A 117555-nucleotide genomic window follows, 5' to 3' on the forward strand; every position below is an offset into this window, starting at 1 on the left:
ACAAGTTCTGACAGTTCAATTTACTAAGTACACGTAGGACTCTTTCCCTGACACTGCCCCGACCCTCCTTTGAGCCATTATCACCTCTTGCCTGGACTCTCCAACAGCTTCCTACACAGGGTGCCAGAGTTAGCAAATAAAAGTATAGGATGCCCAGTTAACTTTCAATTTCAGATAAATAAATAATTTTTTCATATAAGTCGCAAATATTGAATAGAATATACTTATACTAAAAAAATCATTTGAACTTCAAATTTAACTGGGTAGTCTGAATTTTATCTGGCAATGAGACTGCTATCGATTGCGCGTCAACTGGTTGGGTCCCTTCCAATACATTTTCCACGCCACAGTTACAATGATTCTTAAAATTCTCTCTGATTGTGTTTCTTTTCTGTTTTTATAAAATTCTTCATTATCTTTAGGATTAAGTTCTTTATTCTTAATATGGCATTCAAGACCCTGCCAACCTCTTCAGCTCCATCTTATTCACCTCCTGCCTTTCTTGGCTTAGATTAGAGTTTTCAACATGCCAAGCCTGCCTAGAATGCACTTCTGTTCCCAACCCCTAATTTTTTCTCCTCAAGCCTAAACTTCAGCATCACCTCCTCCAAGAAGCCTTCCCTGATCTCCAGGCTACCTTAGTTCCCCTCACAATACTAACTCAATTCTTATTTGTCACTCTAAGGTGTAAATTCCAGTACAGCAGGAGCTGTGTCTTCTCTGAGGTACCTAGATTACTACCAGGTAGCCTCAGTGCCTGAGAAACTGCCCAGCAGAGAGTATTCCTTGATAAATGATGAATAAATTAACACTAAACATTACTTGAATTTTTCTCAAAGGTTAGGTTCACCACTATATGACCCATAACCCTATTGCACAAGGAGATCCTGGTGCTCCCACTGTATCTCTCTGCTCTTGCCTCTATACTATTAACCCCAAGACAGTTATACTTTTTGAACCAGCTTTATTTCTTTAAAAAATTTTTTTTCTCTTATTTTTCCTCAAGATGATCTGTTAACAGTCACTTCTTGCGTGGGGGAAGAACGGGCAAGGAAGCTCCTAGTTTTAAAATTGTCTGATCTGCTATGGACTAAGAAGACAGAGAAAAAAGTTTCTCAGAATTATATTTATCAGATTTTGAAAGAGGGACTGAGGGGTTCTCTAATGGGTTTCCACAGGTTTCCAACGGTGTTTTTTTGTTGTTGTTGTTGCTGTTCTTGTCTTGGTTTTTCTGGATCTTTTAGGCTGCCAGATAAAAGATTTCTAAATAAATGAGATGTCACTGTGTGTTTTTGCCACTCTTCAGATACTGATAGTGGAAAATCATTTCTACAGGTTTCATACTGCTGGATTAATCTTCTAGAAGTGACTATTTAATCACTTCATTCTGATGAAAAACCTTCATTGCTTATAGAAAAAAGTCAAATAGTGTATTCTTTTTTTAACTATTCCAACACTTAAAATGTCCCATGAATTATTTCATTTAACCTTCCTACTATCTCTATAAGGTAGCTACTACAGATATATCAGATTGCATTCACATTTATTTTATTAAAGTTCAACTATACTGGCTCAGGAGGGAAGAGTGAGCAAGAATGAGTTCTCTAGAAGAAAGGACTTTGACAATATTCCTTACATCCTTGAAGAACTCTAAAGAGAGCATAACGAGATAGGGGAAAAAAAGGTAAGTTGCACTACAACAAAGCATACTTTCTTATAAGCATAGGTTCTAGGGCCAGGACTAGAGTCCATGACTAGGAGAGCAAGGCCCTTGCCTTGGGTACAAAATTTAAGGGCAAGCCAAAAACACACTAAACAAGATAAATCATACTTTAGTGTAATATTTTAAAAGATCAAAATTAGCCCTGGCTGGTGTGGCTCAGTGGATTGAGCACTGGCCTGTGAACCAAAGGGTCACTGGTTTGATTCCCCATCAGGGCACAGGCCTGGGTGGTGGGCCAGGCCCCTGGTTGGCAGTGCACGAGAGACAACCACACATTGATGTTTCTCTCCCTCTCTTTCTCTCTCCCTTCCCCTCTCTATAAAAATAATAAATACAATCTTTATTTAGAAAATTGATGTTTCTCCCCCCAGATCAATAAATAAATTTTTTTTAATATCAAAATTAACGTGTAAAGAAATATCAAAATTTTATACAAAGACAGACTCTGACTGTACATTTGCAGGACTCATCTCTCCCTAATTCTAACCCTGTTCAAATCTCAATTCTGTCATTTACTGGTTGTGTAATATTAGAAAGTTATTTAACATCTTTATACCTCAGTTTCTTCATCTGTAGAATGGAGGTAATAATGTTATCTACTTTAGAAGGTTGTTGTGAGGATTAGATGAACCAGCACACAGTAGATGCTAAGTAAATGTTGGCCATCGGTATTGTGGAAATAAACATCTTGAGAGTCCTGTTGAATGATATGGTTTTGTATCTGTCACCTTGCTTGAAAAGACCTTGGAACTTTACAAGTGTTCTTTGTAACTGCCATAATCTTTGCCATGTTTGTATAACATGTATCACCATCTCCTGAAGAAGGATTAAAAGAATTGACTGAAAAGTGGAAACATTTTACCTTAAATTGGAGCAAAGGTAATCTCTTTTGCAAGTCTGTTCGTTGCATTTGATCATTCAGTTGAGTGTACAGTATATTTTGAGTATATCCTGAGACTGGTTCTGGAGATAATTCTAAAAATGCTGTGAATGACAGCAACACTGGATAAGTGTATTATTTCCCAGGGTGGCTAGATTTAAGACAAAAATCATATTGACTAAGGAACCTTCAAGAAAAAACAAAAAACAAAACTCCTACATACAAGAGGCGCGAGGGTAGGCCCTCCTAGAAATCACCTGGTACCAAAGTGGAAGTAACTGACCATTTCTGTTTCTACCATGACATTTATTGTACTTCGTGGTTTACACGTTTATCTCCTCAGCTAGGATCCTTGGGAACGATGGCCAAGTCTAGTTAACTTTTGAATAACTGACACCAAGCACTACGCTAGGCACAGGACACTAAACACATATTTAACTAATAAATAAATAAATTTTGATTTAGACATATTTAGCCCAAGAGTTTCCTATTTCAAGCAATATGGTTGGAGAACCAGAGGGTAAAGGAACCCTATGAAGTATTAATTTCCCAATTACTGTAAATGCAGAATGGGGTGCTAAAGTATCCACGACATCTAAGCGCGCTCTAGGACACGCACGCGCAGACGGGGAGTGGCGCGGGGTGGGGGGCGGTTGTTCGCCTGCCCTCCGCCCCTCCGCCCTCCAGGTGGCGCTGGCGGACCCGCCTCTGCAGCCGCCGCCGCCTTTCCCCGGGCCGGGCCCGGGAGGCGCTGGCCGCCTCGCGGACTGCAGGTCCGCCTCCACCGCGCCGAGGGCGTGGGCTCCCGGCTCCCGGAAGCGGCGGCCGCGGCGAGGAGCCCAGCGGGCGTCGATCCCCAGAGCGGCAATGCGCAGCGGCCGGAGGCTGTAACCTTGAGCGAGGCGGCCCGCTGGGGGCCGCTGAATGGCGGCTGGTTGAGGCGGCGGCTCTTGGCTCTAGCTCCTCGGGGCGTAGCGTGGCGGCGGCCGCGGTGATGCTGCTCAAGCTCCTGCAGAGACAGACCTATACCTGCCTGTCCCACAGGTATGGGCTCTACGTCTGTTTCGTGGGCGTCGTTGTCACCATCGTCTCCGCCTTCCAGTTCGGAGAGGTGAGTAGCGGCGCGGGAGCTCTGGCCAAGGCGCTTGGAACCCGCGCGACCCCGCGCGCCGATCCCCGGGGTGTCCCAAGCCCTAGCTCGCTTCACCGCTGCCTCCCCGTCCCCCCAGCCGCTCCAGCGACAAGTCCCAGCGCCTGCCCTTTCCCCAGAGGCTCAGAGGACTCAGATCGGGTTTCAGCATCTGGGGTCCAGCTTTCGTCCTCCCGACGGGTTGTGGGTAATAGGCGCTCGTTCTACTGATTCCTTGTCCCACTAGGTGCGTTCTTCAGGGTCGCCAGGTCATTTGACTTTTTCCCTCGGGCTTTATTCTCCACGAACCCCCCTCCTGGGACCCAGAGTTGTTCTCTTCCCATTCCTAAATTCTCATCCCTTGCCCCTCCTACAGTTTTCCTCCTGGGGTGTCACCCTTTAATCTTTTCACCTTTGACAAAGGCACTTTAATCTTAATTTAGGTTCTTCCAAGGGCGTGCGTGCTTTTGCACGTGCATTTGCAGTGGGGGGCAGAGTGTACTGGCCCCAAATTGAAAGGACTTAACCTTTTGCACGTAGGCTCTGTCACTGGGGACAACTATACATCATCCGTTGGCCCTCCTGGCAGATGTGCACGCCCTGATGTGAGATCGTTTGACAGCTCCAAACAACCGTTTTCCTGTCCTGAGATCACCTGAGGTTTAGGGCCCCATCACGTGACCAGGACGTTTTAGTGATCTTGGACTCCAGCACCTAACCTCTTGGGAGCCGGCAAAGCCCTTGGGTCATGGGATAGGCTAATAATTTAAACGCCAGATCACACAAGCCTGGCCTTTCTGGATCTGCTCATAGTTAATGAGCAATAAAGTAGTTGGGTCAGATTATAAATTCCTTAGAGGATCCAAGCAACAAGTTTGGGAGGTGGGAACACGCAGGTTTAATAGATTTTTGTACCCTTCTGGATATATGCTTTAAACATTTTTGTGACAAACAACCCTTTGATTTTTAGGTTGGATAGTTCTTTTATTATTGACGGTCTAATACAGTATTCTTTACCATAAATAGGGGTACCATAACCATGAGTAAGTAGGTCAGAACTGGAAGAGTTACATATATGTGATTTTAGAGAACACCACTTTTAAAAAATAAGTGTCTAATAAAAGAAAAAAAGAAAAATAAAAATTGTATTTTCAAGGTGTTAGGAAGCTGTCTATATGTATGTGTGTATGTATATAAGTGGATATGGTATGAAGTTGAACAAGTTTACAGTTAGCATAATGGTTTTTAGAAATGCCACAATATACTTTTGCTTGAAATCTGTACCCATACTGGACTGTAAGCTCCATAAGAGAGGATGCTGTCTACTGTCTGTCTAATTAGTGTAACCCTGGCACAAGGACTGCAGTCTAAATATTTGTTGAATGAATGAATGAATGAATGATGTGGCATGATATCCAAGTATACACTTTTAGTAGTTTTTAGTAGTTTTAATGTACCAAAAATAAATTTTATAAGGTGAGAAAGTACCCCAGACTTCTGTGTAATATTTGTTTCATGTGTTGCAACTTAATATAGTGACTGTATCTATGCATAGTTGTGTCTTATTGCTGATAAGGGTTTTTAGGCCCTGAGTAATTTAAATTAGCTGTTCATTAACAACCCTACAGCGTGAAGGTGACTTAAGGGCATCAGTTGTTAGAATGTTTTATTTTATATATTCGATGCCTGGTTATTTATTTACAAAAAAAGAAAAGAAAAGAAAAAGACTTTTGCCAGTCTTGAAATGACTACAGACTTTAAAGTTTGGAACAGACAAAAGAAATGAGAGGCAAAGACCGTCACGGAGCTGGCTCAATATCACTTTTCCAGCACAGTGGAAAAGAAGAACTGCCGGATTGGGCGGATATGGGTTTGAATGCTGGTGCCAGTATTGCTCATGATAGTAGGGATTACCAGGTTCCAGGCCCTCTCTTAATTCCTTTACATAAATTCACTCATTTAATCCTTACACCACCGCTGTGAGATAGGTACTATTATTATACACATTTTACAGATGATGAAACTAATGCACTTGCTCAAGTGAATCTGGCCAGTTCATGGCAGAGCTGGGCTTCAAAACAAGGCAGTATATGGGTCTAGATCTGCACTCCTAAGCACATTTCTTCATGTTCTCTCAAAGAGCCCAGGCTATCCTTTGAATGATCTTGGAAAGGATACTTAGCCTGTCTGAACCCTAGCCTCCTCATCTTTAAAATGGAAGCAAGAATACTTTCCTTGCTGGTTTGATGGTGAGGACTAAATAAGATATGTATGTGAAGTACCACCACACACAGTTCCTGGCACATAGACTCTCATTAAATCTTAGTAGATACTGCTACTATTATTAACAACATTTGTTTTATGTCTATAATCCTTATTTTGAAATAAACTCTTGAAATAGAATACTGTCATCATACAGTTAATAAAACCAACTTGTTAATAACTTTATTAATTGTAGTGGATAAAAGGGCTATCTTTTTATTTATTAATTGTAGTGGATAAAAGTCCTGATTTTAAATATTTGTTCTTTGTCAGTTGATATTGTATAGACTTTAAGCCCTGGCTGGTGTGGCTCAGTGGCCCTGTCCTGTGAACCGAAAGGTCAGTGGTTGGATTCCCAGGCAGGGCACATGCTTGGGTTGCTGGCCAGATCCCCAGTTGGGGGCGTGCGAGAAGCAACCAATCGATGTATCTCTCGAACATTAATGTTTCTATCCCTCTTTTTCTTTCCCTTCCCCTCTCTCTAAAGAATAAATAAATAAATATAATAATAAATAAATAAAATACAAATAAAATTTAAAAATGAAATGAAATAAAAAGTAAATAAAAAATTTTGAAAACATGCTTTTGAAGTAAAAATTATATCAGGGCCATCATTACTTAGTTGAATTATTTGTATACAAATCCACAATCCCTTATCTGAAACTTCTGGAACTACTGAATTACCTTATAATTAAACACCAGTATCTTATGCAGTGGAACATAAGACTGTTCACACTCAGTGAGGAAAATAAAGACTATAAATAACTTCAAGTCGGTTCAGGCCAAGTTTTGCCACCAAATAAGTTCAGGTCAGGTCAAGTTTTGCTTGACGCAAAAAGATCTTCACTGTTGAGAGGTTTTTGGATTTCAGGGTTGAATAGAGGATTGTAGTTCACTGCTGGGTGTGTATGTGTGTGCCTGTGTGCCTGGTGTGCGTGTGTGTGTGTGTGTGTGTGTAAGATATATCACTTCCTTACGTTCACCGAGTATGGGAACAAATATTCAAAAATTAACTTCTGTTGGAAGTCGGGTTCAGATGGAATCTGCTCATAGTGGGTAGTAACTGTCCCAGGCCTCCCCGGTCCTTTTGCTCACCCGCCTCTTACCGCCATTCTGTATTAATGAGATTATTGTTCAGTGAAAAAGAAGATTGAAAACTGGGTCCAGCTCAAGTTATGTTCAGCCTTGGTGATCAGTTTCTCATACTGGCTGCTTCAAGAAAGAGATTAGTTATTATGTTTGTATATGAGTAGTTCACTCATTTCACAAATATATTTCAAGTGTGTTCTTTGCCAAAGGTAGCAAATGGGTGAAGCTGAAGAAGACCTGGCCTGAGAGTCCAGAGGCAGCCTCTGGCCTGGTTCTGGCTCCACCATAACCGCGATCCTCAAATTGTGTTACTCCAGCTGCCTCCAGTGTTGGAGCAGCCACTCCTACCTGCTTTGTGTAGCTTGCTTTTGGGGGAGGGGAAAGCTTTCATTGTTAAAAATGCTTTAAAACTTCTAGACAAGACTCTCTTATTAGCTGTAATGTTTTGTGAATTTACATTTATTGGGGGCCTCACATGAGAAGGCATGAACTATAATGTAATGGGACTTTGTGCTACAGAGAAAATGCCGGTGGCCCTTAGATAGCATTAAATAATGGTCTCTCTCTTTGGAGGGGTTTGGGAGAGATCCACAGCCCAGCTAACTGACAAAGCCGGGACCTTGTCTTAGTCCCTGCTGTATTCTTAGCACTCAAATGAATGACTGGAGATAACCTAACCAACATCCCTTCAAGCTCATTTCCATTAAAAGTATAAGTTTTCTACTTTGATGCAGACCATCCGTAGTTACCTTTTCTTTCTCATACAAAATTGGTCTGATTGTACTTCATAGGGTGGAAGGTGCTATCCAAGCACATCCTTTAGCTCATCCTCGACCATCTTTGTATAGTTGAGATGAGGTTATGAGGACCGAGTAACAGCAAAGGGGGAGGGTAATTGAGTGCTTGAGAAGGTACCCAGTAATCACTTAGAAAACCAGAGGAAGGGAAGAAAATTATGGGTTGAGGCATCATAGAGGAACTTGAGACTTTTACAAAGAGGCAGGAGCTGTTTCTTTTTGAATCATTAGTGGTTTAAAATTGCTGCTGGTATTAGTCAGTAGCACTTGGTTGGAACAGAATCCCAGCTCAGATGTGGCTTAAGAGAAAATGTAGTTTTTTGACGGGTGTATTTGAAAAATTATAGGGTGAAACTCTGGCAGGGTTGGAGTTGCCAGATGATGTCATCAGGAATCTCTTTTTGTCTCTGTTCTTCCTCTCTGTTGATTTACTTCTCAGGCAAGTTCTTCCCGTGTGGAAGCAAAGACTGCTGTCAGCAACTCCAGCTTCTGACCTACCGTTTTCGTAGGCCCAGCAAAAAGAGAGCTTCTTTTTCTCGTAGAGCCAGCTGGAGCCAGGTGGCCTGCCTAACCAGGGGACAAGTGCCCTTCTTGTGCCCCCATCAACCACCTGGATCATCCCCAGAGCTGAGGTTGTGAACGGGCTGTCCAGTCTCAAGTGAATCACGTGCTCTGCGAGGAGTTCCCCACCGGGAAATCACAGGGCTGTTATCAAAAGTAGCCAAAGCAACAGATGTCCTTAGACACTGGCTTGAGTCAAAACCCACTTCCTTCCCGTGTCCTTAATGTGGCTATTGTGACTGTGATCGCTGTGAGCCCTTTACCCTGTTCTAGCACAGCGATGTTCATCCCTTTTCATCTCACGGCGCACATAAAGTAATTGCTGAAATGCTGCAGCACCCCAAAAAATACATCATTTTTGCCAGTCTGATAAAAAAATAGGTATAATTTTGATTCATTCACACTGGAGGGCTATTGTTGTGTTGGCTGTTGCCATTTTTTGAATTTGACGATCTAAGGGAAAAGAGGTCAGTGCCCCTGACTAAATAGTCAGGATTTAAAAGTTCTTGCTGCACACCGGTTGAAAATCACTGTTTTAGAAGATGTAAAAGTGGGTTATTTCCATTTTTAACATCTTGTTAATTTCTTTCTCTGGGTGTATTACTATGGAGTTTTGTGAAACTCAGTGCGAGTGTGCCCTCATAAATCTGTCAGTAATGATCCAATAGATACTTTAATTTAATGTAGTAATTTCATAGTATATTTGGTTTGACTTAGTCTTATTTATTTATTTATTTTTAGATTTTTTTTTTTTCATCACCATTTATCCCCCACACCTCCTTTCACTTCCACCCACCTCCCTTCCTCCCGAAGTCACCACACTGTTTTCCATGTCCGTGAGTTCTTTCCCTATTTTTCCTTTTTTTTGCTCAGTCTCTCTACCCCTCCAGCCCTCTGCCAGGAGCTGTCAACCTGCTCTCCATCTATGAGTCTGTCTCTGTTTTGCTTGTTAGTTCAGTTTGTTCATTAGATTCCACACAGGAGTGAGATCATATGGTACTTGTCTCTCTCTGACTGGCTTATTTCACTTAGCATAATGTTCTCCAGGCCCACCCATGTTGTTGCAAAGGGTAAAATTTTCCTCTTTTTTACAGCCAAGTAATATTCCACTGTGTGAATGTCCCATAGGTGTTCTATCCACTCATCTACTCATGGGCACTTGGCCTGCTTCCAGATCTTGGCGATTGTAAATAATGCTGCAGTGAACATAGATGATGAAAATGATTAAGATAGACAAGTTTATTTGCTCACCCAGACCCTAATTCTATGTGTTCAATGAATATTTGTTGAATAAATACTTTAAAAAGTTTATTTTCGCTTACTGAATGTGGTTGAGCCTGATGAGGAAAAATGGTTTTAACGAGATGCCTAATGTATATACGACAGCTTGCATGATGCCTGGTGTGCAGGGTGTTCAGTAAATGCTAATTAAATGCCAAAGGTCCTGTCTCAGGGCTGTTCTTCCCTGGGCTATGATGCTTATGAAGACAGCAGCCAAAGACCTTCCTTCTTGGCTGATGCCAAGGTCGTTTGAAGAGTGTATTAATCTTTCCTTAGAGACAGAGCAGAAAAGTTTACAGTGATTTCTCTACCTCACTGTGCTTTATTATGGTTGATGTGACAGCAGAGGGAGTAAGTACATTTTTAATTTAATATAGCTTACACCTTATAATACGATATGTTACTTTCGTTCATTCTGAAATATAACAAATAAGTGTAGCTGTAAAAGGTTATATATTCACAATGTATCACTTGAAGTTTTTAGTGTTTTTAGATTGATTGTTCCAATCTTATGATCCACATGCAGTATCTCTAGCAGGTGATTAGTCAGCCTATGTGTGATTCATACATGCATTAAATTAAGCATGAAAAATGTGATCTTTCAAAAATGTTACAAATTAGGTCATATTGTTCAGATCATACTTGTTCAAGGAGAGCCAAATGAGTTCTGTAATCAGACTTAAACTATATTGCCCACTTTAAAATTGCATCCTAAAATTTTTTCTTCTTTTAGGTTCTAGTTTTCTTTCTGTCTTAATTTATCTTTCTCTCCCCCTTCCCCTTTCATTGCCTCATTCCATTAACTTCATTTCTGTCTCTGATTAATTCCAAATTGTATAAAGCTTCTTTACCAAAATTTCAGAAGGTTTTCATTTGACGGAGACTTATGGAGGTGTTTGCTGTGGGCCAGCTACTCTGCTGCTTGCTGGAGACACAAAGATGTTCCGTTTTCTCCAGCTCTTGAGGAGTTCACTCTCCAGGCAGGGAGATGGCCGAGGAGATAGACAAAGTTAAAATACATTGTAATAAATTAAGTTGAAGACCTAGGTGTGGGTGTCCGGCAATTTCTCAGACAGTGACATCTGAGCTTGATCTTGAAGGATATGGCTGGGCTCCCCCAACCAACCCTCCACCTCCATTGTTTATTTACTTTTTTTAAGTGAAGGATGCCATAGGTGTAAAGGTATGGGTGTGAGAGACACTATCCCTTTTTAGGAACAAAAGTAGTTCTGAAGGGCCGCAGCATACCTCGGACAGAAGCTGGAGAGGCAGGCAGTGGCCAGTTTAGGGCTTGCCTATTGAGTGAGGCTAAGAAGTTTCAACTCATCCTACAGAAAATGCGGATCATTCAAATGATTTTAAGCCAGAGAATGATGAATCAGATCTGTGTTTAGAACGATTGCTCGAGAGGTAACGTAGAAGGTGAATTGCAGGCGGAAGGGAATGGTAGCAGGAGACTGTGTAGGAATCCAAGTAAAGATACCACATTGAATTCAGTTCTTCAGAATCAGCAGGCTTTCAATATTGATTTTTATAATTGTACAAAAGCTCGAAAGAAAGGAATATTTGCTTTTGGAAACTGGCTTTATCTCTCACTGATTTATTACTTGATTTGGGGCAAGCCTTTTTGTTTATCCCCAATGTGATGGTATTAGGATATGAGGCGTTTGGGAGATGATCAGGTCATGAATGGGATAGGTGCTCTTATAAAAGAAACCCCAGAGAGCTTGGGGGCCCAATCCACCCCTTGAGGTGATACAGAAGAAGGCAGCTGGCTATGCCCCTGGAAGCTGGTTCTCACCAGACATCAAACCTGCAGGTGCGTGGATCTTAGTCTTCTCAGCCTCCAGAGCTGTGAGAGAGCAACGTCTGTTGTTTATAAGCTATAGGCTGAGACAGGAAAACAAAATGAGCGGACTCAGTCAGATGTGATTAGATAGTGCTTCTGGGGATATGACTTCCTGATGGATATCAAGGGAGGTGTCGAGTTAGTAGAAAAGATAAAGCTTCAACTATCTTTAAGATACATATCTTGGTCTCTCTTAGTACTTTTTGATGCAAACTAAATTTTGTTTTCAGAAAGTGTGAAGAACCTTTATAATCTAGGATAATATAAACTTCTGATGATTATCAGTGTATGAAAAGCTCCTTCAGTGTTAAGAGTTCTTATTGCTTGAAGTTCGAGAGCCCCAACATCTTAAGTTTTGTGGTGTATCATGTCACGTTTCTTTGCTTGAAAAACTGAGAAAGTGACATATGCTTTTGCAGAGAGAGGGTTTTATATCCTCGTGTGCCTGGGTTTGCTGTTGTCTCTACATGTCTAGCGCTTTAGTTCTTACCTTGACTGTCTGGGAATGGATCCGAAAGCAGAAAGTTCTGGAGGGAAACTAAGGAGTGGTAAGCTGTGCCAAGATCTTTGCCTTGTAAAACTAGTAGCCATATTTATTCATTCTACAATATTTCCTGATTTTGTGCCAGGCCCTGTGCTAGGATTTGGGAATAAAAATAAAAAGAGGTCAAGTTCCTGTCTTTGAGCTGCTCACAGAGGAGTAGACATATATTTAAACAGGTAAATTATATTGCAACACTGTAAATGCTGTCTGTAAGAGACATGTGAACAGTTTGCATATAAGTATTGTACAGCCGTGTATGACTTGCACATCTCATTAACTCATCAAAACAGTCTTGTGAAATAGATGGCATTAATATTTGCATTCTACAGAAGAAGAAATGGAGAATAGAGAAGTGCCGTGGGTTTTATTATTGGTAAGTGCTAGGTTTAGACTCCCGTCTTCTGATTGTAAACCTTACAGCGATGAGCAGATATGCACTATATACCTGTTCTCTTCTTAATAATTACGTTCCTCCTTTCCTTAACCAAGGAATTACTCCAGCACAAAGGACTATGGGGGTTGCTTCTCATTCACTATTATTCCACCACAGGCATGTATTTGATCCTGTCTGGAATCATAAAAAACTTCAATAATAGCATGTAACAGTTTTATAATTTAAAAAAGTTTATCATGTGAAAATGTTAGCATTTGTGTGCGCAAACCTGTTGAAAGGACTGTTAGACATTCTGAAAATACTGAGGAAAAACACAGGTGTATTATGTGATGGTGGTCATTTATAAACATGCTAAGGAAACAGATCTGGGTTACTGAATTAAGGATGGTAAACATACCGGCTTCAGAACAGAATGACCATGTTCCTAAATGTGGATTTGACAAAGCTCTGTCTACATACCTGTCAGAGGAGGCAGCCTGGTGAAGCTGAGAGAGCTTGAAGAAGTGAAACGGATCGTGGGCTCTGCAGTTGTGTTGCTTCACACCCCAGCCCCCTCACACACTGCTAGCGGCCTGGGGCTTCTCTTTGGAAAATGAACCATCCTTGTACCTGCCTCATGGTTGGTCCCTAGTGACAGGGGTTCAGTGGGGAGGAGCGCTTGGCATGAGGGTGCTTGGTGAATGTATGTACCCACCCGCGCTCCTCTGCCATCAGCACGTTAAGACTGAGTTTGGCTGCCGTTTTGTAAAAACTGACAAATAATTGATCTTGAATACCTTGACAGCCATGATTATTAAGATGGAGTCTTAAAGGTGATAAACATTTTTAACTGGTACAGTAAACTACCTTTCGATGATTTTTACAATTCTTTATGAGGTATTTCAGAGCTTGTGTAGTATTTTAATAAATAGTATTTTAGTTCATTGTGCCTTAAATTTTACCAACAAACTACCCTTAGAAGCGGAGAAAAGTAAATACTCTGAGGAGAGTAGTGTAGAGGAAGGGTATATGTGCGTGTGCGCGGGGAGGGGTGGAATAGTTCAGAATGGCAAGTAGGAATTTTTTGAAGGCCAACATTTTATCTGCAAAAATCACTTGCGTTTTTTATTTTGTTTCATAAAAATTTGAATTACTACCAATATAATATTTTAAATGTCTTACCGTGCCTTCTAGTATGCTCGGTACTCTTTTCGTACACCCTCCTCACCCAGGCCATGTGAGGATGGATCACTGTCCTACACAGCAGCACAACAAACTGATGAACTAGATTTGGTACTTAAGTTCATAGTGGAGGAAACTAAGGCCTGAACTTTGTAACTTACTCAAGGTTGCACAGCCACTGTAGGAGAACTGGGAGTTTCTCCTAGGAGATGTCCCAGATTTCCCAACCCAGCCTTCTCTTATGTCATTCCTGCTAGAACCAGGCATTTATTAAGAAGAATGTGGTGTACAATGAATTGTTCTCAGTATAAGTTAATGATAAATAGACTGAAACAGTTTATAACTTGATTGGTCTGATGAGGTGCTAACATAGGTGAAAAGTAAGTAACAATAAAAAAGATAAGTAATGCAAGGCAAGAAATGTTACAAGGCAGTGTGTAACTGATTTCCAAGTAAGTGATACGGATAAAAGTTCCTCAAGCGTTTTGAGACGGAAACATTCAGATTGGGTTGAAGAAGGTGCAAAGGCCTGTGGAGGAAGAGACTTGATTTTGTAAATATTTCTCTTAACTTCTCCTCTGGTCATTTGTTTATTGTTAGTAATGGCTAAAAACAAGATCTCTCATTTTGCTTTTAAATTTAATTAATTTATTTTTAAATATTTTATTTTATTTATTTTTAGAGAGAAGGGAAGGGAGGGCGAAAGAGAGGGAGAGAAATGTTGATGTGCGAGAGATACATTTATCAGTTGCCTCTCTCACGCCCCCAGCTGGGGTCCTGGCCTGCAACCCAGGCATGTGCCCTGACTGGGAATCAAACTGGAGACATTTCGGTTGGCAGGACGGCACTCAATCCACTGAGCCACACCAGCCAGGGCTAAAAACAAGATCTAATTACAAGTTTGCCTTTGTTGTTGTTGTTGTTGTTTGGAAGATACTTGTATTTTTGTGGCTTACCCCAGAATAAGTAATTTTATAATTGCCCATTCAAATTTCTGCTCTTTTCCATCCTGGATAGTATTAAGAAAATGAACTGACACTAACCCTTATATGAATTTTGTTTGATTTAGGATATACAAGCCTCCCTTTCGATCCCTCATATAGCTATTACTCCTTCACTTAAAAAAAGAATTTGGAAGATTTCCCCAATAGGATCTAGTTGAGAATGGACGTAAGCAGAAAAAGGAATAGTTATGATGGAAGAGAACAAAGTTTAAGTGTGGACAGGATTAGAACTAGGGACAGGAATCCCAGGGGAGGCTGAAGTTAGAAGAGACATGGTCTCCTATGGAGTTGCCCTGTCGTCTTAGAAGAAACTGCACCATTTACAATGCCAGCCACACAGCTCTGCACCTCCTTTATGCACATAGAGAGTGGGCAAAAGTAGGTTTACAGTTGTTCACATGAAAAATAATACAGCTCTGGCTGGTGTGGCTGGGTGGATTGAGCGATGGCCTGCAAACTGAAAGGTCAGCAGTTCGATTCCCAGTCAGAGCACATGCCTGGGTTGCTGGCCGTGTCCCCAGTTGGGGGCATGCAGGAGGCAACTGATTGACGTATCTTGCTCACATTGATGTTTCTCTTTCTTTCTCCCTCCCATCCCCTGTCTCTCAAAAGTAAATAAATAAAATCTTTTTAAAAAATGAATAACAGTACAAGCATAAACTCTGTTTCACATACAACTGCAAACCTACTTTTGCCCCACCCTGTACTTTTTGGACTGGAAGGGACTTCAAACACAATTTTGTCAGATTTCCTTTATTTTTTAGATGAAGAAACAACGCAATAACTTGTACAAGATCTCCCGTAAAAGTAACAGAGCTGGTGTGAAAACCCATGTCTCGAGTCATAACCTGGCTACCTCCCCCAAAATCTAAGTACAGAATTCTGGACCAGTAGCAAAGTTCCTAAGTGCGTTAGATCAGGACCCTTTGCTGTTATTGTTGTTCTTTCTAATACACGAAAGTGGTTTGGCGATGGTGAGATTAATTTATCTGATGAAGGAAGACACATGGTGTCAACACATCATGTCAGCATTTCTCAGGCATCCTGTGGAGTGTGCCCTTCTGTGTTTTCTCCCTGTTGCTGGGCAGCACCCGGGGAGGCCAAGGGAGGCTTAAACCTGATGCTGGGGTCCAGGTTCTTGTCGCAGCCCGAGGATTTGAGAGCCTGACCGAAGGATTTAGCAAAGCACAGTAAATTTATTAAAGCGATAGTACACGCTTAAGAAGTGAGAGCGGACGACCTTGGAGAACGAGGTGCCCCAGTGGGGTCTGGGTGGAAAGTTTTAATTAAATGGTAGGCAAGTGGAGAGGAGAGGGTGCTCCTCGGCTTCTCACACGCGTGGGGGGACTACCCATGTGGCTCGTCCCTGTCCTTCCTTTCCAGATAGCGATTTCTTTTTTGTTCTTTGGTCCTCTCAATTATAGGAAACTGGGGAGGAGGAAGTGGGGGAACAGGTGGTCAGGGAAGGTCATGTCTGAGATGTTCCAGCCAAACAGAAAAGGGGAGGGGTCGAGCTTGAAGCCTTTGTTCCCTATTCTAAGTTTTCTGCCTCATCCTCGCCTCCTGGGCACAGGAGTATTGATGTAGAATCACTTCTGTTTGAGCTCAATAAGTTGACACAAGTTGATACAATTATATTATTAAGAATAGGTAGCATACTCTATATGTGCCTGCCATTGGGGTTGGTGCTCGGTCTGGTACTAAAGGTAGAGTTCATTCCCTCTCCTCCAGGAACGTGCAGTCCATTGGAGAGGCCAGTTGTATATATGCGTACCATGACTCAAATGGGACCCTTGGTTCCCACCAGGTTTCATCTTCACTATACCTGTTCCTCCTGTGTCATTAAGGGGCCCCACTGTCTAGTCAGTCAGTCACACGTCATATTCTGAAAACCTGGCGATCACCCTCGATTCTTTTCCTCTCCTCACGCTCCTGTCCATTCAGGTAGCAAACCCTCTAACATGCCACCCCCTGTTCCCCAGCTGAACTGCTGACAGATTCTCCTGTTCATCCTTTAAGACTCTGCTAACACCGCTTCTTCAGGAAAGTTGTTTCGGCGTCTTCCTAGAAAGAGTCAGATACTCCTTTAGTGCGGCTTTAGCCAGCAATAAACTTCTATTAAAGGTAACTGTCTCTAGTTCCTAAAAGTCGGGGAAGTTAGCTTATTTCTCTTTGTAAAACTAATACAAAGCACATTAGACCCCCATTGAAATCAATTGTTTTTAAATCAGTACATTGAGTAGGAGAATTATTAGTTGAGTCTCTGGTATTTATGAAGCGTCCTGCTAAAACAAGGTGGTAAAGGTAGGCAGAGGCCCGGTCTTGAAAAACCTGAATGCCGTGAAAACAAATGAGCAGTTGTAGCAGGGCACTTAGGCGCAAAAGGCTGCTCTTGTAGCCAGATGTTGTCCTGTGATTACGTCCTGGCCAATGAAAACAGAAGTGCAGTCTCCAAGGAGTCTCCTTAAAGGAGGGGCATGTTTTTCCCTTTCTTTCCTTTCTGCTGGCTAGAAAGAAATCTCAATGACTAGGACTCTCACAGCCATCTGAATGTAACAGGGCCACGTCCTAGGGCTGGTGGAATAGGAAGCTTGGGGGAAGCCTTGGCAGGAAGGAGGGCATTCCAGGAAGAGGAAGAGAATCAAAGGACACATTTAAGAGTCAGAGAGAAGAGGATGAGCTGGCAAAGGAGACTGAAAAGGAGCCACTAACTAGACTGATGTGAAGAAGACTAAGAGAGTGGTTCAGAAAGGAGGAACGGGCAACCACTACTGGTTGAGTAAGACAGAGATCAGGAAAAATGGCACTGGATTTGACAATGTGGAGGCCTTGGTGAGGCCACTGAAGTGGTGAGGGCAGAGTGGAAGTGGTGAGGGCAGAGTGGTAGTGGAGTGGGCTGAAGGGTGAATGGGAGATGGAAGATATCATTTGCCCTTGAAAGAGACAGAGAATTTAGAGTGGAGGGACTTGCTGGAATGGGATGTGGAGGGAAGGGAAGGTTTTCCCAAGATACTGGAATATGTTTATATGCTGCTAGTAATCCCATTGAGAGGAAGAGAGAATGGAGGCAGGGTCTTGAAAATATGAATTGATGAGATCCAGAGCAAATGGGCAGAGACGGGACATTTACAAGAAGGTCGAACACTTCTTCTGTGGTCAAAACGGAGTGAAGAAGAAAATGGGGCACGTGGGTGGGTAGGTTTATAGACCTGCAAAGCAGACATGAGGGAGATCCTATCTAAAGACTTGTGTCTTCTTCTGAGATATTTAGCAAGGTCATCAAATGAAAATTCAAAGGTGGTAAGGTCATCACCTCCCATTGATTTGTTGCTCTGTGCTATGAGAAGGGTCTTTCCTAAGTTTTGTGTGGATCATGTAGCTGCCTTAGATCCTTTAGTGCCTCTGTGTCCCATGACACACAAGGCACATCCGAGCCAGGGCCCAGCTCCCTCTCCCAGCCAAGTTTCTCTCCAGTTACTACCTGTACTGCAGCCAAAGCCAACTGCATAGTTGCTCTCAAGCATCTCACCCTTGCTGGTTTCAACCTTTGTACATGCTCTTCTGGCTCTGTCCCTTTCTTCCTACCTGGTGAGCTCATTCTGCGAGACCCAATTCTCAGATCACGTCCTTTTAAACCTCTTTGATTCTGATGTGTATAACTGTCCTCATATTGTAGTTTTATTTATCTGGATTGAGCATAATACCTGGCATGTGACAGGCCCTGAGTAATGCATGGATTTTGATTGCTTTACCTGTTCCTTTAGCGCTTCTCAACGAAGTGAAAGTTATGAACTCTTAATATTTGATGCAAATAAAACGTTGTTTCTTTTTCTTCTTTCTTCTTTATTTTTCCCCCCTAGGTGGTTCTGGAATGGAGCCGGGATCAATACCACGTTTTGTTTGATTCCTACAGAGACAATATTGCCGGAAAGTCCTTTCAGAATCGGTGAGAAAAGATCAGTTTTGGAGAGTGGTTTGTTGTGACGTAAATGATGAGCCATGAAACCACCCATGCTCTACATGTAGCAGTTGAAGGGCTCTTTCCAAGTACAGACATGGTTCAACTTACTCAAGACTACTCCCATCCGAAGGAACCTTGTAGTCCATCCTCACAGTTTTTTAGATGGAAAATCTGACTCCCAAATGATCTCCTTTTATCCTTGCCCCAGTTCTATGAGATAAAGGTAATTCTATCCCCCTGGAAGATGAGGAAGCTGGGTGGCTACTCTGCAGCCATTCTGAGCCCTGGCCAGTATCCCTTGGCTGACATCAATGTGTTAACTAGGGCCATCCCCATGGTAGCCACCAGGACTGGACCCTCACCTGCTGCTGGGGTCATCTTGCTGCCTTGCTGTGGGAAGGAGCAGACAGCCTTAAAGGTTGGGTCTGTGGCTTCTTAAGGCCAAGCTTCTTGCTGCAGCCATTCTTGAATGCTGCATTCAACCTTTCTCTTCCACCCAAGGCACACCTGGGTGGAAGCAATCTTTTTCAGTGTCTTCCTTCCCTTCTTACAGCTAAAATGACTCACACAGGCTCTTTTTGGTTTTTGTCTATAAAACTATTACTTATATAGTTTTATATTGTAAAAGCAATTGATGTTTCTGGTGAAAACAGTTCAAAAAATAAAAAAGTAAAAAGTAAAGCCTCTCTCTTTTCCATTCTGGATTTCCCCTCACCCAGAGGAACCGCTGTTAATGAATTTTTGTTTTGGATTATTCGGTGATCATCATTCCACCTTTAAAAAATAAGGAGTCTTCTCCTTTTTGATGTATTCACTGTATGCAGTATTTATTGACTCTCCCTTTCATTGTAATGGCATACAGCAAATCAGCACAGGGCAAGGAGCAAGAGGGGACAAAACCAAATGGGGGGGAGCTACCAAGGGAGTTAACCTCACAAAAGACCTTGGTCTCAATGTTGGAGACCATAACTAGAGATCCTGACTGTCACTTTCCCCTGAGGATAGATCCCATAAATTCTTCCCTTTACTCACTGAATCAGAAAACCTAATGAAACTACAAGTAATAACTGGTGTTATTTGACACACTTGGACAGTTTTCTGAGAACCTGTATTTCACTGATTTCCCCTGGAGCCCTTGGCCCTCTGTCCCCTTGTTATGAGTGCCTAGTGATTTCTATCCAGTGAGTAGTTTTAAAAATAACTGTGCTGATTGGATGTATGCATTCTTATAGCCCTCAGTATGTTCATGAAGAGTGGTTGTGGATTTCTTTGCTTTGGTCCTTAAAGGCCCCTATGTATGAATTTGCTCCTTCAATGAAGCTTGAATCTTTGAGTCTTACACTGTTTTAGATCCTGAGATATGACTATCTACTGTAAAGAATTTTGTGGTCTAATTAGGGGTGGTATCTTGTAACCAAGTAACTAGTGAACTAGGGAAACTCTAGAGCTTTCACTGAGGATCTCTTAAAATAGCAGTTTTCCAAGACTCTGGGGGTCTGTGAAAGCAAAACCGTTTTTCTAATCACCCTAAGGTGTTATTTGCTTTTTTACTGTGTTGACGTTAGCACCCATGGTATAAAAGCAGTGGGGGTGAAATTGCCACACCTTACTTGGTGTGAGTCATTGTACTCTTTGCCACCACGTCTTTGCAGGGGCAAGAAAAAGCCAGTTTCACTTAAAAATGTTCATGAGGAAGCGGTAAAAAATTATTGATTCGATTATATCTTGATCCTTTGAGCAAACATTTCTTTGATGTCTGTGTGATGAAAGGGGAAAGACACATAAAGCACCTCTCTGGGTGGGGATTGTCTTGAGGAAAAGCGCTGGAGTGGTTGTTGGCCTTGGCCTGCAACTAGCTCTTCTGTTTCATGGGACACCATTGTTATAACTTGAAAGGACTAATTCAAGTAGGATTCATCAAACTTGGTTATTTGGCAGGTATTTTCTTGACAGTGAACAAAGCCATCCTGTCTCTTGAAGGAAAGCAAGTAATAGTCTTTGTTGCCAATGATAAAGTATGAGCTTTCAAGTGAAAATTCAGATTCTGGAAAACTTGTTTCCACCACTGTGAGCTTACCAGCTACACAATATTGTAGCTTAGAAAACCCAACTATCGAGCTCAGCAGCTTTAATCAAACACTCTTGTTCTCTTTCTGAAGAATTTTTTGCATGTATGTTAAATATTTCTTTTTCTATTTCTTTTTCTTTTCCTAATTTTTGATTGCATGAAAATAGGGATATTTTAAAAATTGCCTAATTTTGATGATGACAAGTAAATAGATCATACATAACATATCACATGTTCTAATATAGTTTAAAATACCGTAATGTTTATAGGAAGCTTCACTGGTTTGCTAGTTTTTCTGTGAGTGTCTTTAATGCTGTTTGCCCTGAATGAATATATAAATTACTTAATGCTACTAATTGTGAAGCATTAAGTCAATTCAGGGCTCAATTTTCTCATCTCTAAAATGTAGATATTAGATTAAGTATAAAATCTCTTCCAATTCTTTGGTTCTAAGATACTATTTAAGTTCTAAGTTTTCTTACCTACTTTATAGACTGTAGAACCAAGGGACTGTTATGTGCTTTTTTATTCATTTAAACTAAACTGATAAAAATAAAAGCTGTGTCACTGTCACCACAGCTTTGGTTTTGAGTCATAGGTGACTTATATAGTCTTCAGTCTAGGAGAAAGACTTCCTTCTCGTATGGAAACTAAGATTGTCTCCTGGTCAGAACAAGACTCATGTTCACTGTGACTGTGCCTCTAATAGAAAAACAATTGACTCACTGACCTGGAGCCAATCCTTAGGTTTGTTAGTTCAACACCAAAGAATTAAATTGATCATATAACACAGCCTTATTAGAAGAACTGGTATATAAATGAATTATAGACTTACTTACATTGATTTCCTCAATTGAACATGTATGGCTATCTCTTGATTCTATAGCAGATCATTACTATTACAGGAAAGCTTTGGAATGTGCAATTCTTTTTCTTCTTTTTTAAATCTTTTTAAAATATGTCACATAAGCAGTTTTTAAAAATTAATTTTCAGTCTGAGCAACCTGAGAAGGTGGGAGTGAGAAGACCTTAAAAATAATTTACATGTGTTTAATGTGGGGCATTTTTTTTTTTTTTTACCATCAGTAACCTGTTTAATTTTGAACACTGATAATTATACAAATAAGACCTATACATTTTAGATAGCTAGTTTTTGTAATGTAGCTATTCAAATATGTTTTCACTCACTTGCCCATTTTTATATTTTGTTTAGTTTTTAGGGGCATTTTTTTTAAATGGAAAAGACCAATGTGTATGTTGAGGGAATGAACTGATCATTATTTAATTAACAAGTATATATAATCTACATATAAATTAGCAATTTTCAAATTGGATCTGCAGAGCAGCCGCATTGGCATTGCCTGTTAGAAATGCATATTCTGGGGCCCCAGTCCAGACCTAAAGAATTCGAAATCCTGGAGCCCAGTGATCTGGTTATAAATCTGTTTTATAAACTCGATTCTGACACCTAACACTTGAGAACCAATTGTTATAAATAATGCAGAGAAAACCTACATGAGGAAACTTTTGCACACCATTGCTTTCCTAAAGCTAAAGGAAAGAGAGGAAATAATGTAGCAGCGCACAGAAAGCATAATTACATTTCTGCACTAGAGAGGCTCCATCTGGTGGAAGATAGGCACGCATAAAAAACAGTCCAACGCAGTGTGCTGAGGATTCCTTAGTGTACAAAGCACAGTGGAAGTGCGTGTTAAGCAGAACGTTTTCTTCGTGGGAGGAGAGGGGCAGTGATCGGGGAAGGAGCAAGTGATCGAAGGAAGCATGAAAGAAAGGATATTCTAGGTAGAGAGGGAAGCAAGTTCAAAGGCACAGAAGCCTGCAAGGTCTTATCCTGTTTGGGTGAGGGTATGAAATTGGAGTGTCTAGAACACAGGGTGTATGTTATGTAGAAGTTTAGATTTTAATTTGCAGGCAGTGGTGAACCTTGGCAGGGGAGTTGGGAGATGCTAGTGATCACGTGTGCCTGAATATGAGGTGACTCCTCATTTCCCTGGTGCAGCTCTGGGTCCCCTAGTACCTCCTTAACTCTACCTCCTCTTATGTTCTTCCCTTTGCTCCCAGTGTGCCCGACAGGTGTCTGCCTCAGGGCATTGGCTCAAGGTGTTCCCTTTTTCCAGACCAGTCTTCTGCCTCTGTTACCACCCTCATGGTTTCGCTTCCTCACTTCCTTCACACCTTTGCTGAAATGCCACCTTCCGGGGAGGCCATTTCTCATTTTCCTGTTCAACCCTGACCTCCCACACAGGCATACTTTGTATCCCCATTTTCTCCTTTATTTTCTCCATAATAACTTAACATCATCTTCTTGTTTGCACCTTTCTAGAATGTAAATTCCATGAAAGCACCGATTCGAGTTTTCTTTAATTTACTGCTGAATCTCCAGCGTCTAGAACAGTGCCTAGCACATACTCAGTGCTCAGTAAATATTTATTCGGCAGATCGGTAGACATTCCTTTCCTCTCATCATCTCACCTGCTTCTTTTAAGCTAAAAGTGGTTATTACTTCTCTTTTTCTTCCATTAATAATATGAGAGATTTACCCACCAAACCACAATAATTTTCCCATGAGATAATTAACCCTGCAGTAAGTGATATGGTCATAGCCACCAGCAAAGACACACTATTTTGGTTGGCCTTTGGAGCCCTTCATACTGCTCAGGGCCTTACCCTGTGCCTGGCCTGTGAGGAAGACAAAAGGAGGGTAGACTTTGGTCCTGGGCCTAAAAAGAAAACAAAACAAAACAAAATTGTACCATACCATTACTTGGAAAAGACCAAACTGAAAACAGAAGCATCCAAAGTATGTGTCATATGTCGCTGTGAACTCCTGTGTCATATAGGTCCAGGGCAGACCCCGTAAGATGGGTGGCATTTTGGTAAGTTGATGAAAGAAAGAGGAGGAAAAAAACGCTTTTAGTAGGGTTACAACCTGAACAAAAACACTAAGATGAGGCTTAGACAGGATACTCAAGAATTAAAAGCAGGTTTGGGAAGTTCTTCCATGCTACCGTCTCACAGAAATCATTGACTCATTCGGCAGATCCTTAACTGGGCTTCTTTCTCTGTGCCGAGAACTCTTCTAATCGGTTGGGTACTTAAGGGAATAAAACAGGGAAGTTTCCTTCCTTCTTGGAGCTTACATTCTAGGCAGGGGACATTCTAGATCTTGGGGGCAGCAAGGAACAGGAAGGCTACAGCATTAAATAGAGCTACGTCTTCATTCTTTACTGCTTGATAACTTTGGGGGGGGGGTAATTTTAAGTTTCTGATTTTTTTTTTCCTGTGGCTACATTTGTATACCAGTTTTTGCTAAACTGAGAATGTAGCAGATTAATGTGAGCTTCTAAGACCTCCCCCATGGTCTTAAATGTGGAGTGGTAACAGCATCTGTAAAAGGTGGCTGTGAGGATCAAATGATGCAAACTACATGAAGTACATAAACTGCATAAAGAAGGTTCTCAACATATAATTAGTCCCTTAGCTCTAGTCTGAAAACATGCAATTCTGTGATATATGCCGTGGTGGAATTACCTTCTCATTGACTTTTTTCATAACCTTTAAGTTTAAACCTGTTACACTCTTATTCCTAAATATATTGGAAAAATGCATATGAGCCGGAGGACTTGTGGGTTTGCCCTAGGCTCTGTCTGCCCATGCCAATCGACGTGGTGTACACCTGGGTGAATGGCACCGATCTTGAACTACTGAAGGAACTCCAGCAAGTCCGGGAACAGATGGAAGAGGAGCAGAGAGCAATGAGGTAAAACGGACTTGAAAAAGAGAACACGAGAAGTTCTTTAAGTACAAGTAACAGCACAGCACAGAAGGGTAAGGTGATATTTACCAAAAAAAATCTTCATCTCAAATTCGTTCCATCGCAAGATCTTGGCAGCCCTGCGTCTGGCCCTTGTTTCGTGGTGCCTAAAGAGGACTCAGCCACTTTGGTGAAGTCCTGGCCGCACTTAGTTAGGTGGCCATTTTAGACCATGGCACTCTAGTGATGGCCTTGGTGTCTGAGGAGCCTGAAGGTGGAGGAGCCTCCCAAAGGCGCGCTAGGCTTCCTGCTTCCTCAGTCTAAGTCCCAGGTATCCTCAAGAAAAAGGTTTTATTATTTAAAATAGCTATACAGTAAGATGGATTATTCCCTTGAAAAATCAAACAGGCCTACAGATTTAAAAAATTTTTTTCTATTTGAGAAAGACAGTAAAGAGTATATTTCCTTTTAATATCAATTTGTACACTATGGAACTAGAAAACTTTGGTAATTTTTAAGTATGGAATTTTTCTTTCTTCCTTCCTTCCTTCCTTTCTTTCTTTCTTTCTTTCTTTTTTTTTTTTAACACTTTATCCGAGAAAGGTACAATGGGCTTCTGGAGAGCCTTCAGTGCTAGGGATCTACCTGGCTGATATAAATTCCCCTTTGATTACTCAGGAATATTTGCTGAGAACTTCTCCATTCACTTCTTTGTGAATGTTATGGGTACGCCCTAGCTGCAGGTCATTGGCCAGGTTATACTGCAACAAATAGTCTCTTTCTCTTGGTGTTAGAGAATAATATAAGGCCTTCCCAGTGCATGAAAACAGCTTTGACAGCCTGGTACCATGTTTTACTGGTGAAATGTAAAAGCTTATATTTTAAGTAAACTATCGTGGTTACTGTGGAAGGTACATGATAATTTTTGTTGATCATATTTCATTGAAATGTATAATTTATTATGTACCTTAAATGTTATAAGCATTATAGTACTTCCTAACCTACTGGTTAATTCCAGTGGAGTAGCCAAGAAAATCAAGGTTGTAAGTAATCTCTTATTCACATTTAAGTCTAGTGTCCTTGAATATGTAATGAAATATATTTTTCTCTTTCATTAGAGAAATCCTTGGGAAGAACACAACAGAACCAACTAAGAAGAGGTAAGCAATCTGATTTGCCTCTCAGGAATAAAAATCGAAGGATTGAAGTGGAACTTCCAGGTTCTCAGCTGTTTTTGTTGCGAACACAGTATTCTGTATTAACTCCTGCTTCTGTTCAATCCCTCTTGGACTAGCTTTTTTACCCCCAAATTACGTGCATCCCTTAGGTGGGAAATTTTGCAGTGCCAAAGGCTTAGTTGATTGAGAACTTTGGTTATCCGGCTTGTAGCTAACCAAAGCTTTATTATTTCTTGGAAGGGTTAGAAAGGTTTTCTTCTCTACCATTCCCATTAATTTGTCTTGATGTACTGTTCTCTTGGTCCACTTAAATTCTAACTCATACCCACTGTTTTCATTCATATACGTTATTTAATTATGTGTTTAATGTATATTTCTTTATCTTTATAAATTCTGTCAATATTGTATGTCTTATATTTGAGGACAGGGAAAGGAATTTAACTCAATGAAAAACATCAAATATATCTATCTTGATTTGAATCATATCTGACTTAGAGCCTTAAAACAAGACTGTCTCACTGAGCAGTAGAAATCTGGTAAGCCATTTCCCCACTAATCTTAAAATAAAATCTTAAAAGTTCTTTGTAAAAAAAATGATTCTGAGCAATTTTGAGATCCAGAGTACCCTCTGAATCATCTGTTTATGTTAATTATATATACTTATTTATACATACTACTTTTAATACTTTTATTTTTAAGTGTCTTTTAAGTTAAAGTAATGATGCTGTAGCACAGAAAGGTTGAGAGGAGAGTGAGAAAACAGACGCACAGACCTCTATGGCCCTCATTCAACAACTATGGTCATTTTATTATTCCCTTTTCATGCATGTTTTTATAGTTATAATTTATAATCTGTGAGTAATTTTTTATCCTATCCTATTTTTTTAAACTTTATGCCATCATACATATTCCTCTGTTGATAAACTACCTTTATGCTTTTACTTTGCAGTTTTAATATTTGTATAATATCCCATAAAGTAACTGTATTACATACAACTTATCAAATGTTGGATACTTACGTATTTTCACTTTTGTCAGTACTTTGTGATATTTTATTTGTGTCTGTGGCATTTTCTGTGTGTGAGTTTGTTTTTTCTGTTTCTCTTCTCCAACTTGGATTAGATTCATGGAAGTAAACTATTGAGGAAGAAGCATATGTATGTTTTTTTACTATATGGATATACTACCAAATTGCTTTTCAAAGAGGAAATGGCAAACACCCATTTAGAGTGACACCAGCAGCTTGTGAGAGGAATAGGTTTACTGTCCTTGCACTAGCATTGAGTCACCATTTTTTGAGCAATGCTCATTTAAACAGAAGGTGATACCTCATTTTCTTCTGCATTTCTTCATTATAAGTGAAGTTGGACAGTTTTATATATTGTTTAACTAGTCATAGCTCCCACTTTGTGAATTCTCTGTGTCCTTTGCCCATTTGTTTGTTTAGATAATATGTCTATTCTAGGTATTTCCTTTGTGTAGATAGAAATGTCTAATATAAAATCGTCTTAGAACCTTGTCCCATTTGCTTTTGTTTGCATCAGTGTTGTGTCATAGCGAATGCATCGATTCTATTCTGATTGGACTTGGTAAATTGTGTCCAGTATGATGACACTCTGTCAACCAGAATTTATCTACTTCCTAATCAGCCTAATAATGGATTTCTCTGGAATTGTGAATAATCTTTTAAATGATAGTAATGAAATGCTTATTTTTTGTGCCACTTTGAGTGAGTAAATTTTGAGGCCAACCATATTTTATTAATATAAATTTGAAAGCTCTATATTTAGATGTGCATTTGTTTAGTGATTTTGTATGTCATATTGGCTAACTATACTAAGTCTTCTACTCTTGAGATAAAATTCCTTGTTTATTAAAATATTATAATTTTTACATAGGCTATAGAGAAGCAGCTGGAAAATTTAGTAGTACCAACAAGCTGTTTAGTGTTGATCAGTTTTTCAGGAATGGAGTTGTGAGCATGTTGGTGTTTCTTTCCAGTGAGAAGCAGTTGGAATGTTTGCTGACGCACTGCATTAAGGTGCCAATGCTTGTTCTGGACCCAGCCCTGCCGGCCAACATCACATTGAAGGACCTACCATCTCTTTACCCTTCTTTTCATTCTGCCAGCGACATAGTCAATGTTGCGAAACCCAAAAACCCTTCTACTAATGTTTCAGTTGTTGTTTTCGACAGTACTAAGAATGGTAAGGTCTTCTTGTGGGTATTTTAAAATCATGTTGTCATTGGATGTTTTGAATTGAAAAATTGTGACTGGAATGAAAGTGATGCAATTTTGAAGAAATAAAAGGAGAAACAAGAAAGCTGCCATTGTATCTCGGGTGTAAGCTCAGAAAGGAATTGCATGCGTTTACTCTATGTAATGCACATGCTTTCTGTGCTGAAAGTCAGGACCTTTAACCTGGTACTCTCGCATATACCTTACTCTCTCGGCTCTCAGTTATTCTGGATGCTTTTTTTTTTTTTTTTTTAACTGCCTAACTACTCAGCAAGGTTGTTTTCTGCAGTTTGGACAGAACATACCGGGAGTATTCATACTCTACAGTCCAAAGCATCTGTATATACAGTTGATTTAGCCAGATTATAGAATTGAAATGAAGTTGTAATTACTTCCATAAAGCTGTACCTACATCCTTAGAGAACCTGTCCTCCCACTTGGCCAATGAGCCCCATACCTGCGTCTCCTTCTTGAGCCTCTTGTCTCTTATACTTCCTCTGCCCTGAACCTCTCTACTTGGAGGCTCTATGCTTTCCACTTGTGTAAAGTGAAAACTGTGATGCTCCTTTACAACACTGAGTCTTATTCTCAAGTTCCCATGCTTTCAATGACATACACACCTCCCTGCTTAAATCTTTGGAACTATCTTTGACCCATTCTTCATTTTTACCTCCATATCTAATAATTAATCTCATCCTGTTATTTGATTTTTTGTTTTTGCGTGTGATTCTTAGATTCTTACCTTTCTTACTCATTTCCTCTACACCAGACTGAAGTTTTTTACACAGACTCCAGTCTTAGGTGCCTCACTGCTCTGCAAAGTTCTCTAATCTGTCTAGCGCACAGCTGTGTATACGATAAATCAGAAAATAGGCTTTCTCAACTCACTCCCTTTAAAAGGAGAACAGTGGAGAGGAGAATATTTGTTTTTCACCGATACAAACTCCTTTTCCTGGTGTTAATTGCTTTGTCTTTGCCCCTTGACCCTCACGCCCCTGCCCTCTTTGCTTCTTCTCCAAGCCAGCGCTGCTCACACACGTGTGGTGCTGCCTGCCTCGCCGGTTCCTCTTCCTCACCTAGCGCGTCTCCTGTTCTTTCCAGCCCCGCCTCAAGTTCTTTCTCCTCCATGAGGATGCCGGACTAGTACATTCGCAGCGATTTTCTCTTTACTTTGCCACATTCCTGTAGTACTTGTCACCTAGCTTACAACTTAGTTTTTGATTGTAGGAGTCTATGGTGTTCTCATCTCATTTTTTTATTGAGCAGAAACCTCAGCCCTCCTGCACCAATTTGTATCCTGAACAGTATCTAATGTAGTACTCACTTCTGGGTACTTAACAAATTATTTGTAATTTGAAAGGAAATTATAATCTTTCCAAGTACAAATATCTCCCCCTTCACACTATAGATCTGTTTCTGGACAATTTAGTATAAATAACTTAAGTTTTTCTATTTAAGTTATATTTTAAATATATATAGGGAAAGTGAAGGGATAATCTTTGACAAATTATAATAAGTTATCTGATTTATTGTTTGGATAAATTCAGCTTTGCTTGTGTTTTAAATTAAGGTTTTCTTAAATGAAGGTACTCTGATAACATTTCACCTAAAGAAAAAAAGAAATGGCAATATGCTAACAGTTGTAACTCAGTAATAACATCTATGGAGAGAATCTTGGATTTTCCTCTACTAATTTTAGAATGTAGTGAAGATTTAAAAGATTGTGAATTTTGATAAGTGAAATCTGTACTGAACTGTAGACTTTTAAACACTGTGTTTTGAGTTCCCGCTTGGGTTTCTGTTTAACTGTTCCACTTATTCATTCATTCAGCAAAGGTTTGTGGAGCCACTGCTCTGAGTTGGTGGTGGTTCTAGGTACCAGAGAAACAGCAAAGAACAAAACAGACACATTCCTGCTCATGGAGCTTACACGTACAGTCAGCCACAGACTCACTCTTTCCTCCCCAGTTTTATTGATCAGGGATTGCCGAATCTTTCTTGAAGGACCAGAGAGTAAATATTTTAGGTTTTCTGGGCCAGAGCTGAAATGACAAATGTTATGTAGGTATTTATACAAGAATTTATTATTTAACCTTTTTAAAATGTAAAAACTGTCCTTAGCTTGGGCCCATACAAACATAGGCAGAGGCTAGAATTTGGCTGTGGACTGCCACCCCCGGCTTTAGATGAAACAGTGTGTAGCCGTACGTGACGTTTCATTTTTCTCATTTAACCTTGTCCTAGTTAATCATCGCCATCCATTTACCTTTTCTTTCCCCTTCTCAAGCGTGTCATTTCTGATCGTCACTTGTGTCCTAGACTCTGTCTTTTGGACATTCCTTCAGCAGTCACACAATCTAGCCCTTGGGCTTGGACCTGGATCTCCTCAGCAAATCAGTCAAGCTTATCCCCTTTGGTCAAGATTATCCCCTTTGGTGGAGAGGAAGTGAATTTCCTCTGTGACAGTGCATTTTACCTCTGGGCTACATAGACTTTTACAAGGAATTGCAAAGTGCTTCTTTCCAAGTTTCTCACACTGGTTAAGTTTGTGCCCCTTGGGGTACTAACAGAACTAATGTAATCCTTTTGCCATATGACATTTCTTTTCATTCTTGTTTCTTTAGCTGTGTCTTAGGGGCTTGGCTGTGTCCTACTTTGGTCTTCTCAGAATGAACTTTAGTTTCTGTTACTTTCAAAGTGTGTTAGCTGAAGTGGAACGTTCTGTTTCAGTGTGGTTCGTTCTGCTAATTGACTGTTCATTTAACAAATGTTAATTGAGTGCATACTTTGTGCCAGGTAGTATTCTCAGTGCTGAAAGTGCAGCAGTGAGCAGATGGACAGAAGCCTCTGCCCTCATTGAGTCTACGTTTTGGTAGAAAGAGACAGACAATAAATACAGCATGCAAGTAAATTGTATTGTAGAAGATAGGTGCTGTGGAGAAAAATTAAGCAGGGGAAATTGGGTGATGGGACAGATTCACTGAGAAGGCGCTTTTTGAATGAAACTTCGACAAAGGTGAGCAAGGAGTGAGTCAGGCGAGTGGAACAGCCAGTGCAAAGGCCATGAGGCAGGAGTGAGACTGGCAAGTTTAAAGAAGAGCAGGGAGGCTGCTGTGGCTGGAATAGAGTGACCGAGAGAAGCGGGGACAAGAGATGAGTTAGAGGAATAACGGGGGGCCAAATGGTGTAGGCCCTGGTAACTATGACAAGGACTTCGGCTTTAAGCAGGTTTGATGAGGAATCATTGGAGGGTTTTGAGCAGAGAGTAGTGTGATCTGACTTGTGTTCCAAAGAGATCAGTCTGGCTGCTCGGGTGGGAATAGACCGAAGAGGGGCCAACATTGTCCTAATTCAGGCAGGAGGGAAGGCAGCGTGGATCTGAGTTGTGGTGAGATGCTGGATTCTAGGTATTCTGAAGGTTAGCCCCACAGGGTTTTCTGGTGGTCAGTGTTGGGGAGTATTACCTTTCTTATTTTAAACACTCTCCTGTTTAACAGCGCAAAGTTGCGATGGAAATTCAGGATGGCCGTAGCACATTGATGTCTCATACTGAAGTCTCTGTCTATTAAAACTCCTAAGTTTTGAAAATAATGTATATGTGCTATGCTCAAATACCTCTTTTAATTTATGATTGTGTGGATGGTTCCTGGTGCCAAGTTAAAAATCGTACCTTTGTTTGTAGGAGATTTTACCTTGCTAGATTGGCCTCATTGTTCTCAATAGTAAGAACGAGGAGAACCCTCATTCAGTTACCCGGGATAATAGCTTCTTTGTCAACTTTATGGAAAAACCACATATCTCACAAGTATGTCTTCTCTATCTTCCAAAACCTTAATGGGTGTTTTGAATAAGATAGAACCTATGGCAGACCTCTGAAACCTCTCTGTCGGTTGATTGGGGCTTTATAATTTCACACCCTCCAGTCATAATTGGTTATATCCCCTGCAACTGGAGACCTAGCCTGTAATTTCCATTACATCTGTAAAGATGACATGAGACGTTGTCAGCTACGTGGCTAAGATTACGTACAAATACAAATATACGGCATCTGTAAGAATTCTCTGATCTATCCGTGTGGAACCCACCGTATCACAGAGACAGAGATGGGTATGCGTCTGTTACGCTTACTCATAACGCACTCGTCATGCTTGCTTTAAAGATCAACAGTACGTAGCAGAAACTTTCTTTTCTTAGCGCTCACCAACTATATTTTTATGGGACATTTGAGACTCTTATCCAGGATTGGCATCCATCTTGCCAGGCTATTGTTTGCAGACCTGGCTTTCTGTGCTCATTTTGAAGATCAGAATTCCACCCATCTGACCTCTCTCCTGTTTTCCATGATCCTGAATGTCAGCAGCAAGTTTGCTGATCTCATTTGTCCCCATCACTGTAGAAACCTCTCCCAGTTGGGCTCTGTCACTGCCCCCGACCCCCAGCTTAATCTGCTCTATTCAGCCTTACCTGAATGCATTGTGACTCAAGGAACCTGGAACCCCAGGATCTATATATAGTGTGTCCCTAACTGTTCATTTAAATGCCACTGGCCTGGCTTTCAAGAGCCCCCTTCTGTTTGCTCCTACAACTGTGATTTCTGTCAAATTGTCATTTCCACGTCTCTGCTGCCCGCACGAATCTCTCCTTCCATATTGCAAAATTGGACATTAATTACGCACTGAATTACATTGTTCCCCTTCTGTTGGATGGGTTTGGTCTCTCCTAACTACCTTTTTTTGAGACTATGTATTACACTATCTTAAAAACTGTCAAAATGCTTTGCACAATGTCCTGCCAGATATTATAGTTAAGTGTTCATTAAAAATAGGCTTGTTTATTGTATTCTTTATTGTAGTTGAAGATGCCCACACTGAAATGTTTAAGGGAAACAGCAAACAGACAGTTTGGAGGGGCTATTTGGTATGTTACTTTCAATTACTTTTGTTTTTTACAGTAGACTAGAATGCAAGTATGAGTAAAAAGCTGTTTTACTTTGAGAGGCTTTTTAATGTTTACTTTTTCTCTAAGGTTGGCTTGCTAGTGTTCATGAATATCGATTTAAGTGGTCTTAATTCCTACTTTGAAGCTTGCATGATACAATAGATCATTGCTAGTTTTTTCAGCTGTAAGATTTCACCAGCCTTATGACGTGGAAAGTGAGTTGTTTCTCCCCCCTCTTATTTTAGACAACAGACAAAGAAGTCCCTGGGCTGGTGCTAATGCATGACTTGGCTTTCCTGAGTGGGTTTCCACCAACATTCAAGGAAACAAACCAACTAAGAACAAAATTGCCAGAAAACCTTTCTTCTAAAATAAAACTGGTAAGAGCCTAGAAAATAGAGCAACCAATATAGAACATCTCATTTTTTTTAATGTTTTTTATTGATTGTATTGTTACAACAGTTCCAATTTTCTCCCCTTTGCTCCCCTCCACCCAGCATCTCCCTCCCCCAGCAATCCCCCCCCAAGTCCATACCCCTGGTTTGTAAAAAATAACTATTCCCCGCCTCTCAAATATTCGGACCCTTTGTAATCTTGTAATGCATGACTCTTCTCTTGTGGTCCATTTAATTCAAGGGATAGCTGACAATCATAAAACCCAAAGAGGTTTTATGAAATTCTGCCACAATATATTGTCATTAAGATGCCCCTTGGTTTATAGGAGATCCTCACTCCTTACTCCTTTTTTTTAATTGATTTGAGAGAGAGAGACAGATTTGTTTGACTTACTTATGCATTCATTGGTTGTTTCTTGTATGTGCCCTGACCGGGGATCAAACCCATAACCTTGATGTGTCAGGACAATGCTCTAACCAACTGAGCTACCTGGCCAGGGCATCACTCCTTACTCTTAATTTGGGTAAAATATAAGAGCCTTATTTTGTTTGTTTGCTGGTTTCCTGGATAGAAGCAGGATCATTTGTTTAACAAGTGAGCGTCCACTATGTATCAGGCACTGTTATACCTGCTGAAATAGAGCCATGCACAAAAGTACCAAGACCCTTAGAGGGTAAGGAAATGCAGGCATGGGAGGAGAAGATGGGGGAAATCACACGTGTAGTAGGTGTTCACAGGCTCCACCCTTTATATTTATTGAGAGATTTCACTCAAAGGGAGCGGGCTTCAGATATTTGGGACATTTTATAATGTGAAACCTGTATTCATTAATAGCAAGTTGAACCACTGATGTAGTTAGGATTTAAACTTATTAACTCCTACATGCTTGACCAGTGATGCCATTTGTTAGAGTGGACTTTGAAGGGAGACCTGTGACATGCCTTTTCCTTAGCATTTATTGTTTTCAGAGCCATTTGTCTAGTTGATTTAGAGCACAATTCATGTGGGTGTACTTTCCATTTGACCTTATGTCAGGATGCCTGCTGTCTGCCCTGGCCGCTGTGGCTTAGTTGGTTGGGTGTTGTCCTGCAAATTGAAAGGTCGCCAGTTCGATTCCTGGGCTGTGGGTTTGGTCCCCGGTTGGGAGTGTATGAGAGGCACCCGATTAATGTTTCTCTCTCACATTGAGGTTTCTCACCCTCTTTCTTTCTCCCTTCCCCTCTCTCTCTAAAAATAAATAAATAATATCTTTAAAAAAACAAAAGATGATGCTTGCTGTCTGTCAGAAACATGCTATTTGTAAAATGTAGATGTCTCTTCTCCTAGAAGAGAGGGCATGACGTTCTTGGCTCAGAATTTGTTAGGACCTGGTTTTCTTGATATTACAAAGAAATATTCTTTAAATTTTGCCACTGTGTTTAGCTTACTGATATTTACTTTTTGTTCCTGTTGATGTCATTGAATAATTTGGAGGTGAAGGATGGAGCTGGAGGTACTGGTGAGGGAGAGCTGTGATTGGCAGGTCCTTACACAGTACCTGTCTTGACCATGAATCTTATATTCTTCCCCCCCAACTTGTTTCTTTTTCCCTGTTTCACTGTTTTAAGATACATTGTATTACCTTTGTAAATAATGATAATATGAATGACATTTAAGTTTTTTCTTTTTAAAAATATTTTCCTCCATGACTTTTTCATGGTACCTGGAAATATGATAGTGCCCACATAGCCTAGCTTAGGGTTGAATTATTTCTTAGTTTGCAGCTATTTTAAAATAGATATTATATTCCTTCTTCCCCTGAGTTATTTTTAGTACTAATTTGGGCAGATAAAACCGTAGATTAACGTTGATTTCAGCCATGTTTATTTGGCTTCTTGGCTTCCTAGCTGTTGGTTCTAGAATTACAGAACAGGTTATCTGTACTTTTGATGGCTGGCTTAAATTCTTTATGCAAAAACAATGACTTTCTTAATTCTATTTATGTAATTCCAACTATAATAAATTTTGTCAAGTTTTTTTTATTTTTCTATTACAGTTGTCCCATTTTTCCCCCATATGATACATTTTTTAAAAAGTTTTAACTTTATTTTTAGAGAGAGGGGAAGGGAGGGAGAAAGAGAGGAAGAGAAACATCAATGTGTGATTGCCTATCACATGGCCCCAACTAAGGACCTGGCGCAAAACCCAGGCATGCCCCCTGGCTGGGAATCGAACCAGCGACCCTTCGGTTTGCAGACCAACCCTCAATCCACTGAGCCACGCCAGCCAGGGCTGCTTCTGTTTTTGTTTTTGTTTTTTTAAAGATTTTATTTATTTATTTCTTAAGAGAGAAGGGGAGGGAGAGAAACATCAATATGTGGTTGCCTCTCATGTGCCCCGCAACTGGGGACCTAACCCACAACCCAGGCATGTGCCCGACTGGGAATCGAACCAGCGACCCTTGGTTTCCAGGCCGGCGCTCAATCCACTGAGCCATGCCAGCCAAGGCTGCTTCTGTTTTATGAATTAAAAAAGGAAGGCTCTGGGCTCTGTTAGAAGAGCCAGTTCAGCAGAAGGATTTTGCTATCCTCAATTAGTGGTTTTTAGTCCTTTCCCTGCTTTTCTGAGTTCTGAAAGGCCTTTTTCGTGGGAAATTGTATGATATAGGCTTAGAATATAAACAGATCAAGGGTGGTGTGGACTTGGGTAGAGGTGGGGAAGCCTGTTTATAAAATGTGTTGATGCTTATGATGTTCCCTCTTAGCTCTATGACTATTTTGAACGCTTTGTCCCCAAACGTGCTTTTGGAAACACTCAGTCAGCTCTGCCCAAGACACTCATTTTAGTTGGGTGGGGGGGGCACAAAAGCCATTTGGATGTCCTACTGGTAGATGTTCTCCCCACCAGTTCCAGTGAGGTTGCGTGCAGGGTTTTCCCCCAGTGTAAGCAGGCTGGTAATATTCTAAGCACAGGTCATAAACTGTATGACACAAAATGTATGACAATCAAAAACATTTGAGCCAGCATTGAAAATTGGGATATTTTTATTGAATGTAAACTAATTAAATTTCTTTTTAATTAAAAAAAAAAAAAAAAAGGAAATTAGGAGATATTATGTAACACGCAAGGATTCTGACCTCTCAGGAGATCTGGCAGCGCTGGTGCATTGAGAAGTGGCTGCAGCTTTCAGGTGGGGCCTGAGATGTCCCATCTGCCACAGCCCCTGCCACTCCTTCTTGTTTTTAATTCCTGGTTTGTTCCATTCATTTGAGGAAAGTCTGTAGCTTTTGTAGGTTTTCTTTTTTTCTTTTTTTGTGGGTGATATTGGCTTGCTATTTCATTTGTTCATACACACACATGCACACATATTACATAATATATATGTATGTAATATATTAAACTTAATCTTTAAATATGTACAATATATTTATATATATACTGTATGTGAGTATAATATATAGTCTATATTATATATATATTTAAAGTTCAAAGATCAAACTGGGAATTTCAAGGTGTCTCTTCTTTAGGGCTCAATTTTTCCGCCGGTAACCCTACTGTTATCTTACAGTTGCAGCTGTATTCAGAGGCCAGTGTAGCACTTCTAAAATTGAACAATCCCAAAGATTTCCAAGAATTGAATAAGCAGACTAAGAAGAACATGACCATTGATGGGAAAGAACTCACCATAAGTCCTGCATATTTATTATGGGACCTAAGTGCCATCAGCCAGGTAAGGGATGCAGATTCTTTTAAAACCTGAATATGTTTAGGTTGTTAAAGATTTATAAATCACTATATTTGAGGAAGGAAGAGGACTTGAGTTGATTGGAGCTTTTCTAATTTTCCAGTCATTGTTATCAGTTAATATTAACTGAAGTGACCTAGAATCAGATCCAAGAACCTTTCCTAAAAAGTGTGTTAAAGATATGCTATGTATTTGTGTGGTTGTCGTAACTATGCTGAGTCTTTTGCAGTTTTCTTAATGTTTAAAAGTAAGACTGGGTCTTTTTATTTTTCCCTTTTTTATTGAATTTATTGGGGTGACACTGGTTAATAAAATTATACAGGTTTCACGTGCAGAGTTCCATTAACACATCATCTGTATGTTATATTGTGTGTTTACCACCCCAAGTCAAGTTTCCTTCCATCACCACTTATTCTTCCTGTACCCTGCTCTCCCCCAACTCCCTCCTAGGCAATCCCCACACTGTTGTCCCTGTCCATGGGTTTTTTTTGTCTTTTTTCCTTTTTTTTCAATCCCTCTGCCTCCCATCCAGCCCTTACCCCCATCTCTGACAGTTATCAGCCTGCTCTCTAGGGACCTGTGTCTATTTTGCTTGATAGTTCATTTTGTTCATTAGATATCCATATATGAGTGAAATCATATGGTATTTGTCTTTCTCGGACTGGGTTATAAGACTGGGTCTTTAAAAGTCTGCCAGAGCACCATGAGGGCAGAGAGGGCAGGGGGAGAGACAGAGGAGGAGGTGTGACTTCAGGAGTATTTTACATCTTCATGCACCGAATGTTCTTCTCAGTCTAAGCAGGATGAAGATGTTTCTGCCAGCCGTTTTGAAGATAATGAAGAACTGAGATACTCACTGCGCTCTATTGAGCGGCATGCACCCTGGGTTCGGAATATTTTCATTGTCACCAATGGGCAGATTCCATCCTGGCTGAACCTTGATAATCCTCGAGTGACAATAGTAACACATCAGGTGCGTGACTTTCCATATGTCACAAGGCTGTGGGTTTTTTTCTTCTTTTACTTTTTCCTAATTTCATTCCCTTCACCTTCCTCACCTCCATTTCCACTTTCCTTTAATTCTTCCATTTGCCTGCCCTCCTTCCAAAAAAAAAGTGAAGCCAAAATGTTCTTATCCATCCTTTCTCTCGTTTTTCTTTTCTGTTAAAAGGATGTTTTTCGAAATTTGAGCCACTTGCCTACCTTTAGTTCCCCAGCTATTGAAAGTCACATTCATCGCATCAAAGGACTGTCCCAGAAGTTTATTTACCTGAATGACGATGTCATGTTTGGGAAGGATGTTTGGCCAGATGATTTTTATAGTCACTCCAAAGGTCAGAAGGTGAGTGCTAAAAGGAAGGGATGCCTGGCTTGGAAGTCACTTGGAAGTTATCAACAGGAAATTAGGAATCAGGATATATATTACTGTATTCACATTTGATCAAATAAGCATTTTGAGTGCTAAGCTCAGGAGAGTTAACAATTTGGGAGAAAGAAAACTACTTCCTCATAGTTTTTCACTTGCCTACATTCTCAGACACCCAGGACTCACTTTTTTTCCCTGACCTTCTAAATTTTCTACTCCACCCAGGCCAGTGTGGCTCAGTTGGTTGTGTAACAGAACCCCTGGGCTGCTCCGATTGAAACAGAACCCACGGGCTGTTTAGTTAGGGGCCCGATTGCCCGCCACCAGAATTATAACTCTGAATACCAGAGTTTGGTGAAAAGAAAAAGAATTGTTTATTTACACAAAGTCCTGCCTCCCCCTCCCAGACCTGGCCAGTCTTAGGAAAGTCAGAAACACCATTTCCCTACTTCCTAGGCACAGTTCAGCTTTACCAGTAGCTGCCAATCGCTCAGTTCTGATTGGGGAGGGCCTTTCTGTGCTGTGGTGCCCTCCAGCTCTCAATGCAGGACCGCCTGGATTCTCAGCCTCCTTGTAAACTGCCTTCTTCCTGCAAATCGCATGGATCTCCTCTCCTTCTCAAAGCAGCCTGGCAAGAGCCTCTTCTTAAAGCAGCCTGGAGATCCCTTCTCTAAGCCAGATGGAGGGAGCCCACAAGAGCCAGAGAGTGAGGGCCAGAGAGAGAGCCTGAGAGAGAGAGAGCCTCCTAGAGCCAGAGCCAGCCCAAAATGTCCGCAGCTGCTTCCCTCTTCCTCCCTGCCTCCTCTCTCCCCCTGCGTCCTCTCACGCAGTGGGTGTTGCAAACAGTTCTGACCATTCATAGAACCCTATGTAGGCTCTGTCTGCTTCTCCATATCAGCCCACAGTCCAAGATCCCTCCCATCTTCCTGAGTCTTGGAAGTAAAGCGGATCTTTGCAACAATGTTTCCAGCCACTAGCTCCAGGCATGCAAGGGCATCCTGAAAGCTGCTTCCTGCTCCCTATCTCCCAGTGGCAAACTCTGGGGTTTGTTTTTGAACTCCCCTGTTTCTGTAACAGTTGGAGTGCTATCCCGTAACCAAAAGGTTGCAGGTTCAATGTGCAGTTAGGGCACATGTCTAAGTTGCATGTTCCATCCCTGGTCTAGGTGTGTATGAAAAGCAACCAGTCGATGTTTCTCTCTCCCATCAATGATTTTTTATCTCCCCTCCTCTCTCTCAAAGAGCAATGAAAAAATGTCCTCGGGTGAGGATAAATTAAATTAAAATTAATGATCATGTCCTTGGGTGAGGATTAACATTAATTAGTTAATTAATTTTTTACTACAGCAACAGCAGAAAAAGCAAGATCACTATGAAACACAAAATCATGGTGATAGTGTCAGCCAAGTGACCAACAAAGAAACTTAGCTCAAGTTTCTGCTTAAAGATGTGGATGAAATTTTATCGAAGCAGGTCTCACTCTGGATTTGAAAGGCAAGATGGAGAAGTGGTTATGATCACAGACCCAGGGCAGTTCTGGGCAATGACCTGACCTTTGTGTTTCCTGTCTGCCTAGCGCAGAAAATAGGAAAACCCTTGTAGCACCGTTAAAAGGATTCGTTAATAAGCTGGGGACTTACCATCATAAGCTTCTGATAGAACCCTGCAAGTGCACGTGCTAAATTCACAGAGCCACTTTTTCTGCTGCTGTTTATGCCACCCCAGTGTGCTCATTGTCCCGTGCCCTGTTTCAGAGGCCTCCCCTGTGTTAGACTGTAGGGCTGCAGAGTTAAGCTGTGGCTTGACAGGGAGACACCCAAAATCAGTGACCCTGTACAGTGATTTCCATGCCAGCATGTGTGCCCCGGGTGCTGAGCGGTGGGAGCGCAGGAGGTTGAAATCGGACAGGAATAGGGAAGAAGTCCCATCTGAACTGAGATGAACTTCAAAGAACAAGTAGGAGTTAATTAGATTCCAAATAGATGGAATGTGCAAAGGCAGGCAGACTTCGGTGGGGGTGGGGGCGTATTTGTAAAGAATGATTTTAGTTTAAAAAGTCACTGTATACCATAGAACTCACCGTGAAAGCAGGTGAGCTCACAGCTCAGATTGCTGAGCTAGTGAACTCGTCACAGAACGTGATGCTTGCGGAAAAGGATGTTCAGAGTTCATCTGTTTTTTCAGCTACGATAAAAGATTATGCACAAATACACTCAGGAGTTAATGACACTTATCACAGAAAAGCAGTGACTTGTGTGGTATACTTTTCACCTACTTTGGCATGCGTTTGTGGTCCCATTTAGGTCTGACATGTTGCTGTTTCATTTTTAAAACGTGTTCCCAGACCATGGTGTGAGAAACTAATCCACAAGCTGAATCCTTGTCTGCTTTCCTTGAGTAATGAACAGAGTAGATGTGCCCAGTAGGAATTATCGAAAGAGCAGAAGTTGGGAAAGGACTACAGGTGCTGGCAAACTTAAAGCAAAATATGCACATGAAGGCAGTCAGCCTGTAGAAGATATTAACCTTTCCTAGAGGCTCACTTTTTTTTAAAAAAAAGAAAGGAATTCTGATTTGAGAGGAAAAAGAGTGTCCGAAACCATTTTATATTCTCTCTGCTTTTTCCACAGGTGTATTTGACATGGCCTGTGCCAAACTGTGCAGAGGGCTGCCCAGGTTCCTGGATTAAAGATGGCTATTGTGACAAGGCTTGTAATAATTCAGCCTGTGATTGGGATGGTGGTGACTGCTCTGGTAAGGATGCGTTCCAGTAGCGTTGGCTTCTGTTTGTGGAAGTTTTTCATTCCTAGTAGTTACCGAACATGTCCTGTGAATTAAACATTTTCATGTATTAAAATAATCAGTAACCCATAGACTTTGGAGGATGCTAGTGTCCTTCTGTGACTCAGTTTATTCATATTATCCGTTGTCGAGGGCATTTTCCCACATTGTCCCTGCACTTGAAAATATGAAAACCAGAATACCTTTATCTATTTGTTTAAGCTCAAGAGCAAGAATAACTGTAACTGGTTTTCATAGGCGCTTGTGGCTGGTGGCTTCCAGCAGCCAATGTCGGTAGGTCAGTGAGTGACAGAGAGATGCAAAAGAAATACATGTCCTTTCTCCTCAGCATCTCTTCTCTTTTTCTTACATGCTTATATTTGGCCTTGTTGATAACAAGTTTTTTGTTTTTAGTTTTATTTATTGCCTTTCAGTTTATAAAGAATTTAAATCTATGAAATGTTATCCATTATCCACCTTAATTTCTTAGTCACCTAAGAAAGAAAGAGTGTATGCACAGATATCCTCGCCATATTCCATAGGAGGAAACAGTTGGAAAAGTGTTGATTATTGGAGGAAAGAAAACTTCAAGTTGTGTTTCATTCAGATCTGTCAGAGGCACTTTTGAAAAATACAAGCAGCTTCAGGGAGAGACCACAGACTTGCAGAGCGGATCTGTGCGGTCCAGAGATCTCAGCCTCTAATAGGACATTCACATTGGATAATGAGGTTAGCACCCGTGTTAGGACATGTTCTGACAGTCAGTGTTTGCAATAATCTCTTCCCATTTCCCTGTTCCTCCACATTTACACGTGCCCCTTTGAGGAACTTTGAGGCCCGTACTTCTAGGTTGCACAGCTAGCAAGTGCCCAGCCCCACTGTCCGGTGATGTCCCCTTTTCAGTTTATTTTCCTCTTAAGCTACACGAACTGTTCTACTAAGGAATGGGGTGAACCCTTTCTGACTGAAACTCGTGCATCAGTCTTGAAAACACTGAAGAAATAAGGAGCTGTCTATTTCTTCTAAATTATAAGCACAAGATTCTGTTGTCCTCTTCCCTCTACAGGTAACAGTGGAGGGAGTCGCTATGCTGCAGGAGGCGGGGGAACCGGCAGTATTGGCGTTGGACAGCCCTGGCAGTTTGGAGGAGGAATAAACAGCGTCTCTTACTGTAACCAAGGATGTGCGAACTCCTGGCTTGCTGATAAGTTCTGTGACCAAGCCTGCAACGTCTTGTCCTGTGGGTTTGATGCTGGTGACTGTGGGCAAGGTATATTTATTGTCATAAAAATATATTAAGGATGAAGGGATATAAATCCCTGGCCAGTAGAGAGGGTTTTGGCTTATTGTTGTTATTGGAATTGATTATTCTCTGTGTATCCCTTTCCCAGCCTTGCATTCAAACTAGTTGTAAGTTCAAAGTAAGAGAAGGGCACAGATCTTTAAAAAACAGTGAATATTAAAGCTGCATCTTTTCCTTTATTACTCCAGTCTGATTTTTTTTTTCCCACTAAGCTTGTTTACCTTAGTTGAAAATAAGAGAGGTGATGGCTTAATTTGGAAATAATAAAAGACCAATAATTTATTAAATAGGATGGTTTGAATACTGGAGCTTATTGATAGCTTATTAACAGAGGTCATTTCAGCAGAAAGTTGTATCTTTTCAAATGGACAAAAAGGTAGAAGTCAGTCATTGGAATTTGCTGTCAAGAATCTTGCCATGTCTCGGTAGTGAGTCAGGCTCAGCAAGCATTCCGTGTTGGTGATTGTCAGGGCTTCTCAGAGTCAGACGAGCTCTATTCCAGTAGTTCTTCTGTAGAATGTCTGATTATTTTGAAGTCCATTTAAAGTCACTGTTAGAAAGTGAAAGCTCAAACACAAAGAATTAAAGGAAAAGGGGGAAATGGCTAGTTTCTAAAAAGTCATGTTTGTGTTTTTTTCCCCTCTAGATCATTTTCATGAATTATATAAAGTAACTCTTCTCCCAAACCAGACTCACTATATTATCCCAAAAGGTGAATGCCTGCCTTACTTCAGCTTTGCAGAAATAGCCAAAAGGGGAATTGAAGGTGCCTATGGCGACAACCCCATAATTCGACATGCCTCTATAGCCAATAAGTGGAAAACCATCCACCTCATAATGCATAGTGGAATGAATGCGACTACAATACATTTTAATCTCACACTTCAAAGTAAAAATGACAAAGAATTCAAAATCCAGATAGTGGTCGAGGTTGACACAAGAGAGGAACCGAAACTGAATTCTACGACCCAGAGGTCTTACCAAACTTTAGTTAGCCCCATAACACTTCTTCCAGAGGTGGAAATCCCATTTCAGGATATTCCTGAAGAAAAGCGCTTCCCAAAGATTAAGAGACACGATGTTAACACGACAGGGAGATCCCAAGAGGACCTGAAAATTCCCCTGGTAAATATTTCCCTCCTTCCCAAAGAGGCGCAGTTGCGTCTCAAGAACTTGGATTTGCAACTAGAACACGGAGACATCACTATGAAAGGATACAACCTGTCCAGGTCAGCCTTGCTGAAACTGTTTCTGATAAACTCACAGGACGCTCAAGTAAAAATAAACCAAGCTGTCATAACAGATGAAAGAAATGAGAGTTTGGAGGCCCCACGGGCTAAACAGGTCCAAAAAAGCACTTTGCCAAACAGCTTAGAAGTGTCTGAAAGATTACAGAGGCCTACTTTTCCAGCAGAGACAGTAAAAAGGAATGGGCACTACCAGCCTCAGACTGCACCGCCAGACTTGGAACCCAAAGCAAGTATTAGATCTGAAACTCAGACCCAAAAAGTAGGAGGCAGAAGTGTGTCCAAAGAAAAGCTTTCTTCTCTGATTGTTCCACCGGAAAGCCATGCGGCAGGAGGAAAGGAAATCATAGGGAAAGAACAAGAGAAAAACAGAGTGGAGGACAATGCTAAACATCACTTACATGTTAATGACGTCTTACCTGGAAGAAAACTGCAACACTACACAGACAGTTACCTGGGGTTTTTGCCATGGGAGAAAAAAAAATTTTTCCAAGATCTTCTTGATGTAAGTTACAGTCCAGCCTTATTCCTTCTCATGCTCAGGAAAAATAAATAACCTTGTAAGTGATAATATAATAAGAGCTATCATTTGTTCAGCACATCCCCTCAGCCAGCCACTGAGCTAAAAGTTTTTCTTATGTGGTTTCATTTGATTGTCTCAATAACGCTAACAATAAAGAGAGCTTGTAATGGTTTCTACTATCATTTATCCCCATGTTACAGCTTAGAGAACAGCCTCAGTGTGAAAGAACAAGGGATTCAGCCAGGGGCACACCCCAAATAAGTAGTACAACAGGGGTGATATCTTATCTTGATTTGCCATGTTGCAATTTCAAGAAATGCTTTTGCGTACATTGTACGAGTCAGATCTGATATTTTCCCAGCTTTACTGGTAACCAAAACCACGGTGCAGAGAAGTTCTTTAGCTTCTTCAGCCTCACAACAGACTGTCAGCGTTGCGATAAGCCTCTAAGCTGGTGGACTCTCCCTCCTATAGCACCCAACCTCCACGGTGCGGGGGTGACATTGGTATGTCTCCCCAGTGCCATCACTGCTGACTTCCAGGGGAGGCAAGATGATTAGAACACAGTCCCTGCTAGGGGAGACTCAAAAAGCAAGTTGGGAGACAGATTCGTGGGCAAGTAATTGTGACCATGTGACAAGTGTCTCTTTTGAGGTGTAGGTAAGGAGTCCAAAGGGAAAATTCCTTAACTTTGTGTAGAGGTGTCAGGGAAGGCATCCTTGAGGAAGTAAAGTACCCTGTGAGCTGACCTTTGAAGGGTGGGTCAGAGTTGATAGACCAAGAAAAATGCTGTGGTCTAGGCTGTACTGTGAACACAGCACAGCCTTGAGCGGACGTTAGGCTAGAAGAAAAGAGGATGAACAGCGAACTGTGTCTCACTCCTGTCATTGTCTTTGGGAAGTATCTTGTACCCAGTGCAGGAGGCATCGACTAATTGTTGAGTGACGGCAGGGTTCTTGTCAGGGTTTATATCCTCACTGCTCCCTTTTTTTAATTTCAAAAGCTCTGTAGGCTGGTGGTAAAAATTGTAAGCAGTGTGAAAAAATGATATACTGAAAAAGAAAAGTCTCCCTCCTCCTTCCTAATTTCCCTACTTGAGATCATTACTATTGTAGTTTGGTTGGTGTCCTTCCAGTATTTTTCTATAGATTATGCAAACATATAAACTGTGTAGTTTATGATTTTGCAATTGTGGAATTACACTATTCTTTACTGCTCTGCAGTTCCCACTTCATTTCCTGGAGTGTGGGCAAATGGCCCCTCTCAGCGCCATGGCGCTTTCCGACAGTTGCCAGTTACTTCCAATGTTTTGCAAGTACAAATAGTGTTACAATAATTATTTTTGTACACGTATCTTACTCTTGAGGAAGTTACTGCCTCTCTAGGCAGACTTGCTAGCCTCAAGGGTCAGGTGCACAAAAATTTAAACATGTTCTCTAGAATGTTGCACCTCTTCATATTTCTTCAAAGAGTATATAAGACTGCTTGTTTCTCCAAAGGCAAACCAACGCCAGTTACTCTCAATCCCTACATTTTTATCAGTTTGAGAAGCAAAACTATTTTATCTTCTGTGAAGTGTGTTCATATTTTTTGCCCATTCTTTCAGTTTTGCCTCTTACTTGTTCTGACAGGGTGCTTTAAATTTTATGTTAACTCGATTATATGGTGAAACCAGTTTTGTATTCTCATCCTTGTGTTCAAAACTCAAGTACCTGCTGCTTTGAAAACACCAGTAGAAATAGCTTCATATCAAAAATACTATCAAATTTATTAGTTAATACATTTTCTAAATGTTGCATTGAATTAGCTAGGACATCTGCTCAATGACTAGTCCTTGAAGAATACCCTATAAAGAGACCTTCATCACACAATGTTGTTCTCAAGCCAATGTTGGTTATACTTTCACTGAAATCTAGTTTTGTCCTGCTCTTAGGGCCCTCATTTTATTTGCCCCTCAAGGACCATTAGTGACTAGTTATTACATTATATAAAATGTAATAACTTTTATCTGTTGTTAGCCAAAGTATGCTCCTGCACTAAACATAATGCTGTGTTATGTGGTATTCTCTTTTTAGGAAGAAGAGTCATTGAAAAAACAATTGATGTACTTCACTGATAGCAAACATACTGGCAGGCAACTAAAAGATACGTTTGCAGATTCCCTCCGATACGTAAACAAAATCCTAAACAGCAAGTTCGGATTCACATCTAGGAAAGTCCCTGCACACATGCCTCACATGATCGACCGAATAGTTATGCAAGAATTGCAAGATATGTAAGTCTGGCTTGTGTTCGGGTGGCTTGCATGTGCTCAGAGCCAGGGCTGCTTGAAATTTACATCTTTGCTAAATTTATGGCTGTAATGTTTGATGACTAGTATATTGAAGATATCATCTAAAGTGGGAAGGAAAAAGATGCTAACTCTACAAACGTCAGGTGCTGTATATATTTTAAATATCATGGCCTCATTCTATGTTCTATTTGTACAGGTTCCCTGAAGAATTTGACAAGACGTCATTTCACAAAGTGCGCCACTCTGAGGATATGCAGTTTGCCTTTTCTTATTTTTATTACCTCATGAGTGCAGTTCAGCCACTGAATATATCTCAAGTTTTTGATGAAGTTGATACTGACCAATCTGGTGTCTTATCTGACAGAGAAATCCGAACACTGGCTACCAGGATTCATGACCTGCCTTTAAGTTTGCAGGTGTTGTATTCTTTTTCCCTAAACTTGACAGCATTTTTAAATGAAACTTTCAGTTTTTATACTTTTTCTTTTTCCTCCTACATATTACCTTTTTTATTTTTAATATTTTTAAAAGTATATTTTATTGATTATGTTGTTACAGTAGTTCCAATTTTTTCCCCTTTGCTCCCCTCTGCCCAGTACCCCTCCCCCCCCAGCAATCTCACCCCCCTTAGTTCATGTTCATGGGTCATGCATATAAGTTCCTTGGTCATGCATATAAGTTCCTTGGTCTCACCCTTTCTTTTTCTTTTTAAATTAATTAATTTATTTTTTATAACAATAAAAAATAATAATTCCCCCCTCCCAGACTTAAGACCCTTTATAATCTCATAAAGGACAATGGGCAAAGGTCTCATGCTCCTCTAGTTGCTTCAAGCTGGACATGGTCGTCGTCCTACCTACCCTTGGGTCCAGAAATCCCTAATAAGAGTGGGGGTGTGGAGGGGAGGGTGGCCTTCCCACATGGGGAAGGATCGTGCAGACTCCAGGTCAGTTGGCTGTGCCCGGACAACGGTGTGCTTGGTTTAACAGGCTGGCATCCTTGTGTTCTGGGGGCAACAGATTTGGCAACAGGGTTAAAAGACATCATTCAGTCCATAACCACTAAATGACAAAAGGCAGGGATTAATTTTTCATTTTCCTACGTTAGGGAAAAAAAGGGCTTCTTTGATTCCTCCTACATGTTTGAATGTAATGCACGTAAAAGTAATTCTTAGTAGTTAATGAAGGTGTTCACAGCTAGTCCATTTTTGGTGCCAGAATTAAAACCAAATTTGAAGTTCATATTTTCTGAGATTACTTTTTTTTAGGCTTACAGTAGGGATTGCTATTGTATTGTCTGGAGAAGAGTGAGATCATATCTGCCTAAAAGGTTCAAATGACAGGTTCATTCAGGGACCTCAGGTGTGGTGACTGGATGTCTCGGCCAGGCTTGTGGTACTGCACGGTCTCCCCTGCTGTGGCACTTCTAGTTAGTCCCAGGAGTAGGAAACTCACTAATGGAGAGTACAGGATGAATCTGACCACCTGCAGGCCATCCCATCTGCTGATCCCCTGGACCATCTTGTGTCAAATGGTGCCTCACAGTTCAGGATGGTCTACTTTGAAACAAAGATGAAATATTTGTATTCATATTTCTCATTCTGCTTTTTATAGGGATCTTTATCTTAAGGATCAGTCAAACTCTCTTTGAAGATAACATTTAAACAAATTTTGGAGACTTCTATGTAGTTTATATTTTTAAAGCCATAATCATTATTTATAATGTACATAGAAGGTTTATCCTTTTGCTTTATTAGGATTTAACAGGTTTGGAACACATGTTAATAAATTGCTCAAAAATGCTTCCTGCTAATATCACTCAGCTAAGCAACATTCCACCGACTCAGGAAGCATACTATGACCCCAATCTGGTAAGTGGCATTGGTGCTTTTATGTAAAACAGAAAGTCTGTCTTTATCAGGTGTTGTGTACACCATTTGTGTATGGCATTTCAAAAACTGTAAGCAGGCTCTATGAGTGTATGTCTTTGCTGGAAAGAAGTAGCCCAGACAATCCAGAATATTTTATATCTTGCTTTGGAATATCTTTTTTTCCTAACTAATGGATTTAAGCTAACATTGGGATTAGTTGCTTATATTCTATAAGCAGACTTCTATTCACTAAGGATGGCAGAAGATAGCACCAAAGTATTCTCATTAGCTTGGGAGGACACTTCATACGTTAAACATTAACCAAGGAAATATTCATCAAGCAGAATTACCATCTTTCATCAAAGCTAAATTGCATTGATACTGGCACTTTCTTGATCTTACCAGTAGGGGGCGTGGATGATTCACATACAATGATATTGGAGTGCCACTTAGTTGAAATGATTTAGACTGTTGATTGTAAGATGCATCTCAGTTTCAGAGAAGTGGGTGGGGGGGATGTACATTTCGAATTGATGGAACAAAGGTGTAATATAGTCATTAATATGATGCTTACAAATAATATGCTATATGGAAAATGTTTACAAAATAAAATTAGGTGGGGGAAAATAGGTAGTATCATATACAGAGTGTGATTTGAACTGTGGAAAAACTCCCAAATATCTTCACACATACACACATAAAACACACTGCAAAAAGTAATAGAAATGACCAAAGGTTAAGTCATAGGTGTTTTTTAATTTCCATTTTTCACACTGGTATTTCCCATATTTTCTATAATGAATAGCTTTTGGTTTCATAATCAGAATAAAATGTTATTTAAAAAAATTTACCATCTTGCAAATGTTCAAGCCATGTATAAATAATTTATACTTAACTACAGATAAGACATTTGTAAATTAATGTAGAGAAAAGTAATAAAACAGTTAAAAATCCAGTTCCTAAAAGAAGGAAATCATTCATTTAGCAATCATTGTGCGCACCAGGGACTGTTCCTCCCTCCTGTTCTTGGGGAGTCCCATGGAGGCTTGCTCATGAAGAGGCACACAACATGACGAGCAGCAGCTGTTGGTGAGACAGGTCAGCCCAGGAGCTGTCAGAACATGGAGGCAAAATATAGGAATTGCCGATCAGGCGTTGGTTAGTTTAGCGTATGCTGGGTTAGTATACAGGTATGTGCCACTTAAAACTTCATTTACAAAAACTGCAATTTAGCCTGCAGGCCATCGTATGCCAATTTGATTTTTAAAAATATTCTTGATTACTAAGTCCTTTGGTACCCTGTTAAATTTTGCATGCAGGCTGAATGCTTTACTTGCCTAAACATAGTCTTGGCCCTGTTGTGATGTCTGTCTTTTCTCACAGCCACCCGTCACTAAAAGTCTAGTGACCAACTGTAAACCAGTAACTGATAAAATCCACAAAGCATATAAGGACAAAAACAAATACAGGTGGGGAGCCATACAATTTTCTCTTTGTTTAGCTTAAGAATAATTAATGTAAGAGTCTGGTATTCTCATAGTTTTACAGTAGTTTATTAAGCATTCTTTAAAATTTTACGTGATTTTTTTTTCATAATATTGAAAAATTAACTCATTCTGAGGATGCTTAGTCGGTTAAAGTTTCATACAAGGTGTTTCTTGTTGAAAATCTGTTTGACATATCCACATAAAATATTTACACTCTTTAAATATGTTTGATAATTAGGTTTGAAATCATGGGAGAAGAAGAAATTGCTTTTAAAATGATTCGTACCAACGTTTCTCATGTGGTTGGCCAATTAGATGATATAAGAAAAAACCCCAGGTACTGCCTTTTTTAAAATTAATAAACTTTTGTCAGTTTTATTTTATATATATATATATATATTATTGAATTTATTTGGATTACATTGGTTAATAAAATTATATAGGTTTCAAGTGTACAATTCTATAATACATCATTTGCATATTGTGTGGTGTGTTTACCACCCAAAGTCTAGTCTTCTTCTGTCACCACTTATCCTTCTTTTGCCCTCTTCTCCCTGCCCCCGCCTTCTTTTCTTCTGGAGATTACCGTACTGTTGTTTGGGACTATGAAGGTTGGTTTGTTTGTTTTGTTTTGGTTTTGCTTAATGCCTCCACCTGTTTCACCCAGTCCCTCAACCCACCTCCCTTCTGACAGCTTTTAGTCTGTTCTTGCTTTATAACCCAGTGAGTCCACTTCTGGTAATATATCTGAAGAAACTCAAAACACTAATTCAAAAGAATATTTGCATCCCTATGTGTATTACAGCACTACTTACAATGAGCCAAGATTTGGAAGCAGCTAAGTGCCCATCAGTAGATGAGTGGATAAAAAAAGCTACGATACATTTACACAATGGAATACTACTCAGCTGTAAAAAAAGAAGGAAATCTTACCTTTTGCCACAGCATGGGTAGACCTAGAGAGTATTATGCTAAGTGAAATAAGCCAGTCAGAGATGCACAAATAAACTTTATTTTTTAGAGCACTTTTAGGTTCAGCAAAATTGAGAAAGTACAGAGAATTCCCATAAACTTTAAAAATTATCCTTAGTCATGCAAATAAACATGAAAAAAGGGCGGCAGCACTAGAGAGAAGGGAGTGACTTATTCCTGTCAAGAGCAGATGGAAACGCCTGATGGTGAGGGTAGCTCTTGATGTTGGAGATTGGAGATAGGAGTTTCGAGTTGAGATAGGGCTCTCCCATTCAGAGGGACTAACACGACTTCTGAGCATCCAGTGATGTGAGCTGTTCAGTGTGGCTAAGGGGTGGACTATATGGAGGAGGTAAGGGCAGACAGCTGGGACTCCTAGCATTTCTTAAAAAGTTCTTCCTAAAGAATTACTGGGACTTGGAGCCAAGATAGAGGCGTAAATACACACACTGCATCTCCTCACAACTAAGAAGAAATTTACAACCACTTCAAAACTAAAAAAACCCAGAAAACCAAAACAATTGAAACCACAGGGAAGTTCAGCAAAGAAATAAAGAAGAAATGATCAACCAGAAAAGCAGGAGGGTGGAGCCGGTACAGAGAGAAAGAAGAGCGGCGTGCGGCTGCGGGGGCAGTTCTTGGTGGCAGCACAGCTAGAGGCGGAGTGGGACAGCGGCAGGGGGGCACTGCTAGCAGCAGCCGTGATGAAAAATAGAGTCATACCGTTTAAACCTGAGAAACGATCGCAGCCCCAAACCAGACCACGTAGCTTGCAGTTCCAGAGCCTGGGAAAATAGAGCCGCATTGCTTCTGACTGTGAAAGCTAGTGGGTAGGATGGGGAAAGAACGAAGGCTATCCTGGCTGAAATGAAGGAAAATCCTTACAAAACAAGTGGTGAAGGAAAGGAAACCAGGGTTCAAATCAACAAATTGGAACATAATGAAGAAACAAACAGTCAACCAGTACAGAAGGAGGAAATGAGAATTTTTAAAAATGAGGAGAAGCTTAGAAACCTGGGACAGCTATAAATGTGCCAACATCCGAATCATAGGGTTGCCAGAAGGTGAAGTGAGAGAGCAAGAAATTGAAAAATTATGTGAAAAAATAATGAAGGAAGACTTCCCTAATTTGGAAAAGGAAATGGACATACAAGTCCAGGAAGCACAGAGAGTCCCAAACAAACTAGACCCAGGGAGGACCACATGAAGACACATCATAATCAAAAGGCCAATGGTTAAGGATAAAGAGAGAATCCTACAAGCAGCAAGAGAGAAGAGGAGAATTACTTACAGAGAAGTACCTATAAGACTGTCAGCTGATCTCTCAAAGGAACTTTGCAGGCAAGAAGGGAATGGCAGGAAATATTCAAAGTGATGAAAAGCTGAAAGAGTTCATCATCACCAAGCCATTGTTGTATGAAATGTTAAAGGGACTTATTTAAGAAAAAGAAGATAAAAAATATGAACCTTAAAAAATGAAAACAGTATCAACTATTAACAACAGAATCTAGGGAATAGAACAAAGGTAAACTAAGCAGGCAACTAGAGTGGGAACAGAATCATAGGTATGGGGAGCATGTTGGGGGAAGGCAGCTGGGAGAGGGAAGAGGGAGGGAAATGGTGCAGGAATTAAGAAGCATAGTAGGAGGGTGTAGAATGGACAGGGAGATGTTGAGAAGAACTTTATGCATAAAGTCCATGTAATATATATATATATATACACACACACACATATATATACAGTATTCCCTCACTTATTGCAGGTATTACGTTCTAGACCCACCCACCCCCACGAAGTAGGAACCGTACATTTATTCTACACTCTTAAATCTACATAACTTTAACAACATATGTATAGAGTACCACAAAATCTGCGATAAATAATTAAATATAATTTTTTTTTAATTTTTTTATTTTGGTTTTTCAATTACAATTGTCCCCTTTTCCCCCAATTTCTCTCCCCCACCCAACCCACCCCCTCTCCCACAATCATATCCCTCCCCGTTGTCCATGTCTATGAGTCTTTTATACAGGCTCTTTAATTAATCCCTTCCCTTACTTATCCCCCTTCTCTCCCTCTCCCCTCCCCCCTATTGACTGCTATTCTGCTCTTTGTTCTATTTAGTTCCTTTGTTTGTGTTGTTCTTTAGTTTCCTGTATTAGGTGATATCATATGGTATTTTTCTTTCTTTGCCTGGCTTATTTCACTAAGCATAATTCTGTCTAGTTCCATCCATGTTGTTGCAAATGGCAGGAGTTCCTTCTTTCTTTCTGCTGCATAGTATTCCATTGTGTAAATGTACCACAGTTTTTTGATCCACTCATCTACAGATGGGCACTTAGGTTGTTTCCAGCACTTAGCTATTGTAAACAGTGCTGCAATGAACATAGGGGTGCATAAGTTCTTTTGAATTGGGGTTTCAAGATTCTTCGGGTATAATCCTAGTAGTGGAGTCATTGGTTCAAAAGGCAGTTCCATTTTTAATCTTTTGAGGTAATTCCATACTGTTCTCCATAGTGGCTGCACCAGTCTGCATTCCCACCAACAGTGCAGTAGGGTTCCCGTTTCTCCACATCCTCGCCAGCACTTGTTGCTTGTTGATTTGTTGATGATGGCCATTCTGACAGGTGTGAGGTGGTATCTCATTGTGGTTTTTATTTGCATCTCCCTGATGGCTAATGATGTTGAGCATTTTTTCATGTGTCTATGGACCTTCTGTATGTCCTCTTCGGAGAAGTGTTTGTTCAGGTCCCTTGCCCATTTTTTAATTGGGTTGTTTGTTTTCTTGATGTTGAGTCGTATCAGCTCTTTATATATTTTGGAAATCAGTCCCCTGTCTGTGATGTCATTGGCAAATATGTTTTCCCATATGGTTGGTTTCCTTTTCATCTTGCTGATGTTTTCTTTTGCTGAGCAGAAACTCTTCAGTTTGATGTAATCCCATTTATTTATTTTTTCCTTTATTTCTCTTGCTTTAGGAGATGTATCCATGAAGAGATTGTTATGTGAGATATCTGATATTTTCTTGCCTATGTTTTCCTCTAGGACTTTTATGGTGTCACGGCTTACATTTAAATATAATATTTTTTAAAATCCCGCGATACAGTGAGACCGCGATAAGTGAACCGCAATATAGCGAGGGACTACTGTATTTTATATATATATATATATATATATATATATATATATATATATGGATTTCCTACACTTTGGACTTCTCTGATTGTATCCCAGTTAACCTGTGGCTATATCCTTGTATTTCCTGTAAATTGGTAGTTGGATCTAAGCTCTTTATTAGATGTATTTGCTGGGATTTTTTGGTTTTTGGTTTTTGGTTTTTGGTTCTAGCAAGTGTACTCCAAAAGCCATGACATCCTTACCGACTGTTTTAATGGACCTTCAGTTTAGTGACTTCTGCCTTTAAGGCAAAACAGTAGAAAAGCACCACTGTAATCTGCTTTTTGCAAGAGCTCTAGCATCTTTCAGCTTGGTTGGAGAAATATTAAGAAATCATCAGCCCTTGCTTGTATGGCTCAGTGAATTGAGTGCTGGTCTGGGAACCAAAGGGTCGCCAGTTGGATTCCCAGTCAGGGCACAGGCCTGGGTTGTGGGCCAGGTCCCCAGTTGGGGGCACTTGAAAGGCAACCACACATTGATGCTTCTCTCCCTCTCTCTCTCCCTCCCTTCTCCTCTTTCTAAAAAAAAAAAAAAAAAAAAAAAAGATATCATGAAACCCGTAGAATCTATAACTATAAGGCTATCTAAATTATCTGTATACTATCAGTGCAGAGCACTTGGTTTTAGGTACTTAATTTTTTCCCTGGTTGCTAACAAAATGACCCAGTTAGTAAACTACATTTATTGAAGACTTACTTGAGGACATGCTAAATGGAAATCATTAATTTATTCCAAACCTAGAAGGCCCTTTTCAAGATTATCTTTCTTACTTCTGTTTTATAGGTGAGGAATATCCAAAGAAAAATTTTACAGAACATTGCTGCACCAGAGAATTATTTTAGTAAATATAATATCTTAGGACATAAGTCTATTTAAAATATATTTGGAATCCACATTTTCTTGTTTTGTGAGTTCAAGATCGTCCTTATGATAACCAGTAACACTTGGTCTCTGTTTTCCAGGAAGTTTGTTTGCCTGAATGACAACATTGACCATAATCATAAAGATGCCCAGACAGTGAAAGCTGTTCTCAGGGACTTCTATGAATCCATGTTCCCCGTACCATCCCAGTTTGAGCTGCCAAGAGAGTATCGAAACCGTTTTCTTCATATGCATGAGCTACAGGAATGGTAAGTGCTCATGGTTTGTATACCTGTGTGTGTGTTTTTGTTTCAGAGTGATGAAATTTCTTTAATGTGTTGCTTGCTTTATAATTTCCTCATAAAATATACTTCCAGTTTTTATTGCGCTTAATTGTTGAAATACATTTTTTATTGAGCTCACTGGCTGAGAACATCTGCTGAGCCTTATTCATTGTCATCGCTACCGTCAGAGTAGCTACCCCGTTTCTTGAACACCTGCTATACCGCAGACACTGTACTGGGCAATATAGTTACTCTGCTCTCACAATTAAAGGCACCGTTATTGCCACGTTACAGATGAGAACATGGTCATAGAGGCTGAGTGATTTGCTCAAGGTAAAGTAGCTGATGAGTGGCAAATCCAGCCTGATATCCCACCCCGCACACATTCTGCTCTGTTTCAAAGCTGCTTTGTAATGTTTCCTTTGTCTTTTATTTTACGACCATTTCCAACACTTAAAGATGATTTTATCATTCAATTAAGGAAGATTTATGACCCCTTACCTGCCCCACCCCCATACCGTTGCCAGGTACTAAGAATACAAAGGCACAGAGGTATCAACCAGTGCTTTGGAGCAGTAAAGGAGACGTTGTGAAGGGGTGTATGTGAATTAAGACTTTTCTTCAGAGAATGAGGCTCCCTAAGAGAGATGTTTTTTTTAGATGTTTGTCTTGATCGGACTTCATTATTTGGAAAGATAACTAACAGTAGTGTGGGAGTTGAACTGGTGAGGAAGCTGTTTGGAGTGAGGTAGTTTCATCTGGGAAGCAGAGGCAGGGAGACAAGTAATAAGCATTTCCGTTGTCCTGAAACAGGCAGCCAAGGTTTGCACCAAGGACATAGCCCAGGGAATAAAGAGGAGGAAGGAGACAGAATTAGGAGAGATTTGAGAGAGGAAATTAGCAGAACTCTTTGGGGTCTTGGAGTTGGGTGAGACAATCAGCATGTATGTTACTGGTATCTCTATATGGTTACTTTGATAAGGAGAAGCTGTTGCTAAGGAATGGGTCTTATCTTTCAGAAATTACCAGAATGGCTTCTCATCACGTTCAATCTCCTTTAGCTCAGAGAAAAAAGATCTTGGATGGTTTAAGTGTTGACTCCCCAAATCCAGCCTGTGACCAAATTTACTTCAAGGACTCAATTAAGTAAGAAAGGAGTGGGCTTAAGAGCAGTTTGAGAGAGCTTTCATTTCTGTGTTGTACAGATGAGAGGAACCAGGTGGAGGGCATTCTTTGTAGGTCCCTGATCTGGGGCTGCTTCTTCCTCATCCTGCTTCTGCGTCATCTCTCACTGCTGACCCACCAGCCCTGCCCTACTTTCTAGAAATTTGTTTTTCCTCTTTCGTTTCATGACAGTGTGTTCTTGTATTCCCTGTTACTTTCCCTGGTTTCTTCATTGGCTTTCTCCCTGTTCCTCTTCGTCAGGTATAGCGCTTTGTGTACCGTACAGCAGCCTGTCTGGTGTGCTTGTCTCTCCTGTGAGCCCTCTTCAGGGACCGAGATGGTGTCTTACCTGTGTCTGATCCCACAGTGCCTCCCTAGCACACAGTAGGTGCTTAGTACATGGGTAGCTACGGGAAGGTTGGCTCACCTCTAGCCGTTATAGAGTTCAGTGGTTGCTGGGCAGATCATCAGCTGTGTCAAAGAGCTTCTTAGCTCTTTAAATAACACAGATTCTGAATGACACTGTAGACTTTAGAACTGACTGAGCTTGTTGTGATCAGATGTGGGAAATAACAGGAGGATAAAATGTATGGGAGAGAGTACCATTATGACCATGTGACTTGAGGTAGAGGCATCTACTACAGACTGCTGTAAATGAGAATCTGGAGCTCAGCACAGAGGTCTGAACTTGGTAGTTATTAGCATATCTTCCAAGCTTTGTGTTAAGCATTTATTTAAGCTTCATGGTAAATTATTCATTTCTTTTCAAATTACAGATGAGGAAACTGTGCTATACTGCCTCTATTCCCAATATCCTATCTCCAAGTTCAGGTGATTCTACTCTCAGAACGACTCCCCTGTGGCTTGTTTCTTTTCGCTCTCACTGTCCCTCATTCTTTTCTCATGCCTGGACGATTGCGACTGCCTGCCTTTGGTCATCAGCTTCTAACATCATCCTTCAAATGGTCACAATATCCACCAACACACTTGTGAGCACATGCATGCACACACATACACATACACTCACACACACACACACACACACACTTGCCATTTCATTTGCTTTTCCCAATAGAGTATTATGTCCAAACCCTGTTTTATCATTTTCCAGAACAGCTGAAATTCATGGCCACCTGCCTTAACCTTGCTTAGCTCTCCCTGATGCCGCCATGCCTGGCTTCATTCAGTCCTGTAGGATTCAGATTTCCCTCCTCGCCTTCAAGGGTTAAATGTAGTGTCCCCATCTCTGAGACACTTTCCTTGTTTCTATAAGTTTTTCCACAAGACTTTGCTTTTGATAATACATATTTCTCTCCATCTTGTGTGATGGTCAGTTGTCTGCATGTCAGTGACTTCCCAGGCTTATAAACACTTTAGAGTGGGAAAGTCATCTTGTTCACTTCCCTGTAACCACAGGAAGTATTTACTGAGGGACTGAGTGAATAAATGAATATGAATGAATAAATAAAAGTGAATGGAAGTATGTTTTTGCTTAAATGCTAGAAATAACTTTCTTTAGAAGCCTTCTCTGCCTGGGTAACTTTTTAAAATTTTAAATATAATGAAAAAGTGGAACTCATGTTGGAAGTGTATACTGTGTTAACATTTTAGAATTATCTCCAGACAATGTTTTTTGGTTTCACACTGTTTTTGCTATTCGGTTGGCCAAAAAGTCTGTGTGGTTTTTTTCTATAAAATAAAAGACACATTTTTCATTTTCACCAATAACCATATTGATTTGGATATTTTCAGTATGTTAGCTATCTCCTGCATGGTATAATGTTGATTGTTCTCAATTAATGTCTCGATTTGATTGTTATCAACTTCAGTTGGTCTACTCAACCATGGAGCATTGTCCAGCAAGAAATTTCTAGCACGAAACTCCACAAACCATTTTTGACACATTCGATTAGTCACAGCACCTTCTCCATACACTGCACAAATCTTTTTCTTTCTGTTTCAGTTGCATTTTTACCTTTCTTGAAATAATAAAGCATAATATGCCAAAAATGTTGCATATTTTCTTCTGTCTTCAATTTTAAAATGACTACACAAAAATTCATCAATTTTGATAAGTTTTTTTAAATGCACACTGATATGACAGCTATCACAATATAATCTAACAAAATTGTTTTGAATGAAGTTCAAGACAACTAAGCACTACTAGAGCCATCTTACTGAAAAAAAAAATCTTTTTGGCCAACCCAATAAAATGGTATATAAATAAGTAATATAGTGAAACCATGCATAGATCTACATAATTGCTTTCATCTCTCTGAATAGGAGAGCATATCGAGACAAACTGAAGTTTTGGACTCATTGTGTACTAGCAACATTGATTATATTTACCATATTCTCATTTTTTGCTGAACAGGTAAGTTTTACACATTTTATGTGGGGATCAAACAATATTTCTTGGTATATTAGTACCTGATTCTTTTAGAAAATGATGTAAAGTCACAAGAAAATTTGAATTTCTTCTCTTGGTTTATAACATATATCAGTATGTGAAATATGTTTCATAATATTCAGGCATCAGACATAATAGCCTTTTATCCATTTGTCTTCTAGATCCATTACCAGTATTATTTTTACCTGGAACTCAGTAGGTTAAGCAGCAGACTTCAAGCTAAAACCGAAAAGCTCTAAATATTTTTAACCAGAAAGCACCTATAATTCTCATGTGATACTATTTCCCTTTTTTTTCTTATAACATTTCTAAAAGTGACTGAAATATTTTATCTTCATTTTTTCCACTTAAATTGCTTTGAATTGCTGAGAGTTACCTATGTAGGCAACACACAACCTCCTTCAGGTGAGGGTCCAGGAGGAAGAGGGAGATTTCTGATGTAAAAAGAAAGGGGCAAGAGAATCCTTGTTAGGCCACATGTGAGAAATGCTCTGAAGGAAAAGGATTGCAGAAGGAAGGGAACGGCGTCTGGACTGACCTGATGTGCACAGGGCAAGTGGAGCTAGTCTCAGCCTCCTTTCAAGACGGCTGTTGAGTGGAACTTTTTTTAGCTATCACTTATGGGAAATTTACACTGAATTTACTTACAACCAAGAAGGAGGAGGAGGAGGAGGAGGAGGAGGTCAAAGTACTGAGAGTGCCTGGGCTCCCTGCCACAGAGGGAAGGAAATTCTGCAAATGGAGAATTGTGCAGGCGAGCAGGACTGCCATTTAACCTTCACCTGCTTTCCAGGGAATACAAATCTTGTTCTTGATATTTGGTGCCATTGTTCCTAGCAGGTAAAAATCTTAAAAGGATTGTATGCCCTTTTAGCCCAGTGAGGAACCTGTGAGCCTGCGGTGCTGGCCTGCCCGTAGAGTAGGGGAGGTGCCGTGAGTGAAAGGAGCAGCTGGTGGCAGCGGAAGGGAATGGCTGGGGGGATGGGAGGGTGGGGGCAGGGATGGTGTCAGTCTTTCATCTGTGTCGTTTATACCAGCAGAGAACAGGGAACCCAAGAGGGGTGAGAAGGGAAGAAAAGAATGAATCTCCTCTCCTCTCTGGCACCCTGCTCTTTTCCTATTTGAATCAAATTCCTTAACCTCTACCATGCTCACAGTCAAACCAGCCAATGTTGCCTCTCCCTCTGCCCCAGAAGCCCAGCTCATCGTTCCAACCATGGGGGGTTGTGCTTGTGCAAAGCCTTGCTTTCACCTCAGGATGGAGGAGTAGACAATAGAGTCTGAAACTGAAACCATAAATACATTAATTTTTTTCATCAAAACTTTATTTTAATGGTGGTCAAGTTTCTATATCAAATAGACTGTTTCCATGACAAATATTTATTCAAATGATCATTTTGCCTTGTAACCGATTCATAAATTGGGTATTACTTCTATTTTCAAATGATTGTTGCTGTCTTTAAGTATAGATGGAAATGGTGATAGGATTTTAATATAGGTTTTTAAAAAAATTTTTAAAGAAGTCTGTCTTCCATATGTAGTCATTTTCAAACCTGGAGCCAGCATCTTAATGGCTAAAAAGAGCCAGCTTCCTTCAATGGAAATTCTGACTTGACAGATACCTTGAAAATAAGTATGCTTAGTAATCACTGTGTAAAAATCTATAGCTATAGGTCTTTAAAAATGAAGTTAAACCAAAATAATTTTAATCCTTGTGGGTTTAAATATCTTGTGGGTATATTGACCCTACAAAGCCAAACAAAAGTAGTAGTTGATTTTGTTTTGGGGGAGGAGTAATGAGACTTGTTTGCTGTCTTTTTTATATATTAAGACTGGACATGGTTAAGGTCATATGAGTCTCAGAAAGTTTAAAGTTTGTCACATGGAAATTAAAATTTTTTTCCTGTTTCATCATTTAGTTAATTGCCCTTAAGCGGAAGATATTTCCCAGAAGAAGGATACAGAAAGAAGCAAGTCCTGACCGAATCAGGGTATAGAAGATCTTCATTTGAAAATCATCTACCTCAGCACTCACTGAGCATTTGAAAGCTTGACATCACAGAGGTGTCTTAATGATGTGATGCTTGGCCAGCTTGGCCTGAAGAAGGAAAAACACCCAGTACAATACTCGTTTTGTGGCGTGAAGACAGCCTACTGACCAGGAATTGTTTAACCAGCACACTGAAAACTTATGTGGTGAACAGTTCTGAACTGGTTTTACCTTTAAAGCATGTGCGCATGGACCTGTCATTCGTTTAATGAAAAGACTCACTGACAAGAGACAGCTGCCAAGTGCCCATGGCAGCCACTGCCGAGTAACTTTAACAAGAGAAGCCTAGGCCAGCCTGGGATTCCTGAGAGACCGCAGTTGTTGCATTCCAAAGCCTTTTGCTATGGTTTTACATTTTTGGTCTTTAGGTTTTCCTTTTTTCATTTCTCATTTTTAAAATAAGTAACTACTAAGTTAACTAGTTATTCTTGCTTCTGAAAATAATGAATTGGAACGTCTAAACATTTTTATAGATATTATTTAAAGAATGCAGTAATATCATCTCCTATTGACTATATCTAAATTATGAATTTTATTAATGTTTAAGACTCTTAAGTGGGCTTAAATAACCTACAACTACTGAAAAGCTCAGTGACCGACATCTTAAATTCTTTGTCCTTGTTTACTTTAGCCCCTCAGAATACTGTGATTTTATATGGCAGCCTAATTACAAAGGGCTAGAGTTAAGTAGCAGAGCTACTTTTCAGATGTAATTATGTTTTGGAAATGTACATATACAAACAGAAGTGCCTCATTTTAGAAATGAGTACTGCTGATGGTATTGGCACCTTATCGTGTTGTCTTTTTATATACTCATCAGTATATTCCAACTGACTTCATAAATGCAGGGATCAGCAAACTTTTTCTGTAAAAAGCCACATAGTGAATATTTGCAGGCCACATCTGTCTCTATTGCATTTTCTTCTTTGTTTAGTTAGTCAAAAACATTTTTTTAATCTTTAAAATTGGCAAAACCGTGGTTAGCTTACAGCTCTACAAAAATAGGCCACCAGCTGGATTTGGCCCGCAGGCCATTATTGGCTGATCATTGGGATAGAGAATTTGTATTTTTATGTATGATATTCAGCCATATTTTATTTATATCATTATGTAGTGGATTTCTGGAGACCAGATTCCATGAGTCCAGATTCCATGAGTCCTTTTTGAACTCTGACAAGTATTTTAGATCAGGATCTCAACAGTATTCTTTCAAAATGGCACACATGTTTTGTAAAAAAGAACTTATAATGTAAATATTGTGTTTGTGCTGTAAGAATTATGTATTTCAAAAACTGATGTCATATTTCAAGAACTGAAGTCATAACAACTTACCTTTTGTCTGATGCTTTGATTTTTAAATCTTGGAGGAGTACTTCTATTGTTATCCAAATTCAATAGTAACTTGAGTGCTTATACAAGTATGTCAGGGTCTGTGCTAAACACTACTGAAAATAAGTGGAAAGCAGTGTAAGGCTGTGGTAATATTATAATTTATTGGAGAATGTCATTTTGTAGGGAGAGATTAAGTTCTAAATGGGATTTATCATATGGTAAAAATTTAGGGGTGTCTGGGTCATTTTAAAAGTGACATTCTAGGAAGGTAGAGAAATAATTGCGTGTGATGGAAATTTCTGTGGTTTAGGGAATATAATTCATATCTAGTTAGAAATGTAATAGATAATGGGATGAATAATAGAATCATAGAATATTCATAGAATCATTCATCTAATGATTCTGTAGAATCATTAAGGACAGAGGAACCTCAGAAGTTGAGTAGTGAAGCGGTTTCAAAATTTTAAAGCTTCAGAATCGTTTTAGTTCAAACAAATTATGTTGAAGGCCAGTGTATAATACAGAAGAAGGAAAGCTGCTCATCTTGCTTTTCCCCAAGGTAGTGCCTCCACACTTTCAGGCCTCACAGGCAGAGTTTCATACCTGTCTGGATCATGCCCTGAATTTTATCTTTGAGGACACCAGATTAGGAAGATTATGTGACTTGCCCAAGGTCTGACATCCAGTTAGAGGCAAAGGTGGATTGCAGCCCATATTGTTTCTTTTTTCCCATCCCCACCAGGCCATGTTGACTCCCCATGACATAATGTCACAAGCAGACGAAGCACCCACTCTGCAGTCAGATTCCTAGGGTTTGAGTCCTAGATCCTAGATATTGTTTGCTATGATTCAGTTTTCTAAAATGTAGGAGGTGGCCCCGGCTGCTGTGGCTCAGTGGATTGAGCGTCGACCTGCGAGCCAAGTGTCGCTGGTTCAATTCCCAGTCATGGCACATGACTAGGTTGCATGTCAGGTCCCCAGGTGGGGGCGCAATTGAGAGGTGACCAAACAGTGATATTTCTCTCTCTTTCTTTCTCCTTTCCCCTCTCTCTAAAAATAAATAAAAATAAACAAACAAATAAATTATTTAAATAAAATAAAATGTAGGAGGCAATACTGGTGTCTAAAGGAAATGACATCTAATGCACCCTGCTCGGTGCCTGGTAAATATCAATGGTTATGATGATAGTGGTGAAAATTTGCCTAAAGGATCACTATCCATGCTAAGGGTGAGGTTTTTAGGGTAGCCAGGATGAAATGATTACATTGCCCTTAGGTAAGTGACACATATTTTAATTTTAAAAAATTGTTTTTGCCTATTTTTTCCAAAAGTGCTTCCTCTACCCCCAACATTATTCTACACATACCATAAACTATAAATAATGATCTCAAGGATCTCAAAGGAAAATATAATCACAGTTCAGGTCATCAAAACATTTAAGAGAGGAACAGCACCAACCCCACAAAAATTCTTCTAAAGTGTAGACAAGAGAAAGAAAACATTCAACTCATTCCTTGAGGTCAGTACAAACCCACACCAAAGCCTGGCTCAGTTACCACCAGAAAGGAAAACCATAGGCCATCTATCTCATAAATTCCAAATGAAACACTAATAAGCCAAATTTAGTTATTCCCCAAAGGAGAAGTTTTTTTATGATCAAGTTGAGTCCACTGCAGGAACACAAGTTTGGCCCAACACTTCAAAGTCAATGTAATTCACATGACCAGAATCAAAAAAAGAAATTGTATGATCATCTCAACAGACCTTTCTTTAAAAAAGATTATTATAAACCTTAAAAGTAGTCTAGCACAATGACTTCCCACCTGTTCAATCGTTATCAAGATGCTGCCACATTTGTTTGCTCTATTCTTTTTATTCATTGATATATTTTAAAGTGAATCTCAGAATTCAGGGAGACAGGAGTACAGGGCCTCTGTCGTTGGGCAATGAAGGGGCTTCTTGTCAGTCTAATTTCTCCTTCCCATTTGCCTTAATAATACCTATGTCTTACTGAGTACCTTCTACGTACTAAGTGCTTTATGTTTATAATCTCATTTCATCCTCATCACATCCCTGTTTTACCTTTGGGGCCTTACTAGTTTAAGTGCCTAACTATTAAGTGGCAGAGCACCAGCTTTTGACCTAAGTAACTCCAAAATTTACTCTGAGCCACTAATATTCACTTAGATTTGCAAGGGACAGTTGTAACTCAACCTGCTTAAGGAAAAAAACAAGGAAGGGTGAAGGAGACAGGTACCCTACCAGGACTGTTGCTCAGTACAGCCCATCCCTGCCTCTATGCAAGTCAGCTTTTCTCCCCATTGTGGGTTCATAGCAGCTCCTGGCTCACATCCTTCAAGAAGCAGGAAGCTTCCTCTCTGGCTCCAATGTAGAAAACCTTGGTGGAGATGAGTTACTCTGATTGGCTTAGTCTGAGTTTTTGGCCAGGGTGGATGGAGACTTTTACCAAAAGAATAGGGGGAGGGGTTCTGAGCTGCCCCCAAACACTAGCTTCGTGGAATAAACATTGGGTACGCGTGGAAGAACAAATTTCTGGATTAATTACTCAAGTTGAAGGTAAGCTGCCATACTGAAAGCAATTGGAAAAGTCAAATCAGTTGATTAGAAGACAGTGAACCTTACAAATTTTTCATTATTGAAAGGATTCAAAGAAATGTTTGTAAAGCATCAGTATAATACCTGCCACATAATACTCTATAAATGGTTCACAAGTATGGTTATTATGGTTCACAACTGGTTCCAAGTTATCTTTATGATTTCCCTTTGCTTTCCTCCCCTGCCAGTCTCCCCTATGGCCACACACCGCCAGCCACATCACATTTCCCCAAACACACTATGTATTGTACTTTTATGCCTCTATATCCTTTCAAATGCTTTCATTATTGCTTGATTTGTCTTTTCCTTTTTACCTGTTAAACTCGTACTTCAAGGTCCATCACTAATAGTTCATCTACGGAGAAGTTTTCTAAGAGACTGACTATATCACCTTGTGTTCTTTGATACAATAAAGAAATAAGGGATGGAATGTTTAGGCTTTCAAATGGCCGTAAGAAGATTCTATACAACTGGTTACTAAAAAAAAAAAAAAAAAAAAAAAAAAAAATTGTCAGGAATCCAGGTAATTAAGGTAAATGGGCGATGATATATATGGAGGAGTATTAACAATGTGGTCTAAGAATTAGCACTGAGACTTGAGCTAGGCAGTCTGAGAGTGTAATCAAGTCAATAAAACCCTGAAGCCTTCGTTTGTCACGTCTTAGATAAAGGAAAAATAGCTTCTAGTCAAGATGAAGGTGTAGGTAGACAAGCTTTGCCTCTTTGAGCAACCACAGAAAGAATTACAACCAGATCTCAAAAACAAATAATGAGAATTTCAGAAAATTGAGCTATATGGAAGTCTGACAACCAAGGATTTAAAGACCCACATTCATCCAGACAGGTAGGAGGGGCAGAGATGCGGTGTGGCATGGAGAAGCAGTGGCGTGGCAGCAGAACGGACAGTCCCACATTCACATGCAGTGGATAAAAGTCGAGGGGCAGCATATACCCTGGGAGTCAGTGATCCCAGCACCAGGCCAAACTGAATAGCCCAGGGTTACAGCATGGGGGAAAATCAACCCACATTACTTCTGGTTGCAAAAACCAGTGGGGGTTGTTAGGGCAGCGGAAGAGACTGTCAGATTTTTGCTGCTTAAAGGGCCCACATGGCCTTAGAACATACGCAAACCCCAGGTCAGCAACTGGAAGGGTGCTAATCACATATAGGAAGTGGGTGAAGTGACTGGAAACAGGGTGAATGCTGGGCAAATCTCCAGTAACTAGGCAGCGACATTGTCCCCTCTCTGAGCACCCTACCACAAACAGAACCAGAAAGCTGTGTAGTGGGTAGCCCCACCCTGGCAATTACCTAAGGCTCCACCCCACACAGTGTACAGGTGACTTTTCTACATAGGTCACGCTACTAAGAGAGTAAGAGCAGCTCTACCTAATACACAAAAACAAACACAGAATTGAGGAGGCAAAGAAATATGGCCCAAATGAAAGAACAGAACAAAACCCCAGAAAAATAATTAAATGAAACTGGGGTAGCCAATCTATCAGATGCAGATTTCAAAGCACTAGTGACAAGAATGCACAGATAAATGATTGAGTATGACCACAAAATAAAAGAAGTGAAGGTTATACAAAGTGGAATAAAGAAAAGTATATAGGGAACCAACAGTGATGGGAAGGGAGATGGGATTCAAATCGATAACTTGGAACATAAGGAAGAAATAAACATACAACCAGAACAGAAGAGAAACAAAAATGGGGAGTGGGGGGAAAGGTGATGCTTAGGAACCTCTTGGATGACTTTAAACAGAGCAACATCCAAATCATAGGGGTGCCAGAAGGAGAAAAAGAAGGGCAAGAAGTTGAAAACTTATTTGAAAAAAAATAATGAAAGAACTTTCTTAATTTGGCAAAGGAAATAGACATACAAGTCCAGGAAACACAGAGATTTCCAAAAAAGTTGGACCTAGAGAGGGCCACACCAACACACATCATAATTAATATGCCAAAGATTAAAGGTAAAGAGAGAACCTTAAAAGCAGCAAGAGAAAAGAAGAGAGTTACCTACAAAGGTGTTCCCATAAGACTATCAGCTGATTTCTCAAAAGAAACTTTGCAGGCAAGAAGGAGCTGGCAAGAAGTATTCAAAGTGATGAAAAGCAAGGACCTACAACTTATATTACTCTGTCTAGCAACGCTATCATTTAGAATGGAAGGGCAGATGAAGTGCTTCCCAGACAAGGTAAAGCTAAAAGAGTTCATCATCACCAAGTTATTATTATATGAAATGTCAAAGGGACTTAAGAAAAAGATCAAAATTATGAACATGAAAAAGACAACAAAGTCACAACTATCAACAACTGAATCTAAAAAAGAAAAACAAAATCCAACTAAGCAAACAAGAATAAGAACAGAATCATAGGTATGGGGATCATTTGGAGGGTTATCAGCTGGGAGGGAGAAGGAGGAGAATGGGGAAAGGGTGCAGGGATTAAGAAGTATAACTGGTAAGAACAAAATACAGAGGGGGCTGTTAAGAATAGTATAGGAAAGGCAAAAGGGGATACCAGGAAGAGCGGGGCAAAGTGGAAAAAATTGGGACAACTGTAATAGCATAATCAATAAAATATACTAAAAAATGAGTAATTTAAAATAAATACCAATAAAAAGACTTGCTTGGGACATCTGCCTGATTAACTTTCCAAATTATGCTTTGATTCTTTCAAATTTCTAGGAGGCTCCTTTGTTTTGGTGAGTGGAATATAGGGGGAATGAAAGAGAATCATGAGAAAGTTATGTTGTTTACAGAAGAAAGCGATAGAATGATCCCAAAGGCAAGATCTAGGGCAACAGGTAGAAGGAAAAAATAAAGAAGAGGTGTAGTGGGAAGGCAAGCAAGTAAGAGAGACAGTGTGACAGGGCAGCTGCTATTAAGCTCTCCTATGCGGACCTGGAGAGAAGGGGATTTTGGAAGTTGAGAACAAACAAAAGTTTGAGGTGCAAAAGGTCACTTCACTATATTTTTAATATAATTAGTTTCCTTTGTCAATTACAGGCAAAATTAGATGGGCCAAGATGTGAGAGGTTAGTCTCAAGATAATGAGACTAAGGAGTCTCAAGATAATGAGACTTTCAGAGTCCTAAACCAGTCTATACAAGCAGTTTTCCTTTTGATTAAATAGCTGTTGGTTTCTTAGATCCTTTTTGAGAAATGCTTCCATAAAGACTCAGAATGCCTGTGACATTTTATATAAGCTAAGTCAGTCTTATATATGAAAGAACTGTTATATTTTTCATTCAGAAATGCACATTTGTTAATATATTATAATTTTTATGATTAAAGTCAGCATTTTTTGTTATTAAATGTGAATGGCACTGATAGGCATACATACATTTGATACTGAGGAAATAGTGTACCAGTGACTCAACAGAAAAATTATTAAAAGTAATAAAAGTGTTTAGCAAGTTGTTGGATGTATGAATAAGGTCAATTTAGAAATCAACTAGATTTTTGTATACCAGCAGCAATTAGAACAAAATAGCAATAAAATGTTATTTATAAATAAATGCAATAAAAGTGTAAGCCCTGCAAAGAGAAAAAAATTAACTTTATTGAATGATATTAAAGAAGTTTAAATAAATGGAAAACGTACTATATTCAAGAATAGGAAAACTTGGTTCTCTCCAAATTGATTTATGGATTTACAGCAATTCCAATAAAAATCCAGCAGATTTTTTTTTATTGAACTTGGAAAACTGATTCTAAAGTTTACTTGAAAAGCGAAAGTTCAAGAGTGCACAGGCTACTCCTGAATAAAAAAATAATAAGATGTGAGACTTATTCTATTAGTTACTAACGCTTTGATAAAGCCAGAATGATCAAAACTGATTTTGGGACAGGGATAGGCTTACTGATCAGTGGAAGCAGACTCAAAAGCATACAGAAACTTGATGTAGGACATATGTTGTAGGGAAAGCATGCATTATTCAATAAATTGGTTTTCACATAAGAAAAAAATTAAATCCTTCCTCACACCATGCACAAAAATTAATTCTAGATGAACAAATACTTAAAAATGAGAACAAACCTTTATATTTTTATGACATCAGAATAAAGATACAGAAGTCATAAATACCCAGCATGTATGAAGACCTACAAAGCAATGATACATGCTATTCAACTGAAAAATGAGCAAAAGCCAAAAATAGATATTTTAGTGAAAAGAAAAATGTCTAATAAGCATAATAAGATCTTAAACTTATGCATGATTAGAGAACTATAAAAGAATATCCCAAAGATAATTTGCACCTACTAGAATGGCAAAACTAAGAAATCTGATTATACCAAGTGATGATGAGTATATTGAACAGTGGCGACTCCCTATGTTAGTGGGAGTATAAATTGGAAGTGAATTTGGCATCACTGAGTACCATCTAACGTATGACCTAGCAACTTCACACATAGATACTCTGTAAAAATTTTAGCATATATGGATGAGATGAGGACATTTATAATAGCATTGTTTGTACAGGCTGCAATCTTAAAATAACCCACCGGTCCATGGACAAGAAAATCAATGAATAAATTTTGGAATCGAGTCACAATGGGATATTATACAATAGTGAAAATGAAAGAACTATAGCTACAGGTCATAATATAGATTTTCAGTAACATAATGTTAAGCAAAAGAGTGGCAGAATACTACATGGAACATGGTACCATCATCTGTACCACCCAAATACAAACAGAACTAGACAGGGTTGTTTAAGGACACATATATGTGGTAAGGAAACTTAGAAAATGGGAGGAGCGAATATTTACACAAACTCCAGGATAATTGTTTAAAGTATCTCTGAATGGAAAATGGGGGAATGTGATGGAAAGAACTTTCTGAGATTCATTGGGTTCTGGTAAAATTTCACTTCACAAAATAGGTAGTGTGTTTATCATATCTCAGAACTTACATATGCTTTTGCAATTTTCAAATACTATAAAATTTTAAAATTTAAATTAAAAAAAAGGAAAGAAACTGGAAAGGAACAGGCCAGAAACGTATTAGCACAGGCCGGTGGCCGCAAGGCGCTCTGCGTCTGGAAGTCTGGTGATCCCTCACGCAGGGCGGGTGGAGCCCCGCGACCCGCTTCACGCATGCGCGCTGCGACCAGCCAATCAGCGACGCTGCTGGGCCAGGCGAGGCTGGCTCTTCTGCTGCGTGAGTTACAGTTGCTTCAGAGGAGCGTCGAGGCTGTGAAGCAAACCTGGGCTGTGGAGCTGGGGTTGGGGAGACGGGAGTGCCAGGGACAGCTGTCAGAGACATGTAATTGTGGTCCTCGGCCACTGTTTTTTTTTTTGTTTTTTTTTCAAGTGTGAGGAGGATAGGAGTTTGTCCAGGGCCGGAGTCGAGGCAGAGGTTACTGCGGGTCTGTGAAGCAAATCTTTCTAATGGCCGCCACCTGGGGCCTCTGACAGGAAAACTAGGGCAGGGCCCTGAGCTGGCAAAGAGGCAAGGGGGCAGAAGAGACGGCGGAGGCGGCGACTGGGACCGAGCGGGCTATGGGTGCGAGGAGCCTTGAGTGGGCGAGGGGGCCCAGGGGGCGATCGGGCCTGAGGGAGCGGCTGGGGCAGAGGGGCGACCGGGGGCTGAGGGGCCTAGGCGGCGAGCGGGCAAGAGGGCCTCAAGAGGCGACCGCGTCGAAGGGGCGACCGGGGCCGAGGGACCTTAAGCGGGCGAGGGGCGAGGAGAGGACCGGGAGCGAGGGGACGACTTGGGTTGAGGGGTCCTGGGGTGGAGCGGGGCCGAAGGTGTGAGGAGTCGAGGCGGTGAGGGAGCTGAGAGGCAAGGGGGCGCCCGGGGCCAATGGGTAGATCTGGGACGAGGGACCCGTGGCGGAATGGGGGGCGGAGAGCTGTAGGCTGAGCTGTGTCTCACGGGCGTGGTCACGGTCTATCCTGTCAACCATGGTTGCAGTTTGTGGCTGAAATGCAAAAAACTAGATTTGCCCAAATTTTAGCCAGACCCTGGCAGAGGCTGGAATAAAATTCTGATCTCCCGGTCCTCTCTGAACTTTACAGCAGCACGCCTGCAAAGCGGGGTAGCTGGCTCTCATCTGAACTTTGGGACCAGCGAAATAAATGAGGAGACTCCCGAGTGTTACTCAGCTGAGGTCATCTTTTATTTGATGTTTCTAATGTTGGAGTTTACCAGTTTATTTGAATGTCTATGGATTCAGAAAGTTTGAGAGATTCATTTTTTTAAAGTCAGGAAACATCTAAATATGTTGCCCTCTGGAAGAAAACGTACCAGGAAATCTGGGAAGATATTAATAGAGAATCATGTCATAAGAGCCTATGACTTTGAGAAAGAAGTTAAAAAAGATCTGAGGTGTTCACAGGAGGATGTTATTGACGGTACAGTATATCTAATATTGTCCTACAGTTCATTTATTTTGAACCTCCTGCATTTTAAAAAATAACAAAACTTTGACAAGTATTTTAATATGCTTCATGTTTCTCATTTGGAGTTAGAGTAGCTTATAGAGCATCTCTTACCTTTCCAGTCATTATTCCCGAAATATCTAATAAACAGTACATGGGTTACTATGACATTAACACAGGAAAACTTGCAAAATTCTTCCTATAAAATGGTCCTGGATACTGATTTAATTATACCTGATCTGTACAGAAAGTATTGCATTTATATATCTGCTTTAAGAACTCTTGTGGCAAAACGCCTAAACAATCTTAAAATTAAGATACTACTTCATTGAAAATTACCAAAATAGTATACTTAATTTCAAAAGAATTTTTTTTTTATTGTCAATGCAGTGACTATTCCAGTAATTGATGAGCTTGGGAAGAAAAGGACTCCTGAAAATATGGGGTAATGTGCTGAAAATATTATATGTAAAATACTGGGTGTGTGATATTTCTTTCAAAACCAGAATGCTATTTTGTGGATCTCGAATTAAAAGTTTTTAAATTTCTTCACAGAGGTAAAGTACAGAATATGCTGGGAAAATTTGGAGGTATGTCTTAGGAGATACTTGTATTTAAAGAAAATTGTTTTAAACTTGTATAATAATCAGTGTACTCAAGACTTATTTAATGCCTTGTCTTCATAAATACGATTTTGCATAAGTATACTATGTGATTCAGCTGCGTAGTTTCCTGACTTAACCTTTTCCAGTTGTTGATGTGAAGAGTGCAAATGGTACTAACAATGGTGAGTAGTACTAGAATGGTTCTTTTATACACGTGTGAAATTTAATGGATGGGAAAAAATCTCTACCTTGCTTTGAATGAATGGACTTTTGCAAACTTTTCTATAGACCACACGCACACAGACACACACATATCTGTATGTATGTCAGTGTTCCTTTTTCTCAATTTAGTTATTTTCTTTTTTTTAAGTATATTTTATTATGTTGTTACAGTAGTCCCAATTTTTCCTTCTTTGCTCCCCTCTGCCCAGTACCCCTCTTTCCCCAGCAATCCCACCCTCGTTAATTCATGTTCATGGGTTGTGCATATAAGTTCCTTGGCTTCACCCTTTCCTATATTATTCTTACTTCCCCCTATTTAGTACCAACCAGTTATGCTTCTTAATCTCTGCACCATTTCCCCATTTCTCCCCCTTACCCTCCCAGCAAATAATCCTCCAAATGATCCCGTACCTATGATTCTGTTCCTATTCTGGTTTGCTTAGTTGGATTTTGTTTTTATTTTTTAGATTCAGTTGTTGATAGTTGTGACTTTGTTGTCATTTTAGTGTTCATAGTTTTGATATTCTTTTTCTTAAATAAGTTCCTTTAACATTTCATACAACAATGGCTTGGTGATAATGAACTCCTTTAGCTTCACCTTGTCTGGGAAGCACTTTATCTGCCCTTCCATTCTAAATGATAGCTTTGCTGGACAGAGTACTCTTGGTAGTAGGTCCTTGCTTTTCATCACCTTGAATATTTCTTGCCAGTCCCTTCTTGCCTGCAAAGTCTCTTTTGAGAAATCAGCTGATAGTCTTATAGGCACCCCTTTGTAGGTAACTCTGCTTTTCTCTTGCTGCTTTTAAGATTCTTTATCTTTAACCTTTGGCATTTTAATGATGGATGTGCCTTGGTGTGGTCCTCCTTGGGTCTACCTTGTTAGGGACTCTCTGTGCTTCCTGGACTTGTATGTCTATTTCCTTTGCCAAATTTGGGAAGTTTTCCTTCATTGTTTTTTCACATAAGCTTTCAATTTCTTGCTCTTCCTCTTCTCCTTCTGGCACCTCTATGATTCAGATGTTGGCTTGTTGAAAGTTGTCTCAGAGGTTCCCCAGCCTCTCCTCATTTTTTTCAGTTCTTGCTTCCTCATTCTGCAGTGGTTGACTGTTGTTTTCTTCCTTATGTTCCAAATCATTGATTTGAACCCCAGTTTCCTTCCCTTCACCGTTGGTTTTGTGTGGGTTTTCCTTCATTTCAGTAAGCATAGCCTTCACTTCTTCTCTTATGCGTTTGCCGTACTCAGGCATATCTGTCGTCTGTGAGCATCTTTATCACCAGTGTTTTGAATTCTGTGTCTGTTAGGTTGGCTCTCTCCTTGTCGCTTAGTTCTCCCACTGGAACCTTGGTCCGTTCCCCCTTTTGGGCCATACTTCTCTGTCTCCTCTTCTTGACAGGCACCTGTGTTTGTTTGCCTCTGTGTCTTAGGCAGAGTTGTCGCGCCTGTTACGTTGGAAGGGGCAGAGCCTTAGGGATTTGTCAGTACAGGGTGACCCGTTTCACCACGTTGTGGTGCTGTATGTGGGGGAGGGGTCTGAGAGGGAGCAATGCCACTTGCTCAGTACTCACCCCTTTTCTAGGCACTTCTCCCACTTCCGTATGGGACTGGAGCCTCTCTAGCTGTCGCCCTGGCTGTTGTTCCCAGAATGGGTGGGTCTGCAGATGTCTAGGACCGTGGGGGCCCTTTAAACAAGTGGACTCTGCAGAGAGACCGGCAGTTTCTTCCTCCGCCCCAACCCCCACTGGTCTGCACAGTCAGAAGCAATGAGGCTTGATTTTCCCTGGCGCTGGGACTTCGAGTTCCAGTGAGGAGCTGGGAATGCTCCCCAGGTGTCCCTCCCCACTTTTTAAAATGTGTGACGGCGCTTTTCACCAGCCTCTGCTGCCACCACACTGCGTCCTCTCTGCCCCAGCTCCATCCCTCCTGCCTGTCTAGATGAGTATCTCTTCTGTATATCTTTGTTTGTTGGACTTCTATGCAGCTGGATTTTCTGGAACTTCTGGTTGTCTCTAGTTTTGGGGTAGTCGTATTCCTTCTTAGTTGTGATGGGAGACCCAGCGTGTCTGTCTAGGCCTCCATCTTGGCTGGAAGTCCTTAGTTATTTTCTATGACATTCCTTTGTTCTTTTCTTTATTGGGGGCAGCGTAAACTGAATTAAAATAACTATTATTTTTACATTATTAAACTATGTAGTTGAGAATTAAAAACAGCCTTGTTAGATAGTAAGAAATGTATAATCAGATAGAAAGTTTATAAACTTTAAGTAGTATGTGAAATGTCAATTACATTAACTGTGGTAAAGGATATAATACTCAAGGAAGAGTCAATATTTGGCTTTTCTATATGGCTTATTCATTATACAATCAAATCTTTTATGAAAGCTTTGCTCTATGGTGGCAAGATAATTGTTTTGTAATTTTATATATTTACTATTGTTGGATATTTGGATATATAAAATATTTATATAATAATGCAGCTCCATAATGATTACTGAAGAATAATTCTTTTTTGAAGAATAACTATTGATGGTAGATCCATATGCATGTTTTTAGCAAAGCATTACTTAAAGTATCTGTTTTGGATTTTTAAAAAATAGTTTTGTGTATTTCATATACTGAGTTCCAACAATAATTCATCTAAATGTGCTATTTCAGTTGGGGAATATTTATAATTTTTGAAAAACCTAGTCTTTGTGTTTTCTCATGAGGAAATTAAAGTCTGTCCTTGAGACTTTTTTTTTTTTTTTACTTTCATTACCCCTTTTTGATCATCTATTAATGTAAAAATCTCTAGGAAAATCCAAACTGAGATACTAATAAATACAAGTTGTTGTTTTTTAGAAACATTTTATTTATTTATTTTTAGAGAGAGGGGAAGGGAAAGAGAAAGGGAGAGAAACATCAATGTGTGGTTGCCTCTCATGCACCCCCATCTGGGCACATGGCCTGCAACCCAAGCATGTGCCCTAACTGGAAATCAAACTGGCAACCCTTTGATTTGCAGGCCAGCACTCAATCCACTGAGCCACACCAGCCAGGGCATACCTAAAAGTTTTCTTAGAAAAAAGCAAATAATCTTGCTTTTTGATATTATGCCTATTATTAAATTTAATTTTAAATGGCTTTCTGAAATTGTTGAACCAGCTTTACCCATATTTATTTCAATACGTGGGAACAAAATATGTAATTTTCTTCAATATTACATTTTAATGACTATGTATTTTTCCATGTAGCTGACATTAACAACGTTATTCTTGCAAAGAAAAAAAGACTAGCAACGTATACCAAGGCTTCCCTCATAACCAGTAACCAGAAAATTGAACATGTTTGCAGAGTCCAACAAGATCTAAGGTATGATTCTTGGTTCTTTCACAGCCACAACATTTTTATCATTTAATATTATTCATTAGTGTAAATATTGAAAAATACTATTATTTATTGGTGTCTCCAGCAAAAAATATATTTAGCTTAATTTTTCTCTAAGTGTTTTAGTCCTATAACCTCACTCCTTCGTAGACTTTAAATATATTTCCTAGAAATCAATAGATTATTTTTATCTCCTTTTAAATAAAAATTAAGATTTTTTTTCTCTAAAGATAATTTGTGTTTGTTACAGAAACAAGCTAACTGAATAAAAAGTAAATGTAAACAATGTAGAAAAAGATCAATCTTATATTGTAAATAATTTGTATATTTAATCCGAAGTAACTATTCTTTTGCATTAAATCATTTTTGTATCAAAATGGACAAAAATTAAGTAAAATATATCTATTTGGAAATATATGATAAATATAATAGCTTCATTGAATTTATCATATCAAACCCATATGCAGTAGGAGAAAGTGAAAAACTGCTTGGCAGTAAAATGAAGTTTTCTGGAAAATTTATATATACAACAAAATTTCCTTAGTTTTCAAGAGCTAAAGGATGTGAGAGGGCTTTTCTGTTTGGTTTAGAAGGATAAATACTTCTGTAATCATAATTTTACTTCTTAGTTTCATATCTGCAATTTTAGGGTGCTTTATTTCCTTTTATTATAATTATGTAAAGTCAATTTTGTTTTGAATGTTTTTTCCATATTGATATGGGATATGACAATATTTGTTATTGTGTTTACAGGCAGAAGCTTAATGAAGAATTTTCCCAGCGGTTTCTGACTTTGTTTCAGCAGTGGAAGATAGATATGCAGAGAACTGAGGAAGAAGAAGAAAAACTAGCTGTATGTATCATGCTTAGCCTCATAATTAATCTACTTAACCAGGTGTCATGTAGGAATGGAGAGTCTAGCCTTGTAGGAGACCCATAGAACTTGGCCAGGTTCCACTACCTATTGCTGGCTCTATGTTTTGGTCCTGCTGAATGGTAAACCAGAGAAGTATAGGCACAGATCATACTTATAAAAGCTGATGGTGTTTGCTTCCTGTATTGGTTGGGATTCTTTTAGTTCTAAGTGACAGAAATTTGTCAAAGTACATTAAATGGTTTATATAAAAGAAGTCCAGGGGTAGTTTAGCTTCAGGCATAGCTGGATGGGGTGGGGAAGGATTGCTCATGTAGTATCAACTTGACTCTGTCTCCAGTTCTTAGTAGGTTCTCGGTGTGGTAAGCAAGATAGCTTTTTGCAATCCCAGATTAATGACAGTAACCCCAGTGGACTCTAGCAGAAATGTCCTCTGAAGGAATATCACGGATCAATTCAGATTGTTTGCTCATTATTGAACCAATCATTATGATCAGAACATGATTTACTCTTATGTTACTTGCCTATTTAATGGGAGATGGAAGTCAGCTCCATGTATATATTATATAACTACGTTATCCTTTTATTCCATACTTAACATTGTTTGTGAAATTATCACAATGTCTTTATCTAAGAGCTAAGGTGCTATTCCTAGCAAATAATTTTAAGTGTTGGTTGATCAGCTCAGTTTTGGAAATGTTAAATTTAAGATGCATATGAAACATTCCAAGGGGAGACATTGAGTAAGCCACTGGTATGAGTCTAGATTTCAGGAAAGAAATAAGGGTTAAACATACAAAGTTTAATGAAATCACCAAGGGAGTGATTGTAAATGTAGAAGAGAAGCCTAAGAACTGGGTCTTTAGACCTCAATGTTTAGAGTTAAAGGAGAAGAGAATGAGTAGCAATAGGTAGAAAGAAAACCACTCTAAGCAAAGTGAAGAAAGCCTCTTAAGGAGAGAGGATTAGCTTTTTCATATGCTGCTTATAGGCCAAATAAAGCAGATTTGGCAATGTGAAGGTCATTGGTGTCTATCAGAATGGTTCTGATTAGTCTTGAACAGAGTGATTTTGGTGTAATAATAAGTGCAAAAACCCATCTGGAATGAGTATAAGAATGGGAAAGAAATGGGGTGGTAGTCTGAGTAGAAAAGGAATAGTGCTTTTTTTTTTCCCTTTTAAAAGAATGGAGAAAGAGCAGCATATTCATATGCTGATAGGAATAATCTTCAGTGAAAAATAAAAAATGGAAAGAGGGGAGATAGTTGCTGAATTCTTGAGAATGAATGGGACATGTGAAGAAGTTGGTCTTAGCAGGGACCAAAGATAAAAGATAGTTCATTCTTAGATACAGGAGAGAAGGTTGAGTATATGAGCACAGAGAGATGTAGGTGGGTGAGTAGATATGGTGATGGGAGACTGAAAGTTCTTTTGGATTGCTTCTGTTGCTTTAGTGAAATCCTTAAGGTCATCAAAGGGTGGAAAATACTTTGCCTTTTGAGGTCAAATGAGAGGTATAAAATATTTTCCTGAGAGTGGACCAGTTAACAGACTAAGGAAATATAATCGCCAAGCAGCATTAAGTGTTCAATTTAAGCTAGTAATCATGATTTGAAATGAGGCCTTTTAGCATAGTTGTAGGGTTTTCTTCAGTTATGCCCATCTGCAGGGATGTAGGCAGGGTAGCTAGAGTTGTGTTTTCCAGGGTTGGGGTTTTAGCCAAACAGCTATGACATGGGAAGAAAGGAGCAAGGTATATATGCAGTGGACTAATTATAATGATTGAGCATAGCATTTACACTGGGAAGGAGAATGTGAGGACGTGGGAATAGGGATAGGGGACAGTGAAAAGTAGGTAGGTAGGATGAGTAGATTTTAGGTGTCGATAGAGATTATTGAGCTGTAGTACTAAAGAGCGAGCCAGAACAGTCAAAGGGAAAGTGGTTGAATGATGGGATATATATATGGAGAAATAATATGAAGAATGGTTAGAGCCTGGATTATAGAAACATACTGTTTGGAATCAATTATGGTTTTCCCAAATGATATCTGTGAAATATGGAAAAATTATTCCTTATGTCTGTTTCCGCATTTATGAAAGGGGGGATAAAGGTACCTATCTCATAGAGTTGCTTGGACGATAAGTTGGGTTCATATAGTAAGTTTATTTAAAACCTCATACTAGATAGAGGTTATAGTTATTGGTAATGACAAAATCTAGGGTATGCATATGTAAGGGAATGGCTGAAGGAGGGTGGAGGCCAAAAATCACTGGTGAAAAGTAGGCCAAGGAACTGAAAGACCAGCATTAACGGAAGGATCATCTGTGTTGATATTGAAAGCACTAAGAATTAAGACATGTTTTGAGTATTGTTAAGATTTCCTAGTCAATGATTGGTAGGATTATTATATTGTTGTATATTCATGGTGAACATGGCTTTTATTTTAATAGTAAAATAAAAATTTTAAAGTATTTTAAAAATATTCCCTTTAATTTTATTTTTTGCTAATTTTAAAATTATACTGAAATTATCATATAATTTTTTCTTTTACATTTGTAGGATTTGTTTCAACAGCAACGAAAGGTTTTTCAACAATCTAGAGTTGTGCAGAGCCAGAGACTGAACACAATTAAACAGTTGCATGAGCAGTTCACAAAGGTCAGTTGTATTTAGTAACACAACACATTCTTTTAAGACAATTTATGTTGGAAGTGGAAGATACTTTTTTCCTAAGTTTAAGGAAAAACATTTTGCTTATGTATTTAAAATTCTTAACTACTTTCCATTTTGAATTCACTGTTTATTTACATACTACATTCTACTTTAAGATTCTAAAGTTTTTGTGAGAATTACTCAAAATAGGAAATGATAAATTGGGAAATTTTACTTTAAAATGTGCGTATTATGCATAAGATTTGTACTTAATATTAGCACTAGTGACAGTTCTCTATTCAGCTGAAAGTAGAAGGTTCGTAAATCATTTCAAGGTAGACTTTTAATTCTTTGTATCCCCAGTGTTTGTTCAATAAAGTACCCAATGGAAATTGATGAATATTTCTTTTATTTTATTTTTTGGTTTTTCAATTACAGTTGTCCCATTTTTTTCTCCATTGCTCCCCCCCCCAGACCACCCCTTCTCCCACAGTCATATCCCCCACCTCCCCGTTGTCCATGTCCACCACACACGAGAATAAACTCAAGATGGATCAAAGACTTAATGTAAGATGTGACACCATAAGTGTCCTAGAGGAAAACATAGGCAGGAAAATTTCAGATATACCACATAACAATATTTTCACTGATATACCTCCTAAGGCAAGGGAAATAAAGGAAAAAATAAACAAATAGGATTACATCAAACGAAAGAGTTTCCGCTCAGCAAAAGAAAACATCAGCAAGATGAAAAGGGAACCAACCATATGGGAAAACATATTTGCCAATGACATCTCAGACAAGCGACTCATCTCCAAAATATATAAAGAGCTTATATGAGTCAACATCAAGAAAACAGACAACCCAATTAAAAAATGGGCAAGGGACCTGAACAAACACTTCTCTGAAGAGGACATACAGAAGGTTCATAGACACATGAAAAAATGCTCAACATCATTAGCCATCAGGGAGATGCAAATAAAAACCACAATGAGATACCATTTTACACCAGTCAGAATGGCCATCATCAACAAATCAACAAGCAACAAGTGCTGGCGAGGATGTGGAGAAACGGGAACCCTACTGCACTGTTGGTGGGAATGCAGACTGGTGCAGCCACTATGGAGAACAGTATGGAATTTCCTCAGAAAACTAAAGATGGAACTGCCTTTTGAACCAGCAATTCCACTGCTAGGATTATACCCAAAAAATCCTAAAACCCTAATTCAGATGAATATTTCTTTTAATTTCAAATGTGTTATATGTGTACTTTATGGCATATTTGCTTTTATAATTATTAATAATGTATGTGAACACAAATTATTTTAGAAAGTATTTCCAGTCACCTTACTGTAATGCTCTGTGAAAACCACTTGTTGATTGGTGTGAAGGTCTGATAAAGTACTAGATTTCTTTTAAATGTTAGCATTAAATGTAACAGGACAAGAACGTTAGTATAGTATACTTGACTCTTCCATCTCCCTTTTTCATCACAAATCCAGTTGTTAGTAGGTCCTGTAATTTTTACCTCTGCAATGGTTCCTTTAAAAATTTTTCTCATTCTTTGCTTATACTATTAAAACACTTAACTGAGTCTCTGTTCTGTAACCCATTCTTCATAGTTCTGCTGTATTATTTTCCTGAAATAGTATCTCTTCTCTCCTGAAAAACTGTCAGTAGTTTCTCATTCTAAATTCTTAGGTAGTCAAGATTTCCCTCAACCAATAATGTAATCCTCTTTTTATGCTTCATTTACTATATTTGTTCACTGTATCCACCCCTCCATATAATTGTTTTCTCTTACTGTATACTTGCATGCTTTTATGCTCTTGCCCTAGAAAACTTTTAACTCCTTTTTCTTTATCTATTGAGATCTTACTCCTTTTCCACCTAACTTGGAATTAATCCCCTTTTTTTACTACATAGCCACAGCAAGTTGTGTTTTCATGTCTATTATAAAATTTTGTCTTATTTTTGATTATTTTTTTTTTTTTTGTCACTGGAAGGATCACATATTACTTTTAAGTTTCTCCACGGCACTTATCATAGTACTTTTTTACATAGTAGGCATTAGGATCATTATTTATTGGATGAATAGTAAATTGTTATAAGTTTTGTTTTTCATAAATTGAAGAAAGAAGTTTAACTCCAGGTCATTTTATTACCTCTAATGAATTCTCATTACATTGACTATTAGTGATAGTAAATGGATTACAATTTGATATTAGAAAGTTTTTTAGAAATTTTCAAAATTATGGTATTTATTAATTTGGGACTCCCAGTCTTTTTTTAGTTATGTTTGATACTGAAATCTCAACAGTTCATTAACCCACTGTTTCGAGCAAAGTACACCACTGTTGTACCCCCTGTAATAATATTTGACTCATCTCTGACATTTTGTAATCCTTTAGTGAGTATTTTGATTTTGATGTATTACTTAGAATATTTTTATTTGGAATAAATAAGGTACACTATTTGAATTTTAAAGTGTTCCTACTTTTAAAATTAACTGTACAATGTTTAGAACCTGAGATGAAAACTGATGGTTTGTACCTGAACTAGTCTTTTGTGTTTCAGAGTATGAAGGACTGGGAGAAGAATCAGGATACTCTACTTACTGGTGCACAAGATGAACTTAAAAGAGAAATGGCTATGTTGCAGAAACAAATTATGATGGACACTGTAAGTTATTATATTAAACACTGAAAAAGTAAGAATTAATGTAAGCACTGAAACATTTTATTTGTTGAAATGTGTATAACACTTATCTAAACATTAAACAAATGTTTAATATCTCCTTTCATGAACAGCAGCAGCAGGAGATGGCAAATGTTCGCAAGTCTCTTCAATCCCTTCAATCCAAGTTATTCTGATGACTCTTTGAAGGAAGAACTTGAACCTAAGTAATATGTTACAATTATAACATTAGCTAAGAGGCATAGAAATCTTTATAGAGTGGTTTAAAAATTCTAGTTTAAAATATTACCTCATGTTAATCATTAGCTTAAGTGTAAGCCTCCTCTTTTTGTTAACCTCCAAATAAAATCTAAACAGTTTTGTGAGTAGCAGCAATCCATAAACTGTCTGTGCCAAGCTTTCTGCCTGTTAATAGTAATAGTGAGTTTTTCTAACACTTATCAATTACTTAGCAATAAAGATGATTTAATTGCAGGTTTTGGCTTCAGTGTATCTGCATCAGTCCCAAAAGGTAGAAAATGCTTGTTCTTTAAGAAAAAAAAAAAAAAAAAATAACCCTGGCTGGTGTGGCTCGGTGGATTGAGGGCTGGCCTGTGAATCAAAAGGTTGCTGGTTAGATTCCCAGTCAGGGCACATGTCTGGGTTGTGGGCCAGGCCCCCAGTTGGGGGCGTGTGAGAGGCAACCTTACTGATGTATCTTTCCCATGTTTCTTTCCCTCTCTTTCTCACCCCCCTTCTCTCTCTCTAAAAGTAAATAAATAAAATCTTAAAAAAAGAAAAAATATATAAAATCTATGTTTATATATACATCCTTTTGTATGCAGTCATTAAGTTACATAGCCCATGCTAATGATTAGATTTCAAAAGAAAATCGACTATCTTAGGAAATTTATTAAAAGCAACTTAAGTTTGTGTTGTGGAATAAAACTGCTAAAAACCATTAAGATAAATGAACAAGACATAATAAATATCCACTCTAAAATATGGATTTGCGCCCCGGCTGGGTAGCTCAGTTGATTAGAGTGTCCTCTCGATATGCCAAGGTTGATCTCTGGTCAGGACACAAGAAGCAACCAGTAAATACATAAATAAGTGCAACAACAAATAAATGTCTCTCTTCTCTCCCTCCCTCTCTCCCTCTAAAACCAATACAAAATTCTTTTAAATAAAATACAGATTTTTTTAAATATCATTTCCACAAAGACATCAAAAGGTCATTTAATTAGCTGTTCTGAAATTAAATGGCACATGCTTGTAGTAATGATGTAAAAGCATATCATTAACATGCCTAATAACTTAATTTAAGTATTTCACATCTGTCTTCAAAGAAAAATTACCTAGAATTCTTTCTTTTGATTTCAATATAGAGTAAATATATGGAAGTTTGATTTTACATTCATTTCCAGACTTGAACAGTTAATTCTTATACCTTGTCTTTTGAAATGTGTATTTTAAAAACATAAAATAACATATGAAACACTTGATTTAATAAACAATTATTTCAGCATTTGCTTTAAAGAAGTCAGATTAACTTACTATTTTTTTCTCAAATTGCTTCCATTGAAACATTCAGAACAAAAATATATGCCTCCCCACCGAAAATATGCCCATTAGGAGAAGAAAAGTGACTTTTCTGCTGTTTTTCCATGTTTTAAATTCTCGTTTTCCTCCTGTGACCCATTCTTATTTTAGTTTTGAGGTTTTCAAAGTTTTTAAAAACAGATAGATACTGAGTCTCTTTTTCTGTGATAACTTATATAGGAAGAAATTAGTCCTCCACCATTAACAAATATTTGACAGTTGGGGGACTGTTTACATCCTAAATTCTTGCATTTTATAAAGAAGTTCCCTTTAAGCCAAAGTATATGTTGGAATATATTTCTAAGAAAGTCCTTATTTGAGTTTACCAATTGTTACAGAGTCAAAATAATTACCCTGGAGTGTTTAGTGTCCTTAATTCACATAAATACTTTTTTCTTTTAAGGAATATCAACTTTCATTTTTTAAATTATGTCTTTTTTCTTAAGATATAGGGCATGTTCATTACTCCTTTTGTAAATTACGTATTTCATCATATGGCTTATGGTCTACAGAACTGCTGGATAAAATTAAAAATAGGGCAAAGGGGGAGTCTGAGGATTTGGATCATCAAAGAGCCTTGTGAAAGTTCTATTATTCATTATAACACTATAAATACTTTCAAGTGAGAGTGGAAAAGTAAGAATCAGTAAGTACATAGTGTACTTAGTGGTTGAATAACTGATACTCATTTTATCCCCTTTTTACCTCAAATGAAATGTATAGGTGCATTAACTTTGGCTGATCTTCTAAAGGGAGGTATTATTACTGATTTTCTTATGTCAATTGTGCTTTAAGTGCTGCTTTATTTTTCACAAAAGGGGATGTTTAATGTCCACCTTTGTGTGACAATGAAATTTTAATTCAGAATATCAAGAAACAACTTACTTTCACTGTAAAGATTCACTTGTTTTTCTGAACGAGTAGACAAATTGCTTTTAATACAAATTATAGAAAATTCCGGTAGCCCTTTTTAATTCTAGTCAGTATATTAATGCAAGTATTTCCTTTTACACAATATAAGTTAACATACCTCTTTTGAAAATGGCTAATAAAAAATTATACAGCATTATTTGACTTAGTAATTAGAGCACTTACTTATGCAGTATTATGAACACATCAATTTTTAGCAATAAAAGTTAAGCATCATCCTCAACATGGCTAAAATCCTTTAAGTCCTGAATTTTTATATAAGTTGGCAATGAAACCCTGAGTGTTATAAGGTTTTCTGAGACAAAAAGACTGCTATTTAGAACTACAGTGGTGCACTTTCTTGTCTCCAGAAAATTGAAATTTATTTCTTTGGTTTTGTTTCTAACCTATAAATTGTATTACTCCGATATTATCTGTGGTCAAAAATGTTGATACACAATAAGGAGTTCACAACTGAAATAGACATAATGGAATCTACAGGACTTAATGTTTTATATTCAAATATAACCTTATTTGATAGTATTCTAGCCACCTGCAAAAGGGGATTTCCTTCACTGCTAGGTTCCCCTAACTGCTTCTCCTCTTTTCCTTGGGCTATTAGTCAATATGCTTGTGAACCTGTTCAGGTGCTTGATGACATGAAATCTTGAAGATATTTAGATGAAGGTGTCTTGAAATTTGCAGGCACAAAGCACTAAAGTACATCATCATATCAAATGAAGAAATGACCTTTAGGAGCAAAAAGAAAATGTAAAATGTATTATGGTCTATCTTTTTTGAAGCAACAGCTATCACCCCATCCCCGGTCCCTGCCTCTCAAACTTTAACTGAAAACTCTTCACTGAAAATATTACATTTTAGAGTATTTTCATATATTTCATATTTGGAGCTCATAATATAGTCCTCTGGAACATGCAGGCTATTTCACAGTTATAGAAACTGAGGCACAGCAGTAAAAGCCTAAATTAAAATACAAATGCTGTAGTGTAACAGAATATAAGTCTTGACTCCACATTCTTTCAATTCTCTGTTGTGCAACAAAGCCGCAGATTTCAACTTGAAGGGGCTATCAGTTATAACAAAATCATTCCATCATATACATTTCTTACTCTTTTGAGATTAGCTGTAAGAAAGCAAAGGCCTATGGAAGTGAGATAGATGTCCCTTGTGTGGATTCCTCAAAGTTCTGCAGGACAAAATAAAACACAAACAAAAAACCTGGAAAAGACCCAATAATTGAGGGGAGGCATATACAAAATTGTGTTGTATAAAAAACTGAGGAAAGCATACTATTTAAAAACATTCCCAGAGACCAGGGGCAAATGCTTCCTTTCTGAAAAAGGAGCCTCTCAGCTCTGCTGATGGAGAGGGAATTCTCACCCATGAGGGAGAAAATCTCCCTATCATTTACTTGAAAATCACAGTGATGCTTTTTAGGATTTAGGTTGTTGGAAGCAAGATCTCCAGATTTGTGGGCCATTTCCATATTCAATAAAAAATAATTCACAACTTAAGTAATTTTATAGAAATATTTACTCTATAGACTTAGTGAATTACCTGATATATCACTGATATTTCTTAAATATAGTGTTATCTGACATTTGTTAAAAATAAAATCTTAGCAGAAAAGAACTTACCATTGCTATCCATAGAACAACATATTCGTCTATAAAATTATTAAAGTACTGGTCTAAAAATAAAAGACCTGGGCCAAAAAAGACAGTGTCTTGAAGATACAGTTCACTTTTAGTCATGTGAGCTATCTATAAAAAAAAGTAAACAAAATAATTTCATTGTTAAATTTTTAACATTTTAGCTTTTAATTTCACAACAGAATCAACTATAATTCACTATTAAGACAAATAAGGATAAAGAGACCATTTAATCTCACTTTTGATATGGAAATACTGAATCTAAAACATCCAAAATTCAGGATTAGATGACTAGGTTGCTTATTAAAGTTTGCAATATTTATATTAATATCAGAAAGTTATATTCATTAATTATAGCTAAACAAATAATTAAAAGAACTTACTATATGGTAAAGAGTCCCTCCCCCTGGATATAACATTAACTCACTATAAATTTTACTTGGAGAACAAATAGGTAACTATATTGTGATAGTAACACCACAAAAAACCTACCTATTGTATGAAATAGTTTCCATCTCTGTGTTTGAGGACTAAGTAGGTTATTTATACTATGAATCATAAAATAAGTTCTTACCACCAATTTTTGTGCGACTTTGGCAAAGACACATCCAAACATTAGGGTATAAAGACAAGGATGATTTTCAAACACATTAGTGGCTGACTTTTTACAAATCATTACTGCCAGTATAATAATTATTCCTATGTGAAGTCCAGGTGACAATACACTGGTGCCCTAATGGATAAAGCAGAAAATCAGCATCACATTTTAACTTTGCATTTATTACATTCCGCTTTCCAAGCATCTATTTTAGGAGCTAGAGACCAAAAAGCAGTATGGTCTAAAGGAGTATATAGGCCTTAGCAGTGCTTTTCAAACTGACACAGAACTCCAGAGTTACAGAGCTACAGATGTTTGATTCCAAATTTATATATATACACATTTTTAACTAATAAACACTAAAAAAGCCCAATATATTTTATACCAAGTTTTACTAACAAATTAACATATTTTTGTCCAGCTACATCTGCCTTGGTTTTTCTCAATACCATCCTCCCCCTCCTTTTTTTTTTGTTTAGACTACAAATTCAGTCTTATATCCGTCGTCGGCAGCCGTCCGTCTCGAGAGACGATGGTGTAGCTTCTTAAGAGTCTATCTGCACCGCCAAGAATGGTTGTGCAGTCCGACTCAGGAGTGACACAGTATCTGTCTCCTCCAGTCTTATATAACACTATGAAATCCCACCCATTACATTTTTATCTGTGTGAATCAGGATTCTCTCATCACTGCTTATCCTAAACAAAATATTGAAATAAATTTGGTATTAAGACTTACTAAATCCATAACCACCAATTTAAATGTGTTCATTAAAACAGACTTGTTTAAGTTTATATGTCATGGATTTTTTTTTCAGGGGTAAGTATATTTTATTGATTATGCTGTTACAGTTGTCCCTGTTATAGATTTTTAACGTACTATAAAATCATATATAATAAAACATTATGTAGTGATAACAAAAATTTAGACTAATAAGATAGTACTTTTATCTCTATTACGGTTCTATAGATTTTATGCAAGAAAATCTGCTTAAAAAGTTGGAAAACCACTAGTTTAAATAAGAGTTTGAAATCAACCACTTCTTAGCCATAATATTTGATTTCTTGTCTTCCTTCAAACAATTCATCAATTATTTCTTAGTAAAATATTATCTAAAGTGGACACTGTTCCTTACTAAATCATGTTTTCTTCAGTGGAACTTGTGTTTCAGCTACAGCCCTATTTTATCATCCACGGTCAAGCACCTAGTATTTCTAATCACATTATGCACAGTACTATACTGAGGTCAACAGGTAAAACACCTCAAAAAAACCCAACACATTAATTTTTCCAAATATACCAGAACTTATTTATCTAAATAAGTTTTGCTTTTGAATTATGTAAATAAAATGTATTCATAAAGATTGATAATTTATGAATTATGTGGATTCCCTTGAAACTGTCTTCAGATCCAATTTATAAGTCATTTAAGAAAATGACTTTTTTTTTAACTAAAAATGCTGTATTTAATGTTTATTACTCTTATTAGACCTAGTTCCAAATGAGTAACTCTTTTTCAAAATCAAATACACCTTTAAAGGACAGAAAATTTTAACTATAGCACCAGAGAAATTAAAGAGACTGAGCTACAGCTTAAAGCAATTCTAAAAAGACATTCTAAAAACATTTTGATAGAAGATGGCATCATTGGAATAAGTATTTATATTGTTAAATTCAACTACCTTGAAGGTGACAGTGTTTTCTAAAAAACATAGTTACTGTGTTATATTTATTTAAAAACTTAGCAGGAATTCTAACTGCCACATAAAATATTAAAGAAGTTTTAAAAAACAACTATAAATAAATACAAAAGTATTACAGCATGAGAAAGGGTAAAGAACACAAAGCACAAGGTCTATCCACTCAATTTAAGAATTAAAGTTAAAATTTTTTACCTTTTAAAATAGAATGGTTTTAAAAAAAATAAATAAATAAAATAAAATAGAATGGTTTTTAAAAATATATTTCAGTAAAATTTACTTTGCTAGTAATAAATACCCCATATGTGAAACCATGACCTTGGCAGCTTTCCAGCCATTCAATCAGGAACTCATTCTCTATCTTTTCTCCTTATTAGTATAAGGCACAAAATGCAAGAAAACAAATGGCAACTCTTAATTATGTACAGTAATGAAACAGTGAATGAGTAAACAAAATGCCAGAAAAGTCTATTCAGAAAGGCTATGGAAAGAGGAAAAATGCTTTATTAGCAGTCTAAACTGTTTTTAAAATGCTTTTGTATTTGCCTAAAAAGAATCCTTTAAGATACTTAGTTGCCTTTCCCACTCTTGAATTTCAGTATATTCTTAGTATCTCTGTTGGTGGTAATAAGTAAATTTAGCATAAAATTAATACTAAATGATGATGAAATTAATATCTTACTGCTATAGTGGATCCATTCTTGCCAACTCCACCATGGAGGATAACATGGAAATAATTTGAACAGGAAAATATTGCTCCACCTACAACTCCGAGAACCGGGAAGATCTTCAATTTTACTTCTAGAATGGGTATCTAGGGTTAGAGAAAAGAAATCGTTAAGAAACTAGAATTTCTTTTCCTATCAAATATTAAAGAAACATTATGATATGGCCCTGTACAATAAGTTATCATTTTTCTTATAATCAAACCTTAAGTTCTGGAATGTACACTGAAGTAGTAACTTTTCTTTAATGGTTTTAATCATTAAGTGAAAAATGAATCCACCAAATTCAGCTAAATCTACTTAACATAATTGTGACTAAACGTTTAATCTCACAAACTTTAATGTCACTTAAAGGAATGAAAAAGGATAGTTCACTTGGATTTACTATTTCTAAAAAGCAGCATCAGGCCCTGGCTGCTGTGGCTCGGTGGATTGAGCGTCAGTCTGCAAACCAAGAGTCGCTGGTTCAATTCCCAGTCAGGGCACATGACTATGTTGCACACCAGGTCCCCAGTTGGGGGCGCACATTGATGTTTCTCTCCCTCTCTTTCTCCTTTCCCCTCTCTCTAAAAACAGATAAATAAAATAAAGTAACCTTGTTAAAAAATAAATTAAAAATAAAAAAGCAGCATCATAGGAAAGTCAGACATCATAATCTGCATCATGAATGTGACAAATAATCATGATGTGTGTGCATGAAAATTTTATAGTTAATATCCAGGATGAAATCTCTAGCAGTATATTTATTTACCTGTTGGTCAACTGCTGTTCAAGAAAACCTCCAAAGGCAGCAAAGGATTTAAAAAACAGTAACAATGAATTGTCAAAAGCTGTGGGCTATTGTGTTTTGAAAACAGACTTTGAAATACTGTACTAAAATTTGTGGAAACTACAGATTAACAATTACATTTAGAAAATCTACACCTAAAATAAGTATTCCTGTTGGTGAGAATAAGCAGATGTACTTTCTTCCTTTGGTATTGCCAAAACATTTAATGAAATTATTTTAAGATGAAGTTAAATTCTTCCCCATTAAAACTAAATATGAATTCAAAATTTAAGACAACCACATCTGACTTAATGACCAGAGATGCCTAACTACCTCTAGGTCCACATTCACCTTTTCATGGGTACTATCAGAGCAGCTACCATATAAGACACATCACATCCCTCCAGTATATTGTAGAGGACTACAGTAGCACATATTTGATTCTATTATTTATTCTTATATGATGAGAAGGAATATCAATGTCTCAGGGAATGTACCATTGCCTGAAAATATGCTCGGTCTATTTCTGAGCCTAGTGATATGAATTGTAATTGGCAATTCTGAAACTAAATGCTACAGAGAAATCTCCAATTAATATTTTTAATAGAATTGCTTTTTAAAGCAATTTTAAGTTCACAGAACAATTGTATAGAAAGTACAGAGTCCCCACAGGGCCCACAGCCCCCTTTCACAGTCTCCCCCACTATCAACGTCCCCCACCAGAGTGGTGCATTTGTTACCATCCATGAACCTACACTGACACATCATTATAACCCGAAGTCCACAGTTTATATTAGGCCTCACTCGTGGTGTTGTACATTCTATGAGTTTGGATAAATCCATAATGACAGGTATCAAGCATTATAATTTCATACAGAATAGTTTCACTGCCCTAAAAATCCTCTGTGCTTTGTCTATCCTTCCTGCCCCACAACCTCTGTCAATGACTAACATTTTCACTATCTCTATTTTGCCTTTCTTGAATGTCATATAGTTGGAATCAAACTATATATATACATATATCCTTTTCAGAATGGCTTCTTCCACTAAGTAATATATGTATATTTAAGGTTCCTCCATGTCTTTTCATAGCTTGATAGCTCTCTCTCTCTTTTTTTAAACATTGACTAATATTCCATTGCTTGGATATATCACAGTTTATCCATTCATCTACTGAAGGACATGTTGGTTGCTTCCAAGTATTGGCAATTATGAATAACAGTGTTCAAGTTTTTGTGTGGATATGTTTTTGTGTGGATATAAGTTTTTCACTTACTTGTATAAATACAAAGTACCTTACAGTAAGAGTATATTTAGTTTTGTATCCTTTACTATTTTCAATGGAGGTATAATATAGCTTAGTGATTAAAAATATATAGTTTGGAGACAATCTACATAATTCCTAGCTCCAGTACTCACTAGCTATGTGTTCTTGAACAAATTACTTAATCATTCTAAAATTTACTTATAAAACAGAATAATGATAATATCTACTTTATAAGATTGTTCTGGGGATCAGATGAAACAATGATAGTAAAATGTTCAGGAGCATAATAAGTATTGAATAAATTTAAGTTGTTTGTTATTGATTTTATCCTTATTCTCTTTAACTTGTGGGCATGAGGTTGTGAGTTAGCTAGTGTTGTGAACTTAGGTTGCAGAGACAGAATAATTTGTTTCTTTATAATTTCTTGCTATGCAAAGCATGAATTTATGACAGTGGCTTCCTGAGAGTCATCTTTTATCAAAATACTGAGGTCATAAATCAAGCAGAAAATAAAACACTCCTTAAAATGGGAAACTTCACCTCATAATATATTATAAAAATAAAAATTAGCAACATTCCTTTTCTAATATTGAGGGACAAGTTTCAAATGTAAAATGTTTTATTTAATTTACTTTTCTAAATATCTATTTAATGAGATAAATTTTGGCCTGGAAAAGGTATTTCGACTAGTGTTTTTAATTTTGTATTAGGGAAGTGGGGTTGTTTTCTATGTGGTGATATATTCATGTATAGGGGAAAATGCCATAATAAGGTATATAGGATAATAAAAGTATAACATAAAGGGAAAGATTAAGAAATGGAATGAGCCGTGGCTGGTGTGGCTTACTGGACTGAGTGCTGTCCTATGAACCAAAAGGTCACTGGTTTGATTCCCAGTCAGGGCACATGCCTGGGCCAGGTCATCAGATGGAGCTGTGCGAGAGGCAACTGATAGATATTTCTCTCCCTCTATTTCGACCTCCCTTCCTCTCTTTCTAAAAATAAATAAGTAAAATCTTTAAAATAAAAAAAGAAATGGAATAAATATTAAATACAATGCCAAGGATTTCTGAAGAAAATTAACAATGCAGTATTTTTCCTAAACATTTAAAAAATACTTAAACATAAATTTAAACATTTCGTTTTACCGTATAGTCCCACATTGTTGCTCCTCCAAATGTAGACAACACAAAGACGATCATTAAACCTACTTGGATTTCAGTTACATCAACTCTAAAGAGGAAGGACAGAATCGAAGAGATGTTTATAAATAAAATTTCTGAACATGAAGGTTAGTTAACCATATATCAAATACCAAGGACATAAAAATCTCTATAGCCTTAGCTTATTTTTACCTTTAACTCCATCACTAAATTATCAGCTGACACTGTTAAGAAAAACCTGTATGTGCTCACATACAGGTAAACATTAGTGTGTGTATACATCACTGAGGGCTTAGCTCTAACATTTACACGATGCTTTTACATTATCTCACCAATTGTCTACCACAGCTGAGAGTCTCATGATAACCTGTTATTGGTGACTATTGTAAGCAGGTCCCCCTTTTGGACACATGAAGTTTTGACCAAAAGGACCTTTAGATTCCATATCTCATTTTACAATGTAAGTCAAATGCTGTTTACTTAAGTACTGCATATCCTTTCTCTATATTACTCAGGTCCCTTATTTTCTTTCTCCTGTCTAATATAAGTTTGGGTTAGTAAGTTAGAGAAGGGGAGAAAAAAATAAAGTTATCAAATATTTATTTATAACATGAAGATTACCTAAAAGACTTAAAGCATAACATTTATGGATGCTCCAATAAATTAAAAGGTAATTTAAAGTCTTGACTGAAGCTTTGTTACCATTGTTATATATAAATGAACTACAATAGATTGTGAAAATAAATTCAGTTATATTTTTAAATGTTCAACTAAAATACATACTTACTTCCCAAACCTCAATACACCCGAAACATAAGTCTGCCAATGAGCACAATAAAATAAGAACATCCCAATAAAAGAGCAGAAAAACAGCCAGTCAGGATGAGTTCCTAAGCGAACAGCAACTGAAGCTCCAACTGCCATAAATACTGAAAGAAACAAGGTTTAAAAACCATTAAGAATTATTAATGAAAAATGCCATGTACTATGCAGCAATACAGAATTTTAAGGTACATAATCTTGGCATTAAGATAAGGTACACTAAACAAAGTTCTTGAAGGTACTTTAAGAATACACTGCAAAATTGCTTCTGGGATATGTACATGTATACAAAAAAACTGACCACTCTTAACAGCTCAGTTCATTAAATGTTGAAGTCATTATTTTAAAAAACAGGGTACTTCCGCTCAAGATGGTGGCATAGACAGATGTGGCTCGCCTCTTTGCACAACCACATCAAATTACAAGTAAAATATAGAACAACCATCACTCAGAACCATCAGAAATCGAGTTGAATGAAAGTATGACAGCTATGGAATTAAAGAAACCACATCCATCCAAACTAGTAGGAGGGGCACAGATGTGGAACCAGCTGGTCCACACAAATGTGTGCTGGGTAAAAATTCAGGAGGGAGATCTCAGGAGAGAGGAGTCCCAGCCCCACACCAGGCCCCCCAGTGCAGGGTTCCAGTGCCAGGAAGGTAAGTCCCCACAACTTCTGGCTGCAAAAACCAGTGGGATTGAGTCAGTGGAAGAAACTACTGGAGCCCCAAGCAGTTCCTCTTTTTAATTTTTTTAAAGACCAAGGGCACATTTTAAATTTTATTTATTTATTTTTAGAGAGAAGGGAAGGGAGAGAGAAAGAGAGAGAAACATCAATGTGTGGTTGCCTCTCGTGTGCCCCCAACTGGGGACCTGGCCCACAACTCAGGCGTGCACCCTGACTGGGAATCAAACCAGTGACCTTTGGTTTGCAGGCCAGCACTCAATCCACTGAGCCACACCAGCCAGGGCCCCAACAGTTCCTCTGAAAAAACCCCACACACACTCACCTATGCAGACTCACTCCCTGAGCTCCAGCACCGGGGCAGCAGCTTGAAAGGCACTAGTGGCATACAGGGAGGAACTGAAGTGTCTGGCATCAAGGTGAGCAGAGGCCATTGTCTCTTTTCTAAACCCTCCCCACACAGAGCCACAGAGCCAGCAATCTGGTGCCATAGCTGGGACTCCATCAACCTGGCTAACACTGTTTGACCCACCTTGGAGATCCAGAGACTCTGCCCCACCCAACTTACAGGTCCACCCAAGCCATTTTTCCTTCCTTCCTTCCTTTCCTTCTTCCTTCCTTTCTTTCTTTCTTCTACTTTTTAAAAATTTTATTTTTATTATTTTTAATTTTTAAAGTATCTTTTATGGATTATGCTGTTATAGTTGTCCCAATTTCTGTTCACTTTGCTCCCCTCTACCCAGTACCCCTCTTCCCTCCAACAATATCACCCCCCCTTAGTTCATGTCTATGGGTCGTGCATATTAAGTTCTTTGGCTTCACCCTTTCCTGTACTATCCTTAACATCCCCACCTATTTTGAACCTAGCAATTATGCTGCTTAATCCCTGCACCATTTCCCCCGTTCTCCCCTTCTCCCTCCCAGCTGATAACCCTCTAAATATCCCTATACCTATGATTCTTTTTTAGATTATGATAGTTGTGAGTTTGTTGTCATTTTAATATTCATACTTTTGATCTTTTTTTTCTTAAATAAGTCCCTTTAACATTTCATATAATAATGGCTTGGTGATGATGAACTCCTTTAGCTTTACCTTGTTTGGGAAGCACTTTATCTGACCTTCCATTCTAAATGACAGCTTTGCTGGATAGACTAGTCTTAGTTATAGTCCTTGCTTTTCATCACTTTGAATACTACTTGCCAGCCCCTTCTTGCCTGCAAAGTTTATTTCAATAAATCAGCTGATAGTCTTATAGGCACCCCTTTGTTAGGTGACTCTCTTTTTTCCTCTTGCTGTTTTTAATATTCTCTATCTTTAACCTTTGGCATTTTAATTATGATGTGTCCTGGTGTGGTCCTCTTTGGGACTAGCTTGTTTGGAACTCTCTGTACTTCCTGGACTTGTATGTCTATTTCCTTTGCCAAATTAGGGAACTTTTCCTTCATCATTTTTTCATGTCAGTTTTCGATTTCTTGCTCTTCCTCTTCCCCTTCTGGCACCCCTATATTTCGGATGTTGGGCGCTTAAAGTTGTCCCAGAGGTTCCTAAGCCTCTCCTCGTTTTTGCCAATTCTTGTTTCCTCCTTCTGTACAGGTTGACTATTTATTTCTTCCTTATATTCCAAATCACTGAATGGCTGGTCTTGGCTCACGCTTCACAACTTCCCAAATCATCTCAAACAAGCAAGAGCTGGCCTCAGTGAGCCCCAGGCCCAGCACTAGCAGCAGCCAACCTAGGTTCACAGTTTGGCATCACCTGGGAATCTCCAAGCCCAGCACATGTAGCAGCCATCTCAGATTGCTTTACAGCTCAGGCATGGTAGCCCTGGGCAAAACACAGGTGGGGGCTGACCTTGGCCTGCACCACTGGGGAAACCCTAGGACCAAACCACCCAGTAGACAGCTTCAGATCACATCAGAGCACCACTACCCTGCCCCAGCAGAGCTGAATCTTCACAGGGGGAGGAGGTTTGTGGTTAGTGGTCACAGCCAGTCCTTGCGGTTGACTGGCCTGGGTAAATACCTCCCATTGATCTAACAGTAACCAAGGCTCAACTACAAGAGGAGGGTGTACTCAGTCCACACAAAGGGTACTCAGCTTGGGTGATAGGGAAGGCTGTGCCACTGGACCCTAGAGGACACCTACTACAATAGGCCACACTACAAAGACACAAGAGTCGAAGCAGCTCTACCAAATACATAGAAACAAACACAGGGAGGCTGCCAAAAGAAGGAGACAAAGAAACATGTCCCAAATGAAAGAACACTTCAAAACTGTAGAAAAAACCCTCACTGGTATGGCTTAGTGGATTAAGAGCTGGCCTGCAAACCGAAGGGTCGCCGGTTTGATTCCCAGTCAGGGCACATGCCTGGGTTGTGGGCCAGGTTTCCGGTTGGTCGTGTGAGAGGCAACTGATCAATGTATCTCTCACACATCAAAGTTTCTCTCCCTCTCTTTGTCTCTCCCTCCTCCTCTCTCTAAAAAATAAATAAAATATTTTTTTTTATATGCAGAAAAAGAGCTAAAAGAAATGGAGATAGGAATCTATAATATGCAGAGTTCAAAACACTAGTCATGAGGATGCTCAAGGAACTTAGGGCCTCAGCAGCATAAACAAGATACAGTCAGAAATGAAGGATATACTAATTGAAATAAAGAACAATTTATAGGGAAACAACAGTTGAGTGGATAAAGTCAAGAATCACATCAAGGATTTGGAACATAAGGAAGTAAAAAACAAGGAATCAGAACAACAAGAAGAAAAAAGAATCCAAAAAAAAATGAAGCAGCGTCTGCGACAAGTCAAGAGGTCCAACATTTGCATCATAGGGGTGCCAGAAGGAGAAGAGGAAGAGCAACAGCAAGAAATTGGAAATCTTTTTGAAAAAATAATGAAAGAAAACTTCTCTAATTTGGTCAAAGAAACAGACATGCAAGTCCGGGAAGCACAGTGAGTCCCAAACAAGAGCGATGCAAAGAGGCCCACTCTAAGACACATCATAATTAAAATGCCAAAGGTAAAGATAAAGAGAGAATCTTAAAATCAGCAAGAGAAAAGAAGTGAGTTACCTTCAGGGGAGTTCCCGTAAGACTGTCTGCTGATTACTCAAAAGGAACTTTGTAGGCTAAAAGGGATTGGCAAGACCTATTCAAAGTCATGAAAAGCAGGGACCTACAGCCAAGATTGCTCTACCCAGCAAAGCTATTTAGAATTGAACGGCAGATAAAAAGCTCCCCAGACAAGAAAAAACGAAAGGAGTTTATCATCACCAAACTATAATCATATGAAATGTTAAAGAGACTTATCTAAAAAAAAGAAATAGATCAAAACTATGAACAATAAAATGACAAAATTATATATCTATCAACAACTGAATCTAAAAAGCAAACAAGTTCAGAGACAGATTCATAGATATGGAGAACATTTTGATGGTTGCCAGATGGGTTGGGGGTGTGGAGGAATGGGTGAAGAAATGAAGGGATTAAGAAGTAGAAATAGGTAGTTACAGAAGAGCCATGGGAGGTAAAATACTGTATAGGAAATGGAGTAGCCGAAGAATTTATAAGCATGACCCATGGACATGAACAGTGTGTGGGGATTGCCTGAGGGAGTGGGTGGCGCTGGGTGGAAGGGGGAGAAAAGGGGAAAAAGCAGGACAACTGTAATAGCATAATCAATAAAATATATTTAATAAAATACAACTATAGTCCATTTACCTGTGGAAAGAGAGTCACAACCATGGTCAAAAAGTTCTCCTAAAGGGGAACAAGAATTTGTTCTTCTGGCTTGTTTCCCATCAATAGCATCCAGTGACTGGTAGAAAAAGAGTCCAAGTGCACATAATAGGTATGTCCAGTATGGTGCCTAAAAGTAAATGTAAATAATAGAGACTGTTATATTAAGTAATAATAAGTGACCATTAGCTAGTTTCTGTTTGAAAATAGCTCAATCTAAGGCAAATGGCACATTGTCTTGTGTTCACACTTTGTATCACCTCAATGTGTTATAACGAAGATCCATAATCTTGCTTCTACAGATTAAAATTAAACTGAGAAATCAAATGGATTGCTCTAAGTTATCTGGGTAAAGGGTCTCGGAAGTCTACTTTGTGAGAAGCACTAAGTTACATGACCGAGCAAGGATTAGGACCTAATATTTATTCTTAGTCCACAGCTCTCTTAATAAAATACTATTCACATATGGCACTAGATTTGAAATTATTCTGTCAGTCTTTGCTCTAAAAAACAAAGACAAATTACAGACCCCTGCTTCCATTCATGATGGAGTATCGGAGGACTGGTTTTACCCTCCCACCTTATAAAACCTGGAAAGCAGTAATATAAAATGAAACAAGGTTTTCAGACATTGCAGGCAACACACTACTGTGATTTCTGCCAAGGGAAACAATGAGGTTAGCTTTTGACCACTCCAGTCAGGAGGAGAGGCAGTTTTGCCTACAGGCAGTTTCTAGGCCATAGTATAGGAATGGGGAAGCCAAACATAGCACAGTGATCTTGCTGTGTTGAGGAGAAACAGAGCATAGTCCAGGAAGGTCAAGACAGAAATAATGGAATTAGCAAAAGAGGACATTAAATATTATTATAAATATGCTTCATATGTTCAAGAAGGTAGAAGAAAACATGAAAGAGAAGTGAAACCTCTAGCAATGAAAAATGCAATATTTGAAATGTAAAATATACTGGACAAGATTAACAGCATTTTAGAGATCAGTGAACTTTCAGACTACTGATGGAAACTATCCAAAATGATACAGAAAGAAAAAAGGCCAAGAATAATTGAATTGGGAATCCATGACGTATGGGACGATAGTCTAACATACATGTAATTGGAGTCTCAAAAGGAGAGCAGATAGAGGGTTGAACATGAAAAATGTAAGAAAAAATAATGGCTGAAAAATTTCCAAATCTATAAACTCATATTATCCAAGAAGCTCAAAAAACCCCAAGCAGAATATTTTTTAAAAAACCACCGAGGTACATCACGAAGTACTAAAAACCAGTGTTTTACAACTATTTCCCTAGGCTACCAGAGGAGTTTCATTTAGAGTTTAAATCCATAGAGAGAGGACGGGGTAATTTAAACAGGGAACAGAGAAGAGGTCTATGCATAAACCAAGGCAGAGAGGCCTGAAAGTGAAAGGTTTACTCATGAGTCAGTGACAGAAGACCCACAGGTAATTAGAAGAGATATGATTGAACGGTAATAACATTTCTTACACAACAAAGGGTATTTTAAAAAATGTGTTATTTTATAAAATATCAAGACAATCCATGGAAACAGGGCAGTTATCATGTTCTTTTTATTAAAGATAAAAGTGACTCCAGGCAGTGGTTGATAAAGTCACATTAAAACAAGCAGCTAGACTTGGTCCAGGAATCAAGCCAGGTCTTCTGACTTGTCCTGCGATATTAGATGTGTTGTGCCACAGGCTATATACAGGCTGGCTCTTCGCCCCTGGATTCTTCGCTGACTACCTGCTCCTTCAAACCTGCTGAGAAGCACTTTCCTGTTCACAGAAGACAATTTCAAGTGCAGTGAGCCGAAGGAAATGGATGCAGCCCAGAAAGGCCGATGAACACTAGCAACCACCAGAAGGGAGGAATGGATTCTTCTCTGGAGCCACCAGAGGGAGTGAAGCCTTGCTGACACCATAATTTTGGACATCTGACCGCCAGAACTGGGAAAGAATAAATTTCTGTTGCTGGGGGTGGTGGTGGTGGTGGTGGCAGAAATGAACTCTTGATCCACTTGTACCCCGTTCATTACTGTTCTGGTCTTGCCAGGGCCTGAGGAGCCTAACCTATCCTCTCTCTTCCCTGCTGTCATCGCTTATATTCTCACCTGGAAGTTTTAAAACAGTTTGCAAATATTCAACTTCTTTTCCAACCTGTTATCTCTGCAAAAATGGCCTCAGGTTGGAGATCCACTTGGTTAGGCCTAGCAGGACCCTTCCTCAAGGGGTCTCCCCCAAAGTGTGTAATTACCAGTGTGGCTCAGTTGGTTGGGTGCTGTCCTGCAAAGCAAAAAGGGTCGCCTGTTCAGTTATGGCACATGCCTTGGTTGCAGGTTCCATTCCCAGTTGGGGCCGTGCGAGAGGCAACTGGTTGAATGTTTCTCCTCCTCTCTTTCTCCCTCTCTCCCCCTCTCTCTAAAAATAAATAATTTTTTTAAAAATTAAAAAAAAATTTTAAGTGTATAATTACAGAAGAAACTCACTGGAGGCAGCAGGATGGACAGAGCCACCCCAATTCAATTCCCGTTTTCATGTAAACTTATTTTCAAAAATTTAAGATGGTAAGCATGGAAAAATTGTGCATGGATTATGCATTATAAAGCCACGAGCAATATATCAGAATACTTCTATAGAAGCAAATATTACAAAAAGTAGAACTTCAGGTAATATGAAATTCCCAATAAAGTTTTAGATTATATAATTTTCATAATATCTACTGTATTCTTTAAGATCAGAATTTAACAATATATTAGAGATTTTTCCAGATCAAACATACAGATCTACACCATTCTTTTAAATGACTGCATAGTATTTAATTATGTGGCTGTGTCACAATTTAAGTAATAATGTCACTAATGATGAATCTTACATGATTTCATGATTAAGTTTACTCTAAAGAACAAGATAATTATTAAGGCTCAATCATAACCTCTAATCATTAAAATAACTTATAAATTTAAATCACTGAAAAAGAACTGTATAAAAATATTTGGAAATTCTACTTTTTCCTAGTTACTTGAACTATAGGATGGTATTATTCATTATAGAATTAGAGAAATCAGAGGTCTGAATCAGACCATATGGCAATTGTTCTTGTTAAAAATAACTCTGAATCAGAAAGAACACTCATATATAGATCAACTAATCATGCTGGGTATCACGTCTCTTTTTATACACGTGTTTGAGTGAGCACATGCATCACTAGACAAACTTCACTTACAGCTCAGACCTTAAAATAACTGAATTTTCTGGAACACATTCTTAGGTCTTCTGTAAATAAAAATGCTAGACTAGTCTCCCAGGCCCCTGTTAGTTTCAGAATATCATCCCCTCAGGGGTATGAGGCACACTGTTTTTCAAATCTGCTGCACATACCATAGGAGCTAAATAACTAGATAATTAAAATCAACTGATGATGTAAATATTTCCTATTAGGTAACAGTTACCTATCAGGTAAAATGGTTTTCAAAGGGAAGAAATACTCGTCCCAGGTTGTTCTTGCAGAGTGGTTGGGAATGTGGCCTCTGCACTCTACCCGCACCAGATTCCTGCTTTGCCATTACAAGCTGAGTGAATTGGTTGAGCTATTTAACCTCTATGGGCCTCTGTCTTCCTTTATGAAAAATGGAAATTATCACTATTCCTGTCTCATTGTGAGAATTATATAAATTATCACATGTAAAGGGCATATGGAAGGAGCTCAGTAAATTTTAGCTACTGTAACTATTATTATTGACACTACATGTGATAATTTTAGGTGCTTCAGAGATAAACTTTTCTTTTTAAAATTTATTCTAATATTGGGTTGGTCAAAATTTGTGGGTTTTTTTTTTTTTTCCTGTAACATGGCTCTAGTAGTGCTTAGCTGTCTTTAACTTCATTCAAAACAATTTTTGTTACTGTATTGTGTCAGCTGTCATATCAGAGTCCATTTAAAAAACACTTTTCAAAATTCGTGGATTTTTGTGTAGTCATTTTAATATTGACGATGGCAGAAAATAAGCAATATTTTTGGCATATTACGCATTATTGTTTCAAGAAAGGAAAAAACGCAACTGAAGCGCAAAAAAGAAAAAAGATTTGTGCAGTGTATGGAGAAGGTTATGTGACTGATAGAATGTGTCAAAAGTGGTTTGCAAAGTTTCATACCTGAAGTTCCACAGTCATGTAGACCAATTGAAGTTGCCAGCAATCAAATCCAGACATTAAGAACAATCAACGTACCCTGGTTGGTGTGGCTCAATGGATTGAGTGCCCTGAGTGCTGGCCTGTGACCCAAAGGGTCGCTGGTTGGATTCCCAGTCAGGACACATGCCTGGATTGTGGGCCAGGTCCCCAGCTGGGGGCATGCGAGAGGCAACCACATATTAATATTCCTCTTCCTCTTTTTCTCTCTCCCTTCCTCTCTCTCTAAAAATAAAAAAAATTTAAAAAATTTTAAAAATTACTGTTATACCATGTGGGAGATAGCTGATATACTCAAAATATCCAAATCAATGAGGTTATTGGTGAAAACGAAAAATGTATCTTTTATTTTATGGAAAAAATCATACAGACTTCTTTGGCCAACCCAATTTTGGAAAAGTTTACTATGGTTATTAAAAGGTTTAGAATAAGTCTGGGTCATTAAAAAAAAGTAGGCTAAAGTTGATGAAAGAAAAATAGTAAAGAAAAATAATATAGGTAATACACAAAAGCAAAAATCTTCCCAAATTAAAACTTAGGAAATACTGGAACTATACAATGCCCATTTATATAAACTTTAATACTTATAAAAGACCTTTTAGCTATAAATAACCTTGGGTATGATTTGACACATAAGCAAAAGATATTACATAACCAGTAACTACTGGGTCAGCTGGTAAGGGGACATTACAATGATCCAAATATCAACTGACTACTCTCTCCATAAAAATAGAAACTGCATTTGTAACAGGTAGGAAGAAAGAAAATTGCTAAGACATCTTGCATATGTCTTTTTAAAAATGTAATGTTGGTACAGTGTTAAAAGGAGGACTTTGTACCTAGTGGAATCATTCTAGTGATTTCTTTTTTTTTTTTTTTTTAAGAGAAAATTCATGGAGTTTCTAAAAGACTGCTAATGTGACACTGGTGTAACCCATATTTCGGGCTGTGATATGGCTCAGACATTCATTCACCTGTGCTGGGCAGAGCACTTCCCTGTTTTCAGAGGGAGGCTCCTGAGGCTTTGGGTGTTAGGAAGGGTAACACTGTTTTCATGCCATTCAGAAAGGGCCCTGGGGGCTAACTGGTTTCAACAGGGACCTTTGGCCTCAGCTCTGGTTAGGGGCCAGCATTTGAGAAGAGCACACCCGTTCTCGGGAAATGAGGCAGGTTATGAGCGTGGGGAGAGAAACCAGCCCACAGATGCATTTTAACCAACACTTCAGGGCTATGGGCTTTCTCATGACATTAGAAATCTGTACTTTGAAAGGTAGGCTTCTTTCTATTTATATTTTGTGTGAATGGTCCTTTTAAAGAAAATACCTCCTCTAATACTTACTAGAGTTCTTGTCGAAAATGCCAGATTCTGTTGTACTAAGGGAAACAAGCAGGAAGAAGAGCATGAAGATAACTCCAGGGGTCAGACCCATCATCAATGTCAACTGTACTGGGTACTCTAACATCTGTTTTTTAACATCACAAACCCAGAATCTTATGCCCAGGTCAAAGAGACCAGGAGTGGGATTTGAAGCTGCTTCTATACACTACAAGGCCATGTTTTATCCACGCTTGAACCAGAATTCTAAAGGAAAAATAGTTTAGTCCTTGGGAATCAAGGATAGAAAAGCCACAGGGATCAGAGGGAAACACCCCACAGCAAAGCTACTTCCACACAGCCAGCAAAAGCTCCTTCTAGCGTGGACTGGGGCTAGGCTGCGGCACCTGCGCTGCAGAATTTAAGGAGGCCTTTATCCTCAGGGTTGCGCGCCTGCCTGCTTAAACTCTGAGGCCTGAGTGCTTGCTTGCCTCGCTCAGGGCCCTGCCCTGCTTGTAGAACTTGCACCTCCTGAAAGGTTGGAGCTTATATTTTGTTTCAGAGAAGCCAATCCCTTACAGGAGTCCTGCCTCTTGATAAGTTACTGAGCTGGCTAAAAAAAAAAAATAGAGGAAGGTAGGAGATAAAAAAGGAAATATACTAGATTTCAAAGAAATTAAACCTGTAAAAAGAATTGAGTAGGAATCTACAGATTATTGCTTTTTCTTATTATTCCCCCAACAAATAACTCTTTATAGTGCAAAGGCAACTATCACCTGAATTTTTAAGACAGGGAATAGAGCATTTCTTAAAGCCTTTCTGACCTTCTCAGATACATTTGCTTTTTGTTTCAACTTCTTATCATAAACAAAAGAAATTATTAAATGCCCTTTGACCTAGCTCTATACCAGGCACCTGTCTGCTATAAACATATCCAAATAAACTTAAAAAATGGAGCCACACTTTGTACCAGTCAAAAACAGGTGTATGAGGGTTCTGTGGTAGATCAATGCTTCTAGGCTGGACCTTAAAGAATCAGATTCCAGATTCAAATCACTGAGTTTTCTCATAGTCCTTTGGTCCTTCAAACTATAGGAGTCTGTGATTCTCCTTTAGCATCAGGCAGCTAAGGAGAGGGGGCCAAAGACAGAACAGTGTTCAGATAGGAAGGTTTCATCAAGGTAAGGAGGAAGCAATTCAGCAGTTTTTGTTTTCTCTCTTTGCCCCAACTCTTGCTTACTCCTGTTGGAATTACCTAAGCCAAAGAACTGATAAGTAATCTAAGCCCGCTAAAACTGGATAAGGGTGGACAAATATGATCTCCCGATTACATTTTGTTAGTTCATTCATGAGTCAGTAATTCAGCAAACATTTACTAAGTCTCTGCTTTATGTAAGGCATTGTGCTGTGCAGAATGTCCAAATGAGCAAGAGCTGTCTGAAGTTAAAATTTCACAGGTTGTCTTGCTCTGTAAAGAAATGGAGAAGTTCCACAGGTGGACTACAAAGTCTTGTGGTGGAAGCATGGCCTTCTACTTTGGAATCCTGGTCTCTATTTAAAGCTATATACCCTGGGAGAGGTTCATTTCCCTTCAGTTTCCTCATCTATAAAATGGGGATAATAATAGTACACTTTCATAAAGTCCTTGAGAGGATTAAATGAGAAAATAGACAAAAGCAGCTTAAAATAATGCCAGGTACACAGTCAGTAGCTGGTAAATGTTAGTTATTATTGTTATTATTGAAGTTTAGAGGATTAAGTGGTTGATTTGGCTATGGAGAAGGAAGAAATATTTCATCAGGGGGTAATGTTAGAACTGCACATTGAAAGATGGACGTGAGACAGGAAAAAGGAAGAGGAAGGAGAAAAGAGAGGGGCAAGGAAAGAAATCCTTGCTGTATAGTAAGCAGTTCTATTTGGCTGGAGTAGAAAGTTCCTTAACAAAAATGTGGTGTGAAATGTACTTCAGAGCACCATTGTAAAAGCATAATATAAATCATTTAACTTTTTTCTATTAATTTCTCTTCATCTTCAGTCATGTCCTAGAAAGTAACACAGTAATTAAAAATAGATAAAATATTAATATAGATATATAGTCTGCATTACATATATATAATCCTCTATGCATAGGATTATATCCTATATATGTAGATAAACCCAATCCTCTAAATCCAAAAAACCTCATGTATTTTCCTGACCATTATGGAAGTAGTCTGTCAAGTCTGAAAAGGCACGAAGAATTCTTAAGTCTAAGAATCAGAAAACAAGTTCCAAGCCAGGTTAAAGTCACTTAACCCTTTGGGACTCAATTCCCTCTTCATAAAAATATATAGTACTACTGTTACTTCAAAAGTACTAACATGGTGGAAAGGCTATTCTAGGAAGAAAATATACTCACCAACCTTCTTGAGTTGATATAAGACACAAATGCAAGAGTGGATGTGGAAGCACTTTACATACCTGATAAATATTAAGATACTGTACGAGGTATTTTCCTACAAACCATATAGAAAAAGGTAGGAACTCCAGGCAGAAGGTAGTAGTATGTGTAGAAAAATAGAAACTTTGGTGTTGGACTTAGATCTGAATCTTGCCTGGGCCTGTCATTTACCAGCTCTGTGACTTGGAAGCAAAACAGCATGTTTCTTTCATGCTGTTGCCGGAATTATCAAACAGGTAACGTGAATCCTGTAATGGTGTTTCTCCTCACTGCTTCAGCCAATTAAGATGTGTAGGATCTAATGACATATAATTTCAAAACACTTCTTGGTTTCATCTTATTATTTTAACCCTTACTCCCCCTCCCTCTTTCTGGATCACTCTTCTTTTTAGAGAAGTGCCCCCCTTTTTAAAATGGGTTTGAGCCTAAAAATCATAATTTGACCTCTTCCTTTGCAGCCCCCCCATTATATCCCTAAACAGAATCTTTTGGACTTGTTTGTATGCCTTGCTCTTAGTGAGTGCTCAACAATGGTTCTTAAATTAATAATATTGAGAAGTTCACAATCTAAATGGCAAATATCAAAAATATCCAAACACTGTTAGCCAGATCTAGACCCGAGAAAAACTAAATTTTGTTATATATTTTCAGGACATTTTTAGTAACAGTAATATTTTTAATTTGTGGAGCAAGCTATAACTTTTTACATTTATTTTCATGTGATAAATCATTTGGTCCTCACTGCAGCCCTGTGAAATTGATTTGGCTGGTATGATTTTCTATTTTACACCTGGGAAAACAGACTGGCTGTTCTCCTCGTATTGCGGCAGAGCCCTATTAGAACCCGAGTCTTCCTCTTCCAATCCAGCGCCCTTTTCATTCTAGCCGAAAACTAAAGCAACTTACTCTTTTGAAACGATATGGAAATAAATAACAATAGGAATATCGTCCAAGAAATCATCTATAATACACATAGCCAGCAGCCAGCAAGATCTGTTTAAAATTAGGCTCCATTAATTACTTTAAAAAATGGATGCATATATGGAAGATGAGATATTTCTACTGTATTCTTGTTACCCAACCTCAAATTACATTAGTTCCCCACAGGACCTACACTCAAATATAATTATAAAGGGAGTTCACTATTTGTAGGGAAAAGATAAGAAACCAATGTCACAGAATGCAATGTAATGTTTGTCCTTGCACTCTAAAAAGCTATAGATACTGGAGAACCCCCTCTGCTTCCAAAGCCCTCCACACTCAGCTCACCAGGTGCTTCTGAGTAACAGTTGTCCAAAGGCCACATTATTTACTCTTCTTATCTGGGTCATAGGTCAAAGACTCATTGCTAATAAAATCTGTTGGCTTTTATGATCCTGGGTCGTGATCATAAGAATTATCACCTTGCTAATACCTTAGTTTGTGTTTCATGGAAAAAAAAAAAAAGAGAGAGAGAGAGAGAGAAAAAAGGAAGTTGTGACGCCTTAAAAGAGTAAACTCTTTGATCAGTGGATCAGTGCTACCAGTAATCTCAGGATCACTAGCATATGCCAGGAAAACAGATGATTCTAAGTGTCCAAAGGGCATCTCGGCCTTGCCCAATCCGACCACAAGCCCTGCTATCAGGCAGGACCAGGACTAGGGTATTCAGTCCCAGTGTGTGTAAAGTAACCCACGGCTCATCCATCCCACATCTCGGCGTCGGATGAGGTGGAGGCCAAGCAGCAGGCCCCTGGCTCGGCTCGCAATGACCTTGTCAGCCCCTCCGCCGCCCCATGAGGGGTAGCGGGTGGCTCAGGGTGGACTCGGGACTAGGGTAGCGGCGTGACAGCCTAGCCTCCTGGCGGCCCGGGTTTGGTTCGGGTAGGACGCGGCGCGGGGATGGAGGCGGTGTCCGCCCCTCTGCCGCCCCGGGAGGTCAGCCACGCCGGGGTCCCCCGCTCCCCTGGCGCCTCCAGCTGCGGAGCCGCGGCGCAGCTGGGGCGGTGCCGGGAAGGGGACGCGGGACTCCTGGGGACAGCAGTTGGAGTCCTTTCGCCGCCGAGGCGGGGGCGGGAGGCGCGACCTACCTCCTCGATGGCCGTGGGACAGTAGCAGATGAGCACGAGCGTGGTGAGCAGGCTGACGGCGAGGCCCAGGAGGGTGATGGAGTTGGGGGCGACCCAGAGCGGGACCCACTGGAGCAGCCAGGTCCAGTAGAGCTGCAGGGGCGGCTCGAGCAACGAGACGCCCGCGGCGCTGTAGCGATGTTCTTCCAGGCGCCGCAGCTGCGCCGCGCTCAGTGGCTCAGCCAGCGCCTTCAGCCAGCGCGGCGCCGGCCGGACCCAGGCCCCCGCCGCCATGGCCGCCTGCGGGCCCTCGGCTGCGAGCTAGCGCAGCCCGCGCCGGGCGCCGGGCGGGGAGAGGTGGAGGGAGGGGCTCGCTGGCCCGGGCTGCGCCGCCGCGGCCGCCGCCACCGCCGCCGGGTGGGACCCGCTGGGCCGGCGGAGGTCGAGGTCAGGCCCCACCGCAAGGGGCCCGGGGCCCGGGGCTCGGGGCTCCCGACCCCACAGGCAGCCAGACCGCAGGCTGGGGGCGGGACCCCGGCGGCGGGGGTACGGGGAGCCGGAGGGGTGGGGGGGAGCCGGGCGAAGTGTCAGCGAAGGTTGGACCGGCTCCCAGGTCACCAGGTCACCAATTGGGCCCGCCGACAGAAACTTTGTAAATGGCGTGTCAAGGACCGTGACGTCCCCATGGGCTTGATGCACATGTTCCTAAGGTTCAGTTCTTCCTGGACAGCTGGTAACGATCCCCTGAGGGAAGTTGCTGGCTGAACAGTTAGGAAGCTGATTGGCTCCTAACTTCAGGTCTGTGCACAGCTCCCTTCTCCCCGGGTGCGTTTTCTCTGGCCTTTGGCCTAGCTACACTGCAAGCCCATGAAGCTTCCTGCAGAGCTGGGGCAGGGGCTTGGCTCACCAGTATGATGGCCCCATCTGTCTGTTTGGAAAGAAGTCCTGTTTGATAAACACATAAGCACAATTCTTCCTTCCAACCCCCAGGATAGGGGCCCTTGCCATGTATTTGTTCTGGAGAACCTTTTCTGGGGGTTCAGGGTTCAGAGACAAAAGGTGTTGGAACTAAAACTCAGGACTTGGAAACACTGTCTAACAAAGGAACTAAAGGCTTGAAACCCAAATGCCCCGTTTCTCAGAGCACATGGGGCTGTTGGCAGTGGTGAAAATGGCAACAGGTGTTAGACCAGTGAAGTCAAACCTGACCTTGGGTTCAGCAACCTCCTACTTAAGTTCTGGCTGAGAAAGAATTCCGAGCCAAGACTCAAACTGTCAGAGAAAGTTTATTTAGAAAGTCACAGAGGTAGAAGAAATGGGGTCAGGAAACAAGTTATAGAGGGAAAAAAGGGGGCCCTTGGAGCTTAGGAGACCTGTAAAGGTAACCACCTGGGGGGAAGAGGAGGCGGAAGAGAAAGCCACAGGTGTGCTCCAGGGAGGAGCGGAGTGGTGCCTTCCCTCCATCCAGTGGGAATTTTAGGGGAGTTCCCCGGGGAGGATCCCAAATATTCATTAGCTCTCCAGGTGTGTCCTTACAGGGTCTTGGGCCCCACTGATTGGCTGACACCAGGGCAGGGGGACATTAGTTAATGCAGCTGGTCCTGACGTCAGCCATCGTTTTGCTTGTCTGCTTTTGCTGCTTTTCTGGGCCTGGAGCTGGAACACAACAGAGGCCTGGATGTATTTGATGAGGGTCAGAACCCTGTTGTCCTGGGGGCTTAACGCTTAAGGGCCATTCTCTGGTTCCTTTGATTGTTCCCCCTCTAAGTGGGTCAAACCCTCATGACTAGCAACATGCCAGGTGAGGAAAGGTGGGGGGCCAAACCACATGACCGGTGATATGAAAGGTCAGAGGGTTTAAACTGCATGACCAGTGATATGCAGTTACCCTGGGGGTGAGGTCCTTGTTTTCCCCGTTTTGCCAGTTGCTAGGTATCTGGGGCTTTCCACCCTGGTGACATTCCCCCTGGTGACATTCCATACTTGGCCTGTTGTCCTGCTCTGCTCATGCGTCTCTTGACTGCCTACTGTAATAACAATAACAGTGGACAATTTTACACACACCTTTCCATGGCACTAGAGGCCAGGGTTCTAGGCAGTGTCCTCCCGCTGCACACTGCACGTGGGGTGCAACATTTTTGCCACACACGTGATAGTTCACCAGCTCTTACCTCACAATGCACCCAGTTAGACAGGGAACGTCCTATCATAAACATGTTATATTGAGATAAGCCTGCCACTTGGCTTTTGGTTTTCACTTCATGGTTCCAATCTGTGTACACTTTCCTAAGGCACAGAACAAGCTCAAGCCAGTTGTGTTGGGCAGTGTCTTATTAACAGATAAAGTTTGTCCTTGTAGGATTCATCACAGCACCTCGAGAGCCCACAAGCCAAGTCTGGCTTTTACATTTTTTAATGATTGCGGAAAAAATCAAAAGAAGAATTTTTTGGGGACATGAAACTATGAAATTCATACTTCAGTGCCATGAATAAAGCCATAATTATGCCTTACATATTGTTTTTCACTGCTTTTGTGCTCCGAGAGTGAAGTTTTATGGTTGTGGCAGAGACCATATGGTCTGCAGAGCCTGTAGTATTTACTGTCTGGTTCTTAACAGGAAAAAGTTTGGCAACTTCTCCCTTAGAACCATATCAGCATGTCTACAGGCCAAACTGTTCATTGAACATACATCTCTTCATCTTTGATGTGAAAAATGGTGCTGAAAAATTCAGGAAAGGAATCACAATGACAGAGACCCACTTTTAACTATGCAGGTTTTATGGACTGTAAACTTGGAGATACCTGCTTTTGAATTTATCGGTACCATTATCCAAGAAAAAAATCCATTTCCTTGTTAATAAATGTAACTATTAGTTTTTTGTTTTGTTTCTTTCTTTTTGCTTTGTATTCCACATATGAGTGAACGCATATGGTTTTTGCCTTTTCTGTCTTAGCGTAATACCTTCAAGGTCTATCCGTGTTGTCACAAATGGCAATATTTCATCTTCTTTATGGCTGAGTAGTATTCCATTGTATATATACATCACATCTTCTTTATCCATTATCTGGTGATGGACTGTTAGGTTATTTCCATATCTTGGCTACATGCATAATGCTGCAATGAAAATAAGGATGCAGATATCTTTTTGAATTAGTGTTTTCATATACTTTGGATAAATGCCCAGAAAAGGAATTGATGGGACAATTCTCAATTTTTTGAGGATCCTCCATACCGTTTTCCATAGTGGCTGCACCAATTTACAATCCCATAAACAGTGTGCAAGGGATCCCTTTTCTTCACATCCTCTAAAAAATCAAACTAAAAACTTGCTGCACAGCAAAGAAAACCATCAGCAACAGCAACAAAAAAGCAACCAACCAAAAGAGAGAAGACATTTGCAAGTGATATATCTGAGAAGCGGTTAATATCCAAAACTTATAAAGAGTTCATGCAACTCAACAATGAAAAAACAAACAACTTAATAATAGGAGACAATTCCCAGGGCCCTTCTGGGTGACCAGGAGTCTCCACCCCTCCCCCTCCCCGCTTCCCCCTTCCCCTTCCCCCTTCCCCCTCCCCCTCCCCCTCTTCCCCTTTCTCCAACAGGCCCTTTGAGGTGAACTGGGAGCTTCCCTCTTACCTCTAACTCCTTTCCCTCGCTTCCCCAAAAATGAAAAAAAAAAAAACTTGCCCTGGCTGGTGTAGTTCAGTGGTTTGAGTGCCGGCCTGTGAACGAAAGGGTCGCTGGTTCAATTCCCAGTCAGGGCACAGGCCTGGGTTGCAGGCCAGGCCCCCAGTTGGATGCGTATGAGAGGCAACCACACAGTGATGTTTCTCTACATCTCACTTATAAGAGGAATCTAATGAATAAAATTAACTAATGAGCAAAATAGAACCAGTGGCATGGAAACAAGGAACAGACTGACAGTGACCAGACCGGGGTGGGGGTGGGGGTGGGGGTGGGGGGGCGGGATATTGGTGGAAAGATGGGGAAGGGATGAGTCAAAGGACAGTATGAATGACCCATGGACACGGACAACAGGGTGGGTATTGACTGTGGGAGCCAGGGTGGGCTGGGTGGGGGGGGAGCAAAGGGGGAAAAACTGGGACAACTGTAATAGAATAACAATAAAAACTTTTTTTAAAAGTGAGGGAAAGAAGTCTGGAGCTGCAACTCTCCAACATGAATGAGCAGGGGAATCACCTGGAGAGCCTGTTATAATGCAGGAGTCAGTAGATCTGGAGAGTGCGAGTGGAGCTGAGAGTTTTCATTCCTCACAAGCTCCCAGGTGATTCTGCTGGTCATCGGACCACATTTTTTGAGTGTCATGGAGCTGAAGCACACAGTTTTAAAAGGCTTGCTTGGGTGAAGGTGTCATTCTGAGCAAGCCCCTTGAGCCCCAGGTGGAAAAGGATAGGGCAGAAGGAAGAGAGTAAGGACTCAGGGCAACTAAGGGCTGAGAAAGACCAGTGTGACTCAATTTTGCTTAAGGCTATTCTTTCCAAGACAAAAAATAGGCAGATAGATGAGATAGATAATGTTTAAGATCTGTTTTTATACTCTATTTCATATATTTTTATTTTATATCTTATATTTATTTTAATATATCTTTTAATCAATCACATTATAATATCCAGTGGAATTAAGATCTACTTGTTGGTTTTGGTAACATGTTGGTCGTTGGCTGTTGAAGGTCTTTTTTTTTTTTTTTTTTTTTTTTAACATGACGCTGTGCTTCCCAGACTAGAATTCTTTAGCTCCTGACAATATGCTTGAAACAACATCTATTTGAAGATCTGGGAAGAAAAAAAAATGTTTTCTATTCAATAAACTTATGTATCATGGAGAAGAAAACATGTGGATACATTTTAAGGAATAGAAGGGGTTGTGGCAATGGCTTCAGGCTGTGCTCTGAGGTCCTGTCCCAGGAATGCAGCAGTGATTAACAGGAGGAAGAAGCTGGGACTGAGATAATACCTGTAACGCATGTAAGCGGTTGCCCTTTTCTTTTTATTGTTGATTTTGTCATTCCTGTTTTTTCTTTCTTTAGTTTCGAGTCTGGTGAGCTTATTTCTGGTTTCATTTCTGTCTCACTGCTCTTGATTGCCCTTCCCCCTGTACAAACAATCATGTTAGTTCTCCTTTTCTCTCTGCTGCTTGATCTTGGCCTTCACGGAGCCACTTCCTGCCACATCCTATCTATTTTTTCCAACACGTTTGGTTAACTTCTTCAGGGAGTGGAGCTACTAAAGGCTGACTTTGGGTCAAGGCCCTGCTTGATAATCATGGAAGGACCCAGGGAACCACTTCTCTCACCAATGAACTCCTACTTCTACTGCTAGCTGGTGTTTATTGAACCCTCATATGAGCTATTAAGAAGTACATGAAAATAACCCTGCACAGAGAGGCTCTGCCTCTTTTTGGCGACCTCCATTATTATCCAATCGACCTCCAGCTCAGTGGTACCTCACAGTGCAGGAATTGGAACTGAATTTACAATAACCTTCCAGTGGACACTCAGGAGGGGGCCTGGGATGAACAGCCCAATGGCACTTTATCCCGTAGCATGCAGGGGATACATTATTTGGCCCTCTAGTGACTGGAATTTTCCAAATGTACACATGACTTGAAAACAGCTTTGATTTATTTTGTAACACGGCTCCTTTCCAACTACCCTTTGTCCCAGTCATCCAAAAGGAATGCCTTACAAAATCTGAATAAGGCTTCCTTTCCTTGCCCACAGTGTGGCTAGTAACCCCTAGTTATTTTTTTCCTTTTTTAAAAATTAACTTAAAAAATTTTTAAGCCAAATTGGTATAGAGTGTCTTTAAGATGTTTTCTTGGGCTCCAAGACTCTAGGATAAAGGTGAGAGTGGAATAATAAGTGGAATGGCTCTCTTGCTTTGGGCAGCTGTGTCAGTGCTTCTCTGCAGAGAACAGAAAACTTTTTCTAAAGCTACTGCTTGGTAGAAAAAGAGGTTACAGTCGATTATACACTAGCATGCAAGGTTTTTTCCTTCAGTGACTTGAGTCAGCCAGTGCCCCAAGTCACACTCTGAGTAACCCCTTTGGGAGTGTTAAACTGTCTTGCTGCCTTCCTGGTATTTTGTTTCTAGTAATCTACTCCAGATAGAAAAATATTCAGCGAGGCCAGAGATTGTGCAGGTCAGTGCATTTGGGGTCAAAGAGAGCACATCATGTGTCTTTAATAGGGTGATCACAGGCCTTAGATTTAGGAGAACTGGTCCTTCCACTGATGGGCCTATTTCTCTAGGCCATTCTGTTATCGAAGTTTTAAAAAAGGGTTGTGGGGGACAGACAGGCATGGGGAGATGTGGGAAACAGACAGGCTTGGTTTAAAAGACTTTGACCGCTGTGTGGAGCTGCCCCCCACTGGGCCCTTAGCTGGTTGTCTTCCAGGCCTGTTCTGAATCCCACCCTCTGGGGGATTTTAAAGATAGAATAGAAATACAAAGTGGCTTTTAAGGAAAAGGGAACCTGCTCCATTTTTCTCTGTAAAGCCTCAAATCCTTGTCAGTAGAATGTGAAAAACAGAACGATTCAGTAAGGGGAAATGTTTTTGACCTTGTGTAAAATACCTGGGCGTTTCAACCCTGTATTGATCTGCATTTCCTTTTCCCTCCCTACCATCTGGGGAAGGGCTGCATGTTTTCCTTATGCAGTTCCGCGTGCGGAAATTAGATAAAAACGCTGGCTAATAAAGAAAGGAGGGCGATTTACCTCAGAGAAAACTCCCTCCCTTCGTTCCTCAGATGGTGAGTGTCTGAGTAGTTTCTTCATCCACTCCGAGGAACCCAGAGTCTCTCTCAAAGGGTTGTTAGATATCTACATGTAACAATCACCTGAATCTTTGGTGCAAGGATGATATAGTGGCCTACCTAAAATAAAAAACTTTTAAAAATGTAGAGTTCAGTTGAGAATCAATACGTATTATAGGGACAATTAGCAATACTGTCTGGTATTATTGTTCCTTATTCTACTCCAAAGGCCAAACTTATACTTCTAGAATTCTTATAGGGGAACTTAAGTGAGGCAGGAGATAAAGGGGCAGATCTGAGTTTGGTGAGTGGGGAGGAGGAAGTGGTTGTAGTGGAAAGTTGAGAGAGGCATTGGATGGTGGAGGAGGAGAGGGAAGGATACAAGAAAGGGAACAGAGATGGTTAGGGGCTGGCTGACCTCAAACTTTTATAACATATGTATAAATATTTAGCAGTTATAAATCAAGCTAAGAGATGTTCAAAAAAATAATTGTATCCTGTAATCTTCATGAAGACACCCTCATAATGACCTGGGAGGCCCAGTTTGAATGTAGAATTATCAGATTCTTCAGAAATCCTTGCCAGCATATGAGGTCTGTCCAGACAAAGTCCAACCATTGTTAATATAAAGAGAATGGATTGCATGACATCGATGTAACCTGGCAGCCAAGGAGAGTGGACTGGAATGCACATGTGTGAACAGTGATGACTTTACTGTACTAGTCAGTGGGGGTGGTAGACACTGTTGAGTGAGCATGTGTATGGCTTTCACATTCAAAATTACTGAGCAAGTAGAGCAACGAATTTTGCATTAGGCTTGAACATTTCTCTACGGAAACTATTGGGATGATTCAGAAGGCCACAGCTATGGGACGCTGGTGATTGGCAGTTTCATCACAACAATGTGCCTGCTCACGCATCACATCTCTTGCAGAGTTTTTCAGCCCCCTACAGCCCAGATTTGGTGTCCTGTGACCTCTAGATTTTCCCAAAACTAAAATCACTTGTGAGAGGGAGGAGATTTCATACCATTAATGAGATTCAGAAAATACAATGGGGAGTTGATGGTGACTGGGAGAACAGTGTGGGGTCCCAAGGTGCCTACTTTGAAGGGAACTGAAGTGTCATTTTCCCATATACAATATTTCTTGTATCTTGTATATTCTTCAATAAATGTCTCTATTTTTCATGTCACATGGCTGGATACATTCTGGACAGACCTTGTAGGGTAGCTGCCTGCCAGTCTCTGGTCTCCCTGTTCTTTGCCTCCCAGCTCCTTCCTCCGCCACACCATGAGGGGTCTCAGGTGCACACATGTAGATGCCCCAGCCTTATGCACAAGCTCTAATCACATCCACATACCCCAACCTCCCAACAAACAGGTGCCTCTAGACATCCCTTGGGCTTCAGGGTACATATCATGGGCACATGGTTCTTCCTTCGGAGTTTAAACCTGGGGAAAAGGCCCACTAAAGTCCTATCAGTGAGCGTAGATACAATCTATGAGAAGGAGCAGTGTAGTAAGGGTTCCAAGTAGACACATCCCCTTGGTTCTATGGCCTCCCTGTCTTATGCAGCGAGATGTGGCTGGAGAAGAGCCATAGTGACACTCTTGAAATTGTAGAAGTCCCTCTTGCCCAGGTCCAGTAGAACTGTCCAGTGTTTCCATGCTTGTCTAGCAGGTTGAGTGCGCTATATTGGGTTGACCACAGGCATCTCTGCAGCCACCAGCAGAGACTGAAATGCAGAAGTGTTTCTTCTCTCCATTTTTTAGGCACCAGGAAAGATTCCACTTGGCCCAGGACTTGAGATAGGACCTTTCAAGCAGGACAGAGAGAATTTCTCAAGTTCCTTGGCTAATGGGGATATCAGAGTCATATTTAATTTGATTTACAATACTAGTCGTGTGACATGTCCTATACTACATTTTAGTGTGACACATACATGTAAAATAACACATAAACCACATTATTCAGCTTCTAAAACCTTATAGTGGGCCTTGGCTGCTGTGGCTCAGTGGATTGAGCATCGGCCTGTGAGCCAAGTGTCTCTGGTTCGATTCCCAGTCAGGGCACATTACTAGGTTGCACGTCAGGTCCCCAGTTGGGGGCGTGAGTGAGAGGCAACCACACAGTGATGTTTCTCTCCCTCTCTCCTTTCCCCTCTCTCTAAAAAAAAAATAAATAAAACAAACAAATAAATAAATTATTTAAAATAAAAAATAAAAAATAAAACCTTATAGTGTTTTCTTACACCTGCATGCTCTATTACTTTTATGTGTCATAAATTCCTTAAAGGCATGAAGTAGCTTATTTATCATTGGGTTCCTAGCTGAATCCATTACAGTGCCATACACACATCAGATACTCAATAAGTCATTTGTTGAGCTTAATGAAATGTTTTAGAATTCAACTTAAGAGTGAGTGGTTAAAGACACACATACTTGTTTCAATGTTTCTTGGAACTGGTAGCTTTTCCCCCTATTTCTCTATTGATTTACATGAAAACATTCATTAAGCTCTTTTAAAGTAAATAAATAAGTGTGATCCTTTAAAAATTTAATGAGTGTTTAGTTCCCCAAAATAATTTTTGGTAAATTCCTATAACTTTTCTATAATACACTGTAACTTAAAACTAGAACAAAACTGTAGAGAGTTAATAGCAATGACAGCTTCTGACATTTTTGCTATTTGTAGTTTTAAAATAGACTTTTTCTTCTTTGTTGGAACTTTGTGGTATGGGAGTATCCTTAATATGAGGAGAGAGATCATATGTAGAATAATAAGTATCTGGTATAAAATATAGTTAAATAACACAAGTAATGACTGGGGAACCAATATTTTGTAAGGATGCTTTATAGTTACTTTTAGGCAATGTTTCTAACAAACTTGACCATGACTTGATGAGATTGGCCAATGGGTGTTTAAATTAGGCAACGAGTTCAGCTGCTGCCCTGGGCCTCTGACCCAGCAACCAGGCTGCAAGGGTCACAACTGATTGGTTTTGCCAAATAGAGATATGGTCTTAATTGGTTTGCAATAGAGATATATGGTCTTCATGTCTTTATAGATAAGCCAGACTTCCTTTATGCAAAATATCTTAGTCAATAATGAGGAAATGGATTTTTGGATTAAGATGGGGGAGCCCCACATCAACCCAGGAGCATGACCCAGCTCTCAAATGGAAAGGAAGCAGAGCAGATATTATCAATGTTGTCCCAGGATGCTATGGGCCCACCTACAGGTCACAATGTATTTAGCTCCCAGAACAAAAGGCCAAAAGAACAAAGGAAAGAAGGTGAGTTGAGGTGTGGTGTGGTACCTTCTGCTCCACTCCCTTAACTGAACCTTTCTGTACAACACCAAGAAGAGGGAAGACGCTGCTGGAGAGATTATGGGTTTGTACAAATGGTTCCCAGCTTCTAGGCTTTGAATGGATGCCATCAGCAATCCCTAAATCTGCAGCTGCTCTGTAGTCTGCACCAGCTCTCTGTCACTGTGACTGCTTTGGCAGGAACTCTGGTGAGTCTGCCCAGGATGCAAAGCCAGAGTGACACTGGAGGTCAGGCCTGAGGAGGGTGGCATGCTGGCAGCCCGCCTTCGGTCCTCAGTTCTGTCTATAATCACACAACCCAAAACAC

General features: G+C 39.5%; 3 protein-coding genes across 6 annotated transcripts; 2 read left to right on the top strand and 1 right to left on the bottom strand.

Moving 5' to 3' along the window:
* Positions 1-3374: 3374 nt before the first annotated feature.
* GNPTAB (N-acetylglucosamine-1-phosphate transferase subunits alpha and beta) lies at positions 3375-62327 on the top strand. The gene is made up of 21 exons (XM_090272612.1): positions 3375-3714; positions 18535-18620; positions 24365-24484; positions 25597-25638; positions 27658-27863; positions 32748-32812; positions 33079-33213; positions 36777-36938; positions 37747-37926; positions 38125-38295; positions 40949-41072; positions 42166-42369; positions 43049-44154; positions 46248-46447; positions 46662-46881; positions 48222-48335; positions 49719-49804; positions 50061-50159; positions 54935-55102; positions 58565-58655; positions 60611-62327. Exons 1-21 carry the CDS (start codon positions 3598-3600, stop codon positions 60686-60688), a joined length of 3774 nt encoding a protein of 1257 aa, XP_090128738.1. The 5' UTR covers positions 3375-3597; the 3' UTR covers positions 60689-62327.
* An 8597-nt stretch (positions 62328-70924) lies between these two features.
* On the top strand, positions 70925-81508 carry SYCP3 (synaptonemal complex protein 3). Its single transcript, XM_090272617.1, has 7 exons — positions 70925-71057; positions 71475-71529; positions 71640-71674; positions 75142-75259; positions 76028-76127; positions 78710-78808; positions 81380-81508. The coding sequence occupies exons 1-7, from the start codon at positions 70925-70927 to the stop codon at positions 81506-81508; spliced, it is 669 nt and encodes a 222-aa protein (XP_090128743.1).
* Positions 81509-81519: 11 nt separating this feature from the next.
* Positions 81520-107468, bottom strand: CHPT1 (choline phosphotransferase 1). Of its 4 annotated transcripts, none has more exons than XR_016510431.1 (9): positions 107155-107468; positions 97108-97255; positions 92670-92811; positions 91868-91952; positions 88641-88772; positions 86237-86395; positions 85648-85773; positions 84543-84739; positions 81520-81701 (listed from the first exon to the last, which is right to left on the bottom strand). XR_016510431.1 is itself a non-coding variant. In XM_090272613.1 (9 exons), the coding sequence occupies exons 1-9, from the start codon at positions 107425-107427 to the stop codon at positions 81657-81659; spliced, it is 1221 nt and encodes a 406-aa protein (XP_090128739.1). In that variant the 5' UTR covers positions 107428-107468; the 3' UTR covers positions 81520-81656. The 4 variants fall into 4 exon arrangements, 3 of the variants coding, with proteins under 3 accessions (XP_090128739.1, XP_090128740.1, XP_090128741.1); XM_090272613.1 differs by having other exon boundaries at positions 84629-84739; XM_090272614.1 differs by lacking the exon at positions 84543-84739 and having other exon boundaries at positions 107155-107467.
* Between the last annotated feature and the right edge of the window lie 10087 nt (positions 107469-117555).

The sequence above is a fragment of the Furipterus horrens genome, unplaced genomic scaffold (genome assembly GCF_987537825.1).
Source record: "Furipterus horrens unplaced genomic scaffold, mFurHor1.1.pri manual_scaffold_4, whole genome shotgun sequence".
Classification (NCBI taxonomy): Eukaryota; Metazoa; Chordata; class Mammalia; order Chiroptera; family Furipteridae; genus Furipterus; species Furipterus horrens.

Excerpts from the sequence above, each read along its gene's own strand:
- GNPTAB (XM_090272612.1), top strand. The coding sequence starts at position 3,598 with ATGCTGCTCAAGCTCCTGCAGAGACAGACCTATACCTGCCTGTCCCAC. Across the intron at positions 46,448-46,661 it reads ATGCAAGAATTGCAAGATAT|GTTCCCTGAAGAATTTGACA; the intron begins GTAAGTCTGGCT and ends CTATTTGTACAG. Across the intron at positions 50,160-54,934 it reads GATATAAGAAAAAACCCCAG|GAAGTTTGTTTGCCTGAATG; the intron begins GTACTGCCTTTT and ends TCTGTTTTCCAG.
- SYCP3 (XM_090272617.1), top strand. The coding sequence starts at position 70,925 with ATGTTGCCCTCTGGAAGAAAACGTACCAGGAAATCTGGGAAGATATTA. Across the intron at positions 75,260-76,027 it reads AGAGTCCAACAAGATCTAAG|GCAGAAGCTTAATGAAGAAT; the intron begins GTATGATTCTTG and ends TTGTGTTTACAG. Across the intron at positions 78,809-81,379 it reads TGCATGAGCAGTTCACAAAG|AGTATGAAGGACTGGGAGAA; the intron begins GTCAGTTGTATT and ends TTTGTGTTTCAG.
- CHPT1 (XM_090272613.1), bottom strand. The coding sequence starts at position 107,427 with ATGGCGGCGGGGGCCTGGGTCCGGCCGGCGCCGCGCTGGCTGAAGGCG. Across the intron at positions 97,256-107,154 it reads GTCCCACGGCCATCGAGGAG|GCACCATACTGGACATACCT; the intron begins GTAGGTCGCGCC and ends ATTTACTTTTAG. Across the intron at positions 91,953-92,669 it reads GGTGTATTGAGGTTTGGGAA|AGTTGATGTAACTGAAATCC; the intron begins GTAAGTATGTAT and ends CTTCCTCTTTAG.